The sequence below is a fragment of the Homo sapiens genome, chromosome 2 (genome assembly GCF_000001405.40).
Source record: "Homo sapiens chromosome 2, GRCh38.p14 Primary Assembly".
Classification (NCBI taxonomy): domain Eukaryota; kingdom Metazoa; phylum Chordata; class Mammalia; order Primates; family Hominidae; genus Homo; species Homo sapiens.
In genome coordinates this window covers 66,903,791-67,047,969 of record NC_000002.12, presented here as the reverse complement: position 1 = coordinate 67,047,969, position 144,179 = coordinate 66,903,791, and the positions used below count along the sequence as shown (strand labels likewise).

Genomic DNA, 144,179 nt, shown 5'->3' with positions numbered 1-144,179 from the left:
GAGCAGTCCTGGCTGGGTCAGGTCCACGTGGAGCGCCCACTTGAACAGTGAGAGACTGGATGCTGCCATGTGTCGTCAGAACAATGGTTGCCGGAGTACACTGCTTTACCTGTTGTGCCGACCACATGATTTCTGTTGGCTCTTGTGAAATATAGGCAGTGTAGACTGAAAGAAAGTAGCAGAGAGGCCCCATACAACATCATGGAGTCAAGAAATGCATGTCTGGAGGGTTGAGAAATAGGTGCTGTCAGGGCCAAAACAAGCTTGGTCTCTGTGTTCCCTGTTTTCTCTCCCTACATCCCTCTCCATTAATCATCCACACATTCATCAAACTGGTTAAAAATACCTCCAGAAAATTTAAACCAAATTCTTAACCCTAATGAGTTAACATAACATTTATTAAGGAGGCATAAATACCTTTCAAACAAAAGTCATTGGCCAGAATTTGGCTGACTGGAGAGATTGAAACAAAATTGTTCAGCCTTTCAATTGAGATTGTGACCTTATAGGTGGGATAAGTAGAATTTTAACAGTAAATGCAGGATGTGTGTGGCTTTTGTAACTCTCTACTTGCCACCAGCTTATCAATGACAATTACATATCTTGCCAGTTTATGGTAAATACAAACTTGATGAGGTAATGCACACATTTAATTAATAAGCCTATAATGAATAAAGCATTGGCAATTGTAGGCTAGAAGGAAAATGCGTTTGAAACAAGAAGTACAAGCCGTTTACTAAGCTAGGATTTGAGAAGTAGATATAGCATATTTTCAGAGCATAATGCATTACCACTGATGCAATTACCCAGAAACATTAAGCCAAACAAAAGCTTCTGTTTTGAGAGGCATAGAATCTTAAAGAGCCAGCAATCCATTCAATAAGGTTCAAGAAGTCCTGAACAAAGAACAAGTGACTGTTGTCATTTTGGATTCGCTAACTTGGATATACTTTTCTCTTTACATAGAACTCAACACAATTTGAGAAGTAAGGGTGGTATTTGATAGCGCCTTATAAAGCCAAATGTCTGAGCCTTTTTACACACTGGTTTTGATTAGGGAGTTACACCTACTAGTTTTATGTTCTTTCTGGTTGGCAAATGAAGGAAAAGCCCTGTAGAAGAATGATGCATTCAAGATCTCTAGACACTTGGCAAACACCAACTCCATAATCTTTACAGCACCTGTAGCATAAAAAGCATTTAAGATCTTAGGAAGTGAGTCATCAGACATTAAATAGGGAGGATAAACCTAGTTCAGTGACCTTGTTCAGCACAGAGTGAGAGCAAAGTCATCCTCCTCTCACTCAGGTTGTTAAAAATGTTCTCTGGGTGAGAGAAAATTAGACACCCCACCTCCAACCCAAGAGAGAAACAACATTAAAGAGGGTCTCACAGTTCCTAACATTTTGGAAGGAGGTACAGACATGTGTGACCTGATGTCAAGCCTTCCAGTGATCTTGGCAACTGGAAATGCAAAATCTTCTACTTACCCATTAGCAATCAAAGACCGCGAGGCTGCTGGGTGTATCTTGAGTGACTTGGTAGAACATTGGATATTAGAAGACATTATAATTCTGTGACATAAAGAATGTTGGTTGAGAACTTAGTCTCTATAGACAGGATTTAAATCCTGATTCTTGTCCTTGATAACTGCCTGAACTCGGGCAAATACTTAATCACTTTAAGCTTCAGTTTCCTCATATGTAAAAAAGGGCCTTCCTCTTAGGGCAGTGGTTCTCAATGGAGGCAAATTTTTCCTCCAAGGGATTTTGACAATATTCGGACACATTTTGGGTTTTCACAACTGGAGGTGGGGATGAGGAGGATGCTGGCATCCAGTGGATAGAGAACAGAGATGCTACTAGATATTCTACAGCGCACAGGGTAGCCTCCACAACAGATAATCATTAGTCCCCAAATGTGCGCCAAGGCTGAAAAGCCCTACCTTAGGGTTGTTTTAATAATTTAACACAATAATCCACGTAAAAGCTGTTTAAAAAGTACCAGTATCATAATACGTCTTCTATTCATATTATAGATTTACCTTCATAAGAGACTAGTCTATGTATATATGTGTGTGTGTGTATATATATATAATTTACACACACACACGCGCGATTGGCTGTATCTGCAGGTTTCACACATGCAAATACTATGTATTTTATGTAAGGAAATTGAGCATCCACAGATTTTGGTAACTCTGTGCGTGTGTGTGTGTATGTGTATGTGTGTGTGTGTGTGTGTGTATGTATGTTTCCTGGAACCAATCCCCTGTGGATACTGAGGGATGACTGTAATTTGTTAGCAACATAAATAATTTGCACTGTAAATTCACTACTTGTTGTGCATACACAAATCTCAGGATGCTGCTCTGAGGAACAAAATGGTACTCAAGCTGCAATAGTCCTAACGTGAGCAATGCTGGGGAGAGCCTGCAGAATCCAAGGCTGCATTTCCTACCACAGATGATTTTCAGAATAAGTGGTGAGAGAAGCAGCAGCAGTAGTCATGCTGCGACCCATTCATTCTGTCCTCTGGGTGCTTCCCAGGGAAGAGAGAGTGCTGCTCTCTCTAGGCTGCAGCTTAACTGGCCTATTTCATGGCTGGACAAACGTAGTCTCCTCAGCCTCTTTTATATCCTTGACTCAATTGTAAGTATTCAACAGTGTGACATAAAGCAAAGGTGGAGTGCTTCTTCCAGTGCAGGGTTTAAAAAGAGGACTGCCTTCCAGCCCGGGTGGCCTCAGCCCCTAGGGAGGCCAACAGTGGAGCCAGGAGCCTCCCCAGGCCCATAGAGCCCTGCTGTCGAGAGGAGCATTTCTCTGGATCTACTTTCCACCAGACTTCATTCCCAGCCCTTGGTGAGACCTAATTCTGGGCAGCAGTACTGTCAGGCTCAGTGGGTGTTGCTAGTGAAGGGGGCATTTCTGCAGAGCCACAGTTCCCCCAATAGCCTTTCCAGTCCTTGACAGAGCCTAAAGTCCTGCAAATCTCCTCAAGTGCAGAGAGTGCTGCTGTTGAGGGAGGCATTTGTGTGGAGCCTCCAAGATTCCCTTCCCAGCCATAGTGGGGGCCTAAAGGCAAATACTCAGTCTCTGAAGGTTCTCAGAGACTGCAGATCTCTGAAGAGATGACTGCTATTGTGGGGTGCCTTATCCTTGGTGAAAAATAAATTCCAACAAATCTCCTCAGGTCCAGAGAGTGCTGCTGTCTGTCATGGGGTGCATTTCAGAAAAGATGCTGCCTTCCAAGGGTCCTTCCCAGTCTTTTATGAGGTTCAGAGGATGGCAGATCTCAAGTTTGGGTGCATTTGTGCACCTCCAAACTGCCTCTAATTCATCTTTCCAAATCTTTGTGGAGGCCTCATGTCCAGCACCAAGTCTTCTCATGTTTGGAGGGCACTGATATTGAAGAAGAGATTCTTTAGAAGCTGCTTCCTATGAGATATTCTTTTCAGTCATTTGGGGAGGCCTGAAGACAAGCAAGAAGTCTCCTCAGGTTTAGAGAGTGCTTGTGAAAAGTACAGTGGGTTCAAGGAGCAGCTGACTCCCAGACATTTTGTCCAGGTCTTGGGGAAGCCTGGACATCAGCCAAAATCACCTCAGTGTCAGAAAGCTCTTCTGAAGATGAAAGAGTTCTGAAGAGTGGCTGCCTCCCAGACCCTGTTACGAGACCTTGGAAAACCCTGAAGATTGGCAACAGGTCTTGTCAAGTCCTGTAAGTACTATGCTGAGAGAAGCAGGTTTGAAAACAATCTTGGTAGCTGGTCCCCTCCAAGAGGCCCAGCTTCTCTAAATAAAGCCAAGAAACTCAGCCAGGTGAAGGCTCCCAAGACCTCATTAAGGGTATGTTAATACTTGCTACAAAACCTGTGAAGTTTACCATTTCTTCTGCCTGGAAAAAAAATCCATTTCTAAGTTCTCTATGGAGGAGCTCCACAGGAGAAGTCACCCAATACTCATAAAGCCAGAACTGCTTGACCAAAGAGAATGCCGTGGAAGATGTTAGTCTGAGTTAACCCAACCAAAGAACCCCGCAGTTCTTGGAAGTGATGATCAAAATAACAATAGCTATTTGAGCTCACTCACCATTGGGCCTCATGTTGAAAGCCTTTTCAGGGTCTTACTGAAAAGAATCCCTTCCTTGCAGAAGTACAAAATGGAGAAACAAAATGATTTTATTAAGCTGTCTTCACGCCTCTTGTACCCAGTGGTATCATCCTCAGCTAGAGAAGGATGAGTCAAAAGAAAGATTGTCCAGGGGGGCTCCTAAACACCCCAAAAAAGTTCACCACAGTATCTGATTTGGCAGAGAAGCAACTAGTCTGTACCAAATCTGAAGGTATACCCAAGAAGCAACCGATGTAAAAGATCCCAGAAAAGGCTCCTAAACTCCAGGCAAATAATGCCATGCCAGTCAGTGGGTGGGCATGGTAAGGCAACCCTTGGTTTTCAATACTCTTGTGTCAGGCCAGGCTCCTTCTAACAAGTGCCTTATGCACCCTACTCGTGACTCCCTTCCTGCCTCGGATGGGTAACAGCTGATGGGGAGTGATTTTCTCAGTTTTTTCATCCTATCCAAATTGTACCAAGTATATCTCAAGTTCTTCTTCCTCCAGGGGTATTTACCAGATATTTAAGTCAGCATTTTTTAATCTTTTCGCATGCATCAGAATCACCCGGAAGATTGCTAAAATATATATTGCTGGACCTCACTCCTAGAATTTCTGATTTATCAGGTCTGGGATAAGGCCAAGAATTTAAACATTTCTCAAATCCCTCCGAAAAAAATTAACAAGAGGAAAAAAAGGCCAAGCATGGTGGCTCATGCCTGTAATCCTAGCAATTTTGGAGGCCAAGGCAGGAGGATAACTTGAGCCCAGGAGTTCAGGAACAGCCTGGACAACATACTGAGACCCTGTATCAAAAAAAAAAAAAAAAAAAAAAGGAAAAAGAAAAAGAAAAGAAGGAAAAAAAGAATTTGAATACTTCTTATAAGTTCCCAGTGGATACTTGCACTACTGATTCAGAGACCACACTTTGAGAACCAGTGCTTTAAGCCAACACTGGACTCACCAGTTCCTGGCTAATAATTTAGATTATTATGGTTGTGTCCCTCAATACACGGTCTACGAAACATCTGCATCAGAATCATATGCACACTTTTTGAAAAACAGGTAAGCAAATTTCTGCTCTCCCCTAAGACCTCCTGAATCAAGCTCCTACTATACTTTTAGCAGGTTTTCCTCAGTGATTTTGATGCCCTGTGAAAACTGAAAATTACTGATATGTGCCTTAAGTATTGGCACAAAATATATTGTTTTTATATGGTTAGTCCATGTAATATATACTTTATCAGATTTGGAACTTTATTAAGTCCTGCCCAGTATAAGATAGTGTATTTGAAAACATTTTTAAACTTTAAATTAATAAGCTTGTATTATTATTATTATTATTGTTATTATTAATATATCTTTCCAAAGAAAAGGTGATCAACTTGAGGTCAATTTCTTTGCATATTTTTGTTGCCTCCAAGACCTAGCAGAAAGCTGATAACAAACTCAACAAACACTTGTTCACAGGAAATAAATACATGTGTACATATGTCTGTGTGACATAAAAGGAATTCATTGGAAAGAAGCTAAATTTGGAAGCAGTGTAATAAGTTCATGGAGCTGTTCAAAGAACCCAGATTTCTATGCACCTAGGAGAAGCCCTCTTTTTGAGCAAGAAGCAGTTTTCTTTGCAGTTTCCTAGGAGAAAATCTCTTTCCAAAACTCTTGTGGAGAGGGCTGCTTACCAAGCCAAAGCTACATGCTCAGAAACCCTTGCACAAAAGGCAAATGGCTCACAAACAGTTTAGGAAATCAGATGTTTGAGGTGAAAGATGTTCTCTTACCTGAAATTATATCCAAAAATATGTTGAGTAGGTATGTAGTTTTGCAGAGATCCAAAGGAAAGTGATCACCATTGAATTCATCTCTTTCCTATGTAGTTAGAAGTTTTGCATCAGTTTGGGAGCTTTCAGTCACAGGTGATAGATCAAGAATGCTTAAACAGAAAAAGGAACTATTATTTCACAAAATAAGAAATCTAAAGTCAAGTCAGTTCCAAGGAAAATTTAGTAGCTTGACAATCCCCAACAACACACATGTTTTCCTTGTCTACTTTGCCATGTTCAGGGTATTGGGGAACTCTCCTTTCCTGGTAACAAGTTGACTGTGGTAGTTTCAAGAATTATGCTTTGACGTGGTCCCATCCAGAGCAGAAAAGGATGTTTTCCCATGCACATATTTTTATTACCAAGAAAAAAATCTTTTCCAGAAGACCCTCAGCATACCTCGGGGCCCATTGGCCAGGGAGGGGTCACAAATCCATGCATAAACCAATCACATGATAACAAGTCCTTGCTTGGGTTGGGAAGGAGACCATTTCCCAGCACACACATGTGGCTGGGCAGAGGCACTTTCTAAAACTGAAGCTCTTCCAGCAAGGAAGAAATGAAGCAATGGGAATGGCAATTGGGTAAATGAATAACAGTGTCTGCCAAATTGGTCTTCAAGTGATGTAGGTCTAAGATGTTGAATTTAAACATTGCATTTGACATTTGCAGTAGAGTCTCAGAATCTATCCCTTGAATATTTAGCAGCACTGTCACTAAGTAAACATCAACAACTAATTTCAGCTCTCTAGGCATGTTCTTATCTAAAAAATGACAATAAACGTAAGAGCAGCAACCCCAACCACACTAGCTGACATTTAATGCCACTTTAATGAGCTCATACTATGTGCTAGGGACTGTGCATTGTCATTTAGTCCTCACCACAGGACTATGAGATAGTAACTGTTGAAACCCTCATTTTACAGACAAGGAAAGTGACCTTTAGAGATATTACAATACTTACCCAAAGTTGCACAGCCAGCCTTCAGCCTAGAAACCACAAATAAGTGCTCCTGAGGGGCTCTTTACAATCATCTCTGCCTCGGGACAGGTTTGGAAACACTGGGAAAATAGGTTGTAGTTTGTTTAGCTGAAATCTGAAATAATAGGAGTTAAAGGAGAAAAGCAGTTGAAAGAGTCATGGAATTAGGAGATAAATGGAAAAGATGTAGACATTTGTGATCGGATTAGGTTTGCCAGATAAAATACAGGCATCCAGTGAAATTTGAATGTAAAATAAATGGTGAATGATATTTCAGAAAAAATGTGTCCTAAGTATTGCATGGGACTTATACTAAAGTATTATTTGTTGTTTATCTGAATTGAAATTTCACTGGGTGTCTTGATTTTCTTAAAACTGACAATCCTAGATGGGATGGATGATGACTAGTGGGTGGATAGTTGGGAGGATAGGGGAGGGATGGGATGAATAGGTAAAGCGTGTGTGTGTGTGTGTGTGTGTGTGTGTGTGTGTGTGTGTGTGTATCTTTCTTGGAGATAGACCAGCAGGGGAAGGCAGTGGCATATGATGAGAGTTTAGAGAAGATAGTCTAACCTAGAGAACAAAACATTTGCTGCCAAGGAGATGAGAACCTGAACATTTGCTTTGTGATTACAGCAATGACTCACTGTGTGACCTTTGATAAATTACAACTTCTTTGTTATACAGAGTTCTGTATTAATACAGGTGAGATAACAGTATCTACCTTATTTCCACAGAACATGAAAACAAGGTCACTTGAGCATTGCTTAAAATCCCAGGATTGAAGGAGGGGCAGGGGATTGTATTTTTGTTATATTATGTCCATGAGAAGGAAGAATCCAGAAAGCTCTGTTAAGCTTGGAAATCTTTTCTAATTTCTTTGGAAAATGCTCACTAAATAATGATTCCAACTCAGTGCTGGATGCACTGATTACAACCTACACTTTCTTTTCAAGCCTTAATTCACATACCTGGATAGATCCCTCGTTAGCTGAGTGCATTGCCCTCTAACTGAATCAGCAGAAATTAGCAAATTCAGACATCAGCTGTTTCTTTTCTGTGTTTAACAGGAAGCGTAATGCAACCTAGTTTTCCCAGGATTTATTTTTTTCACAAGTGCCAGAGCAGCACAACACCACAGGGATCTGAGCTGTGAGCATGTGCTGATAAAAGCTGGTTTCCTTTTGTGGTTGCCTTTTCATTGAATTGGCAAATAAATGGGCTTCTAATTATCTTTGGAGGTAGAAGTCTATTACATTTCACTAGGCCTGTGTATTTTGCTAATAAAATGAATACAACCCAAGAAACAAGAACAGTGGAGGGTGACAGGGTTAGCACTTTTACTGATACTCTCAGAGGCCTTGGAAGCATCCTCCTACAAGTAATCACATGGCCAGGGCCAAAGGAAAAGCACAGTGCCAGTGGATGAAAACAGGGGAGAGTCCTCACAGAGGGCACAAGTTGAGAAGATTACTCCAGGTGGCAAAGGAGGGTAGGAAAGGAGGTGAATTTCATGACCCCAGATTGTATACAGGGAACCCCAGACCACCGCCTAATGCAGGAGAACCTTATGATCAGTGGAATAAAAATGATGAAATAATTATGTCTTCTTGATCATTTGCAAAAGATTTCCTTAAATGATAGCTCATTTTGTATTTATTGCAATGATAAGGAAAGTGAAGTTCATAGAGGTGCAATGATTTACTCTAATGTGTATATAAGGCAATATTCAAAATCAGGTCTACTGGAAGCAAGGCCAGGAATTCTTCCACCATGTCCGACAGTATTTGCCGTGTGGTGTAAATTAATGCCTGCCAAAATGTGACCTTCCTCCTCATACGTACAGCTGTTGAAATTCCCACAATAGTGGGAATTTCCACTTTGAGGGTTAGAGAAGGAAGGAAACAAAATTATATATTGTATAAACCACATTAGGTAGTGACAGAGAAAGAAAATAAGGACAAATTCTTTCTGGATATTTCATCCCAGTTGTCAAACTTGGAAAGCCAAATTGGGAAGCACAATTGATTGGTATTCATTCATTCATTCATTCAACAAGTGTAAATTAAGCTTCTATATGCCAGACACTGTGCAAGGCCTTGTATATTCAGGGGTGTGTGAAAGAGCCATGCCATGGTTGAGCAACACGGTGAGGAAAAAGAAGAAAGTGAAAGCATGAGTATCTCATCACTGATTGTGGAAAGTGCTGTGGAAGACAATGACAGGACTTGAAATTATCCCAACACATAGAAACGATAAACACTCGAGGTAATGGATATCGTAAATATCCTGACTTGATCATCACACATTCTATGCGTGTAACAAAATATCACATGTACCCCATGAATTGTACAAATATTATGTATCAATGAAAAACAAATTTAGAAAGGATAAAAAACAGGGATGGCTTCTCCAATTTAGAGCAGACCATTCTAAGGCAGTGATCTGAAAAATGAGAAGGAACGCTGCAGGGGAATACTGGGCAGAAAGCATATGAGGCCCTGATGGTGAGACAGCACCATTCCTTCCAGGAGCTGAAAGAAGGCCCCTGAGGTTGAAATGAGGTGGAGGGGAATGAGAGGGCGGTAAAGGGTGCAGAAACAGGCAGGAGCCTGAAGGACTGGCCTGGACTGTTCTGTGTGCCCAACAGCAACTGGCGGGCCTGGCCTCTGGATGGAAAGAAGACCTACCAGAAGGGCAGGAGACACCAAAAAGACTGAGGTGAACTTCAGCTTGCCCAGTTTTCAGGTCTGCAATTCCAGGTGCATGTGGTGGGTCTGCCACTTCCATAGGTAAGTTATTCCCCCATGTTAAATTCTGTGTCTGCCACTAACCCTACCCACAGTGCCTAATACTGCCACCATACTCACCTTAGTAAATGGACTTCAGTTCCACATGGGAACAGGGGAGAAGGAAACCTAAGCTGCCAACTAGGTTCACAGAAAATATTTTCCCAAGCTCCAATAGAGACTATGCAGTAAACTGAAAGGTTTCTGGCCAAGTCCTAGCCACCTCTGAAAGCCGTTATCGTGTGCAAATCCCACTTTCTCCCATTGTCCTGTTTGCTGTTTGTGGCCGAGTAAGCACCCAATCTGGGCAGCAGATCGTTAGGAGTAACTGATTAACAGCCGCTGCTGTAGAACTTGAGAGTTTTGTTTTCCACAACCTGAAAGGGTGCTTGCTTTATGATTTTTTAATTACAGTGTAAATATTGCCGCCCCATAAACCTCTTGATTTATAGCGACAGGTGTGAAAGTTTGCACTTGCTGTAAAAGGCCCCAAGTCTTCTGTTCTCTCCAGCCCCTGTTTCCCACCCCTTTCTCAGGCTATCCTGGCAGCTGGCTATTTGGAGGCACTTACTTTACCTGCTGTCGTACAAGGGCAGCAAACAGCAAAATCTCTAAATGGAGAGCTTATTCTCTGATTTCCTCCCAATCTCTTTTTTGGGACCTCTTTTTCCCTGTTCCTTCTTTCTCTTCTATTTCCCCAAACCACTGTGTAACCTCAGCCTGGTTAAGAACTTTCCACTGTGACTCCCCTGTCCCAAGTCACACCTCGTGTTCTGATTTTCCCTCTGAATATATCAACATGGTCTGTGCTCCAAGTCCCTTAAACTTCTAAGAAAGAGGAATTCATTTAAATATTTATTCGTGTCTTCATTTATTCCACATATATGATTGAGTGTGGCTATGTTAGGCATATTGGTCCAAGTGCTAGAGAGGCAGCAGTGAACACGCCAAAGTCATTGCTGATATGAAGTACATTCTAGAAGGGAGAGACACAAAATACACTCATGGCCAAATAAGTTAAAAATTTCATTTCAGGCCAGGCCCAGTGGCTCACACCTGTAATCCCAGCACTTTGGGAGGCCCAGGCGGGCGAATCACCTGAGGTCAGGAGTTCGAGACCAGCTTGACCAGCATGGTGAAACCCCATCTCAACTAATAATACAAAAAAATTAGCCGGGTGTGATGATGCATGCCTGTAATCCCAGCTACTCAGGAAGGCTGACGCAGGAGAATCACCTGAACCTGGGAGGTGGAGGATGCAGTGAGCCAAGATCGTGCCATTGTACTCCAGCCTGGGCAACAAGAACGAAACTCCATCTCAAAAAAAAAAAATTATTTCAAACTCTGATAGGTGCTATGGAGAAGATAAAATTAGGATATGTGGAAAAGAATGATTGGAAGTGGCTTTGGCCAGAAGGACAGGAGATTAGGTTATGTTCTCCAACTTCCCGGCACATGGCCCCTCACTTCTGTTTCTTTTGGAAGCCTGGCTTCATTTTTTTTTTTTGTTCTCATGCCATGTTGACTCCTATCCACATGACCGTAAATGACCTCCCCATCTCTGTCTTTACATTGACTCAGGATGAGCAGTCAACAAAAACTAATTGTCCTTCCTGGGTCCTATTTTTAGAAATTAGAATCTAATTGATGCCGCATGGGTTAGGTTCCATCTTGGTAAAAATCAGCCTTGAGCAACCAGCTGTGTCACCTATGAGTACGGCCTAGATCTTCAGTGCTACAGGCAGAGGAGTGTTTAGCCTAGAGACAGGAAGAGTACAGGCTAGAAAATACGTGCCAATCTATCCCTGCCATAGCAAGATTCTGTGTTAGTTATGGGAAAGCAGAAAAGGAAAGAGAAAATAAACATGAGATTTGGTCCTTATCTTCAAATAACTTGCAGTCTAATGGAGATATTATGATATACATACACAAAAATATTACAGTAATAAATGGTGCTTCTTATAAACATCAAGGACATTAAGTGTTACAAGAACCCAGAACAGGAGACAGTGAATGTTACAGTAAATTAGTGGGGAGGCCAGATAATGCTTCGGATGAAAAGTAGATTCTACAAACATAAGCATAAAAGTGGGGAAAAACCCAGAAGCAGGTTTGTTTATGGTTTTCTCAGAGACATTAAGAAGAACCAGAGGGAACTCGTAGCAGTGATTAGAAAAGTAACTACCTAGTAATCGTGCTTACAGATAGCTGGTATTTTGTAGACCTAGTCAGGGAAGAAATGATTGCATCTTGAACTGAAAAGAACTGCTAAAAAGAAATAATAAGATTTTTAGGTTCAACGTGTGCTAATAAGCTGAACTAAATAAATTAACTATCCTTGTAAGCTTAGAATTTAAAACCTGGTCATCTAGAGAAAACACCTGAAATAAAATTCCATAGCTATTTAATGTACTCTCACAGGCCTCCAGAGAACACAGCAATGTTGCTTTTCAAAGTATTTTGAATTTTAAGATTTTTCAATTCCTGTAGTCATTTCCAGTCACTTCATGTCTAGGGAAATTGCTCCTAGGTTGGTAACAACACCCATTGGATAGATGCATTTTACACCTGTGGCAATTATTAATAATGGCCTCTTTTACTCAAATTGGTGTTCCAGTTTGGATGATTAATTGAAGATTATCTTACTCCTAGGCCAAGTTGGATTAAAGAAATTATGTTTATTATTCTTGTATCTTTCAATGAAGAGATGAGAAAGCACAATTTTAAAAACTGTCTGAGGTAAAAGTTTCTAGGTGACTTGGAAGTTAAGAGATTAAGTCACTTGGAAGGTTCTGGGGAACAGCAACTCCATATAGACTTTTAAAGCATTACGAAACTCTTCATGTGTTATTATGCTTTCTCTGATTCTAACTCTGTCAGGCAAACAACCCAGTCTTAATTCCTAAGTTTATATTTCCATGACAAAAAAAAAAAAGGGGGACCGGAATGCATTATGGCTTTTTGGTAAAATGAACAGTTATTACTATCTTTGGCAAGAAGAAACGTATTTTTTTGACAGCAAAAAATTTTTTTGATTGAGCAAGGTATTTTCAGCTTTTCAAATACTAAAATGAAAAAATAAATGAGCAAAGGATTTGTGTGTCATTCAACAGAGTTTTAGTGTCAGCCATAACAGTTCTTAGTGGAAAAATGTTTAATACCTTCTACTTAATCAAAACTAAATTCCTCATAAATGACTATTTGATAAAAAGCAAGAAATGCCTATTAGTAACTTATCCTACAATGTGAAATTGCCCTCCTAACCCCCAAACCCTAAAAAATGAAGCAAAGCTGATTGAGAATATTCTGAGTATGGTATTAGAGTTTTGATAAACACAATAAAATGTCAAATATCAAATTGCTCAGCCAGAAAGACAATTGGATAACCTTGGACAAGTTGATCCTCACTGATTATTTTTCCCCAGAAGCTTAAGTGTGAATAAAATGTTCTGGCATTTCACTCTCTCATCAGTTTTACATACTGGGGTTTTCAAGTTTCTCATATCCTTCTATTCTATTATTATCCTCCTTTATCTTTCTTAGAGTCTATGCCGGGAATTACTCATGCATAAAGATTATGTGAGAAGACTTCATCTCTAGAGCTTTTTTCTAATTGTCAAATTTACAGTAAAAGGGATAATAACTATTGAGTACTGATTGATTTATGTTTTCATAAATGCTCTGGCAATTTCTAGATACCAGGAGCAATCATAATGTAGGCTGCAGTAGTTGACGGCCTTAATTATCAGCTAGAGGTTTTCCAAACTTTCCCCCCAAAATATAAAATCTTAGCAGATATAATTCCCCTAATTTTGATAATGGAGGGCAGAAAAAACTGTGCCTCATTGAAAATGCAAAGCTAGCATTCAATTGAGATAATTTCTTTATTCTCTTTATTGATTTAAACTCTGTCTGCCTCTTTGTGGCATAGGCCCATCCTTAGGTTAAAGGTGACGGTGTAGCATAATGGTTAGGAGTACATAGTTAGAGTCACACTGTCTAGGTTTTAAATCCCAGCTCTGCTCTTGCTAGCTGAGTAAATCAGGACAGATTTTTGTTTGTTTGTTTAGGTTTTGGTTTTAACATCTCTTGGTCCCAATTCTCCTCATTTGTAAAACAGTATCAATAGCACCCCTCCCAGTGGGTTAAATACACAGTAAACATCAGCACAGAGCCTGACACAGAGTAAAACCTTAATAAAATGTTACCCTATTACATGAAAAATATAACTAGAGGATAAACAGAGAGCTTAGATAATCGGTCCATTAATAATCATAGACTATGCATTTCTGCTCCAGCAGATCTTGGTATCTGCTGCCATCCTCTTTTTAATTTCTGACACATTCTCCATTTACAAGCTTAAAGTTCTCTATCTTTTTGGCACAGACCGAACACCATTCCCTGAGGAGGCAGTTAATTCATTCAGGCCAGTAGAAAGCAATCATTACAAGCAATTCAAAGTTCCCTTTGGACTTCCTGTGGGATGAGGATACAACCACTTCTTTATTATTTCCTAAAGAAAGGGTGACATTAACCTGGGTAACATATTAAGATTGACCCCAAATCAGTAGGAAATGTTTTCACTGAGTTACATTTCTGACCATTATAGTCATTACAGAAAGATTTCAGATACCATTCCTGATGGCTTACTTTATCATGAATCTACCAGATAATACTGGTTCATGGTACAAGGGTTCTTCAATTTCCACATTCCAGGATTTCATGTTGCAAGGTGTGTTTTTTGATCCATTGACATTCATTTGCTAACTCAGTTATCCACAGATAACCACTTTTATCTACCAATCAAGTAGAATGGCAAACAAATCTGAATCTATTAACACGGAAACTCAATCTGGTCAATTCCTTCCCAACATGTTACTGGCAGATTTCTGATTTTTACAAGCGTTTCAAGGCTTAAGTCAGTTTTATACTTAGATTTCTTAAAATGTTACTCCAATTACCAAGAGGACCAGTCACTGTTCTGAGCATATTTTCCTTTGTAGATACAACATTTATTAAAAATTAAGAGAAATCCATATTTTAATTTATGAAATAACAGTGGGTAGTTTTGGCAAACATTTTCTCCCTGCTTTTGAGAATACTCCCTTATTATAACTGCTCATCTCTACAACCTCTTTGGATGCCTCTCTGAGCAGCCAAATCTTCACATCCCTCTTAGATAAAAACCCGTTTTCTAGATAATCCAGGTAAGGCCTTGGTGAGAACTACCCTCCACAAACTGAAGTGGTCACAGTGTCCATTTGCCATCATTTTTCACAAGACCTATTGAAACTTCCTTCAAAGTCATGCTTTATCTATTCTATTTTGAAAATAGGTCTCTTTCCTTAGGGATTTTCAAAGAGACTCTAGCCGTTAAAAATATGAATGCTATTCTTCTCCTACCCTTCTGAGTCCTAATCAACAGAATCAAGAGTTTGGGCTGAAATATAAATTAATATGTCTAAAAAGATTAGTTACAAGATTCCCTATATGAGTATTAATCACACATTTGGGATCGTTGAGATAGTATGTAGAAGATACTATTTTCAACATGTCTTTATTTCATTAAGAAAGGAGATGATTGTAAAGTGATCAAGTATTCCTATTCAATTTTTGTGAAATCATTGGTAAAAAGAGACAGAATACATTTAATCAAGCATCTTGGGATTTCCTTTTTCTAAGCGAAAAGAAAGTTTTTTTTATTGGTTTTTTAAAATCTTGCTGCTGGCTGCCAGAAAAGTCACTTGATATGATACAATTGCTACCAGTAATAAGATTGTGCATGAGAAACCTCATTTTTGGCATTACACTAGAGATGAAAAGTAGAGCAAGAAAAAAAAATCACCTTTGTCAGACAGAAGGTTAGACATATTAAAATAAAATCTTAATGGAACCAAAGTGAAAACCTGTATCATGTCCAAGGTTTCTGGTGGGAAAGTTTCAGTAGTGATGAATTATTTCCCAAATGATGTAATTAATGGGGAATGTAGCATTTCACAATAGAAACAATGAAGTTTTGACAGACCCAGAAAAACAGAGGAATATTCTTCACATCAACTCGAAGTGGTCAAGGTTTGTATTCGTTTGTTTGCTTTAAATACTTAATCTACTCCATCAATCTGGGAACATCCCAGGAAGAAAACAATGCAGGGTTTAAATAGTTAATTGAATGCAATAAATGGGATCACCTCAATCTCCTAAATTGAATTTATTAGATGAAATGACCTTTCCTTTTGTTACATCAGTACATACAATGAAAAATAACCCAGTTCAATACATTGTTCCTCTGAATTTCATTGAGATAAACTCAAAACACTTGCTACTTCTATTTCATTACTTCCCATTCACTGCACAAATCCTTTGCATTTATTTTCAAACCCAACTCTGGTTGGAAATTCCTTTTGTCAAGGTTATTAATTTCTTCCATGTGGCCAAAGATAGTGGTAATCTTTCATTCTCATCCTATTCTACATCTCAGTTGCATTCAACACATTTGATCATTTCTTTTTTCTGGAAGCATATGTTCTTTTGTCTTGTCTGACTCGTTTCTCTTGGTTTCCTTTATATTTATTAAGTTGCTCTAACTTAAGCTCCTTTTCTCACTCCTTCTTCTCCTCCTCTATGCTGTTCTAAGTGCTTATAGATCCAGGATCAGTACTGGCTCCCGTATCTTCATTTATGCAAAGTCTCTATGTAAGTTCATCCAGTTCCATGATTTTATCTGTATGCTATCGACTCTCAACTTTAGTTTCCAATCCTGATTACTCCCTTGAATTCCAGGCTCATATATCCAGCTTCCTTCTTGATATATCCAGTTGCATATTAATAAGGACTGTGACATTTTCAAAGCATGTCTTGACTTCCGCACAATCCCTGCCCAGTTACCTCTTAAAATGCCCACTCATACTTTACATTCTCAAATGTGTTTCTGTCCTTAGTGTTTCTACATTCTCAAATGTGTTTCTGTCCTTAGTGTTTCTACATTCTCAAATGTGTTTCTGTACAGTCCAGTGAAGACTGTACCATCTATTCAGTGGCTTAAGCCAAAGCCTTGAAAGTAATACTTCTATCACATCCTCCTCACTGATTTGGCCCACCATGATCCTAATGCAAACCATCATCATGTCTTTTCTAATCCACTGCAATAGCCTGTTAAATGATGTTCCCATTTTTAATTTTAACATCCCTAGAGCATCCAAAATGCTCTATTTTAATGTAAGTTAGATAGTTACTCATCTGCTTAAAAATCCTTCTGAGCTCATTATAAATGCTGTTTTCTAATGTATTTATTGTCTTCATAGCATTATCATTACCAGAAATTACTGTGATTATTTTTAGAAGACTGTATGACCTTAAGGCAGAGAAGGTACAATTCTGTCTTATTGACCAGTATTTCTAAGTATCTGGTACATGATAGATATTGAATACATTTTGAAAATTTTTCAAAAACATAGTTTTATTCTATGAAGAATATAGTTTGGAAATATTCATAAAGCAAAAATTATTTCAAAGCACATAGGGATTTAACCAGAGTAAAATCCTTTTCAAAAAGTAATAGATCAAGAGAACAAAAGTAATATATAGATAATATCAATAAAAATAAAATTAAGACTGCATATTTTAAAATACTCATGATAAATTATAAAAATGGACAATATTGTAGGCTACAATGGAAATCCCAAAGGATTCCAATCAGCAGAAATAATATAAGGTACATTTTAACAAAAAATAAATAGCTAATACAAAAAAAAACAAACTGCTGAGATTTTAAAAATACTGTTTTATTTAATTTTGGGGTTAAAAAATCAAAAATAAACATAATGTAAAAGCTACTTAGATGTGAATGACGATGAGAACACTGCATAGAAAAATGGATGCGTTATATCCAAAGCAGTAATCAAAAGAAAATTAATAATCATAAGTGCATTTATTAGAAAATGCTTGGAACCAGAAAGAAAGAGGGAGCATAATAAAACAGGAGAGAATGAATCTGAAATCAAAATTCAAATCAATACAATTAACACATAAAACCAAGATCTAGTTCTAATAAAAGATCAACAAAATAGCCACCCTCTGTCAAAGATTATAAAAATATAGAAAAAATATAAATAAAAACTATTAGAACTAAAAAAGGAGCCATAGATATAGAAATTATCCAATTTAAAATTATAAGATAATATTATATATAATTTTATATAAGAAATTCTAGATGAAATACATAATTTTATAGGAAAATGTGAATTTTTTAAATTAAAGTAAAAGATACATGAATAGATCAATAATTTTATGAGACATTTGCCTGCAAAGAAAAGAGATCAGATGCAGATGGTTTTATAAATAACTTAATCAAACATTCAAGCAACAGAAAATAATTGTTATTTATATTTTCCTATAACCTTGTAAAAGAAGAAAACTGATTGCCTAATACAAGGCTAATACAGCCTTGATATTACAATTAAAAAAAACAGAGCACAAACAATAACTATGCACACAAAAACTTTAAGATAAAAATTCATAGTCATCTATTAGAAAGAAGAATGCATCATGATCAAGTAATGTTTAGTAATGTAAGAATAGTTCAGCACTAGGAAATCCATGCATATAATAAATCTGTTAATATATTTTAGAAATAAATATATGGTTATTTTAATGAATTTAGAAAAAGCACTGTTCAACCACCATTCTTGATTTTAAAAGACTTGTAACAAATTCAATTGCCATTAGATGTTTACTCAGCATCATGGTAGAGGGCTTAATGTATGCAGCAAGAAGAAAAGAAAAGCAATAAGACGTGTATATACTAGAAGAAGAGAATAAACTGTCATTGTCACCTACTTAGAAAATCTAAAAGTGTTCAAAAATAAATCAAATAATTCACTATCTAAAGAGAATAAATGGGAAACAATTCCTATGATTATTTTAATAAATATAGAAAGATAATTTGGCAAGATTCAACACGTTTATGCCAACATCCTTAGAAAATTCAAGATATCTGATAAAAGTCACTATGAAAATTCTACAGATTATTTCCTGTTTGATGGTAAGATATTAAATGCTTTCGCTCTAAGATTGGTAATAAAGAAGAATGTCTACTTACAACTTCTATTCAAATGGATATTCTACCACTTCTAGGCCTTTTGGCTAAAATCAAGTGGAAATGGAGGTTCTAGACATTGCAATAATGCAAAGAAAAAATATGACAAAAGCTATAAAGATTTAAAAGAAAGAAGAAAGATTGTTTCTATTTGCAGATGGTATGATCGTTTTTGTAGAAAATCCTTAAAAAATATACAAAACAACTTCATAAATAAGTGAATTTAATTAGTTTATAGTATACACGGTAAATATACAATATTCAATTGAATTTTTATATACTTTTAGCCAACTGTTGAAAAATTAAATTAAAAATTTATTTACAATAGTGTTTAAATTATAAAATATTTGGGAATCAATATAACAAAATATGTGCATTACCTCTACAAGGAAAACTACAACATGGAAAGAAATTAAAGTAGACTTAATAAGTGAAGAGATATACCATGTTCATAAAGCAAAAAATTAAATGTTATTATGATGCCAATTCTTCCCAAATTTATCTATAGAGTCAATGCACTTTCAAATGTAAACCCAGTAGTCTTTTCTGTATAAATTGAACTGATTTTAAATTTTATACTGAACTGGAAAGGACCTAGACTATCCAAAACAATTTTGAAAAGTAATTTAGTTGTAGGATTTACATGACTTGATTTCAAAACTTTCTGCAAAATTGCAATAATTAAAACAGTAGCTGGCATAAGGATCAACACATAAATAAATGGAATGGAAGAGGAAGCCCAGAATATGTTCACACATACCTTGTCATTTGATTTGTGACAAAGTTATGCAATGAGAAAACTAATTCCATCAAATGATGCTGGAGTAACTAAGTATCAATATTGTTTTGAAAAAGGAACTTGAAAAAAAATTTTAAAAAAAGAGAAAGGAACTTCATACCTACTTCGTGTAATACACAAAAATTAATTCAAGATGCATATACATCTAAAAATAAAAGCTAAACTTATAAATCTTTGGGAGTAAAGCATAGAATAATATCTTCATGACTTGGAGCTACTAAAAGTTTTCATAAACAAATAACAGAAAATATTAATACAATAGAAAAAAGTAACATAATAGACTTTATCAAAATTAACAATGTCTGTTTATCAAAAGATAAGAAATAAATAAATATGCAACTACAGGCTGGGAGAAGAAATATTTGCAAAATGTATCTAAAAAATGTCCGGAATCTATGATATACAAGGAACTCTTATAACTGAATAGTAAAAAGCAAAATTCAATATGATTCTTTAAATGCAAAATATTTGAACAAGTGCTTTACAAAAGATGGTATATAAATAGCCAAAAACACATGAAAAAGTGCTTCAACTTTATCTTTAAACAGATGATAAGTGAAATAAATAATATTTACACAATAATTGGATAGCATATAATTCCATTTATAAAATTTTTAGAATAGGATAAGTTAATTGATGGAGGAAAAATTCAGAATAGTGGTTGCCTTTGAGAAGGTGAGAGCACAGATTGACTAGAAAAAGGAATAAGGGAATTTTCTGGCTAATGGGCTTTTGTTGCCAGGTTTGTGCATTTCCCAAAACTCATTGAAGACTCACTTAAGATTTGTGCATTTCATTGTAAGTAAATTACTTTTAAAAGAAAAATGTACAAAAATATAAAGCTCTAGTTAATACTGTGAATGCTGAAGCATGTAGAAAATGTATTGATGTCTATGGTTTACTTAGAAATGTTTCAAAATCTAAAGTATATTATTAGATGAAAAACATTGATATATGAATAAATATGTGACAAAGTAAATATAGTACAATGTCAATGGTAGAATCTAGATATTTTGTATATAAATGGTAGCTGTACAATTCACCTTGATTATCTACTTGAAAACTTTATAATAAAAATACATAAAATATATAATATGTAATAGAAATTATTTTAAGATATCTAAAAAGAATACATTGAAAATGATTATATCTGATAAAATAATCCAGAAGGTGGCTGAATAAAACATAAATATACAAAAAAGTTTTCTAGTAAATGTAATAGAAAACTCTGACTTAAATCATAATAATAACAAAGCTATAAGACTCAACTTATAATAGCAACAAAATCCATGACTCAATTAATACTAGTAACAAAAGATAAAATGTAATAGAAGCATATTTGATAAGAAATGTGTGAAAATGATATGACAAAAATTATAATGCTTTCCTGAACTGGAAAATTTCTGACCTGACTGTAAGGAGACATCCCATACACCTGTGTGTAAAATGAATTCATATAAATATTATAGGATAGAAATTTTACTGACACTAATATAATTCAATGCAATCCCGATGAAAAAAAACTAATGGAACATGAAAAAGTGACTCTAAAATATAGTTGGAAGAGCAAAAGGATTGAAATAATAAAGCAAATTTGGAATAAGAACGAAAAATCTAAGGGAAAACACTTTGGCATGTTAAAATAAATTATAACATGTCAGTAATTTAAAAAATGTTGATTTGCCAAATAAATTATTGAGACAAAATAAGGAGCCAAGAAAGAAACTTTTATAAATATGACAATAGAATAGAAATTATTTTAAATTAGGAGGCATATAATTTAGTAAAAGTCTTGGCACAATTACATATCTATTGAGACTATAATAGTGTTCAGCCCCTATAATACATACTGAATTGATGAAGTTTCTGATAAACATAATGCAAAATGATAAACTTGGAAGAAGAAGGTAAAGGAGAACATTTTATATTATTTTGGTAGATTATATCTTCAAGAAAACATAAAGATCATAAGCCATAAAAGATAAAATTGACAATATTGACTGTGCACAAAATAAAAATATCTTTAAATAAATACATATTCTAAACAAAGATGAAAACAAAGGTTAGAGGAAGGGAATTATCTATGGCATAGATAATGTAAATAGGGTACAGATAGATGAGGCACAGGAGTAAAGCTATTTATAGTTTTTGTAGCCAGCTTGTTTGTTTGTTTGTTTGAGATGGAGTTTCGCTCTTGTCGCCCAGGCTGGAATGCAATGGTGTGATATCGGCTCACTGCAACCTCTGCCTCCCGGGTTCAAGCGACTCTCCTGCCTCAGCCTCCTGAGTGGCTGGGATTACAAGCACTGGCCACCAAGCCCAGCTAATTTTTGTATTTTTAGTAGAGACGGGGTTTCACCACATTGGCCAGGCTGGTCTCAAACTCTTGACCTCAGGTGATCCACCTGCCTTGGCCTTCCAAAGTGCTGGGATTACAAGCATAAGCCACCACACCTGGCCATGTAGCCAGTTTTTACCCGTAATATTTCAGAGGTTCTTTCAAATTAATAAGAAGACAAACAAACCAATAGAAAAAAAATAAGTGAAAGCTATGAATTAGTAATTCATAAAAGAAAAAAATACAAATAAGGAATAAACAGGAAAAATGCTAAATACTATTTTACAACAAAAAATAAAAGCATAAAATACACATCATAAAAATACACGTTGGAATGACAACAGAATGTTTTTAGTCTGTAAAAATGAAAATAATATTTCAAATAGATTTTATAATGACTAAGGTAGAGAGTGAGAAGAAATAATATCTTTCATACACTGGTGGTAGAAATAAACAGAAGCTCTGGAGGGAGATTTTGTAGATCTATCAAATTTTAAAGTATTCTTTTAATCATCAGCACCAGGTCTAGGCATACATCCTTACATATACAAGTAAATAAAGAGTAATGTGCAAGTGTGTTTATTGCAGTGTTTTTGATAATATCAAAAAATGGAGAAAACCTATATTTGCAACTATTAGAAATGGTTAAATCAATGGTATATTCACAATATGAAATGTTATGTACACATTAAAAGTTTATATACTTACATGAAAAGAGATCCATTACTCATTGTTGATTAGAAAACAAATTACTTGTAAAACTGATATGTATCTGATTATTTGCCTTTGTTTAAGAAACTGTATACTTTTAAACTATGTTGAAAATGGTCCAGAAATATAAAAGCTAAGTTCTTAATAGTAATTTCCTGTGGGGAAAATATTTCTTTGAGAAGTTTAAAGAGAGGTAATACTTTCATGTTTTCATATATCTTTCTGTAGGCTTATACATTCCTCCCCTCTAACACACACACATTCTTTTTTTTATTTTTTTAAATTATACTCTAAGTTCTAGCGTACATGTGCACAACGTGCAGGTTTGTTACATATGTATACATGTGCCATGTTGGTGTCCTGCACCCATTAACTCGTCATTTACATTAGTTATATCTCCTAATGCTATCCCTCCCCCGTCCCCCCACCCCACGACAGGCCGTGGTGTGTGATGTTCCCCTTCCTGTGTCCAAGTGTTCTCATTGTTCAATTCTTACCTGTGAGTGAGAACATGCAGTGTTTGGTTTTTTGTCCTTGCGATAGTTTGCTGAGAATGATGGTTTCCAGCTTCATCCATGTCCCTACAAAGGACATGAACTCATCCTTTTTTATGGCTGCATAGTATTCCATGGTGTATATGTGCCACATTTTCTTAATCCAGTCTATCACTGATGGACATTTGGGTTGGTTCCAAGTCTTTGCTATTGTGAATAGTGAAGCAATAAACATACCTGTGCATGTGTCTTTATAGCAGCATGATTTATAATCCTTTGGGTATGTACCCAGTAATGGGATGGCTGGGTCAAATGGTATTTCTAGTTCTATATACTTGAGGAATTGCCACACTGTCTTCCACAATAGTTGAACTAGTTTACAGTCCCACAAACAGTGTAAAAGCTAACACACACACATTCTAAGAGACAGCATGCTATGTATTTCTTGAAAAACCTTGTTTTAAAAAAGAAATTGCAATGGAAGAAAAAGGAAGCAATGAAATGTAGAAGGAGAAAGAAAGTAAAAAAAAAGAGGAAAAGAAAGATGGATGGAGAGAAGGAAGACCACATTGCAGAGAGGAAGAGAGCTAATGGAAACTAGAAGTGTTTAGAGAATGAAAGATAGGCTGTGGTGACAACTGAATAATGAGTTGTGAGGAGGGAAAAATCTTCCCAGCCAGAAAGCTTAGATGCTGGAAAGGGGGTTCATGCTTTAGAGGGCCCAGATATCACAAATACACACATATGCACTATGCTCAAGACCTCATGGGCATTCCATCACTCAGGATCTAATATCCATTATTGGCCCTGCCAGCATGACACTAAACTTCCACTGTTGTAAATAACACCGTTCAAGCCCCGGGGGGGATGCTTTTCCATATCTATTTCCTCCATCTTTGAACCAAATGGCAGCTGCATTTGAATTCTGATTTTTGTGGGTATACAGGTTATTTCATTACCCAGATAATAAGCATAGTACCCAATAGGTAGCTTTTCTATCCTTACCTCCTCCCACCCTCCACCCTCAAGTAGGCCCTGGTGTCTGTTGTTCCCTTCTTTGTGTCCATGTGTACTTAGTGTTTAGCTCCCAATTGTAAGTGAGAACATGTGATATTTGGTTTTATGTTCCTGCATTAGCTTGCTTAGGATAATGGCCTCCAGCTGCATCCATATTGCTAAAAAGTACATGATCTCATTTTTTTATATGGCTGCATAGTATTCCATGGTGTATATGTACCACATTTTCTTTATCCAGTCTACTACTGATGGGCATTTAGGCTGATTCCATGTCTCTGCTATTGTGAATAATGCTGCAATAAACATATGTGTGCATGTGTCTTTATGGTAAAATGATTTCTTTTCCTTTGGACATATACCCAATGTGGGATTGCTGGGTCAAATGGTAGTTCTAAGCTCCCTAAGAAATTACCAAACATAGTTCCATAATGGCTCAGCTAATTTACATTCCCGCCAGCAGTGTATAAGTATTCCCTTTTCTCCACAACGTCACCAGCATCTATTGCTTTTTGACTTTTTAATAATAGCCATTCTGGCTGGTGTGAGACAGTATCTTATTGTGGTTTTCATTTGCATTTCTCTAATAGTGATGTTGAGCATTTTTTATATGATTTTTGGCTGCATACTTGTCTTCTTTTGAAAATCATCTGTTCATGTCTTTTGCCCACTTTTTAATGGGGTTGTTTGATTTTTTCTTGTAAATTTAAGTTCCATATAGATTCTGGATATTAGACCTTTGTCAAATGCATAGCTTGCAAATATTTTCTCCTATTCTGTAGGTTGTCTGCTTATTCTATTGATAGTTTCTTTTGCTGTGCAGAAGCTCTTTAATTATGTACAATTTATCAATTTTTGTTTTCTTACAATTGCTTTTGGCATCTTTGTTATGAAATCTTTGTAAGGGCCTATGTTCACAATGCTATTTCCAAGATTATTTTCCAGAGTTTTTATAGTTTTCAGTTTTACATTTAAGTCTTTAATTCGTCTAGAGCTAATTTTTTCATATTGTGTAAGGAAGTCCAGTTTCAATCTTCTGCATATGGCTAGCCAGTTATCACCGCACCATTTAGTGAATGAGGAGTCTTTCCCTCATTTCTTGTTTTTGTCAACTTTGTCGAAGTTCAGATGGTTGTATGTGGGTGACTTTATTTCTGGGTTCTCTATTCAGTTCCATTGGAATGTGTGTCTGTTTTTGTACCAGTAGCATGCTTTTTGGTTACTATAGTCTTGTAGTACAGTTTGGAGTCAGGTAATGTGATGTCTCTAGCTATTTTCTTTTTGCCTAATATTGCTTTGCATATTCAGGCTCTTTTTTTGTTTCATATGAATTCTAAAATAGTTTTTTCTAATTCTGTGAAGAATGTCATTGGTAGTTTGATAAGAATATCATTGAATCTGTAAATTGCTTTGGGCAATATAGGTATTTTAACAATATTGATTCTTCCAATCCATGAGCATGAAATGTTTTTCCATTTGTTTGTGTTATCCCTGATATCTTGAGCAGTGTTTTGTTGTTCTCATTGCAGACATCTTTCACCTCCCTGGTTGGCTGTATTCCTAAGTATTTTATTCCCTTTGTAGCTATTGTGAATGGGATTGTGTTCTTGATTTTGTTCTCAGCTTGGATGTTGTTGGTGTAGAAGAATGCTACTGATTTTTGTACATTAATTTTGTATCCTGAAACTCTTCTGAAGTTGTTTATCAGATTTAGCATCTATTGGGCAGAGATTAAGGGATTTTCTAGGTATAGAATCATATAATCTACAAACAGAAATAGTTTGACTTCCCCTTTTCCTATTTTGATGTCCTGTATTTCTTACTCTTGCCTGATTGCTCCGGTTAGGACTTCCAGTACTATGTTGAATAGGAGTGGTAAGAATGGGCATTTTTATCTTGTTTTGGTTTTGAAGGAGAATGCTTCCAGCTTTTACCCATTCAGTATGATGTTGGCTGTGTTTTTGTCATAGATGGCTCTTATTATTTTGAGATATGTTCCTCCGAGGCCTAGTTTTGAGTGTTTTTTACATGAAGGGATGTTAAATTTTATCAAAAGCTTTTTTTTCTGCTTCTATTGAGATGATCATGTTGGTTTTTTTTTTAATTCTGCTTATGTGATGAATCATATTTATTGATTTGTATATGTTGAACAAACCTGGCATCCCAGGAATAAAGCCTACTTGATTGTGGTGGATTAGCTTTTTGACGTGCTGCTGGATTTGGTTTGCTAGCATTTTGTTGAGGAGTTCTGCATCGATGAAGAATCTTCAATCAATATCCTTCATTCAGAATCCTTGACTCTTCAAGGATATTGGCCTGAAGTTTTCTTTTTTTGTTGTGTCTCTGCCAGGTTTTGGTATTAGGATGATGCTGGCCTCATAGAATGAGTTGGGGAGGAGTCCCTCCTCCTCAATTGTTTTTGGAATACTTTCAGTAGAAACAGTACCAGCTTTTCTTTATACATCTGGTAGAACTTGAGTGTGAATCCATCTAGTCCTGGGCTTTTCTGGTTGGAAGGCCTTTTAATTCTGATTCAATTTCAGAATTCATTATTGGTCTGTTCAGGGATTTATTTTTTTCCTGGTTTTCTCTTGGGAGGGTGTATGTTTCCAGAAATTTATCCGCTTCTTCTAGGCTTTCTAGTTGGTATTCACAGAGGTGTTCATAGTATCCCTGAAGGCTTCTTTTTGTATTTCTGTGAGGTCAGTGGTAATGTCCCCTTTATTGGTTTAACTAGAGGTCTATCAATCTTACTTATTCTTTCAAATAACCAGTTGCTGAATTTGTTGGTGTTTTGTACTTTTTTGCATCTCAATTTTATTCAGTTCAGCCCTGATTTTGGTAATTTCTTGTCTTCTGCTAGCTTTGGGGTTGGTTTGCTCTTGTTTTTCTAGTTTCTCTAGCTGCGATGTTAAGTTGTTAATTTGATAGTTTTCCAACTTTTCGATGTGGGTGTTTATTGCCATAAACTTTCCTCTTAACATTGCTTTAGTGCGTACCGAAGGTTCCAGTATGTTGTATATGTGTTCTCATTAGTTTCATAGAATTTCTTGATTTCTGCCTTAATTTCATTATTTACCCCAAAGTCATTTAGGAACAGATTATTTACTTTCCATATAATTTTATGACTTTGTGTGATCTTCTTAGTATTAATATCTATTTTTATTGTGCTGTGGTCCAAGAATGTGGTTGGTGTCATTTTGTGTTTTTTTTTTCAATTTGCTGAGAATTGTTTTATGGCCCATTGTGCGGCCAATTTTACAGTATGTGCTAAGTGCAGATGAGAAGATTGTATGTTGTGTTATTTTGGGGTGGAGAGTTATATGGATATCTGCTAAGTCCATTTGGTCAAGTGTGAGTTCTGTTCCCAGATATCTTTGTTAGTTTTCTGCCTTAATGATCTGTCTAATGCTCCCGGTGGAATGTTGAAGTCTTTCAATATTATTATGTGGTTATATGAGTCTCTTCATAGGTCTTTAAGAACTTGTTTTATACGTCTGGCTGCTCCTGTGTTGGGTGCATATATATTTAGGATAGTTAGGTCTTCTTGCTGAATCAAACCTTTTAGCATTATTTAATGTCCCTCTTTGTCTTTTTTGATCATTATTGGTTTAAAGTTTGTTTTGTCTGAAATTAGAATAGCAACCCCTGCTTTTTTCTTTTCTCCATGTGTTTGGTAGATTTTTTTCCATTCCTTTGCTTTGAGACTATGGATGTCATTGCATGTGAGATGGGTTTGTTGAAGATAACATTCGGTTGGGTCTTGCTTCTTTATCCACTTGCAACCCTCTGCCTTTTAATCAAGGCATTTTGCCTATTTACATTCAAGGTTAATATTGATACTTGCAGATTTGTCATCATGTTGTTAGCTGGTTATTATTCTGACTTGGTTGTGTAGTTGCTTCATAGTGTCGATGGTATATATAATTAAGTGTACTTTTGTGGTGGCTGGTAACAGTCTTTCTTTTCCATATTTACCACCCTCTTAAGTACCTCTTGTAAGACAGGTCAGGTGAGGACAAATGAAAAGATTATTAATTGCTTATCTGAAAAGGATCTTGTTTCTCATTCACTTATGAAATTTAGTTTGGCTGGATATGAAATTCTTGGTTGGAATTTCTTTTCTTTAAGTATGCTGAATATAGGCCCCCAATTTCTTCTGGCTTGCAGGGTTTCTACTGAAATGTCTGCCATTAGCCTGATGGGGTTACCTTTGTAGGTATCCTGCTGCTTCTCTTTAGCTGCCTTTAGCATTTTTTTTCATTTCTAACTTGGAGAATCTGATAACTATGTGTCTTGGGGAATGATTGTTTAGTATCTCTCAGGGGTTCTCTGCATTTCCTCAATTTGAATGTTGGCTCTCTAGTAAGATTGTTGAAATTTCCATGAATAATATCCTTAAATATGTTTTCCAAATTGTTTGCTTCCTTTTTCTCCTTCTCTTTCAGGTACATCATTGAGTCATACACATGGTCTCTTTACATAATCCTATATTTCTTGGAGGTTTTGTTTACTCTTTTTAATTATCTTTTCTTTATTTTTGTCTAAGCAATTTAATTCAGAGAAACAGTCTTTGAGATCTGAGATTCTTTCCTCAGCTTGGTCAATTCTGCTGTTAATATTTGTGATTGTATCATGAAATTCTTGAAGTATTCCTTTTAGCTCCATCACATCCATTTCTTTCTTAAAATGGTCATTTTGTCTTTCAGCTCTTGTATTTGTTTTACTGTATTCCTTAGATTCCTTGGGTTGGTTTTGACTTTCTCCATAATTTCAATTATCTTTATTCCTATCTATATTCTGAATTCTATGTCTGACATTTCAGCTATTTCTTCCTGGTTAAGAACCATTTATGTGAAACTAGTGCAGTTGTTTGGGAGCAAGAAGACATTCTGGCTTTTTGGGTTGCCAGAGTTCTTGCACTGGTTCTTTCTCATCTGTGTAGGCTGATGTTCTTTCCATCTTTGATGTTGCCATCCTTTGGATGGTTTTTATCTTTATTTTTTTTTTATCTTCTTTGATACCCTTTGGGGTTTCATTATGGTACATGAGGGTTCAGTCAACTGGCTTCATTTCTGGAAGATTTTTGGGGACCAAGACTCAGATCAGCACTTCTAGGCTGCATGCTCTAACTCTGAGGGCCTGGTATCAGTCCCCTTGCTTTATTCTCTGTCCCCTTGAGGTTAGGAACCTGCTGCACTGGAGTGGCCTGGTCCAGTTCCTGGTCCACTTGCCACAACACTCCAATGGGTGGTGTCATCCAAAGTGCTTTGTCATGGCTGTAGCTGCAAGATTCTTACTTGCTGATGCATGCCAGAAGCTGCAGTAGCATAATGGGATGCATGTATTTTGCTGGGGTGGGGCACTGGCAGCCGCAGGTTAGCAGTGATTCTCACCAGTTTTCCCAGCACTCTGTAATTTCAGTGTAGAGATGAATCTATCTTGGTTTCTCATTTCTTGTTCTAGCTGGAGAGTATTCTGGTATTTTTCAGTGTCAGAAACTGGATCCCCCAGAACAAAATCATGTTTCTTGGTAGTAACCTGGCTTGACCTTCCCTCTCATGGTGACTACAAGGGGAGCACGCATACCCATGCATATAGCAATGTATATATCCACCTACCTGCCTTACAGGGCATCTGGGAGAGCCACGATTTTCTTAAATTTGTGTGTGTGTGTGTGTGTGTGTGTGTGTGTGTGTGTCTACAAGTAACAATCATGAAGTATAATACCAATTCCTACTATTAATGTATAAATCTAGATACTAGTTAAGAAGTGGTAAAATTGAAATATCAATATTATCAACTTGCATGAAAAAGATAAAATACTCTACAACTTTTGATAATGATAATTTATCATAAGCAACCATGTAAGTATTTAAACATGATATACAAAAATTTTAATTTAATTTCTAAATATAAGTGTATTTAAGAACCCTAAAAATTTAAGTTGCTACTGCCACAGTAGACTGAAATTTCTAAAACTAAAATTAATAAAGTACTTCCAAATAATTACAATAAGTCATGAAATGTTGTCAAATTTGGCGTTATTATTGGTAGTGTATAAATTATGCAAAACTCTTGATTATAGTGATTATCAGTGATTTTGCTTAAATACAGATGATATATATTTTATGAAAAATATGTGATAATTTATGAATTATTTGTCTTAAGGTTATTACTTATCCAACAGCACTGGTCCATCAATAGAATACTCAGATATGTGCAATATAATTGAATGAATGATTCTTTTATATTTTGCCAAATTTCAATGTTATAAAAATTTAGCTTTAAATTTTTCTAATTTGTTGTTATAAATGAACATATATCAAGGTTTGAGAATGAGATATATTTATTTAACAGATTGGCAATTGGATTTAGATCCTTTGAATATTTACTCATAAGGCATATGGTCCTCCATTTGTACTCTGGCCCCAAGTCCGGGCAGATATTATGTACTGACCTGATGCTAGTTTCTTCACAGTTTAAGTCCTTTATCCAGCCCCTCCATTTTCCTTGCCATTCTTCATGTGGGAAACATTGACAAAGTCAACAAATCTGTTGATCTACCTGTATGGAGCTTCTCTCTCTTTTTAGCAAATTTAGACCCTGAACAAACTCCTTTGCTTTCTCTGTGGTTTTAGCCTCCCACTCTCTTTTGTATAAAATCCTACATGGAGAATTCAGTCCTCTTCATCATCTCTGAGATTCTTCATCCCCCTTGAAGGCACTTGACATGTTTTCATTTCCCATGCATACTATCTCCTGCCATGATGGGAATATAGACAGGTCCATGCATGGAGAAAAAGGATGGGGGTGTGATGGTGGAGCTTCTTTTTCTTTCCCATCAATGAATACATACCATTTTTGTTGTGCTGGAATAAGCACCGAATTTGGAGCCAGAATCCATATTAAATGGGTTCAAGCACTAGTTTTATTCTACTTGCTATTGCCCCTAGAAAGATATGTTGTCTTGGGCTTTTCGTTTGCAAAGTGAAGAGGGACAGAGAGGGAAATGGATGGTGATATGGTCTGGCTCTGTGTTCCCACTCAAATTTCATGTCAAATTGTAATCCCCATGTGTTAGTAGAGGGGCCTGGTGGGAGGTGCTTGGACATGGAGGTGGATTTCCCCCATGCTATTCTCATGATAGTGAGTGAATTCTCATGAGAACTGATGGTTTAAAAGTGTAGCAGTTCCTCACCTCACTCTCTCTCCTGCCACCATGAGGAGAAGGTGCTTGCTTTCCCTTCGCTTTCCACCATGGTTGTAAGTTTCCTGAGGCCTCTCCAACCATGTTTTCTGTTAAGCCTGTGGAACTGTGAGTCAATTAAACCTCTTTTCTTCATTAATTACCCAGTGTGAGGTAGTTCTTTATAGCAGCGTGAGAACAAAATAATACAGATAGTTTCTTCCTAACCCAAACCTTATTATGGAATAATAGGTGAATTCTCCACCTCTGCCAGGAAGGAATTAAGAGGGAGAGAAAATGAACCTCAACCACTACCACTGAAAAAGTGGTGCAGTAAAAATAGGCATTTGGGAGACACTGAGCTGGAAGATCTACAATTCTAGCTCCTAAGATCACCATGTTCACTCCTATAACGTGTAGGCATGGCAAGATAGTGGCATCTCAGCAGATTAAATTATTTTCAAAAATAATGGGCTTCTTTTATAGGCTACAGATTTACTATAAAATAATTTGAGCTATTTTCCTCTTTGGCTCCCCAAGGAGATAAATAAGAATTTGTTTTCTGGATATTTGGGATTTTTCTCCAAGGAACAGTTAGGCTATTGTATTCAAGGTCAATCATCAGTTAAATAAATTTAAAAAAACTATTTTGCTAAAGTAGCAACATATTCTGCACTCTTGGAATGTGACTGAACTCTATAATACAGTGTAAGTGGCACTATGCCAATTTCACAGGTAGCCTGGGCTAGTTTGGTCTGGCTTCCCACTTCCTGTCTGCCCCACAGTTTTGTCAAAGGCACAGCTTACAGAGAGAGAAAGGCCAATGTCCAAAATGGAAAAAAAAGAGAGAGAGAGAGTTCTTCAGCAGGAATGTACCTAAAGCTTGTCACTTAATGATAATTAGACTTGGGTAGGAGGAATGAAAGGAAGATTCATTATCAGACAGCTGTTTTTTTTTTTTCACTAGAATTTGGTTTAGAGGAGAAATGTGAACTGTCATAACTAATATCAACCATGCTGGTATCTCTTTCAAATACATAAATACCAAAACTGAGGGCAGAAACCCCAGGATAGAAAGCTACATGCCATGCCATTTGGGATTATTTCCTTTTTATTTGTAAGAGATCAAACATGATTAATATCTGCCCTAACTCAAAAGGAAACATTGTTAGCTTAAAGAAAAGCTCTTCTAATTCTCCTCATCTTACCTGAACTGAACACCTTCTCTGATGGACATTGATACCCTCCAAATAACATTTCTTTGGAAAGTGCACCATCTTTTCTCATAGCTAAAAAGTGTATGAAATATGGCATAAGTGGAAAAACAGTATATCCTTTAAGATGATGACAACGTTAGGTTTATGTTAGGGCCTCACACTCTTGCCTCAGGGGAAGAAACGGAAGAGAGAGATGATAATGAGAAATTTATCTGATTCTACTGAGGCCTTGCCTAAAAATTCAATTCTTCAGATTTTTAATATGTGCTCACTTTTGTCCTTCAGATATTGGAAGGTACTCAATATTGTATGAACATTCTCTGGTGGTTCGTGAAATCATGGTGACTTGGGTCTGGGCCCAATCTCAATTCATTTGCAAGGTAAGCATCAATGTTGCCAGTATTGCACTTCATCGGGAAAATGTTCTCTCACTTCTGTTATTATCATGCCTACGTATTCTTTATGAACTAGAAAAATTTATTTTATCATTCCCCTCCCAATACATACACATGCACATGCACACACATAGAGTCAACTCTCGTAGGTTTTGTGGGATATATAAAAAGCTGTATGTGAAAGCAAGAATCTTTTTTTTTTTTTTTGAGATGGAGTCTCGGTCTGTCACCCAGGCTGTAGTGCAGTGGCGCGATCTCGGCTCACTGCAAGCTTCGCCTCCAGGGTTCATGCCATTCTCCTGCCTCAGCCTCCCAAGTAGCTGTGACTGCAAGTGCCTGCCCCCACGCCTGGCTAATTTTTTGTATTTTTAGTAGAGACGGGGTTTCACCATGTTAGCCAGGATGGTCTCAATCTCCTGACCTCGTGATCCACCCGCCTCCTGACCTCATGATCCACCCGCCTTGGCCTCCCAAAGTGCTGGGATTACAGGCATGAGCCACCACGCCTGGCCAAAAGCAAGAATCTTTAGAAAGAAATATCCTACAGGGTATGAATGCAAACAGCAATATGATACAGTATTGAAAATAGGTGCAAAAATAAGTAACTCCCTTTGCCCTATCTTTGTGCAGGTGTCATATCAATCTTGCATAGTGATTTATACTAGTTGTGTCTAATTGACTCCCACCATTTACCATCAAAGCTAGGCTGCAATAGCTTAAATCTGTTCAATTGAGTCAATTGCTCAATTTGAATAAGCCATACCCTTTGCTCTGGGGGTAAGTATATAACATGTTCACTTTTAAAGAAATGGACTGGCAATTTCTAGAGAAGTATTATTTATCTAAAAGTAATAAAAACTCTTAAATATATGAGGAAGTTATTTACATAGAAGCTATTTTATAATACATTATACCACACTCTATGGAATGCAGACTCTGGAAACAGACTGGCTGTGTTTACATCCCGTATCTTACCAACTGTGTAACCTTGGGCAAGATACTTAGCCTCTCAGTGTCTTTGTTATTTTGAAAGTGGACAATAATGACAGTACTAACCACATGGGAATGTTATGTGGTTAAAATGATTAATAAATGTTAAGTAATTAGAACTGTGTCTGGTATATAGGAAGTTCTATGGAAGTTTTTTTAACATAAAAATTGTATCTTCCTTATAGGATTAGATACTGTAATGGTTAATACTGAGTGTCAACTTGGTTGGATTGAAGGATGCAAACTATTGATCCTGGGTGTGTCTGTGAGGATGTTGTGAAAGGAGATTAACATTTGAGTCAGTGGGCTGGGAAAGGCAGACACAACCTTAATCTGGGTGGACACCACCTAATCAGCTGCCAGCGTGGCCAGAATATAAAGCAGGCAGAAAAACATGACAAGACTAGACTGGCTTAGCCTCCCAGCATACATGCTTCTCCTATGCTGGATGCTTCCTGCCTTTGAACATCGAAATCCAGGTTCTTCAGCTTTGGGACTCAGACTGGCTTCCTTGCCCTTCAGCTTGCAGACAGTCTACTGTGAGACCTTGTGATCATGTGAGTTAATACCCCTTAATAAACTTCATATACATATATACACACATATATATGTGTGTGTATATATACTATATTGCATATATATACACACACACATATGTACACACTTATATATGTGTGTGTGTGTATATATATATATATCTTATTAGTTCTGTTTCTCTAGAGAACACTGACTAAGACAGATAAGTAAACTCTTCTAAAGCACTAAGATAGTACCTGGCATGTAAGTAATTACTACATGCATTCCCTAGTATTACACAGATTGGAAATTATTTACATTTTCCATTAACCACTCACTACATTGGTGCTGATAAAGGGATATAACAATTGGATAAAGACAAAAAGTAGCCTTTATTTAGCACCAGCTATGTGTCAGTCACCCCATTAGCTATGAGCATTAAATTGTCTCTGCCAATTTTCACTAAAACCAAATAAAGTACAACTGCCACAGTTTTACATAAAAGGTGATAAAACCCAGGAAGGTGAAGCAAGAGACAAACCATAAAAACATGAAGCAAATGAGTCCTGGAGAACTCAGACTTGCCAGACACCAAAATCCAAGCTCGTTCCGCTAGATTTCATAGTTTGTGTTTTCAAGGAGCTAACAACTTAGTGAGTAGATAAATACACATAAATAATTATGGGCATACCAGGCATTGACAAACATCTAAACAAAGATATAAGCAGTATGTGAACACAGCAAAGGGAGACACATCAGATTGGAGAGGATAGAGGAAGCGCTTTAGAAAAAGGATGACATTTGTTCTCAATGCCAGAGAAAAGTATTCCTTCAATAACAATGATCACTGGCTGCAGAACATGTTTTGCATTGGGTAAGATATTCAACGAAGAGCAGGGTGCAGTGGTAAATGTGGGCAAATGAGTGAACACTGAACCTGGAGTAAAGGGTGGATGGACTGGAACAGGGTAAAGGAAAAAGACTAGGAGAAAAAGTGGAGGGCATTGTGAAAAACATCCGCAAAATCTCATGCCTTGGGACTCTTAAAACCTTGGAGAACCATGCTGAACACAAACCTTGTGTGCTTTCTCAGACTTAACTGCCTGTTTATCTACAAAGGTTACATGTGCCTCTTGGGCAACTATGCCCATGCTATCTTTGCATAGCTCCCCAGCAGCTGTAGTCTGAATTGAAATCACAGAAATGAAGAAACTTGCCTCCCTCATGCCAAGCCCTCTCAGTGCTAAGGTATCTCTCCACTTTCTAACCTGGAAAAAACACCCTATAGAGAGGCTTGGGGTCTGATTGCAGGCACAGCTGCCAAGAGGTTGAAGGATGCAACCTTGGGGAGTTAGCTCGGCATGGAGTAAACTTGGATCAATGAACAAAAAGAGGTTGCAGGGTGCGAGGAAGGTGAGTTCCCTTTCATTTCTTCCTTCTTTGGGCTATTCTGAGGTGCAGTTTCTGCTGAGTGCCTAGCACACACATGTGCTGAGCGACCTGCTATGTCCCATTGCAGTTCACTGTGTAGCAAATGCCAGCTAGATGGCTCAGAGCATCACACTGCTTTGCATCTACCCTTGCTTTGCATCTACCCTTGCTTTGTTTCTCTTTTTTTTTTTCCTACCTTACAACGGGCTTCTCCCTCTCAAATTAAAAACTAAACAAAACAAAAACAGAACTTTAATCCTGCCTCAGGCTCTGCTTCCTAGCGGACTAGAACTAAGGGAAGAACAATGTGTTTCCCTATTTATCTGTACACTTGTCTATCCCTAATTTTCCAGCACTTCTTACCAATCCTTTAAAAATCCTGAAAAGTTTCATAAAGAGAGTGAATTAAACCATGCATGGTGATGCATACCTGCAATCCAGCTACTCAGGAGACTGAGGAGAGAGGGTCACTTGAGCCCAGGAGTTCAAGGCTGCAGTGAGCTAGGATCACAACATTGCACTCCAGCCTAGGCAATAAAATGGTGAGATCTCATGTCTAAAAATAAAATACAATAAAATACAATAAAAAATAATAAATAAAAGAGAGAAAAAATTAAAATTCAACACTATAGGTCAAACCACAGTTATATGGAGATGTCATACATTATTTTATTGGAAACTCTGATTAATGACATAGAATTCACATCTTAAGATGCTAGTGCCATTCTCAAACACCATAGTTAAACACTCTCTTAAGAGTTTTCTTAGTGCTTCTAGTAGTTGCCTTCTGGATAATGCAAACAGATTTACCCGTATTCACTCATTTATTTATTTATCAATAATTGACTAAATTTTTAGCTCTAGTAACTATCCTAAGTATTGAGATAGAGAGGGGTGTGTGTGTGTGCATGCTTGGTCATATAACATTCCTAGGAATTTTACAATCAGACGTCAATTAAAAATAACATATCACATTCAGAATCCACACATAATACCATGTAGTATCAATATTCTGATTACAAACTTGGCTTGTACTTTTGCTCTAAGAGTGGCAAAAGGAGACACCAGTGACACTGCAGTTATAGTTCTACCTTTGTAATACCAATATTGTCAACTAAAAGGGAAAGATTTCTATCACTTAAGTGGTAGTTAAAGCACATATATTAAGTTATCATTTTAGTTTTGTATTAGCCAGTGAGTTTGAACTTATGCAGAGTCTTTTTTGATGTATACATTTAAAGGTTTTGTTTCTATTTACCCCCTTTTAGCAAAGTAAAACTCAATCCCATTGCCTTGCCTCTCTTTATTGTCACTGTGTCTTTTCTGGAATTGATAAAATCAGATTATCTGCTTTATTTTTTCTCGGTATTGCTAGCATCCTAGCTTTGAGTAACCTGGAATACCCTGATAACACCATTGGTCAAGTTATTATTACATTTAAAGCAGGTTTGCTAGAGGAGGAAAATACTTACGTTTCTTATGAGCAAACAAAATGAAAAAGTCTAGCTCTGATTTTGTAGGGGTGAGATGTAGGTTTTAAATTAGCAGAAAGGTAAAATCATAAGGTCCATCTCCTACACAAAGTTATCTTGTCCATTTCAGATTATACTTCTTTTTTTTTTTTCTGTTTGAGCCTCCCCCATTTTTGATGGAAAGGGTTGGGCTTATCAAGAGGCAAAAGAAGCATTAGAACATGTCAGTCATCCATAAAAAACAACCAAATATGAACCTAGAACTACTTGAGAAAATATGCCATTGTCTGTTGCAATGCCTCTCATGGTATGTCCATGAACTGCTCTGTGGCAAGTGTCCTTAGTTAAGGAGCTTGTGCCAGAAAATAAATCAACTGTCACTAAGCACCGTGTTCAGTTCAGCTGACCACTTTTTCATGGTAAGACCTTCTTAAAGTGAGTAGAGCACTGATTTACATTCTGGCACCAACATCTTATTTCACTGCAGGAAGGTGGTTTGAGTAGCACTGACCTACCGCATTAGTCAAGACAGTCTTTGTTACGCTGCAGCAACAAGCAACCCCCAAATTTCAATGGCTTAACCCAACCCAACTGCTATGGTTTGGCTCTGTCTCCCCATCCAAATCTCATCTCAAATTGTAATCCCTACGGTCAAGGGAGGGACCTGCAATCCCCATGTGTTGAGGGAGGGAGGTGATTAGCTCATGGGGGCGGTTTCCCTCATGCTGTTCTCGTGCTAGTGAGTGAGTTCTCAAGAGATCTGATGGTTTTATAAGTGCTTGGAAGTTCCTCCTTCACACCTTCTCTCTCCTGCCACCTTGTGAAGAAGGTGTGTGCTTTCCCGTCCACCATGATTGTAAGTCTCCTGAGGCTTCCCAGCCATGTGGAACTGTGAGTCAATTAAGCCTCTTTCCTTTATAAATTACCCAATCTCAGGGAAGTTCTTTATAGCAGTGTGAAAATGGGCTAATACACCAACTCTAATTTCTCCGTCATGTTATTCATCTCATACAGGTTGGTGGGGGCTCAGTTGCAGTCATAGGGATGGGCTGTGGGAGGTTTCACCCTCTAGCAGTTGAACCTCTTGTACTGTGTGTCCTCTTCATTTACCATCACAGGAGAAGAAAGACAGACAAGCAAAAGCCTGTATGCCTCTGTCACATAAGTAACACCTGCCACTTCCACACACATGTCATTGGCAAGACCTAACCACAAGGCCTCACTCGACTTCAAGGAGGATGGCAAATGGTGAGAGCAAATAGAGTATTTCATGAGCATCAGAGTCACTGCCATATCCACCATGCCAAACTATATGACACTAAATTAATAAATTTATAAATCATAACTTTAACTTCATGTGTTTGAACATGACAACACGATTAGAGAGGCATCTAAGATTTAACATTTTCTCAATCTTTTCTTTTTCTTTTTTTTTTTTATTAAGATGGATTCTCTCTCTGTCACCCAGGCTAGAGTGCAGTGGCGTGATCTTGGCTCACTGTAACCTCTGCCTCCCAGGCTCAAACAATTCTCCTGCCTCAGCCTCCCAGGTAGCTGGAACTGCAGGCATATGCCACTACGCCTGGTTAATTTTTGTATTTTTTTTTTTTAGTAGAGTCAGGGTTTCCCCATGTTGGACAGGCTGGTCTCAAGCTCCTGACCTTAAGTGATCTGCCCACCCTGGCCTCTCAAAGTGCTGGGATTACAGGCATGAGCCACCGCACCTGGCCTCCTTTCTTCTTTATGACCTTTAACTGGTAGTGTTACATTTTGCAATCCTTAAAAAAAAGAGTGCTGTAAATGGAAAAATTCCTTATGTTGAAATTTGAATCAGCTCTAGCACAATCTTGTCTTCTGATGTAACCACATTTCTGAAGAGAAAAAGTCCTCCTTGATCTGTCCTCTTGCTCTGAACCTCAGCTACATCAAGGAAACACCTTGTGTCCTGGAGGGGCAGCTCCTTCCTTGGTGGACTCACCTCCTCTAATATAGTTTTCATAGGCTTAGCATCACTGGGCAAGTCACCCGCCACCTCTGCCTTGTGCAGAATTTGCATTATCTAAAGATCACTTTGTAAGCTATGGTCCATTCGCCTTTGCAAATACTGTTTAAATATAGCATCCATAAATAAATGTTAAATAATTCATGAACATAATTTTGTAAATTCTGCTAGGCCACACCTCTCTAGGGGCATATTTATGAACATGCATCAGCCCGGAATCAATGTGTCTGCCAAGCTCCTTGCCTCTGAGGCAGAATTCCCACATCTAGCCCAAAATGCTGCAAACGGCTCCGATTCCTTTTCAGTAGTCATCCATCATACTGTCACTTTAATTCAGATGCTGCTACTTGTTTTAATAACATACATCTTACACAAAGAATATTGCTAACACAAGAATCTTGGGGTAGATTTTTACAACCTCATAAAATGGTATTAACCCTCTGATCCCTGATCTTCTTTTCATGCAGCAGGGGCCTCTGAATGCTTTCCCTGCCCCCTCTACACCCTCCAATCTTCCTGATGCTTATCAATAACCTTTGTTCATGGGGCTATATAGCACCAGGACCTGACATCAATCACTGCAGTAAAAATATTATTCCTCCAGCATTGCCCTGAAGAATTATGGAAAGAATAAAATTGTTATTGCAGGAATTATTTAGCAAACAATAGATGGATAAAATGTATTACAGTAAGTGTTAAATTATATCACCTCATTATGGAGAGCCAACTTCAGATACCATGAAGGTGGCTCACTGCCTTTTCTAAGTAGTTCAGAAGAACAATGGCAAAGACTACAAAAGATTTCAAAAGAAAACACCAGACTATCACAGCTAGGATATATTCTACTGAGGAGACATTTGTTTGGGGGAATAATTTGGAAGAATGCCTCCTCCTGCCCATTTTGAATAGTAAGTTGGAATTCACAGATGAACAATAGGGGTTTATATTTAGTTATTGACTATAGGATGCTATTCTAGGAAAGAGAGATTCTTAAGAAAATAGACGTGTGGTCTAATCACCCCCACTTCCACTTAGTCACTCCTCACACTTTCTGCACACTCCTCTAAGCAGGGGTTGGGGGGACCATTTTCATTGGTGAGGGAAATATACATCTATTACAATTGGGTATTGGTTATAGAAAAGTGGACCATACCGATATTCGTAGCCTCTGCCAGTGTTGGAAAATAATGTTCTTGAAATGTCAGATTAAGGCCTGCATTTTAAGTACTATTAAGGATACCTAAGCAAGGTTGGAAGCCAAGTTGTTGTTTTTTTTTTTTTTTTTGACCAAGTAGTCTTTTATCAGTTATTGCATATTTTTTTTTCTTTTTTCTTTTTCTTTCTTTTTTTTTTTTTTTTTAGGCATAATGTTACACTGGGCTCCTGGGATTCATTTGATCAACATGATTAAATTATTTCCTTACTCAGCTAGAAGGAAATTACTAGTTACCAGACATTATGTGTCTGTTAATTATGTGCAATAAGGCTCTCTCCAATCACACCAGCTCCTGCATTCATGTTCTGTGCATTTTAAAGGCATTATCTTAAAAATTTTAAATATTGAAAAGGGACAGCTATAATTTTGTTTCATCTATTTAATAAATAAGTAATCTGTGAAATCAGTGGTACAAAGTGTTTCTTTGCCCTTCGTGTCAGCATAGACATTCTTAGGAAGAACATACTAAAAGATTCTTTTCACTTCTGTTTTCACAAAAGAATGTTTCTCTTCAGCTTTCTAGGGCAACAGCCAGATCTTCTGTTACCGAACAGAGTGAATATGGGCATTGCCAAAAATACAAAAACAAAACCCTGTGATTGTGTGGCTCCTCAATGCGTTCTGCTCACCTGGGGTGGGTGATGGTGCCAAATTTACATTCCCTCTTGTAGCTCAATCTACAATAGGAGCTTTCAAATGAGATTTTTTTCTTTTTTCCTTTCTTGCAAAGGAAGAGACAACATATGGTAGCCGAGAGGCCTTATTTTGCCTCCTAATGAAATGATGTGCTTCTGTTTCATATTAAAGTGTTAATTGGTCTGAAATTAGGTCTTACCAAAAAAATAGTGCTTTTAAAATACTTAATATGATTCATTTTCTGCAGTCAAAGCCAGATGACTTTTATTTTTGTATCAAAAAGAGAAAGTGGAAAGCTAGCTCTTCCTCTCCTGATGCCCCCACACCTCCCCATCTGCCTGCGCTTGGGACCCAGATCCAATAACTGGCTTATAGAACAGAAAGCTCTTTAGAGTCAGAGCTTGCGCCAAAGCCTAGAAGGTTTTGTTTGAGTTTGAGAATCTTCATAGGTTTATGAAATCTCAACAAATATTTCAAAGAAGGAAGTTTCACATTTGAAGTAGGTGATCCTATTAGGCGCTGAGAGACAGCGCCTTTGTTGTGGGCCCAGGCAGCATTTTATGTAAGATAGAGCTGTGTCCCACTAATATGCCAAGACATCACTTTCATGCCAGAAACAGATAGGGCTGAACTTGTTTCATGCACTTTGGCTTTCATTGTTAATAATGAATGATGAAAGTTCAGAGTAGAGGAACTAAGTGGATACTCGGCTTTAAAAGAATGAATTTTAACAAGCAACATGCCAAACTAGTCAGACACACCACTTAGATGGTCAGCAAAGAGTGCACAAAGAGAGAACTCATCCTGCAACTCTATCCACAGCCAGCAGTTCACAGAGAGCCCACTGTGGGGACACTGGTTATTCTGTGAGCCAGGAGAAGCAGGAGGTGACTCCCCTTCAAGATAGATTTCAGCTGCTCCAGGTCAAGTGACACGTGCTTCTCCTACTCCCACCGCACTCCCAAGGCCTGAGGGTGGTAGGAGGACCCAGGAGTCACAAAATTGGAAGCTCTTGTCCTGGTTTCACAGAATGGGAAGGAGATGGACATTGAAACAGGGACAAGAAATGAATTTTAAATCTTAATGGATAAAAATATTGATTAAATGAATTAGAGCTTCTTCTAAGTAAAGCCAACACTTCAAAATTCACAATTTCTTTTAATTTATTCCTTCCTTTCTTCTTCCTTCCTACCTTTTCCTTAGTTCCTTCTTCCTATGCTGCTCCCTTTCTTCCTTTGTTCTTCCTTCTTGTTTTTCCCCTTGCCTTCTTTTTCTTTTCTCCTTCCTTCCTTCATCCTTCCCTCCCACCTTATATTTCTTCCTTTCTTCCTCCCCCACTTCCTTCCGCCTTGCTTCCTCCCTTCCTTTCTCACTCCCTCGCTTCCTTCCTTAATTTCTTTCTCTTTCTTTTTCTTTATTTTAATTTATAAGTTGACTTTCTGGAAAAGGAAGTCAATAACAAAAAGCACACTCTGAAGATCACTTACATAGTATTTATTCATTCAACCAATATTCATTAAATGCTTACTTCATGCTAGATATCTAGTAGGCATCCAGGATAGAAGATTGAACAAAATGCACCCAGTCTCTTCTCTCAAGAGCTCAGAATTTAAACTACTGGGTGCAATACATTTTCAGCTCAGTCTCCTACACCATCTACAGTCACAACTTTGGAGGATGAGAACTGATCATCTGTTCCATCAGTTTGATCATCAAAGATTCCAGTTCATCCTTTCAACTTGACATCTAGAACAATAAAATGGACATTTTAGCAACTGATATTTTAAAAAAGATTTTCCGCAATAAAGAATAAAACCACACAATTTGGGAATTTAAGTGGAGATTTGAAAGATATAGAATGCCAAATTCTCTGAAAAACACATTTGAGGTTGTCTTAAATGTGTTGTAAGAGAGTGGGTGGGTAAGGAGAAAAGGACCCTGCGCTGGTAGCCAGGACATGGTAACTATAGCCTGTCATTACCATGTTCTAAGGGTGACCTCCAGCACAGCCCTTCACGATTCTCAGCAGCCTGATCCATTATAGTAGTGTTTTACCGTTTGCCTTCTATACCTCATTGAATTGATGGGAAGATCAACACAAATGCTATACAAATAGAATGGATTACACTAATATCTTTTGATAGTCAAGAGCCCTGCAAATTTAAATTCTGGGCCTTCAAAGCCAAATTTTAGAAAAGAATTGCTTGATATTTAATGCCATACAAATGAGAACATTCTCATACTCTCAGTTTAGCAGAGTACCCTAATTTTAGGCACTTCTCTGAGATGCTGAGGCTCTTGTCCTAGCATTTAAATCAAAGAATTCTTTATAGATAATCTATAGGACTATTTCACTTTAGGTGTCAGAATTTGCTTTAGAGTATCTTCCCAACCACATCCAGACCACGGCAAACCAGCCTTAGGAATAGACGCAATATCATTGCTCATACAACTGCAGTAAGATATTGATTCGCCCTTTTTCCACCTTAGAAAGTCAGGCTGATACCGACAGATCATGAACTGATTACTAGCTTGTATTTTTGCAAGGCTATAAAATATGGAAGCTCAGTTTTGCTTATTTTTTTCTATTAGTTGAAACCACCAGTTGTTTCAGTGCCAGAACTGTAGACATGCCCTGTAAGCCTCGTCAACTGTGCCTTTGACTTGTAAACCCACTGCCATTTGCAGTTTGATGACTGGATATCTTTCCACACCAGCAGGATTGGGTGCACACATTTGTGTTGCCTTGTACAGAATTGTTCCTTTGCCTTGTACAATTTACCTCCCAGCTACCCTCATCTTACCCATCTTAACAACAAATCCTAAAATGTCTTTCTCCCCGGAACACACATTTTTCTTCTGTGGTTTGAATTTTGGATGCTATGGTCCTTGTGTCTTCTCTGGAGACTGGCCTTGGGTGTCTAATTGAAATGCCCCTTTATTTCCCTTGCTTTGAACATACTGTTCCCTTTAGATTATTTCTCCAAATTTGGAACCTAGCTATAGCCTTTGGATTTTTGCTTTAAAATCTCTTGAAAAATAAACTCTTCCCTGATAAGAAACATTATTGATATTTCTTTTACATCCCTTCTGCTTTTTTGTACTTCAAGTATTTAGAGATGTACAACATTTACAAAACAACATTGTCTATAATAGCAAAAATGAGATTTACCCGTTTATCATTAAATTAGTGAAATAAAATATGCTATATTAGCATGACAGAATATTAAGCAGCATTAATGACATGTATAGAGATGAATATTTACTGACATTGAATGTATACATGTTACATTAAGTAAAAGATAGAAAAGCACTCCTCTACAACCAATTAGTCAATTTACTATCTATCTACTTACCTACATGATCTCGACCTATCTTTCTATCTAGTTCATTAAAGCAAATAATTGTTTACTTACGGATGGTGGGAGTACGGGCATATTTTAATTTCTCCTTTATGCATAGATATACTTTTCAATTTTCTAAAATAAATATTTCTTGCCTTTGAAATAATTTAAAAAGCAACGAAGATTAAAGCAAAATAATAAGACTCCTGGCTAGTGCAGTCCTTGTGGACACATTGGGCGATTACACCAAGTCCTGACTCAGCACTGATTATGAGTTCTCCTAATTCCCACCATTAGCCTCTCAGGAATCAGGTACTCTATATACAATATATGCCTTTAGCTTTTGCTCAGTACATTATATGAAGTAGGTACTCCATGAATGGTTAATGAATTTAAATAAACAAAAATCTTTCTCTAGTGCCCTGTAAATGCTAAGAATAAAGAATGCATTGTTATGTAAATGGTATAACTTAGGTTCTTCATACCTACAGTAGGTTTGACTGTGACTCCTACTTATTCACCACTCCTGAATTCACATCCTCTACCATGTGACTGTACAGTTTCTCCCCCTAAAGGCAGAGTACACTTCTCCGCCCATTAACTTTAGGCTTGACTACATGTCCTGCCTATGGGATATTAGCAAACATAGAAGCAGAGGATTGAAATGTGCTTGCACACTTCTTCCTTGAGCTTCTGTCATCACCATGAGAAGATAATGACTTGGCTAGTTTACTAATCTGAGGAGGATGGGAAACATATAGACAAGATTTGAACCTGATGTATAAAGCAGAACCGTGCTTAGTTGAGCCAAGCCTGTTTCAGCCTACAAACCACCTTGACTCTCACTGCCAGCCCAACAGGAGATGCATGAATGAGAATAAATTATTGTTGTTTTTAATCCACTATGTTTATGATAACTTGTTACTTAGCACCATTATGGAATTAGTTGATCAATACATTTCCTGGATGTTAAATTTTATTATATCAATAGTTGCATATAAGATATTAGTAAAACTTGATAAAAAGTGCATAATTCCAGATATAACAATGATCACAACATAGTCTTTAATTATTATATATTTCTGGAAAATGGACAAGACAGGTCCGAAGTTTAAGAGTATAAAGGAATTGAGAAGCCTCTTGGAAGTCAATTCAGGTAAGGTGAGCCACTCAAGACAACACTTGAGTTTTGACTGTTAGGAACACCAATTTCAAATGGGGCATAGTGTAAACATGTACACCATCTAGTCCTGCAGACTCAGATTTGGGTCCTTGAGAGAGAAGGAGGTAGAAGCCATAGCAGTGCATGATGACAGATTGAGTGGAACACAGAGGAAGCTCAAGTAATGACCAGTAATAACTGACCATACTTACGTGGGAGCAGATATGAGACACAGTTTAGGCTTCTCCCAAATTCTGAGATACAGCATATTGAAGAAGATGTGCTTCATAAAAATAATGGCAAGAGCCAGGGTAAAATGTGGTTTGCTATTGTTTTACAAGACTTCATTAAGATGACCCCATTTGTTCTCATGGCCTAGTGAGGCATCAGGAAACTGAAGTTGTAAGAGTGCTGTTTCACATCAACAAGCAGAGGTGGGATCTCGCCATGTTGCTGCCAAACTGGGGTATCGCACTTGAGTTTGCCACTAGTTCAAAAGACCCAAACGTGCATCCAGGAAGTTTATAAAGTCATGTGAAATCCTCTTTTAATATTTTTGCAACTTTGCATGACAATTGCTGCTCACAAGGCCATAGTGACTCAAGAAATGAGGTGTAGCATGGGTTGCCAAAGAGAAAAATAAAAGCATCACTAAAGGTGTTCCACATCTGAGAGACATCAAGTTAGATATGGAAGAAAATAGCTATTACTTAATTTTATAAATTAAAAACAGTCAGAGCTGCTCTTCTTTTTATTTTGAAACTTTTTTTTTATAAAATAGTGGCGGTAGACAGATTTTACATGCTCTAGTGGTTTCTATTGAACTCGTACTTTCAAAAAAATTTTCTGTTTGCTTTTGGTAAGATTTGAATGGGTCATAAGTATGTGGACACCAAAAATTAAAATGCTACTTAAACTTTTACCAACTGTTTTAATATACATCAAACAAACTGCATTAATCCTTTTATAGTCGTTTTGACCTACCCTGTCTGCATCTTAATCATTTTCTTGTTGTGCCAATATTGTTTGCATAAGAGTAGGCTTATAATTTATGTTTTTTATTAAAAGGTGTCTGTGGAAAAGAGATTTACCATGGCTCTTCAGAAAATTATATTTTTAATCAGCTGTAGAAATTCATGGCACTTTCTACATATGGGGCACCTATTACAATGATCCAAACAGACCAAAGCCAACAAATAATCATGTCTGTCTATTGTTAATTCTTAGAAGAACAAACATATGTTTTGAATGTCGTTACTGCTAAATTAGCAGGAGCAATCAGGCATCCTAGGAGAATAAAATAAAAATGCAGAGTACTATAGTATAATTACTATTTGCATTTAAATTTTGTGCAATACTTTTCTAATTCCATGTAGTAATAGTAATGTCTAACATTTACTGAGATCTTTGTGTGTGTCAATAAATAAGAGGATTACCTCAGTTAATCTTCACAACAATCACATGATATAGATACTATTATATCCATTTTGCATATGAAGGAAGAAACTGAGGTTTGGAGAGATAGAATCTCTTGTCCAAAGTTGCAGAGCTATTCAGCAGACACAAAGATTCAAGCTTGGCAGTTTGACTCTATTGCTCACGCTCTATGGTAGGCTTTCATTATTAATCTGCTATGCTAACGTTTGGTTTAGATATTAATTTTGACATAACAGTTAATTTTATCAGTAACAGAGAAAGTTCTATCATTTTGAAGGAAATAACTCTTTAGTACCTACTTCCAGAGTGGATTGTAATGGGAGAAACAAAGGATTTATCTGAAACAAAATACATCATTTATATTTCTTACCAAAATAATGATCATGGATATGCCTAATGGTACCCAAAGATTACTCTTTCTTTAGTAATTTAAAAAGACAAACTGTAAAAGGCGAGTGTTATAGCTTATTAGTGTTCAAATTTTTAGAATATGAAGTGCTTGATTGATATGCAAAATTTATGGAATAAGGATAGAGGCACAAACTGGAGGTCACAGGCTGTGGTCACAAACCCTGAAATGCATTCATTTATTCATTCACTTAATGGGTATTTATTGAGCACCTACAATGTGCATTGTTGTTGGTATGAAGAATCAACAATGAACAATTCATAAAAAACTACGTCTTCATGGAGCTTACATTCTAGTTGGGAGAAAGAGGAACAAATAAAAAAGTTTAAGTTCTTATATTAATAAGTATTATGATTTAAAAATAATGGAGGTGATGGCAGAGAAGGAGAAAACAAGGCCACACGTTTGTTAGGTGAAAAAGGCTGTAATATCACAGCTTCTAATTACATTAATGTAAAAAGAGGAGCGTAACATTCTGTCTTGATACTACCCTTACCCAAGGTGATATAGGTGCCTTAGTTGATTAGTGAATCACATTACTAACTGATTCCTTACTGTGAATGAATACGTGTAACTACTAATAAAATTCAGAAGTCTGCTCACATGGAGCTTACTAACAAATCAGAAGAAATATAATGTGCACTTACTAAAGTGAAAGAGAGGAGGGAAGAGCATGTCTCTTGCACCCATCCTGAAGTGGAGTTCAATCAGCAATTCAGAAAAGAGAAATCCTACAGGCTGGAATGACGATAGGGTTAGGACAGGCTCCTTAGGGGAGGAAAAAATCAAGTTTGGACTTCAAAATAGGTAGATGTGCTGCTGGACTTGGTTTGCTAGCATTTCGTTGAGGATTTTTATGACTGGGTTCATCAGGGATATCAGCCTGTAGTTTTTTTGTTGTTGTCGTGCCTTGCCAGATTTTGGTATCAGGATGACACTGGTTTTGTTGAATAAGTTAGGGAGGAATTCCTACCCTTTATTTTTTGGAATAGTTTCAGTAAGATTGGTACCAGCTATTCTCTATACTTTTGGTAGAATTCAACTGTGAATCTGTTTGGTCCAGGGCCTTTTTTGGTTGGTAGATTTTTATTACTAATTTACTTTCCTAACTCATTATTGGTCTGTTCAGGATTTTATCACAATCAAGGGGACTTTTTTCTGGGATGCAAGGGTGGTTCAACATATGCAAATCAATAAATGTGAATTACCACATAAACAATTAAAAACAAAACCCATATGATCATCTCACTAAGCACAGAAAAAGCATTTGATAAAATCCAACATCCCTTCATGATAAAAACCCCTCAACAAACTAGGCATCAAAGGAACATACCTCTAAATAGTAAGAGCCATCTATGGCAAACCCTCAGCCAACATCATACTGAATGAGAAAAAGTTGAAAATATTTCCCTTAAGAACTGGAACAAGACAAAGACGTCCACTCTTTCCACTCCCATTCAACATAGTACTGAAAGTCCTAGCCAGAGCAATTAGGCCAGAGAAAGAAATAAAAGGCATCCAAATGGGAAGGGAGGAAGTCAAATTACCTCTGTCTACCAAAAACATAATTCTATATCTAGAAAACCCTAAAGATTCTTCCAAAAGACTCCTAGACCTGATAAATGACTTCAGTAAACTTTCAGGATACAAAATCAATATACAAAAATTAGTAGTATTTTTATACACCAGTAACATTCAAGTCAAAAACCAAATAAATAACTTGATTCTATTTACAGTAGACACACACACACACACACACACACACACACACACACACACACACCACAAACACCTAGGTATACATTTAACCAAGGGGGTGAAAGATTTCTATATGGAGAACTACAAAACACAGATGAAATAAATCATAGGTGACACAAACAAATGGAAAAATATTCCATGCTCATGGATTGGAAGAATCAGTGTCATTAAAATGATTATACTGCTCAAAGCAATCTACAGATTCAATGCAATTTCTGTCAAATCATCAAAGTCATTTTTCACAGAATTAGAAAAAAATTCTGAAATTCATATGAAACCAAAAGAGCCTGAATAGCCAAATCAATCCTAACCAAAAAGAACAAAGCTAGATCTATCACATTATCTGACTTCAAACTATACTACTACAAGGCTGTAGGAACCAAAACAGCATGGTACTAGTATAAAAATAGACATAAAGACCATACAGAATAGAGAACACAGAAATAAAGACACATACTTACAACCAACTGATCTTTGATAAAGTTGACTAAAATAAACAGTGGGGAAAGGACACCCTGTATAATAAATAGCCCTAGGATAGCTGGCTAGCCATATATACACAGAAGAATGAAACTAGACTCCCACCTCTCACCGTATACAAAAATTAACTCAAAACAGATTAAAGACTTAAATATAAATATAAGACTTCAAACTATAGAAATCCTAGAAGAAAACCTGGGAAAAATTATTCTGGACATTTGCCTAGACAAAGAATTTATGACTAAGACCTCAAAGCAAATGCAATAAAAACAAAACTTGACAAATAATTAAACTAAAGAGCTTCTGCACAGCAAAAGAAAGTCAATAAACAGACAACCTACAGAATGGAAGAAAATATTTGCAAGTTATGCATTTGACAAAGGACTGATATCCAGAATCTATAAGGAATTTAAACAAACCAACAAGAAAAAGAAACAAACAACCCCTTTAAAAAGTAGGGAAGGACATAAACAGATACTTCTCAAAAGAAGACATACAAGCAGCCAACAATCGTGAAAAAATGCTCAACATCACTAATCATCAAAGAAATGCAAATTAAAACCACCATGAGGTACCATCTCACACCAGTCAGAAAGGCTATTATTAAAAAGTGCAAAAATAACAGATGTTGGTGAGGATGCAGAGACAAGGGAACACTGATACATTGTTTGTGGGAAAAAAAATTAATTCAACTCTTATGGAAAACAGTATACAGATTTCTCAAAGAATGAAAAATGGAACTACCATTCAATGTAGCAATCCCATTACTGGGTACATAACCAAAGGAAAATAAATCATTTTATCAAAAAGACACCTGTACTCATATCTTTATTGCAGCATTATTCACAACAGCAAATCACAGAATCATCCTAAGTATCCATCAACAGTGGATTGGATAAAGAAAATATGATACATATGCAGCATGGAATACTAGGTAGCCACCAAAAAAAATGATTAAATCATGTCCTTTGCATCAACATAGATGCTGCTGGAGGCCATTATCGTAAGTGGATTAACACAGGGACAGAAAAAAAAATACTGCATGTTCTCACTTATAAGTGGGACCTAAGCAATGGGTATCATGAGCATAAAGATGGAGACAATTGACACTGGGGACTCAAAAATAGGGGAGGGAGTGAGGGAGGCAAGGATTGAAAAACTACCTATTGGTTACTATGCTCACTATATGGGTGATGGGTAAATAGAAGCCCAAACCCCAGCATTGGACAATATACTCATGTAACAAACCTACATATGTACCTTCTGAATCTAAAATGAAAGGAACAATAGGTAGAGTTTGATTAGGCAGAAACATTTCAGTCTGTCCTGGAAGATTTCTGAAAAGAGGGTCTATGTCTGTCCTCTTACCCCTCTCCATTCATATCTCTATTGCAGCAATTATTTTCTCCTGGTGAACCACATGCAACCATTTCCAGAGATCTTATGGCAGGCAGAAGTATAAGAAACGTGATGACACAGAGTCTTGGACTAAGAGGCGAACTGTGGGGTTGGGGGGGTTTTCCAGCCATGTGATCTTGGCCATGTCACCTAACCTCTCTGAGCCTCAGTTTTCTCACTTGAAGAAATGGCACAACAATAATTTCTCTGCCTCCTTCTCAGGACTACATGGAGTTTAAATGAGAAAAAGTGATGATGTAGAAATGCTCTTGCTGGCCCATAAAGTACTATACAGCCACCAGAGGCTGGCAGGCACTCCTCTCTAAAAGTAGGCAACAAAAAAGAGACATGTCTTGTAGAGATTTTAGAAATTACCTTACCCAATCCTTAAATTTTGCAGATTAGAGAAACCAAGGATCATGGTAGTTAATGAACATCTATGAGAACACACTACTAGAGTGTGGCAGAACCTACTTCCCTAGTTTCTAGACTCTCAGTGTTCTTTCTACCATGCACTATTTGTTGAACCATGGCATTGCATCAGTACTAAAGGAAAACTGCATTGAAGGGAAGAAACCTGAAAAAAATGCCTCCGAGTTTAACTTCAGATGTGCAATTAGTGCCTTGGTCCCAGCTGATGCCTTGATTCTGTTTGCTCCGGAAATAGTATTTTAGCCAGCACCTGTGAGGTGTCACTACCTCCCACCCCAAGCACTTTCCATGTGGCAAGACAGTAAGACTTATAGCAGACTAAACTGAGAGAGTGTTACCTACTTAAACTGTTTTTCTGACTTAATAAGAATTTTTCATCTACAGCAAGCCATTTTAAAATATTGTCTATACACAGTCACTCTGAATAATAGGTCTGCACACAGTAAATGTCACCTCTCTAAATCACAGGAGACCTTGGCAGCACAGCACAGGAGGCTCCATAACAGTTTAAACTTCAGCCTCCCATTTATTGTGGATGTGTTTATAAATCTCACAGGGCACTCTTCTGCCTCCTGGGAAATCCAAAAACGGTGCCGTTGTTTGTCAGGGTGTCTTGTCCGGGATGTTGAAGTCCTGGCCATCCTTCTTACACCTGGATCCCATTTGGCTCCAAAGTGGGTCAGCCAAGATTGTTGTCAAAGATGCCATTTTCTCCTCCTTAATGACCAGAAAACTCTGTTCCAGCAAAAGTATATGGGGCTTTGAAAACTGGGGGGTTTTCAGAATATATGCGGGAGCTTTCTTTCTTTTCCTTTTTTTTCCCCTTTACCTTGAATAAATGATCTTCTCTACAAAAGAGCTTTGAGTTTCTCACATGAGGGAAGCAAAAGACAGCTTACACAGCAATGGCATTGAAAAACTCCTTAGCCATTCCCATCTGTCTTGGTTAGTATGAATACTTTAGCATTAAGTGGAGAAAAGGAGAATCCATCAATAGTTAATAACTGACCTTAAGATGGGAATTCAAAGTTCACCACAATTACACCCAAGTGTCAGGGAACACACATGGGACACTATCAATATATTTGAGTACAAGAGCCTGGGATGGCAAATTTAAATACCATCAGAGAAAGAACTGAGCATTATTTCATGAGAAAATATTGTTACTATGTCTGCCAGCCCATGCTCAGATACTCAGAACCAAAATTCTCAGGAATAATTGTGGGAGGTAAGCATAATCTAAAAGAGCAAGTAAGAATCAAGCTGAAATTCCATCATGTGGTGAGGTTGTAAACGAAATGTTTCTTAGATTCAAAGGCAGATTGTATTTTAAAGGTGGAAATGAGATTCAGTAAAAGATTAAAAGAAAACATGTTTGTGCTGAGAGACTCAACATGGATTGTCATCAAGGATGTGCAAATTAAAACCACAATGAGTTATCACTACACTGGAATGGCTAAAATTAAAAAGACCATCAACACCAAATGCAAAACAACTAGAATTCTCTCACACACTGTGACACTGCTGGTAGGAGTGTAAAGTGGTACAACCACTGTGGAGAACTACTTTCTAGTCTCTTACAAAGCCAAATGCACACATATTTTATGACCCAAGCATTTCATTTCTGGGTACTTACCTTGAAGAAATGAAAAGTATATGTTCACAAAAAAGACTTGTCCAAGAATGTTCACAGCAGTTTTATTCATAATGGCAAAAATGTGGATGGGAGCCAAATGCCCATCAAAAGAAGTAGTAAACCTGGCAGCATATTCACAGAATGAACTATTAATCGACAATACCAAGGAATGAATCATAGATGCAAGTACGTTGATAGATCTCACAAACATTATGTTGAACAAGATCAGCTAGACACAAAAGAGTACATCCTTATGTGATTCTATTTAAATAAAGTTCAAGAACAGGCAAAACTAGTCGATGGTAATAGAAATCAGAATAGTGGTTCTCTCTGAGGGTAGAGGGGGACACAAAAAAGAGACAGGAGGAAAATCTCCTGGGAGGGATGCTTGGCGTTCCTTACATGGGTGCATATAGACGAGTTAAATTTTGGACTTAAGTTCAACTCATTTTATCTATTCATTAATTTATGTAATTATACCCCAATTAAAACAAAGATAAATATATATGGATTAAGAAATGTAAAACTAATTATCTTCCCAGTGCTCACGATTATAAAGGCTTACTACTCAAACGGTGAGCCACAAGCCTGTCAGCAACATCACCTGGGTGTTTTCCAGGAATGTAGAATCTGGCTTCAGACCCAACCTATTGAGTCAGAGTGTGAAATTTAATAAGAAACCCAGAAAATTCATATGCACATTAAAGTCTAAGAAGCATGGTTATGATAGCTTTGGTTTTTAGAGAAAACTACAACACCCATTCATCCCATTTCAGACAAAAGCAGTACCCTTCGAGGGAGTTGCCTCAACTCCATTTGTGTAGTACAAAGATTGCTGTTAATCAAAGTGCACCGTCAAGTCCTCATTCAGCCAAGAAGTGGACATGTCCCTTAGCGAGGCCAAGCAGATTCTCTGTCCTTAGACATTATCTCTAAATGGAAGAAAGCAAACATTGAAAAACAGCTGAAGTTCATTCATTCAATGATGGTAGCAGATGAGACAGGTGCATGGTTCTTGCTGCCACCATCTCTTCACTCTTAGATTTGTCTGTGTTAGGAGCCTGGTTCTCTATTCCTGCACTGAATTCTGCGAGTCACCTGTTATCCTTCCAATAAATTCACTTTTGGTTAGGTTAGCCAGGCTTGGATTATTTTGTTTGCAACCTAAATCCTTAACTGATATTCTGTATTGACTCATCCAAAATATTCAAGGATGCTAAATGTAGTTTTTCATTGCATGGCAAAAAGCTGATTGTGATTTTGTTTTCTGAAAGCTTTTTTTGTTTTCAGAAAACTGATTTAGGAGGCACTATAGGCCAGTACAAAAGATCACCTTAGAATCTTCCATGCCATCCCATTTTACCAATACAACCTCAAGAGACTTAAGTCCCCACAAGGTTCGACCTCTATAAAATAATTCCACTGGGTGTGCCATTCACATTTATTCTTCTCTGTTTTGCTATATACCTGGGAATGACAAATGGGGTAAAAATCAGTGGGAATCCTTAAAAATCAACCACCAAGAGGTAAAATTAATTTGAAATTCAGAGACTGGTAAGCTGTTGCCTGTGTGGCCTGCTCACACTTTAATATTTCTGAAATAAATATGACATCGTCAGATTTGGGGGAACAAAAATTAGTCTTCTGGTAGAAGATTGACTGCTGTGTAATAGAAGTCCACTTTCAATTTTTCTTATTTCATACAAAAACAAGAAGAATCTTTTTGTGTTAAAAGTGAAAGCTCATTAAACTTTTTTATTCAAGTAGATATTGACAATAGCAAAATAAACACTTTGCTTTCTTTTTTAATCTAAAGACATTAGTTGTGAAAAAAATCTATTGGTTTTTCATAAATACAGTTAATTTTAAAAGAAAGACTCAACTTTTGAACTTACTGATTTTCAATTAAATATGACTTCCTTGTTAACTTTGTGTAAAAAAAAAACCACACACCAAAAATGTTTATTTTCACTTTTAATGTCATCTACAAAAGGGGATTATTTTAAAAAATGTGAATGAACTTCTAAATTTGCATTGTGATAGACTATATAACAGAATTCCTCCTACTTGGTTTTCAAGGAATAAGTTTCAGGTTGGATGGGACTTGATCATCCATCATCACAGCCATGGTCACAAAATGAAAATAAATTATTTCTTTATTTTGGAGAGACTCTTTTCTAGGACCAGGGACCATAGTACAAAAATATTTTAAATGAAGGAGAAATGGATTACATGGCAGATACTACCAGTTGCCTGCCTAGAATCTATTCCTCTTTTCTTCCTTACTAATAGGACCTGGGTTTATTCTGGGAGGCAATGTACCAGTTAAAATACTCCATTTTCTGGCCTTCTTCACAACTACATATGCCAATAAGATATAAACAGAAGTCATTGGGTCGGGATTCCTGGAAAGTTCCTTAAAACACTGAGTATGGAGGTGGTTCACTGTTTTATCCTCAACCTGTATGTCTCCTTTTGTGTGGAATATACATGTGATGACTGGAGCACCTACTTGCCATCTTGAACAATGAGTCTTTGAGGCTGGAGGCCTTTTGAGGACTACCAAACCTTGCTAGAGATATGAGTCTCTACTCTATATGGGGCTCTTCTGTTAGGCATAGCTAAATCTAAATCTAATTCTAAATGATACAGGTGGGTATTGCTTTCTTTATGTTATATCTCCTGGTTTGTGGGTTTGTCCTTTAGAATCATAAAATGTTAGAGTTGAAAGAAAACTCAGAGAACATCTAGGCAAAATTCCTCATACTATAAGTAGGAAGAGGCCCAGAGAGTTTCAATGATTGCCTGAGACCCTGCCAGAGTTATTTATCAAGTATCAATTATAATCAGAATTTATCAAGTACACATTTTTATGCCTGTCAATGCAACACTTTCCAGGACCCAGGACATCTGTCTTCTTTCCAGGATACCCAATGTGCCTCTAAATGCATCACCTTTCCTTGTTGAAATCTATAAAGTAGTACAGATCTAATATATACTTTAATATTAAAAATATTAGGGAGAGAAGCTTGTCTTTTTAAGCTCTACCATGCCTCCATAATAAATATGGGCTGACAGAGAGTCAATGATCATATGGATTCCATTCCTATGTGTTTACGTGCACATGCACGCATGTGTGTCTGTTTCAAGGAGAGATAGTAGTAGTGTGAAAGCCATTTTTAGAGGAAGCAACTCAAACCGCTGACGGACAATGATGTCTGACAAGCATTTCTTTTATTGAATAATCCAGTTTACAAATGCATCCAGAAAGACTGAGGAGACTTGACTAGGTTGAAAATATGACAACCACAATCAAAGCCCAGATGGGAACTGTGCTGTGAATCATAAGGTTAGGACAGGGAGGTTTCTCCTTAATGAACTCAGCTAATTATAGTAGATCCCCCGGTCAAGATATACACTGTTCTCCTCTGTAGCAAAATCCTGTTCATGTAAAAAAGAAGAGACTTGAATTGCTCTAAGTACTTTGCAAGATCTGCTACTTGTGCTTGTTTGAAAGATTCGGAAGCACCATTGTCTGGGTGCAGACTGACAGCTGAAAGTAAATCAAGACAGCAGTTGGGGAAAAGGCACTTGAGTAGCCAACTTGCCTGTTTCATAGATCCTTACAGAGAATATAGGCATGCTGGGGCATTTTTGTCTTAGCAATTACTACTGAGATTTGCCATTGCAGTGATCCATGGGGATTCACTGAAAAGGTTAATAGCATCTATCAGATTTACAGGGTACAACAAGGAAGATGGCACATTCCCCCAGTGTAAGGTGTAATGTCACCTGTGTGGGCTGAGCAGTCCACATTCATTACTATTCATTGTCCAAATGGCCTGGGTTTTAACCAGTCTTGGAATGTAATCTGTCAACAGTTGAGCATTCATCGCATGAGAGGTAGCAGGAGAGAATAGAAGAGAGAAGACAACAGAACTGGCATATTGTGCTATCAGCTGATGGACCTTCTGCAAAAGTTAAGACTAATCAATGCCTGCAGTGAAAAGTTGAGACAGTGTAAGACCAAGGTGAAAGTAAATATACAGACCTTGTAGTGCAACTCTTAAAAATAACTTCATTAACACACCCACAGGCATGCTACCAAAGCTCAGCGTAAAGCTGTTGTTTCTCATCCACTCATTCTTACACAGAGTTTTCAAAAAGCTGTTCAGATTTGTGTAAATATGTGACTGTAATTGGCTTTCTGATTTCACAGCTTATCAAAGGCATAAAGGAGGGCTCACCGACATTTCAAAGACAATAACCACATTTGATGTGATGGTCTATGATTCTCCCCAATGTTTTTAACCCGCTATTGGAGAAACAGATGGTTAGATTTTCTAGGAAGCTTAAAACAGAAGCTGAGCTAATACAAAACTGCTCAGCTATCAGATGGGGCAAATCCATTCTGTTGCCTTTTTTTATTTTATTTTTAAATCACAACCCATCAGAAGAAGGATTTAGCTTCACAAAAAGCTATTTACCAGGAAGCTTTCTGCAGAAGAGAAGGACATGCTTTGTTAAACCAGATGCATTTTATTTTTCCTGGAACCAAGATTTATGAAAGCAGTATGCTCATATTTCTCCATATACAGTAATTGGAACTCATTATGCTAATTGTATTTCCATTATCACTAATTAACAATCAGAGTGACCTGGCCCACAGTCTAATTTGTCTTTAATCTGTTTTTGTATAGGGAGTTTTACCCTGTAATTTCAAGGTGATAATTCTATTTAGTGCAACTTTATGAATTACAGAAGGTAACATTTTTGATACCCCATACTATCCCTTTGTAACTGTTTGGGATGAAATGGGGAAGCAAATGTATATACCTACATGTGCCCTCTCACTGATGAGCTAGATACTTAACCCATGACATCATAAGTGCATCCTTCATGATTCTTGCCCAGATTGAACTTCCAGTAAAAGAAAGACACAGTTGTCCATACTCAAACTCCAGCTTTCAATTTAAAATATGTAATACTTAGTATAAGAAGTTAGTATTTTCTGTCATCAAGAAGCAAAATGGGTGTTTCAAATATCTTCTAGTGATTAGTTAAAAACTTACAAATACTTCCATGTGACAAATCTCTTGTAAAATGGCAAAGGACAGGTTTGAATCATGAAGCAACTCCCTTCTCATAAAATGAGATATCCAAGGGAGAGAGAAGACACAGCTTGATATTCCCTCTCAGAGGATATGTTTGTTATTTTTTGGGAAAATGTATAGCAGCAGGATGGTAGAGGGGGAAGAAGCTGGATTTTCAGCCCAAGCTTTTGAGTTAAGTCCCATTCCAATGCTTAATCAAGAACACCACCCTTTCTGAACTTTCGCTCCTTCAGCTTTAAGACTGAGATAATATATTTGAGAGAAATGTTCAAGGCGGCAAAGAGCAATGGTTAAGAGTAAAGGCTTGGAAATCAGACTGACTTTTAAAATTTGGACTCCACCACATATTAGCTGATAGTCTTAAGGAAAGCCTCAGTTTCCTTATACGTATATTTTAAATGGGCATAAAACATAGTTCCTTCTCACAGAATTCTTTCGAGATCAAACTAAATAAAGACTAATGTATATAAGAGTTTTGCAAAGCTCCTGGCCCATGGTAAGCCTATAACAAAGGCTGGTTCTGATGTCTGGGAAGAAGTCACGTGCAAGTGCTTAGTAAACAGGAAGAACAGGGGTGTGACAATCGCTAAGCGCTAAGGTATTTTGTTTCATCCTGCGGATTGAAAATGAACATCGTGAACCTTCGCAATTGTGAAGAAAATACTTCTATTGATAAGGACAGAGAATACTATTGAGAGAGAGAGGGATTAAAGGAGACAGAGTACTATGAAAACTGCACATAAGAAATCCATTTTAGGCCAGGTGCGATGGCTCACACCTGTAAGCCCAGCACTTCGGGAGGCCGAGGCAGGCAGATCACCTAAGGCCAGGAGTTCAAGATCAGTCTGCCTAACATGGCAAAACCCTGTCTCTACTGAAAATACAAAAATTAGCCAGGCGTGGTGGCAGGCGCCTGTAATCCTAGCTACTTGGGAGGCTGAGGCAGGAGAATTGCTTGAACCGGGGAGGTGGAGGCTGCAGTGAGCTGATATTGTGCCACTGCACTCCAGCCTGGGCAACAAGAGTGAAACTCCGTCTCAAAAAAAAAAAAAAAAGAGAGAAATGAAATTGAGAGACTATGCCTCGGCTTATCCTAAAAAACCTTGGAAATTTCTGAGGGCAAGCATCTGATACATTTTCTCATACACTGGCTTCTAATCTGAGTAAGCAATGCCCCAAATGGCACCTGATCTGGTAGGTTTCATTAGATCTAGCCTCTTAGCCTGATTGGCTTGGTTTTCCTTTATAAAGTCAGCAACGATGAGTTCTTTGGAAAAAAAAAAAAAGAAGAAGCCCCTCTGTAATATCCTACCCCACTGCTACCCAGCCGTCTGCCAACACTTTAGAACCAGTTGGATCACCACACCTTTTCTACCGCACTAGAAAAAGAGTTCTCATGTTTTCAGGGAGCCTAGGTTCTTAGTTTGGCCTCCTATGCCATGACAGGGAGATTTTTCTGAAGCTCCCAGGGTCTCAAACAATTTTAGCTCTATAGCATACCCTGGTTTCACAGGCACACACACAAAAAAGTGATTTGCTTTTCCTTGTCCATGGCATAAATCATGAGATATCACGTAATCAACGAAATAATCTTAATCAATGCTTCACCGTCTGGCTTTCCATAACAATTCTAACTCCCCGTTGATGTTTTCCATCTTCCCTTCTGTTAGACCAGATGGTGCATGTTCTAGCCTCTTTATTATCTTTTTCTGACCATAGTACTCTGTCCAAAGATTGTTGTAAGAAACCTCTTGTGCTGTCAGCAGCAGTGGCTCTGTTCTGCCTGTGATACATCAGGATAATTCAGGCAGCCTTTGCTAATGACTCCCCATTTCTAAATTCAAGCTTTTTTCCAAAGTCACTTTCTGACTAGTCCATAATTGTTTGATAACACAACCACTTTGATCTTCACGTATCCATTGTAAGCTTTCTTTTCCAGGTAGCAGCAAAGTCCAGTGGGAGTACTTCCCAGCTGGCATGATGCTTTCTCACTAGAAGAGTTTGCAATCAGCATCCACCCAAAATCACAAATGTCTTCTTTCTTATTAAGAAAGGAAAAAGAGTCATTATACCTCCATGCTGAAAAAGTTAGACCAGTAGATTTTTCTCACATACATCACAGTTGAATTATATTAATCTTCCTAGACAACTATTTTCCATTTGTTTTTATGTATAAGCTATAATGCATATGAAAAAAAAACCCTTGAAATAACTGACATATCTGAATATCAGTGGCACAGTGGCTCAAAAAGAAGATGATGGTGAGTCAATTAAATCTGTGGATGATTTTAAATATTAATAGCAACAATCAAACCTATACTTTTCCTGCTCTGTGTGTATATTTGTGTATGTGTTTAAAACTATCAGCACAAAATTAATTCCCAGATAGCAATATCCTCTCTCTAGAAGTCATTTTAAAAATGATATCCCCAAACAAGCTGTTTTTCTGGAGTTTTTGCTGATCTCCTCAAAACATAAATTCACATAATACAATGGGTAGGAAATATAATTGATATATTAAGTTGAAAGAAAACATCGGTATCTGAAGTCCAAAGAATACACATCAGTCACCAAGTCGATAGATATGCTCACTTGCCATCATTTTTCTGTGGTATCTGACAGAACTGAATATCACAGTGTGGAAAGATTTTATCAGAAAAGTTTTTCAATTTGTTCTTTAGGAAGATAGATCTGCAAATATTCCCTTTATTCCTAATGATTATAGAATGTAAATCTTGTTATAACCCTATTTCATGTACATTTTATCTCAGGATAAGGTAGATTTCCTTTTAGGCAATTTCTTTTTTGTTTGTTTGTTTTTCTCTGACCAGCAAGCACAATATATGCTTGGTCCTTGGGTTAAGATGAAGCCCAAAAATTCAAACTTTGCATGCTGTGACCATCTTACCATAGGGACATATTAGCTGTATTGTCTTACCCAAACAGTGTCTGTCACATTTCCAATCTGACTACATGTAAAGAATTTCCTGTAGTTCCCATAATCAGTATTTGAATCTTAAAGCATCTTCCAAACCACACACACACACACACACACACACACACACACACACAAGGTATAGTCACCAGGCTATGGTCGAAGCTTCTCATTTTCTACTTATCCACATGACCTTAACTTATTTACCTAAGGAAAAATAGCAACCAGGATTGGGTTTTTTTTTTCCTCTCTAGAAATTTAGGACAATACTATAGAATGTAATTTTATACCAAGCACTGTATCAATAGAGGTTAATGTGATTAAACATCTTTCCTAAGCCTTAGTGAAAACTTTACATGATTCTTACTTTACTGGTGAGGTTTCTAGGATTTGGGACATTTTTAGCTCCTTCTTTTCTGTTCAAGAGGAGAAATGGAAATGTTTCATTGTGCAATTGATTATATTCTTGTTCTCCAAGTGCATGCTGCCTGATGATTTGCATGTGGGGGCAGCCAGAAGGTCTCTGAAACATTTCCCTATAAAACCGTTTTGTTGATAAGCTTTCCCATAAGCATGGCTGAGGAAAATGGGTCAGATTATATTTCTGAAGCTGTTTAAAGAAACATCTTCCAAATTGAGCAATATACTCTAGGCTTTCATAAAGCATCTGAAGTGTTCAAGTTTTCCTCAAGTCAGGCCTGAGAAAAATCCCAAATTTCTCCCCTTTCTCCTGCTCTTCCCAATACCTGAACATGGCCTTCATCCTGCGCAAACTTTATTATCTCACCTAATTACAATAGGTGCTCTTTCAAGGACGGGGGCATGGTTATTGTCCTTCTTTATTTTCTACATATCACAAAGTGTTATTAGATATAATCTCTCCATTTTTATTTCAAGCAGAACAAAATCATTATTAATTAATTTGCAAAGACTTCTAAAGGTTTTTTAGACATGGTCTCCAGGTTGTTTTTATCATTCCACATCTTTTACACTTTTCATGATTTCATTGCTACTTCGAATAGAAAGCAAAGCTGAATTGAGAAATTTAGCTGGAATCTCTATTGCTGCAAATTGTGCAGAGTCCTAATGTTCTGTTTAATATATTCCTTTGGAATCTTGTTTCTTGTGAGGATTTTATTCCCTCTTGCCATACTTGCTGCCTGTGAAAACTGAGCTTCCAAATTCAGAAGTAGGGTGGGTGTTACGTTCCTCAATAGGAATCTCATGGAATGGTGTGTGACGTGATTCTGACAAGGATGGTTGATTTCAACTTCATTCAAAATTAGTTAATGCTAACTTATTTGTGCCTAGTGAACATAGGTGTTCATTTCATTTTTTTTCATTCATTCATGCATTTACTAATTTAATATTTATGAAATAAGTCTCTATGTGATAATCCTTTTGTAGGCTCTTGGGATACAGGATAATTAAGATATAGTTACTGGCCCCAAGAAACACATAGTTTAGATGAAAAGACCACACCTAAATGACTAAACATAAGTTTATGAGAGCAGGGATTTTTCAGTCTTAATAAACAGCTGTCATAGTACCTAGAAGTGCCTGGTACATCAAAGGCCCTCAGTGAATATTTGTTGAATAAACCAATGACTAATATGACATAATGATGGCAGAGGCTTAGTCTATCTTTTCACTGTTACATCCCCAACACCTAGAACAATGCCTAGTTTGTACAAGGAATTCAATTGTACAAGGAATTCAATAAATATTTAGCACTAGCTATGGGACTGGCATGTGATTGGTATGATGATGATGATGATGATAACAATGATAATAAAGAAAACATTAACACTTACTATGTGTCAGTACTTGCACCACCTCTCAAAAAATTATTTAATCTTCGTAACCGTCCTATGAGATTGAAACTGTTACTATTCCCATTTTCAGGTGAGAAAAAGTTAGGTAAGCCATGCATCTAAGGCACACAGCTAGAATTACGGAGCTGAGATTTGAAAGTAAATGATCTGCTTCAACAACACACCCTCTTCAACACTTTGCTACATGCTCAATGCATGTCTGTTCAATTGACTTATCTTCAACTACAGCCAGGCTTTTGAGAGTCAAGAATAACAGGTTAACTGGTCTGAATGTTATTCTCTTGTTTTGTTTTTTTTTTTTTGACAAATCTCCTCAAAACATAAATTCACATAATACAATGAGTAGGAAATATGATGGATATATTAAGTTGAAAGAAAACATTGGTAGCTAAAGTCCAAAGAATACGCATCAGTCACCAAGTGGATAGATATGCAACTTGCCACCATGGACTATGTTACTCATATTTTTCTAGCACTTCACTGCTTGAACATATAGTACTCCATGGAATCCTCACTTACTGAACGTAGTTTTTGAGAAATATTTTAGAAGGGTAACTCTACCTATGGTTTGTAAAAGACGTCAAAGGAGGAAAAAACTAACACCAAGAGAGCAAGAAAGATTCCTGAGGAAAAGTCTGAATAATGGGGACTTCTCTGAACCAAGAAGATGTTTGTAGGAGTAGAGCTAATGTGCTCAATAATATGTAGAGATTGCCTAGCTATGGCCAGTAAAGGAGAAAAAGATCATGTCAGTGGTTGAAGCACTACTAAGGGACCGGAGGTACTATTTACTGAAAATTTTAAAAAGTATCCCACCACATAGTTTGGCAAACTACAGTCCATGGACCTGATCTGGTCGACCACTTATCTTTATAAACAAAGTTACACGGAAACACAATCACATCCATTGGCTTACATATAGTCTATGGCTTCTGTCCTGTTACAGCAGCATTGTTCAGTAGTTGCAATAGAGACAATATGACCCACAAGCCTCCAATGCTTTCCCTGCTTACTATCTTAGATTCCATGTGCATGTCCTTTATCCACTTTTTTTTTTTTTTTTTTGAAACAGAGCCTAGTTCTGTTGCCTAGGCTGGAGTGCAGTGATAGGATCTTGGCTGACTGCAACCTCCGCCTCCCAGATTCAAGCGATTCTCCAGCCTCAGCATTCCGAGTAGCTGGGATTACAGGTGCCCACCACACACACCCAGCTAATTTTTGTATTTTTAGTAGAGATGGGGTTTCATCATGTTGGTCAGGCTGGTCTCAAACTCTGAATCTCAAGTGACCTGCCGGCCTCGGCCTCCTAAAGTGCTGGGGTTACAGGCATGAGCCACTATGCCTCTAGTGGCAGCAAGAGCCCTCTATCTGTTCTTGAAAGGGTGCAAGGATATTTCAAAATGTTCAATTAATTAATCGACGTTGCTGAACTCTGAAACTGAGATAGACTTGCTTTCAAAACAAATCCCCTGATAAATAAATTATGCATATAGTAACCTCACCTAGGCAGAGTCCCAAGGCACCCACCTATAATTGAATCAATTTAGTTCACTGCTACTCAAAAATATTTATTTAACACTTTTCTCATGGCTAAATGGGCAGTGATAAAATGAGTAAAGGCAAAGGTGATAGTTCGGTGGATACAATAAAGTAGTAGTTATAACCTCACTGAGATGTTAAAGTGGTCAGACACAAGGAATTCCACCAAATACAGCCCATTTTTCTTCTCCTACAATAACTTCAGGTTTCTTCTTTTCTTTCCTCTTTACCTACCCCTTAAGGCCACCTTTAAGTGCTGCTTTCTCTGAATGAAGTGGAGTGAAAACAGCACTTCTGTGGGAAGCCAGTGACACATACTGGCTCTCTTTGGTCACTTCCTGGATGATATTACTTGCTAAACCATTTAGTTTTTTTGACATTCCTTGTTTTTTCTCTTAAGTGGTGATAATTTCCTACAAGTTGAATGGAAGGAGGAGTCCTACTTTTCTCAGAGATCATTTCCAGGTCTAAGAGCTCTCTTTCTAAGGTTTTGGCTTCATTTGGACACCTCACAGCTCTGACTCCTTCTGAAAAGTTACATGTACATTCATACCTTATGTAGTAGCTGGATGTGTCCCCCACAAGATATGTCCACCTGGAACCTCAGAATGTAACCTTATTTGAAATGAGGGTCTTTCTGGATATAATAAAACTCTAGATTAGCATGGGCCCTAAACCCAAGAATAGGTGTCCAGATAGGAGACAGAAAAGAAGACACAGGGAAGAGGCCAGGTAGAGATGGAGCCAGAGACTATTGTTATGTCTACAAGTCAAAGAGCACTAAGGACTGCTGATAGCCACTAGAAGCTGGTAGACGGGCATGGCACAGATTCTCCCTCAGAGCCTCCATAAAGGTACCCACCTGTCCAACACTTCGATTTTTTTTTTTTTTTTTTTTACTTCTGGACTTCAGAACTGTGAAAGAATAAATTGTTGTTTCAAGCCACCAAATTTATGGTAATTTGTTATAGCAGCCCTAGGTAATCAATACACTTTATTATATAATTTGTCTTCTAATTCTCGATGCTCCTAAAAATTGGGATCATTGCTATGTGCCATACTTTCTTTCTGTCTTAGATTGCTACGATGTTTTTGGAAATTTTACAATGGGTTCTTTGTTAAGTAACAAGTCACAGATCTTGAGAAAACACAATCACCCTCCCCTCAACTTTTTAGAATTTAATGTGAGTTCTGCATCTGCCAGAAAATACATTTTTTAAGCTGAAAATAATTTTTTGAAAAATATATCCCAAAGCTTCTATTAGAAACTTTTAGAGATATATGCCAAAAAAAAACGAGCTGCAGACAAAGATATAACTGTTTTTAAAAATCCTATTCTAGCATATTAAACACACACTTACTTTCAATATAGACAATTAATGCCATCTGCTTTACTTTTGGACTCTAAAACCACATGATTTGTGTGTTCAGATAATTTTCCCCCTTGGAATTAGGGTTTTAAAATAAGGTGTCTTCCCTTTCAAAAAGTAGCTGAATGAATCACTGGCTTTATTTTGGAAATCAAATGTCTAGCATTTATGAATTTTAACTCACATTTATTAGTAAAATTTCATCAATTACGTAATGGATTGCTAAAATGTCACTCTTATGCTTCACTCTCAAAGTAACTACATGCTATATGCTTAGGAAAATATCATATAATTATAAAGTGATTCTGGGTTCTAGTAGATTACTCAGTAATTATACTTAATACTGTAGTTCCAATAGTGATTACTATGAAAGCTCATTACAAAAAGCAGAAACAGTCACATATGTATTCTTAATTATATCTGCCACAATAGAAGTTAATGTTAATTGAAGTGATTTATAGTTAGTATGGTAACTCAATTAAAAATATGTACTTGTAGTGATAACCAACCTTTGAAAGAACAAAGTGTCAGATCAGTACCAGAAAACTTAAAGGAGAGTCACCTTGGCCTAATTCTGTTTGGTTTTATTTACTTGGGAAATGCTTCTAACATTCTCGTTCTATGAGCTTATTGTTCTTATCTTCCCAGCATCAAGGACAGTACTTGGCATCTGGAAGTACAGTACCTTGTGTGTACTAAATAAATGAATAAATAACTTGAAATATTTATTATAATCCATACACAATTTGATGATGAGATCCGTCTGAAATTATTCATAAGTGGATTGTAAGATTCTAAGTTGGTGCTTTTAATATTTTGGGGTCATTGGCCCCCGTGGAACTATGGTATGAAAGCTCTTGCTCTTCCTTAGTAAAATGTGTGTAAACACAAAGTTTTGCAAATGCTTTCTGGAGGTTCTAGGACCCCCAGAAGCTCATTATTGAACTCAAGTTAGTATTAAATCACAGTGACTCTGGAGAAAAGAAGCATTTTGTGAGCCTTACTATGTACTCTCAGGTGGGTGATGTTAGGGACTTTCCCGAAAGAACCGGTAGTATACTGTTTTCTTAGTTTTTCCTTTCTCTGTCATTTTAAAAAGGTATATAGGCCGGGTGTGGTGGCTCATGCCTGTAATCCTAGCGCTTTGGGAGGCCGAGGAGGGCAGATCACCTGAGGTCAGGAGTTCGAGACCAGCCTGGCCAACATGGTGAAACCCCATCTCTACTAAAAACACAAAAATTAGCCAGGCCCGGTGGTGGGAGCCTGTAATCCCAGCTACTCCAGAGGCTGAGGCAGGAGAATCCCTTGAGCCCGGGAGGCAGAGATTGCAATTGGCCGAGATCGCACCACTGTACTCCAGCCTGGGCAAAAAGAGCGAAACTCCATTTCCAAAAAAAAAAAAAAGTATGTAGAAAATTAAATCATTATTTCACTCATAACTAATTTTGCTTCACAAACACTTTTAAATTGTCCAATGTGGGAAATTATACAAAGTCTATTCCTTTGATAGGTGGCAACAAATAGCATACATTTTCACACATAAATATACAACTCGTTGAAAAGACAAGTGTGAGACATAAAATTTCTAGTTCACAGGAGATATTTGGCTCTATTGCTGAAATGTTGCTCATAACACATTCCTAAATGCAGATATTTGTAAGATGTCATTGTGGTCAGCTGTCATATAAAATGATGACTGTTTGCCCAGTTCCACGGTATACAGAATCCTGGGTCAAGAATTGGGTGGACACAGGAAGTGTCAGACAGAGGCTCCGCCCTTGAAGAGCTCATTATCGCACCAAAGAAACAGTAACAATGCTCAGCAAATATGATGGGACAATATCAAAGTGCACAGTCAGAAATTCTCCTGGGATCCAGAGGACAGGCATAATGAAGGTGGGAGTAGTGGATAAACTTCAGAGTCAAGGTGGCAAACAAATACAATCTACTTTTTATTTCCCAACTTTGTTTCAATGTAGACGTAAGAATGTGAATATTGACCAGAATGAAATAAATCAGAAGGTCTGATTGAGATCTCAGTTTAAAAGCCTGAAAGTCTAAGAGACTATGATATCCATTTAGGAGACCTGAACATCTTACATATTTTGGAACTTTTCTGGGGACCAAAGTGATCCAGACCCAGGTGATACCACCTAGAACTTTTTCATCATACCTAGAAAATCGGTTCTGAGAAGGAAAGAGAAGTGTGTTCCCATTGACAAGCGTGCTGCTTAAGATGTCTTTTCATCCCAAAGTAGAAGATTTTGTAAAACCCTTCAGCTACAAAACCGCAAAGCATTAGAGAAAATAATTAATGTAAGCAAATTATGATAAAAGTATTTCCAGCCATCTCTTGACCTAGTGGTAAATTATAAGTCTCCATGCTTAAATATAAAATCCAAAGGTACTTTCTTGGCAATTGACAATGGGAGAGATTTACGCATTACGTTTATAGATGCTTAAAATTGAAATAGTAAACCAAGTGCAAACACACTTCTCTTTTTTTAAGTTTTGGGATACATGTGCAGAATGTGCAGGTTTGTTACATAGGTATGGATGTGCCATGGTGGTTTGCTGCACCTATCAACCCATTATCTAGGTTTTAGGCCCCACATGCATCATTTTTTCGTCCTAATGTTCTCCCTCTCCTTACCCACCCCCCCCCCGCCCCGACAGGCCCTGGTGTGTGTTGTTCCCCTCCCTGTGTCCATATGTTCTCATTGTTCAGCTCCCACTTATGAGTGAGAACATGCGGTATTTGGTTTTCTGTTCCTGTGTTAGTTTGCTGATAATGATGGCTTCCAGCTTCATCCATGTCCCTGCAAAGGACATGATCTCATTCCTTTTTTGGTTACATAGTATTCCATGGTGTATATGTGCCACATTTTCTTTATTGAGTCTATCACTTACGGATATTTGGGTTGGTTCCAAGTCTTTGCTATTGTAAATAGTGCTGCAGTAAACATACATGTACATGTGTCTTTATAGCAGAATGATTTACAATCCTTTGGGTATATACCCAGTAATGGGACTGCTGGGTCAAACGGTATTTCTGGTTCTAGATCCTTGAGGAATTGCCACACTGTCTTTCACAATGGTTGAACTAATTTACACTCCCACCAACAGTGTAAAGGTGTTCCTATTTCTCCACATCCTCTCTAGCATCTGTTGTTTCCTGACTTTTTCATAATTGCCATTCTAACTGGCATGAGATGGTATCTCATTGTGGTTTTGATTTGTACTTCTCTAATGACCAGTGATGATGAGCTTTTTTTCATGTGTTTGTTTGCCACATAAATGTTTTCTTTTGAGAAGTGTCTGTTCATATCCTTCACACACTTTTTGATTGGGTTGTTTTTTTCTTGTAAATTTAAGTTCCTTGTAGATTCTGGATATTAGCCCTTTGTCAGATGGGTAGATTGCAAACATTTTCTCCTATTCTGTAGGTTGCCTGTTCACTCTGATGGTAGTTTCTTTTGCCTTGCAGAAGCTCTTTAGTTTAATTAGGTCCCATTTGTCAATTTTGGCTTTTGTTGCCATTGCTTTTGGAGTTTTAGTCACAAAGTCTTTGCCCATGCCTATGTCCTAAATCATATTGCCTAGTTTTTCTTCTAGGGTTTTTATGGTTTCGGGTTTTACATTTAAGCCTTTAATGCATCTTGAGTTAAGTTTTGTATAAGGACACACTTCTTTTTCTTCTATTTTCTATTTTCATTTTGGAAATCTGAAGGCTGTTTTTTCTGCTCTCATTCTAGTTTCATATTCTGATATACTCAGCATTCCCAAGGCTTGAAAAACATATGAAAATTGTTCAAATGTTAAAAATTTTTTAAAGTAACATATCTCTATTCAGGGATAAAAGTCACCCAGTAGAAGCAACCCTTCATTTGCTCCTCCACCAAGAGACTGTCAATGTCTTCTCCAAGGAATATTTCCCTGCCCCTGAGATGTGGCACACTGAAAAGAATATAGAAAAAACATGCAAGTAGTTCCTCCCATTCTTCTGGGAAGAAACATGATTTTTGTTTTATGGTGAGTCTGTGATGGACAGGGAGTATTTTCTAAAATTGACCCAAGGCTGGGCACAGTGCCCCACACCTGTAATCCCAGCACTTTAGGCAGCCAAAACAGAAGGATCACTTGAGCCCAGGAGTTCAAGACCAGCCTGGGCAACACAGGGAGACCGCATCTCTAAAAAATAAAAAATAAAAATAAAACTGACCCAGGGAGCTACACCTGATTTCCAGGTGGATTAAAAAAAAAAAAAAAAAGGTTCTTTCTGATTTTAGGTTCCAAAACATTGTCAAGTTAAAATGGATGTTTCATTAAAAAAAATTCTCATTCCCCTTTGACCACTGATTCAATATCTATGACTAAAACTACTTACACAGTGATAGGCGCTCCCTAAATTTAATTGTTCAATAAATACTAACTAGCACTGAGTTGGTGTCAAGCATTGTTCTTGGCACTGGAGGTAGAGCCAGAGGCAGAGTCTGAGGAAGGCAAGACCACCTGAATGATGAGGCTAGCCCAGCAGCACTCCCTGAAAAACCAATGATTTTGCTTTTCAAGGTCAAAGAAGACAAGGTGTTGGGGCACTTTTGTCTTCCATAACAATTTTCATACACGTGGAAGTCTGTAGCTTGTTTTAACAAGAAGCCTCAGAAACAATGGCTTCATTGAATGTCTTCCTCTGAGAAAGTCTACACCAATCTCTACATTACGAATTCTTTCTGACTTGGTTGCTTAAGTATTCTTTAGTTTAACTTTAAATAGGTAATACTTTCACATGGTTCAAGTTTTTTTTAAGTACTTAATAAAATGCATTCCTTCAATTCATTCTACCCAATGCCTCCCTACTCACCCAAAGAATACTCCTTCTCTTTCAAGGTATAATGGTATAACCACTGTTATTGTATATCTTTTAGAGTTTCTTGATTCATACACAAATGAATGAAAATATATTTGTCATTTTTCTATCTCCTTTTTTTTTTTTACAAAAAAAAGCATTCATACATACTATTCTGTTTTCACTTAACATTAAATCTCAGATTCATTTTATGCTGGCACATAGAGAATTACTTCATTCTTTTTTGAAGCTGTATAGTATGTCATTATACGAATGTACCATAAATAATATTCGTCCAGCCCCAGTGGACTTTCAGGATTTTTCTAGTCTTTTACTATTCAAAACACCACTGAAATGAATAAACTTGTACGTATGTCATTTCTTATGTATGTAGTGTATCTGTAAGATAGATTACTGCAAATGAAATTGTTAGTGAGTATATTCATTTGTAATTTTGATGGATATTGATAAATTATCCTTCAGAGTTATACCAGTTTATATACATATCATTTTGAATGCCTATTTCCATACAGCCTTACCAAAGAGTATGTTGTCAAACTTTTAGATTTTTGTCATTCTGGTGGGTAACAATGTTACAATAGGGTCATTTTCAATGTACCTTTCTTTCTTTTTATAAAAGAAGTTAAACATCTCTTCATATGCTTGAACGAGATATTTTAATGAACTCTTTGTCTTACTTTTGATAAACCTTTCTTTTCCCATTTTCCTATTGGATGTGTGAACATTCTCTTAATTTCTAGGAGTCCTTAAAGTTGAGAAAATTAGCCTTTAGTTTGTCATGAGTTGCAGATTTTTCCAACTTTGTCATTTGTTTTTCAATTTTGTTTTTAAAAATTTTTTGTCTTTTAAAAAAATTTAATTTAGTATAGTTTTACTTTTCCAAAAAATTCTGTGAATGAATTCCCATATACCCCACACTTGATTTCCCTATTATTAACATCTTATGTTAGTATGGCCCATTATTATTATTATTATTATTAACTGAAGTTCATACTTTATGCTGATTTGTTTGGCTAAAACTTTTTATTGACATGAAACTTGTGTAACATAAAATTTACTATTTTATTTTATACTATTCTAATAATTATGATTACACTTTTGTACATTAACATCTCAGTGATTATGTTAACTGAAATAAGCAATGCAATATTTTTCTTTATATAAAATGATATATTTACTATTTACAAAGCACTTACTCAGTGTTCTACATACATGGCCAACTGAATCTTTCAATGATCCTTCACAGTAGATATTTCATACTATTTTAAAATGTATAATTCAGTGGAACTTATCCAGTGTTGTACAACTACCACCTCTGTCTAGTCCTAACACACTATCACCAACCAAAAACAAACCTCATACCCATTATTCAGTCACTCCCTATTCCCTTGTCTTTTCAGACACCGGCATCCACCAATCTGATTTTTGTCTCTGTGGATTTCCCTATTCTAGATGTTTCATATATACGGAATTCTACAAAATGTGATCTTTGATTCTGGATTCTTGTATTTGGTGTAATGTTTTTGAGATTTATCTATGTGGCAGAATGTGTCAGTACTCAGTACTTTTTTCCTTTTTCTGGCTAATATTCTATTGTATGTATTACCATATTTTGTTTTTCCATCATCCATTGATGGACATTTGTTTAAATTTTTGAAGAACTACCAAACTGTTTTCCACGGCGGCTGCACCATTTTATATTTCCACCACCAACATTTCAAATTCTCCACACCTTCACCAACACTTGTTATATACTGTTGTTGATTTTTTTCTAGTAGTATCTCATGGTTTTGAGTCCCTGATGACTAATGATGTTAAGCATCTTTTCACATCCTTGTTTGCTATTTGTACTGTATATCTTTTTTGGAGAAATATTTATTCAAATACTTTGACTACTTTTTTGTTGGGTTATTTGTCTTTTTGTTGTTGAGCTGTAGGAGTTTTTTTTTTGTTTGTTTCAGATACTAGATTCTTATCATATACATGATTTACAAATATTTTCTCTCATCCTGTAGGTTGTCTTTTAACTTTCTTAATGTTGTATTTGAAGCAAAAATATATATATATTTTCCCTATGTTTTCTTCTAGTTTTGGTTCTTATGTTTTGGTAATTGATCAATTTTGAGTTAAATTTTTATCTGATGTAAGGTAGGGGTCCAACTTCATTCTTTCACATATAGATATCCAGTTGATCCAGCACTATTTGCTTGAGACGATTCTTTCTGCATTGAGAAATTTTGGCTACTTTATCAAAAATTAATTGAAGTGGAGGGAACTCAATGGTACTGCCATAAAAACAGACACAGACCAATGGAACAGAATAGGAAACCCAGAAATTAATCTGTGTATCCACAGCCAACTGATTTTTGACAAAGACACCAAGAACACCAGGGAAAAGAGAGGCTCCTCAATAAATGGTGCTGAGAAAACTGAATATCCATATGCAGATGAAGGAAACTAGATCCCTCCCTCTCACCCTATACAGAAAATCAATTCACAATGGATTAAAGACCTAAATGTAGAACCTGAAACTATGAAACTATTAGAAGAAAATATACGGAAAGCACATCAGGACACTGGTCTGAGAAAAGATTTTATGAATAAGACCTAAAAGCATAAGCAATAAAAGTAAAAATAAACAAATGGAATTATATCAAACTAAAAAGCTTCTGCACAACAAAGGAAACAATCAACAGAATGAAAAAAAATTGGTAAATTATCTCAACAGACATTTAACAGAAGAAGACACATGAATGGCCAACAAATATATGAAAACATGCTCAACATCACTAAACATCAGGGAAATGCAAATCAATACCACAATGTGGTATCATCTAATCCCAATTAGGATATCTATTATCAAAAAGACAAAAAATAACAAATGCTGAAAAAGATGTAAAGAAAAGGGAACTCGTATGCATTGTTGGTGGGAATGTAAACTGGTATAGCCACTACGAAGAGGTTGTATTTTGGGAGGTTCCCCAAAATACACTACCATAGGATCCAGGAATTCCACTCCTGGGAATTTATACAAAGGAAAGGAAATCAATATATCAAAGTAACATCTGCACCCACATGTTTATTGCAGCACTATTCACAATAGTCAAGATATGAAATCAACCTATGTGTCCAACAACAGATAAATGGGTAAAAAAAAAAAAAACGGTGTATATTTATACAATGAAATATTATTCAGCCATTAAAAAATGAAATTCTGTCATTCATAGCAACATGGATGGAACTAGAGAACATTATGTTAAGTGATATAAGCGAAGAACAGAAAGTTAAAAACTGCATATTCTCACTCATGCGGAAACTAAAAAGAAGTCTATCTCATAGAGCTAAAAATAGACAATACTAGAGGCTGAGAAGGGCAAGGATAAATGAAAGTTAGGGAGACGTTTGTTAAAGGATACAAAATTACAGGTAGGTAGAAGAAATGTTTTAGTTATACTACAGTGGTAGGATGACTAAAGTTAACCATAATATAATAAACAGTTTAAGGAGCTAGAAGTAGGATCCTGAATGTTCCCAAGACAAGGAAATGATAAATGTTTGAGATGATGGATATGCTAATTACCCTGATTTGATCACTATACATCATATCAAAACATCACTATGTACCCCATAAATATAATTATTATATATCAATTTAAAAAATAAATTGGCCATAGATTTATGGATTTTTTTTCTGGACTCTCAATGATATCCAATTGGTTTTTCCATGAATAAACCAATAAGCTGGTTTTTCCATGAAAAAAACCAATAAGCTGGTTTTTCCATGAATAAAACCAATAAGCTGGTTTTTCCATGAATAAACCAATAAACTGGTTTTTCCATGAATAAACCAATAAATTGATTTAATTTAAAGCAATAAAATAAACCATGAATAAACCAATAAAAGGATACATGTTTATCCTTTTGCCAGTACCACACTGTTTTGATTACTGTAGTTTATAGAAAGTTTTGAAATTGATAACATATCTGTCCTCCAACATTGTTCTTTTTCAGTACTTTTTTGGTTATTTAGGGTCTCTTGTAATTTCAAACAAATTTGAGGACTGATGTTTTTCATTTCTTCAAATAACAGGCTATTGGAATTTTGATAGAGATTCCATTGAATCTGTAGATGGCTTTGAAGAATATTGCCATCTTAATAATACTGTGTTTCATTCTTGAACACAGGTTATCTTTCCATCTTTGGGTTTTAACTTCTTTCATCAATGTTTTGTAGTTTTTAGCATACAAGTCTTTCATTTCTAGGTATTTTATTGTTTTGCCATAAATCAATTTCTTAGTATATTATATAATCAAAACTATCAGTATCTTTTATACTTATAGATTTTGAGTTATAGTTACAAATTCCTCCTCTACTTTAAGATTGTGAAGGAATTTCTTCATGTTTCTATTTTGAACTTTTATGGCTTTATTATTATTTAAATCTTCAATTTCGAATTTATCTTGGTGTAAAATGTGAAGTATATGTCAAAATTATTTTTTTCATTTGGCTTTCCAATTGCTCTAACATCATCTATTGTATCGATCTCCTTTTCCTCATTGATTAAAGATGTCACTTTAACCATTTATTAAATTCCGTACATGTTTGCACTGTTTACTGGACTTTCCATTTAGCTCGTTTATTTTTCTGTTTATACCCCAGCACCACACTATTTTGATATTTGAGTCTTTATAATATGTTTTAACATCTGGAAGGGCTAATCTGTCCTCACACTTCTTTGTTCTCACAGTTTTCATTGTTATTTTTGTTTATTCTTTTTTCTTATAAACTTATAAAATGTCAGTTTGATTGGGATCACATTAAATTTAGAAATTAACTTAAAGAAATTTTACATCTTTATGGCCTGGAATCTTTCTATCCAAGAACATGCCATGCCTTTTTGTTTGTTTAAGTCTTTTATGAGGCTGTTAGTAATATTTAAAATGTTTCTTTATGTGGGAGTGAATCATTTATTGTTCTGTTTATTCCTTGGTATTTTATCTTATTCATTACTCTTATAAATGGGACATTTTCTTTCATTACATCTTCTAACAGGTTTTTGTTTGAAATCAGTCTAATTCATGAGAGCAGCAATAAGTGTTTATTCTCAGGAAAGGATTCATAAATAATTACTAACTCTTCTCACTTTGCCCACAAAGGCATATTCTAAATTATGATTTCCTAATACTAGTATAAATTCCACCTTTTATTATAATTTATGCTCTAGATTTGAATTAAGAAAGCCTTAAAAACTATAAATGAATGACATTGAAGTAATAATGTTTTATACTATCTTAGTATTATATATTATCTAAATGTAACATTAATGTATATATTTATGTACATATGAATATATATGTACAAAATATACATACATACATATATACTCAAACACATACAAAACCTATACATATATTTCTGGAGTGAAAATATCTTTGAATTGATGTTCCTTTAGTTTATTCTGATAAGCATATAATACGTCATCTCAATGTTACATTTGTAGAGCGAGGACTTCTTTGGAATAACTTTGAACCTTGAAACATGAGGACTTTCCTCAGCCATATATTTCAACACCAATTGTATTTTATTGGTAGATCAGCTTATTGTATAAACTAGATATTTCCTGACTCTCAAAGAAATGGCTGGTTTGTGTCATTCATCCCTGCAGTCCTCATGACAGATTTTGTTTATTCTCTTTCCAAGTAATGTCAGCTTCACTTTTTATTCTTCTTGAAGATAAGAGAAGACTCTCCTAAACAATGAGGAAATCGACAAAGTAATTGTTAGCATGTATATTTCAGAAAAGATTTGCTTGCCATTTTTGGCCTATTTCATTCAAAAAATTTGGAACTTAGAAATTCACTGGATATTTAACAAAGAGAGTTTTTATTCATTTGTATGCTTATTTATTTGTGTTCACTGAACCAGCTCAGAAACTGTAACATTTAACTTTACATGTATATGTATATGTATATATATACATATACACACATATATACATATACATATATACATATACATATATATACATATATACATATACATATATGTGTGTGTATATGAGTGTGTTCATGTATATATACACATACATATAAACTTAAATGTCATATATATACACACATACATATGTATCTTACTTTATATATATATATATAACTTTATGTATTATATATACACACACACATTTTTTTCTGGAAGATATAAGCAATTTAAAAATTAAACAGAATCACGTTTAATATAAATTGGCACACAATAGATATTTGATAAAAAGTGAATAAATGAATGAATGATTCAAGTTAACAATTCACTTTCAAAGTCAGTTTTCCATTTCTTAATTTTGGCTTTCTTACCAAAAGAAGGCGCCTTTCTTTACTGCTGCTAATAAAATCTGGAGGGATTACAGGCATGAGCCACCACACTCAGCCTTGAATTAGGCTGGGTGGTCATCAAAGAATGGCGAAGAAACTTTCATTGACCACAGGAATATTGCATGGCCCTAGATTTCCAAGCGCACAGGAAATGTCAAGCCCACCATCCATGTAGTCATATTGGGCGAATCTAGGCCAGTTCCTCTAGTGAAAAAGAGTATCATAAATGCCTAGTTCACATTTTGTCTCTGAGAAGGGGGCAAAGAGTTGAGGCAGTAGCGGAAATTTATTCTCGAAAATTCAGATCTAGTAGGGAAAAATCTGACTAATAGACAAGAGCACAATAGAGAAAATATATAATTGTTTTAATGGGTGGCCTTCTACCAACCCTAACTTCAACAATTATTCAGATATTATGAATCTTACTAAGACATTAAAAAATAGATCTACATTAGGCAATAATTTTCATGGTGGAGTTATAAATGAGAGACTTGAGATTTATGGTTTCTAAAACCCTGAATCATCCCTCCAAAATCCTGAGGTCAAGTATTAACCCACACCTATGGTACCTACAAGGCACCTGCACCAAGTACATAGCACACATTATCTCATTTAACCTCAAAACAACTCTATAAAATACTCCTTCTAATATCCTTATTTTATCAGTGAGGAAAGAGAGGCAAAGAAAGACTCAGACTTTGGCCACCAGTAAATGTTTGATCTGGGATTTGAACCTAGACCTCTGCTATATAGTCCAAGCTCTTTAGCCACTGAGCCTTTTTCTCCCCCCCCCTTTTTTTTTTTTAACTAAAACAAATTTGAGAACTTTTAAGCAAGATGAACAAAGAGGCAGATAAGGGAACTTTCACTTGAGTACAAGTTTTATTTTTCCTTTTTCTTTATTTTTGTTCTCACATTCAGCTGAAACTCTAAAGTCTCCCCCACCCACTCTCCCATTCAAAACCTTAATACCAATGCAACAAAACCATTTCATTACAACAACCTATAGACCCTGTAGGTCAATCTTCTTGCAGGCTAGCTCTAAATGTGCACACAATGATGTACTATGAAAGAGGAGATCAGCTTCCCTGGGGCAGCTGCATGGATGCTGCACATCAGGACCTGGAGGTCACCAGCAAGGTTGTCCCTGAAAAGCACAGATGACTGATGACCCAAATGCACAAGGGGCCCTGGAAACCTCTTTTATCTTAAGTCCCCCAGTGCGCCCCAGTCTTCCATTTCTTCCACACCTTGTTTTTCATTCTTCATGCCTATGGATTTACTCTTCTTCCTGGCTTTGATTAGCCTATCCCACAACCAACCTCCACTCTGCTTTCCTGTCCTCCCTAAGAGCCAAAAGCACTCTGACATGAGGGAAGCACTCCATCATTATGATGGGAAGTGTCAGGTGCACAAGATAAATGCAAATTTCATGGCACCACTGCCTCATTCAGCCAAGTTTTATGAGACTGAGAAAACTTGGAACCTTATGCTGTGGGGCCATTTGGTTGGCAGGGAGAAGAACAGACTTTATCCAGCACTGTCTGTTGGCAGCTCTGGTGCTAGATTTATACAGTGAGTTGGAGATGGCTTTGGCGATTGAGGCTGCTGCTTAGCCAGCTGGGGGCCTCTCAAGTGAGGGAAGAGTAATGGCGTGAATCCTGGGAGAGAGCGTTCCACCTAAGCACTCCCACTGGCATCTTCAGCTTCCTACTTCAGACTGGAGAGCTGGTCCCAATGAGACTGGCCTCACACATGGAGCAGTCTCCAAATTTCAAGCCACTCTTCTCTGGTGCACACCTTACTAATAAAACCTGGTTCCAGCAAAGCTGGAGCAAGAAAAAGATTTCTCTGGTGAGAAACTAGGTCTGTTTTGTTATTTGTTTTTGAGTTTGTATTTTTCTATTATAGAGGATGTTACTCTATCTGCTTCCAAATGTATTATCCAGAGGAGGCCTACACCTGGGAGAAGAAATTTCATACAGACTGTGGCAGAATGGCAAACAAAAAAACCAGCTAGGATTCTGGGGCCAGACTGCCCAGAGTTTGAATACAGCCTTCTTCCCTTACCAGCTCTGTGTGACCTCGGACACATTTCTAATCCTCTTTGCCTCTCAGTTCTCTCTGTTTAAAGTAAGCATAATAATAGCACTTATCTCATGATGTAGTTGTATAGATTGAATGCGTTAATAAGAAGCAAAAATGTAAAGCACTTAGAACAAGACATAGCCAATGGTGACTTAATACGCATTGAACTTTGGCTACTATTAGTTCAGCAAATGCACTTTCCCACTTCTCGCATGGTTTGGTTTTCTGCCTTCTAGGAGTCAATCTGAAGACCTGTGACCACAATGAGGAATTTCAAAGGGGATCTTCAGTACTGCCTGGATATTTTAAATGGACAACCAGATAGCACAGGAAGCAGCCCAGCTCCAGATTCTAGGCTCGCAGATGGTGATGCTGGAAAGGGGAAAAGAAACGTGAGTATCTCTGTAATCTTTGTTTGAGAATTGCAGGAATGTGCCATCTCCTCTCCACAGGGAGAAAAGACCTATGATGGAAGGTTAAGTATGTAATTATCTTTTCTAATGCTCTGATACACCACAGTATATAGGAAGATATGAGACCAAGATCAGTTCTTTAAAAGTGGAGTGAAATTCTTTGTGGAGAGCAGTTCAGATCTTGAAGACCTTGGCAATAATTCGCAAACAAGGAAACTGACATCTAAAATAAACATGTTCCTTGGCCTCACAGCCAGACGAAAGCAGAGTCAAGATTAGAACCCCAGTTCTAAGCTCTTATTTCAATGTTCCTGTATTGCAGCTCTCTAGGGAGCCCAGCCTTCCAGCAGGGTAGCTCCTTTTGAAATGATGTTCTTTTCCTCACCAAAATCCTCTCTTCCCTAGGTACTGTCTCTTGACAGTGGCTAAACTGTCCAGGCATTTAGAGTCATAGGTTAGTAATCATCTAGTACATTAGCACATGTATATAGAGAAGATGGTCTTCAAGGTTTTGGTATAAAGGGGTCATCAATTAGGGGATCAATTTTGGGAGGTGATTACAATTCACACAGTTGTTCCTCTTATCAATGGGGTGAGGCAGATTTGTTCCAGAACTCCTGCAGATGTTCAAGTCCCTTATATAAAATGGCATACTATCTGCATGCAACCTGTGCCCATCCTCTAATAATTTAAAGCATCTCTAGATTACTTATAATACCTAGTACAAAGTAAATACTATGTAAATAGTTGTTATACTGTACTTTCAAATTTGTATATTTTTATTGTTATATTACTTATTATTATAATTTTTTAGTATTTTCTATTCCAGGTTGGTTGAATCTGCAGAGAAGGGACCCACAGATATGGAGCACCCACTGTTTACCAGACACTGAGCTAGGTATTTGGGATGCCACAGAAGAGTATCAAGAATCACCCCTGCCCTCAAGCAGCTTTTAACCATTGAGCAGACACCAGGGAAGGGCCAGAGGAGCAGCGTGGGTGGAAAAGGATATTGTGAGACTTTGACAGAAGTAGGAGTAGGAGGGATATGGGAGGAATCGGACTTGTTTGGCCTTTTAGGGTTTTCGGCATAAATCTTTGGAATTACTGCATCAATAGTTTATGTGTACTTACTTAAGGTAAGACTCTATTCTGCTTTTTTTCCCCTAGACTTTTTGGAAAGCATGTTCAGAAAGCCTCTTATCTTCCCTAGCACAAAGATTGTTTTAACTCTAGCTTAAATAACAATAGTAAAAGTGATCAGGGTAGCTATCATTTGTTGAAAACTTACTGTGTGCCAGACCCACTGATAAGAACTGTGAGTTAACAGATGATTCATTCATGGCCCAAAGGAGCCCTGTCTTTCCTGAGTTTTCAAGTTCTATACAGAAAGGTCTCCTGTTTAGCCTTGCTAAACTTCGCACTGAGGAGGGGGCCTACCTCGGGAGTCCCAAATGAGTGTTACAAAGCACAATTCATAAACATGTCCGACAACTTCCTGAGGAAAGAGCTTTCCAGAACCCACACACCAAATCAAATAGTTAAGAAGAAAATGAGAAAAAGGTTTTAATTTAAATCAATTATACTTTTAAATTATTTTCTTCACACAATTTATTAGAAGAAGAAGAAAACCCCCTAAAGTTCTGAAGAAATATTAACATAACATGCCTGTAACTCATGCTGTGTTTAATGAGAGGTGCTGTTTTTCCTGCCATGGGGCCATAGCCCAATGAGTGATGGCTCTGAAAAGGGTCACATACATATTCATCAAATTCGACATGCACATGTAAACTGGTTTTAATAGGCCATGACAGCAGAAGTTGTGTCGGGCAAATAGCTGCATATGTGCTCCTTTCCTCCACTGGCACATTTAGCCATTAACACTCTGGTATCCATGGATGAAATATTAGCTTGTTAACTTCAGGCCATCAGTTGTTGTTGATTCTCAGTAGCAACTGAGGGAAGAGATCCCCTCTGCTACTTTATTAGGGGAGAAGCTTGAACTTCAAGATGCTCATTTCACTTTCATGGTGTCATTAATACTATTTTGTTCCCTGAACTTGGAGTCCAGAAGATGCATGAAAATTGTTCTGACAAAAATTGATATTATACCCAGTTCAAACCTACAGATGGCATGGGACAAAAACTGATATATCCAGTTCAAACCCACAGATGGCATAGGTTTTAAAACTTTTTCTTAATACATTTCAATGCAAGATCCATTTTCTTCAACTGTCAACCATTTTGAAGGTCATCAAAGCATGCATGGTTGTTGGTTAAGTGGACATTAGCAGCAATTATGCATCCTTCTAAGACTCTCTCCTTCGTTTTTTGATGAATAGATTGTCAAGTTCAGAAGTGAACTAAATTATCACAGTGCAACCGAAGCTACACTCGATTCATTTTAAAAAAAGGACCCTCAAGTAATAAAGTGAGATGTCTATGTTTTCTAGAAGCTACCATACAAGAACAAGACCCAAAGCCCATTATTTCAAGACACTCAGGCCCTGAGTTAACATTGATAGATTATCTTTTTGCAACCATCTGGAGGCCCCTGGCTACCTCAACCATCAACTGTTGGATACCTATATTTAGTTAAACAGAAGAATCTTTCATGGACCATTTACATTTAGCCTGTTCTGTCAGTCAAGTTTCTTCCTAGATTGAGTTGGTGTTTTGTTCTACTTTCTGTTAAACAAACAGCTGTACATTTGAATCACCAAGGTACTGGGTCTAACCAAAGTGACCTTTACATAACATGTTGAGGAAGAGTTTCATAGCTTGGAAACAAATCTGTCATTCATAGTCAATCACATTTTATTACTGATCTCTTGTTCCTCATCCCCATCCTTTCCTGCTTCTTCTCCAAATCAGCGATGAATCCTTGCCAAAAAAAAAAAAAAAATTCTGCCCTTTATTCACCAATAAGTGTTCCAGATCGTCACATGCTTAAAATAGGATCAACTTTAGTTGCCAAGATAGTAAACAACACAATAAAATAATTTATCCACTAATAAAATTATACTATATGGTGAGAAAATATATTAAAAAAGTAATTAGTTGAATAAATTAACTGGATATTTGTCTCTTTGTCATGAATATATTTTCCTTGGCAGAAGGAAGTATATGTAGGACCCCTGTTTTTTTTTTAGCTTCCTCATATTTAGTTGTGAATGAAGAATACACTGGATCCAACCCTATGGGTATTATACAGGGAACAATTTTCTAAAAGAAACCTACAAACACTCCAATATCAGATACTGTACTGTTCAAGTTAGAGGTATCAGATCTATTCTGGCTTTTTCAATGGAATATATTTGTCTTCATTCTCAGACTTGGTGTCTTGGGACAAGATAATTTAAGGAAGACTGCGATTAACATAGGCCAGCTCTCCCTTGTAATATATGAGTGGGCTCAATACAATGTATTCTAATGCTGCATTACAATACAGTGATTTTTATGCCCCACCTTCCATACATTTAAGAGTTGTGAGTGACTTTACATGTTTTGAGCTACTCTCAATTGAGAAGATTATCACCATGTCAATAAGTGACATAATGTGTGTTCAGTATTTTCCCAGTTCTGGCTTAGGCTCATTAGACCACCACTGCCAAAGAACACAGGGCACAATTTGCTTGATTTCTGCTTTTTTAGAAAAAAAGGCCCTCCATTTCTAACTGTTCTAATTACATTTCAGTGCAATTAGGAAACTCATCCCTAGAAAGCAAAGTTGCTTTCTGTGACTGGTGAGCAGAGGCAGAAAATGAAAGGCCGGCTCTTCCTTGGCACTGCTGCCCATCACTAAGAGGCGGGAATGACTGGTGAACTTGGCTGATTCAGGAAAATGCCATCTGGTATAGATTTCCTTTCAATTCATTGGGAGGAATTCAGGATCATGGGCAATAATTGAAAGCTGTTGTCTTGGGGTGATATTTTATTTAGCTCCTTTCTTTCTACTTAGTTTCTGGAAACCAGGCTATCTGCCCTAACACACATCTACTTATTCTACCTGTATTCACACTGCTGACAAATCCCTCTTAAGCTAAGAGTGCACACCCATAAATAATGTGCAGTTTGCATTTATTCTTCTCCAAAGTGCTGTAAACATCAAGGCCTACTTATCGGAGGTGTATGCATGGTAACAGAGGGTCATTGAGAACTAGGGCCAAATGAATTGAAGTAAGCAGAATGAATGGCGTTGTTGGTCATAACTGAACGCTGTGTCTGAATTGAGTCCACTCAAAGTAGATCACATATGACTTTAATCCACTGCTCTGCCCAGCTTTCTCAGAAGATAAATCTGTCTCCAGCTGTTATTTACATATTATCATTTTACTGTATGTCACTGTCATAGTTTCAGACTTGAGTAAATCCACATTTAAATAGCGATTTGTCTCCTTTTGATAGTAAATATTCTCGTAAGTGGTGGTTAGGATTAAAGGGAATTTGTCGACAGTAGGTAAATGAAATTATACACTCAGCCAAGAGAGCCTTCATTGGGAAGCCCAGTCCAGCAGGTGCCAGTTGTCCCACAAAATTCCCCCTTTGAAGGTAGAGTGATAATTCCCTGAAAGGAGAAAAAGAAAAGGAGGGGTGGAGGAAATGCATATACAAATGTTCTCAGCTCTCCAGACTCCCTGGGAGGGGGCAAAGCCTGCCCCAAACAGCCCTGGAGACACCACCACTTAAAGGTTAGCAAAGAGTTCTTTTGAGGTGACATTTAAACCTTTAATAGCTCCCAGCCAGCTTGAGGAGGAATAATTTTCTCTCCCTGAAAGCTGGGAGCCAGCACTGCTCAGTTACCTGTCTACAGAGGATGTCAGGGTGTGGAGGAAACCCAAGTGGGGCAATTTGGGAGGAGGGGGCAGAGCCCGCCGGTGTCTGTGGGCCTTGCCCTCCGCCCTAATTGCACCAAAGGCTGAAAAAAGCTTCAGGTTGCACGTTAGGCCCTTGCTGAGATTAGCAATTATAATATCAGTTTCCCCCAAACAGGGCTGACAGAATGGCTGGGGGAGCAGAGGTGACTTAAAGTTTAGTAAGTCTCGGGGAAAGTTTATTGTCTCCTGCTGTTTTCTGGCCCACAAATTTGGCCTTTCTACTACCCAGCACTGGCCACAAACAGTAGGAATCCTTTTCAATCACTATTAGCAACACTTCATTTCAGTCATATTTGACCCTTGGCAAACTACAACTCAGGGAAGAACATTCTTTCCAGAAAGGAACCAGACATCATTCAGCTAGAGACGATTTACTGTGGGACATGGAGCTTATTTGCTTTTGTTGAGCCCCTGGAGCTACTCAGCCTGTTAAAATGGATTGTCCTTTTGCACAGCCATGCCGGTGGGAGGGTCATTCCTGAGAGGCAGAGAGGGGGTGGAGGCCAGCCCTGGTCTTTATCAACTTGTCATCTGGTCCCATTGCCCTGAGCCAGGATCTTTGGAGTGCACTGCCTGCCCAAGTAACCTATTTTGCAGCTTGTCTTGAAAGCAAGGCATATGTTAGGTAGTCAAGAACATCCCTTTTCTCCTCCATGTCAGGGCCATAGTGGTGTCTCCTCCAGTTTTTGCTTATATTTAATTTGCTTGGATATGAAGAAAGAAAATAAAAGCTAACCAAAACACTGAAATCTTGAAAATGACTTCAATCAACAGAAAGGCACATTTCCCCAGCTTTTCCTTATATACTACATGAGACAGCATTTGGATTTTTAGTCTATTTTTTTTCCTCTCCCATCCATTGTCTACCATGGGAATTTCTAAGCAGTGCTAAGAGGACCCTGACTCAACAGTCTCCTCTCCCACCTGGGTATCTTTCATTGTTATTAAAGAAAGTGGGTAAAGGGGAGTTACTGTTTAACGGTACAGAGTTTCTGTTGGGGATGATGAAAAAGTGTTGGGTGTTGATAACGGTGATGATTCTAGAGCATTGTGATTGTACTTAATGCCACTGAATTGTATACCTATGAATGGCTAAAAGGATAAATATTATGTACATTCACAATATTAATCTAATGTTAATATTAATAATTAATATTAACTCAGCCCCTATATGGCTGAAATGTCTGACTGGTGCTTTCTTTCCTAGCATCTTCTCCTAGGAAGCAGATGGTCTTCACAGTGACCTGTATAGTAAGGAAGGTTAAGGCAGCCACAAAGAACCAACCTGGGCTTGCTTCAGATGGAACTAGAAACAGAGATGGGACAGCCAGAATTAGAATGCACGTCACTGGGCAGAAACATGGACAACCCACTAAAACATGACCTTCATGGGCGTGGAACACTCAGATGGCTTACAGGCTGCAAATTAGGAACAAGATGGGCCTAAGTAAAAATGATGGGAACTGTCTTCTCACAATAACCCACAGACATTTAAAGAGGTGAGAGATATGGATTTCCAGAAAACCACACATATTTGGGGGAAAATAGGGGTCATTCTCCAGAGGCTTTGATCCATTAGTTGGCATTTCACAAAAGGCGGCCAGACCGTGTTGATTCGACAACAGAGGTGTAAGCTGGGACAAATTAATTTACACTGCTTCATGTGGGAAAGGCAACAAGGCCTGATATGTCCATTACTAGTCTTAAGAAAAAGTATTTGTGCAATGTTAACACAGTTTATACAGTTTATGAAATCAACAAATGATTTGATCTTTTGCAAGCACCAACACCCCTTGAATAAGCTTTTCTGAATTGCCCTGGTCAATCCTTGTGACTTGTGTTTTAAGTACTCTTTTTAAGTTCAGAACAGTGTAAAATTTAAAATCCAAGCCGTATTTTTCTTTCCTTTATAAGAATTTAAGCATTGGGCTGATTTTAGGCCTGAAGCTTTCATTGATGCTAGAGTCAATCATGAATGACTAACCTAGACCTTCTAGGAGGATTGCTAATTGGTTGCGACTCATTACCTGGAGCTATAAGAATGGCTAAAAAGAAGTAGCCCCATCTGAGGAGAGCCTTCTATGGTCACTTCAGCCTGGAATTCATTCCCTTTCTCTCAACACTTAACAGCGTTTTGATTATTTATTGGTAAATAATCTGCTAAACTCTGGAATCTCTGAGGTAGCCCATGGAACATACTGGACACAGAGAATCTGGATTTCCCAAGGCATCAGTGTGCTTTGGGGCCATACCTAGAAGCTACGCACCTCAAATTCTGTGGTTTATAAAGTTCAATAAATTGTCTCTACCTATCTGAGATAGAGGAATGGACTAAATGTGAGGTAGACTTCCAAGGGACAGGACCATATAAGTAGCAGATTTATTTTATTCAGAAAGGGCAGCCCCTCATATATATTAGAAAAATTAAATCACTCATTTCTCATATTCCAAATACTACCACAAATGAAAGCTGGCCTGGGACTCTCCCTGCCCCAGTCTTCACTGAGACCCTAAGGTGATAGATATGATGCACAAAGGGGTGGTAGATGGACCCCCCCTCTCCTGTGCTTATAAAGACTGATAAAAAGAATGATCTCAGAAACTGTTTCCGAACTCTTTGACCACTCAACCAGATGCAGCAGATAAAAGAGATTACAGAGGAAAGAGGATTTTTTTCAAGAAGAGTGGGGAGGATTTTTTTTTTGAGAGAGTTTCCAGTGTTGTCATTTCATCTTCCCTTCCTGTGGGTGAGTGGAAGGGGGTGTTCATACTCACATAAACCAAGTGAGCAGAGTTTCAGGAAACTACTTAACACGAGCTGGGTCCCTGACTAATGCCTGACTCTTGGGATGGTGAATTTGGGTCTGCCTGCAGCCTCAGGCGTCCGAGGGCCCTTTGTGATCGCAGGAATGCCAGCACCTCTCATGTGATCTGGAGAAGGCTGGCTGGCTGCCTGCATTGGTGGTGGAAGGTAGTGGCGGAGAGACTGGCCTGCACTTTCTGAGTTGGCAAGACAAGAGATGCAAGCGTGTCTCCCATGAATCACGTGAGGGAGGTGTGGAAGAGAAGACCAGTGTGGCATTGCATTGGGTTCTGTCCAATATGATCTCCTGGAGCAATGACACACTCAGCACCCACAAGGTACAGGTGTCCCCCAAGGGGCCAATAAAGTCCTTTGGGAAGCAGACTAGGTATTAAAAGTAGAAGTGCTACTTTAAGAAACATGTGACAGTATAAATGTCTAATTTAATTATTAATAAATTTATGGATCAGTCTACTTTTACTATGTTTGAGTCAATTTCAAATAATTTCTGTTTTTCCTAATGTGACAATTATATAATTCCATTAATGTGCTGCAAAATAGAAGTAACCTGAAATACAGCAGTTTAGCAATTTTCTTCTCAAGAAGTTTCAGTGACTACCTGGAATACAGTTTCATCCACCAGAGTTAAGAGAACTTCAGGAGGAAAAGCTCTAGCAAGGAATCTCTTAATAGGATAAATATGTGCCCACAAGGAAAGAATGAGTTTAACAGTACACCAGATCCAGAGAGCATGGTACTTCTCAGCAAAGTGGCATTTTTCTATCCCCTTACCTCTCCCCACTCTCTGTCACTCCTACCTTCAACCCCGGGGTAGGAGAAAAGCCACAGGTGGAGGGTGGGGGAAGCTATCTGTGTAAGCTGAGACAGAGTCCAATAGAAAGACAAATGCTTTCCACACACTCACTGTTGCAGGGTCTCAGCCTTAAGCAGGTACAAGCTAGAGTTGAGAGGCAACTTAAAGGTAAGTCAGGCTTTGGAGTTCTGATGTGATTGGGTCTTTTAATTATTTTGTGACTTGGTTCTGTGACTTAATGAACTGAAGTGACCCAGTGACTCTTTATTATTAGACAGTGACCAGAATTGTTGCAAGTAGCCCGAGTTTTCATTCAAAGCAGAAAAAGTGAAATAAAGTTGAATGGAAACTGCCACTCTATCTCAACTTACCAGTTATTCTACCAACAGCAGTACCATTGACAAAGATATCCATATTAATGAGGATGTTAGGGCCTAAGACAGCAAGTCACGGTCTGACAGAAGAAGGAAAAGAAGACACAAGAATAAAAATGAAAGCACTGACCAAGCCACAAATGGCTCATGAGAAAATGTATAAAGTCCTTCAGGAGGCAGACTTGGTGTTAAAATGAGAATTGCTACTTTAAGAAACATGTGAAAGTATAAATGTCTAATTTAATTATTAATACATTTATGGATCAGTCTACTTTTACTATGTTTGAGTCATTTTCAAATAATTTGTTTTTCCTGATGTGACAATTATATAATTCCATTAAAGTGTTGCAAAATAGAAGTAACTTGAAATACAGCAGTTTAGCAATTTTATTAGTGCCAGTCGGGTACTATTCAATAGTCAACCTGCCAGATCCAAGTGACAATAAGCACGTAAAGATGATGACTTACATGTGTATCCAGTCATCCTAACTCCATTATACGCTCTGTAAGACAAAGAACCATGTTTTATCCTTTGGCACTTAATAAATATTTGTCAAATAAATGAATGATTAAGTAAATGAATGAATAAGATATGCAGCCAATTATGCATATCATTTTGATTCCCATTCTTTAACAAATAGAATTCTACTTGTACCTAAATTACCAAATAATTGCCTTATTTTACTACCTGGCTAGTAGAACACTAGCTATAGAAATCCTCTTACTTGATATTGATCTATTTGCCAGTTGTCAATTTTGTTATATTACTCCATCTGTATTAGTTAATGCCATTGAAATAAATGCAAGTCACAGAGCCAGATGAAATGAAAAGTGGGTAAATTGAGTAGCAATATATGTTACCTAATTATTACACTAAGAGTAAAAAAAAAGTACTGTAAAAACTGTTTTTATAGCTTTAAAGACTATAGATAAATATTTTTTACTTTGTAATTTACATTCGTCACCTATAACAGAGGTGATAAGAAATGTAGGAAAATAATTCATTTTTCAAGTGGCAAAGTCATCTTCCTAGTCCCAGGAAACAAATAGGAGGTCGGTTTTCCTATTCTGTGGACTAACTTGCCTCGTGGTGGGCATGGGAACCAGGGAACCAGTTGCCTCCTATCCAAACAAACCGTGTATCAGAAGACTCAGTGAATAAGTTAGATTTTCAGAGAGGAATAATGTTGAGGTGCTATTTTGCTTTCCCTAGTTGGATCTGCCCTACATGGATAAGCCAGCATCTCTCTTTTTCCAGAACAGGCCTTTCCAGGAACAAAATATTAACGGGTGAAAACCTGCCAAATATAATTGGTAAGAATCATTTTAGTCTCAGATAACTGTTTTTTTTTCTCTAATCTTTCTCAGTTGTAGCAATATGATTTCGTCAAAAACAACATTGGTCAGATACTCTAAGAATCCTTTTGGGTCCCCATTAGTGACTCTTTCCACCAAGCTTGACCACAGCAAACTGCAACCGTACTTTCAACATTCCTTTGAGAAAGCAACCCAACATTCAACTACCACAGATTTATGGTATGAAAAATGGCATTTCTAAGGACCTTTGAAAAACGTTAAAAATGAACATGGCTTTACTGTTATTTTCCACAGCAGGAATCTAAATTTATAACTACTACTTCTAATCAATTTGGGAACTGCTCATAGAGCTAGAGAAAAAATAAGTTCACATGCCGCATTCTTCAGTTATCATTATATATTACAACTGACTTTCCACATCACATTGAATAGTTGCCACTGTAAATGTGTAATTTTCCACATGCTTTCGTTTTAAATTTTCAAAGGATCCTATTACCATCCTATGCCTAGGAACTACCACATTTGTGTCCAGGGTGGAGAGCTGTTTATCTTCTTCAAAGCAATTTTTGTTGCTACGTTGTGCAAGTGTAGATGGTTTTCTGATTGGTTATTGAAAGCCAAGAAATACCTTTTAAGCAATTTGTTTCTTAGAACATTTTGTCCACCTCATCACAGTGACGTGTCTATGAATGCTCTGTTTGCAATACTAAGAAAGATAATTTATCTTCTAGTACCTTCATCCATTGCAACCCTTTATTGCCAAAGTGGGTCAAACATTTGGCACTTGAAATGTTTAGCACTTAAAATTCCAGATAGACTAGTGATAACATGACTTAAACACAGACAGTCTTTTGAAAAAAAATTGAAAGAAAAAACTTTAAAGTTTCAGCAACACTTCATAGACATGAAATTGATCCCCAACCCAAACAACTCTATGCTCCATTATCATAGAGTAAATTTCAGAGCTATTTAGGTAGAACATAAAGTTCAGAGAGTCATGTGACCAAAAACTCCAAGAGCAAGTAAATGCATGAGAGGTCAAAGGGCATGGAGCTGAAAGAAACATCTGGATTCCATCTTTTGAACTTTTAATGGAAAAACTGATCACTTGGTGCACATCTGGGGGTTTCGACAAGAAGAAAAGGTGGGGTTTTATGTGGGGGCTTGCTGTAGTTTATCATTCTTCCCTTGTGTTGCATATTAATCTATCATGTTAGTTATAATGCTGGTTATAATATTTGGGATATCTTAGAACATTACTGAAATTATGTTGTTTGATTATCTCTTCCACAGAGTAAGATTTTGCTTTTTTTAGTTTCTTTACTTCAAGTTTTGCTCTAACAGGAGCATCCCAGAAAAAAAGTTAGGGAACTCACTCATCTGTGAAGACTGTACTTTCCCTGGGGAAGCTGTTCTTATCCTTCAGCAAGAAGAACCATTTCTTTTTTTTCTTTTTCTTTTTTTCGAGACAGAGTTTCTCTCTGTTGCCCAGGCTAGAGTGCAGTGGCAGTGATCTCGGCTCACTGCAAGCTCCCCTTCCCGGGTTCACGCCATTCTCCTGTCTCAGCCTCCCGAGTAGCTGGGACTGCAGGCGCCCGCCACATGCCCGGCTAATTTTTTGTATTTTTAGTAGAGATGGGGTTTCACCGTGTTAGCCAGGATGGTCTTGATCTCGGGACCTCGTGATCCGCCCTCCTCGGCCTCCCAAAGTGCTGGGATTACAGGCGTGAGCCACCGCGCCAGGCCAGGAAGAACCATTTCAGAAAACCCAGGGAAGTGGCCTGTAGCATCCAGCCAAGGTAGTTCACTTCCTACACCCCAGATTAACTCTCTAAGACATCTACATATAAAAAAAGTCTCAGAAAAATCTCAAAGAGCCTTTAAAGCAAGTGACCTGGCTTTTACCACATTGTTCCTGGGTGAAAAATGTGTCTCAAGCACAAATAAAAATAACACAGATCTCTTTGCTGGAGAGTTGCAGGGATTTACTCCCTGTCTATTACTAACTGGGATACCATGAGCAAGTCACTTAAATTCTTTAGACCCTAGCTTTCTCATTTGTAACATGATGGTCCTGGACTACTTGTTTCAGACTAGTTTGTTTTCAGCAGTGATATTTTATATGCATTGATCATTGTCCTGGATCTGGCACTAAAAATAGCTTTTAAAATTTCTGAGTGTTTAAGGATGTATTTTTCAATTTCTGCAGCACTATCCCATGCCTTATTTCCCTTGATCTTGTGGGCAGATGTGGCAACTATTATTCTCCCCATTTTGAAAGGAGACCACCAAGGCTTACAGAGAGGTGAGGTACCTCATTAGCACCCATCTACTGGCCACAGAAAGGTGATACATTTCCTTCCAGCGCAGCACTCTTTCCAGGATGCAGGGTGACTTTCATTTCCTGTGATTAACTTTATGAAAATGAAATTCCTCATCAGCAAGATCCGTGCCACAGAAAAGCTTATCAACTGATAGATGTTAACCAAGGAAGTGCTCCCAGAATTCTGAGCAAAGACATTGGGGCAACTGCTATTTTTTGAGAAGGAAATAGACAAATACACAAGAGAAATAATCGAGCTGTAATAGGACACCTTTTTAAACTGGAAAAGAGCCTAGTTTTCAGATGTAAAAAAAAGGTTCACCATTAACCAGTCAAATTTAATGAAACTATGAGCATCTGAACATAATGTGCCTTTTTAAAAAAAATTTTAAAAGTAAAGAAAGATCTTATACTTACAGGTATTAAAACAAGGGACTGTAAAACATAGGGATTAAGAATTCAGGGTTTGGGATCAGAAATGTAGCTTTGCCATTTACTCACTGTGAAACCATCAAGTTTAAAAAGACACTAATTGGTATTCTTAATAAGACTTGTGAGGATGTTGCTTTTATATCTCAAGAGCAGGCAATCATGCAAAAGGAAAATTTTACTACCTAGAATGTTTCATTGGAGATGAAAATTATGATTCATAAATTTAAAACACATAGGATTGTGTGATCAACACATTAAATACTACCGAAAGCTGAGTAAGAGAATTAGAAGGTAAGAGGGGGAACTCTTCCCAAAATCAGAGAAAACATGAGTATATTCACATGATGAAATAAAAGATACGTGACTGAGGGCAGATATAAGAACTCCCTAAGGATTCTACAAGAGGTGAAATAGTAAATGGAGGAAAAGCAATAGACAGTGTATTAATAGACAACTTTCTGGATTTAGAAAAAAATAAAAAAATAATTTCAACAAGATGCATCAAATATTAGGTAAAATTAATGAAAAGTAATCCCCCAGTTAGCAATTGCTGAGCAAAACTGTTGATTTTTGAAGATAAAACATCCCATTACTGTTCTGTTATCTTCAAAGAAAAGATTATATAGATGATAGATAGATAGATAATGCTCACCCATATGTGTATATAAATATATGAACTGTAATAAACATGTAAATATCACACACATATGTATATAAAATTATCATCAGATTTTCCCTTTGAAATACTAAATGCCCAAAGATAATTGAATTATATCTATTTACAGGAAAGACTATAACCTAGAAATTCTAAATCCAGACAATCATTTATGTGTGTGCAATACTAACAGAAACATGTAGGAAAACAGATATTCCAACCATATATCCAAATGTAAAAACATTACTTAATGATTAGCTTAAACTCACTGGTGAAAGTATAAAGTATCTGGAAAGGAAAATGTGAAAAAAAACAGTAATGAGTCTTTAAGATAAATAATGTTTAAATAAATGTTATTATGGTTATAAGCCAATATAAATGTCAAAATAATTCTTTATAAAGAATACACATCATATAAAAAATGAACAACCATTTAGATCTAAGATTATTTAAAAAGAAAACTGGTAAATTAGGCAGGAAATTAAAGAATATAAAAGCAATATATTTTTAGATATCTCAAAAGAAAGCTCGATATCTACCTTTCATTTTTGACAGGTGAAAACATGGAGCTAAGTCAGACTTTAAATATGTAGAATTTAAATTACTATATGTAAATCATTAATAGCATAAAAAGAATATATAGATTTCAGATCTCTAGAGAAAACTTAAGGGACAAACAAGCAATAGTAAAAGACATTTAAAAAAATAGAAGAAGACAGGATAATAAAATAGCATACAATGAAATAGTGGATGATATTACTTCTACTCTTTTACTCAACTACCATGACTACTACTATTTTTACCATTATCATATAATGGCTAATACTTATTGAGTATCATGTGTGAAGGTCTTACCTAAACTCATTGAACTGCTTATAGATATTGAGAAATTTGCCCAAGATCACATAGCAAATAAGTATTAGAATCAGGATCCAAGACATAGTGTAACCTCAGAGCCTAGTTCTCAATGCAGTAAACATGCCCAAAACAAATGATAATAAAAGTTTTAAAGTACGTGATGCAAACTAAAAGAATACAGAGGTGGAAACACCAATGTAAAATAAAGTTGCGTTTGAGAAAAAGCATATTAAATGGCACACAATTTTATACTGATAGAACATATAATGTTTTAAAAATTAAATATTTTTGACACAAGTGAAATTTCAATGATGGTATTAATATACTTACATAAATAACAGAAATCCAAGTTCAACCAGAGAAAATCAAAAGTGACACTGAAATTTTAATATACTTTTCTCAATTTTTCACAAAACAAGTACTCGGAATAAAATAATAAACTGACTTGAATGATCTCATCACTATTTTTATACCTTTGAATCTTTTAGTTATCAAGTGCCAAGGGTACATTTACAAAAAAAAAAATCACATTCTAGTCACAAAGAAAATCTCAAGAAGTTCTTCAAAGTAATAATTATTTATGCTTTGTTTTTTAATACCATGAAATAAAACTAGAAATTAATTGCAAATCACAATTTGAGGCACATTATTATTCTCATAAGCAGAAGAAAAACTAAAGCATCTCATGGTTTGAAAGAGTTCGTGATTCATTTACCTTCAGGACATCTTTGATAAGAGTTGAAGAACTTCAGAAAATTCTGGCAACTGAACTTGACTCCAGAAAGCCCTGGAGATTTCTAAAAATACATATTCCTGGGCCTCAGCATAAATTTACTGAATCAGAATTGCTTTGTGTAAAGCCCAAGAAGCTCTACTTTTGCCAAGCTCCCAGCAGATTCTTCTGCAGTCCATTAGCACTAGCCATTGCACCAGGTATTTATTTGAGAATTACCAGTCCAGGTAACTTCTAAAGAACCAAATGGTAAATCTCAGAGGCACAGTGGCACAAAGAACTGGAGGGACTCAATAGATTGGAAATGCTCCAGGCTTTTTATTACAGTGTTTAAATACATGGCAACCATCCTAACAAATTCCTCAATGCAGAAAGAACTAAGTTACTGGAGCCTTTCAGTCGTCAAGTCTCCTTGGGAAGGAAAAGGCTCAGTTCAACCCAAGCTGAAGTCTTCCCTGAGGGAAGCTGAAGGATTGGCTTAAGATGAGGCTGGTTTAAATTCAGATTCACAAAGCAAGGGAAATGTAATGGTATGAACCCAAGGTAACTAAAACAGAGAGAGTGTGCATGAGACACCTGTGAGCTGACATATACCCGTTTTGCCCAGCACTAAAACTATCCTTATGGTAACTTGACTGCGAAATTGATGTCACTCTATAGTGTTTTCAAGGTCAAGCCTCAAATCTGGGCTGTGTGGCTACAGTGCCAGAGTGCTAAAAAATTAGCATTTTTATTCTAGAAAGAAAAAAATAAAGCAGGGGAAAAGTGGTGTGGCAATGGTGTTTTACATGAAAATTAAAATTCAGTAATTATCAAAGTATTTAATCTGGTAAAAATTAAAGACTGCCCATTTGAAACAATAAAAAGAAGTAGTGCATACAATTATAAAGATGAGAGTCCCCAAATTTGGAATGTTACTTTTAAACTTTAAGATGTAACTCTACTGAATGAAGAAAACCAATATGCTCTCTTCCCCCAAATCAAATAAATCAATATAAGGAGCCTCCAAAAGAAACTTCTTTCCTGTTCAATTTTAGGTAACTTCAATGATATAAGTTAAATATAAATAAAAAGTTCTATAAGAACTGACATGACAGAAGGCTAACAGAGTTTGGAGTTTCCCATAATGTGTGATCGTATGCCATCTCTTGAGAATCCACAAATGTGTGAAGAAAAACCTCTTCCCTCAAGAAATGTAATTCATTATACCAGGTAGATATGATTTCTGTTTTTCTCATGCACAGGGATATTTGTCAGCTTTACCTTAGGCATAGGCACCACTGGTAACACCTGTTATGCCCAGCGTGAAGGGTAGCCTAAAGCATCTTGCCAGGAGAGCTCAGGTACAGATGGTGGCATTAGAGCAGGAACTTGGGAAACCAGAGCTCAGCATGAAGACATTGCTTTTCCACCCTGGGGAGGTGGTCTGGGGAAACCAGATTTCAACAATACTTGGCTTCTCCCTATTACTAGAATATACTTGTTCTTACATGCCACTGTCACCCTTCTACTCACGGTGCCCTCCCTCATCTCCTTTCTTGACCCACTACTACTCATCCTTCCATGCTCTGTTCCAGTGTCCTTTCTCTGAGCTGTCTTCACTGCTTCCCTGGGCAGTCAGTACCCCACTCCTCTTAGCAGCATGGCACTTGGTATAGCATCTCCCATCACTCTGTGACTATTTAGGGTCTGTTCCCACTGCTGGACAGAGAACGACTGCATTGAATTCATTTGTATGTATTCCTAATCCCCAGTCAGGGCCACTGATTCCCCAGAGGAGAGTTTAGCAAGCTTCTTGGATAATGTGAGGAGTGAATTGCTACATGGATGCTACTAACCAAGGACTCTGGGGTAAGATAGGCAGTGACTATAATAAGAAATGTATGTAGGAGAAAGAGAAGACAAAATCTCCAGGGTGAGAGTTGGGCTGCTCATGTTGTTAGAATTCTGTAAGATTTTTTAAAACTGGAAATTCCTATGGGAAGATTTTATTTTTAAAGTACCTTGGCAGTGCCTACTATTAGAGTTTGTAGGTGCTTTAGTAATAACTGGTAGGAATTCTGGAAAAAGATTTCAGATACCTTCTAAAGAGAAATTCAGCAAATATTTATTGGACACACTTTGAGTGAACTTTAATACAAGAAAGATGTGGCGAGAGGTGTCTTAAAATGAAAGAAGGAAAAATTGAATAAGTTCTTTGACCTAGGAGAACTTCAAAGAGACCAATGATCACTTGTTACTCATCCATCCATTTATGAAATATTTACTGAGGACCCACTATCTATCTGCCAGGTACTGTTCTAAGAGTGTGGGTAGCCCCCATCCCAGCATCCTTCTGATGCCAGGTACACTGGTAGGGGGTGATTGGTTTAAGTGTCTTGTTCTGAGACACGTGATTCTAGGGAATACTTTAACCAACTTCCTTTTGCATTTTATAGTGAAATTAAATAATCAAGTCATTTTTTTTTCGAGATCACAGTTTGTAGAAGAGTTAGAACTAATATCTGTGCCTCCAGGTAGCAGTGTTTATTTTTTTCCAGTTGCCTCTTTTAGCTGACTCGATTTTTTTAATGATTCCATACAGCAGTCACCCACGGCTGCAGCAGAAACTGCAGACAAAAACCAAAGAAAGCAAAGAAGGAAGAAGTAAAATCAGATGTAGAGTTGCAGTGCCTCTCTTCTAAACGCCACATAAATGTGCATTTAGCTCATGTTTATTTTTACATACTTCACCAGAAAATGGCAACTGCAATGTCTCATTCCTGATGGTAGCTTCAGGCAAAGAGGAGGCATAAGGAGAGAAAGATGCACAATAAACAAGCAACAAGCCCTTTCTACACAATGCAGATTTCAAAACTTTCACCCTGGTTCTCAGCTACAACAGTCTCAAAGATTTGCAGCAAGCTCTAGGTGATTACTAATGGTTTTTCCTGAATTCCAAATGTGAGTTGGGATAAATTTATCTCCACTTAACTAAGAAAATACAGTTTTGTTCTCAAACCTAAAAGTATATTTTTTTGCACTATATGCATTAGAAAGTCCCTTGTGATGGAGAGTCTTTGTTTCCACCCCATTGAGTTGGTTTAATCACTTACTGATTTTATTTTATTAGACTATAAGAAATATTTTCTCCTCACTTAACAAAACTGAGGCATATGTGAAGAGAAGATGGATACACCTCGGCTGATTTCAGCTACCAGGCATCCCTCACAAATTTTCATTCTAGATTATTCCTTTGAACAGTCAAGACTTATAAGTGTTATTTGACGGCTTCCCTTGATGTCTCAAAGGCATGTCAAACTCAAAATGTGAAAGGCTACTCACACGGTTCATACTTCCACTTAAAAGATCCCAGAAGAATGCTTCCAGTTCAGTGAGTGAGCTACCAGCCTTCCATGTTTAGAAAACCAGGGGGCATTCTTAGTATCTCCACTAGTTCAACTCTCTTACTCAGTTCACCACTGATCCTACTGATTTTACCTCCCAGCTATCTCTTGCATCTATCCACTTCTGTATCCACTGTGATTGCCACCGTAACGCCTAGTGAGGTCTCATAACCATGAGACCAAGCCATTTATGTCCAAGCCACTCTTCCTACTGCAATAAAACAATCTTCTCAAAATGAAAATGGGATCATATTGTTCCTCTATGTAAATATTTTAATGACTACATTTTGTTTTTAATGGTAAAGAGGTACTCTCAGGGAGGTCTCGAAGATGACAGTCAGAACCATAACATGACCTTGGTCTGGATCCCTCCTGCCACAGTGCCTTTACACATGCTGGCTCCTCAGTCTGGAAAGCTAGCTCTTACACCCTCAATTCTTGTTGCCCTGTTAAATCCTTCCTCTCTTTTTACTTCTTAATTATCCCTTATTTAGGAGGAGTCTTCCTTGACTTCTATAGACTGAATAAAATATCCCTATAATAGACTTCAAACATTTAGAATACTTCTCCTTCACAGATATTTCTCCTTCACAGTTTTTACTACAATAGTAATAATGTCGTATTTTTGGTCTTATTTGAGTAATATTTCTTCTTTGCTATTCTCTAAGAGAAAGGCTCATATAAGTTTTTGACAGATTTTATATCACTAGGATCTAGCTTCATTTCTGACATAAAAGAGGCTTTCAATAAATATTGGTTTAATGGATGAATAAGTAAGTAAACAACATATCCAAAGTATGAGTAGTCAATAGGCACTATCAGCGAAGTCATTCAAAATGAGGCTAATTTTTCATGTTATGATCTGTGCGGATAGAAAGATACACATTGCAGGAGAAGTTGCCTACAAAGTCAGAACATCTGGCTTCACACTAGCGCTTCTTCTTGGTCACTTAGTGGCCTTGAGCAGGGGCCTGTAAGTGCCTGATATTAGTTTCTCATCCATAAAGCCAGGGAACAATCCATTCACTGGGGTAATATGAGAATTACATGACATATGTTTAAAAAGACCTTATGATCTGGAAACCCCACTCAATCTCGATTAAGAAGCCAGAGGACAGCAAAGGCCTGTAGGAAACTGTAGAGAAGTGGGTGAATACAGCCTTGATTCCTTCTTACAAAGGGCCAGTGAACTGTTCTCTAGAGTTTTATTGGAACACGGCCACTCGGTTTGATTTTTTTGTCTATGGCTGCTTTCATTCTACAACTGAGTTGAGTTGTTGTGACAAAGACCATATAGTCCACAAAACCTAAAATATTTACTATCTGGCCCTTTGCAGAATATATTTGCCAACCCCTTGCTCTAGAGTATTGTTATTGTTACTGATATGGTTTGGATTTGTGTCCTTGCCCAAATCTCATGTCAAATTATAATCCCCAGTGTTGGAGGAGGGGCCTGGTGAGAGGTGATTTGATTGTGGGGGCAGATTTCCCCCTTGCTGTTCTCATGATAGTGAGTTCTCATGAGACCTGGTTAGTTTCTGTATGCCTCACTTTGCAGAGGGGAAAAAAGTACATGCATCACAGATACATTGTGAGGATAAAATTAAATCATATATGCAAAATATTTAGTCCAGTTTCTGGCCCATAGCAAGCATTTCTTAACCATTACTATTACTATTATCCTATCCTTGTAGCTGTAAAAATTATAAAATATATCATTTTAAATAAAATTAATGTAAACCTTCCTTTTAAAATAAATAAATTACTTAGGTGCTGAGCTCTGAAATATCTCAAAGAAGTAGCATATCTTTTAAAAATCCCCAGCTACTTTTAAATAAGAAAATCCGAAGCAATCCAGTATATGCAAATAAAAGGTACAACAAATATATGAAAGGAGCACAAATGATTTCAGAAAAAAACCTCTACAATAACAATTTTACATTAAAGGATTTTTTTTTAAAAATCATGATTCCCTTCGCTTTTACAGCTATGAAGCTTGGACACAAATTTGTCTCCAACTTATAGAAAATTTCTGTGAACAAATTTGTCTTCTAGCCTTACAATTCATTTCTTTGCTCTAATTATCTATAAAACTTTATAGATTGGATTTATTGTATGCTACGTTTTCTTATAATATACCTCAAATCCTCTTTGGGTTGAGGCAGCAGATGAGTAAATTAGTTCATGTTGTTCTACAAATGCATGTGAGTGATTGAACCTGATAATATCACTTTCTCTACCCATCAAAAGCCTACCCAATGGATGGTAGTGATGGTAGTACAACATTTTGAGGGTATTTAATGTCACTGATTACACACTTAAAAATAGTTAAACTGGTAAATTTTATATTGCGTATATTTTACCACTATAAAAATGTCTACTCAGACTTCTGGCTTAATTAAATAATACTTTTGCTATAAAAACCCACCCAGATCCCATAAGTCTGAATTAATCAGCCTTTCCTGTATATGTTGGACCCTTGTTTGTTCTTCTGGTATAGATAGAGCTTCTCACATTGCAGTTATATCCTCTTATGTTTTATCCTCTTCTGGGCTATATGTTCCTTGAGGGCAGGTACACATCAGTCACCTCTGTATCTCTCTCACACTGCTGAGCACACACCAACTGCTTTGTAAATATTTGCTGAAGATGGGCAGAGAGGAATGGAAGAGGGTGGCAGGGGCTTTCAACATCTGCCCCAGTGTTATTGAGGTGCAGCAGAAACAAAAAGGTAAGGTGATTTCCATTAGACAGTGCTGTCCTCAGAAGATGCTCCAAACAACTGCCCCCCATTCAGTTTTGCTCTCATCTGAAAATTGACATATGTGGTCAACAAATAAGTACATTCAAAGCTCTTCAATAACAATCCACGCAGAAGATTTTAATCATTTATGGATCTCCATCAAAACACTGACAAAGACATGGGAGAAAATATCACCAAGCAGCACAGGCCAGAGCATGGCTATGGCAAAGTAGGTACCACAGGCTGTGGAAAGGGGATCCTTGCTGTACTCCAGCCACTTGGTGCAATTCTGGATGTAGGCCCACTGTTGCCAGAGTTTCTGACTTTTCTCTAAGCTGGAAATTGGCTCAAAATTTTAAAAACAATATTGCAGGCCAAACAAAACATGTCTTTGAGAAGTGTGTGACTTGATTCTAACCCTTCACATACGACCACAAATACATTCAGAGTATCTCTTGTACAAATTCCTGAAGATGTATTCTTTTGAATTCAAAGAATAATCAGTACCTAATGCAGAAGACTATTTTTAGAATTAAATGAGTTAACATGTAAAAGTGCCTATTAAAATATATGTTTCTGTTTAGATGCCCAATAAATATTCATTTCCTCTCTTCCTTTCCTCTTTCCTGCTTTTTTAATTGGGAGAAAGGGTTATTTGATTTAATAAGAAAACAGGTAAAAGGGAAAAGATGCACTATTTTACATAAAATATGCTTTTTTTAATATCAAACTCCATACCAACTAAGCCAATACATTCCACTTAGCCCTTCACCAGTTTAGATCTCTGCAGACTTGCTTCAACTCAGACAAGGCTGATTTGTAACTGGTGGTTGGATTTTTATATGACAAGATGTTTCCAAATAAGTTTAAAGATGCTTGAAAACATCCTTTTCTCTCCAATTATTTAAAGAGAAAAAATTCTCATATTTTATTTGTACTATCAAATTATCTATAGATAAAGTATTTGTTGGACAAAGTAAAGCTTTGATTCAGTTTTCTCTGAATTACTGTGAATTTCTCATCCAATTCTATGCAGTTTCAAGGTATTCTCTAAAGCAGCAAAAACCACACATAGTCCCAAGACCAATTATTTCCCAAATCATTAACAACTCTTTTGTAAGCTATCAATTGTAGTATTTGGGCAGCATTACCAAAAGGAGATACCATTAGAGTCAGAGTGTAAACTTCAAGTTTATTTCTGTTTTAGAGCTGGATAAATATAGACAAGTTATTTAAATCCTAAATAGCCCATTCCTCATCTGTGATAAGGGGCGGACTGTATTTCTTTCACAAGTTTATTGTGAAGGCCAAACGAAATAAAGTTTACAAAATTACCATATAAGCTGAATAATGTTAAACTAATACATACCTTGCTTTAAGTGGAAGAGACAGCTAGTTATTTAGGTAGGTGTCCTGAAATAGCTCTGTTGGTAGTAGTGTCTTGACATGTGGATGAAACTCATTCTGTTTGTGATTTCCATTGAGTAGCTGCTCCAAGTTACATAAGACTTCCTGCCCTACAACTTCATCCTTTATATCTGCAGCATGGACATAAACTAAAGTAGAAGGGGAAATTATTGTTATTATTACTGCCAACAACACAGCAATAACAAATATTTATTGAACATTTCCTATGTTTTAGCCACTAAGCTAAGCACTAGACACATATTGGTTCAAGCCACTAAGACTTAGAACAGCTCTATGTGGTAGATATTATAATCTTCAATTTACAAATGAAGAACCTGGGATTAGAAATGGGTGGTACCTTGCCTAGGGTCATTCACTAATACATGGTAGACACGAGATTCTAATTCTGGCAAAGCCAAACCAAGGCCACATCAATGGGACAGCAGCATGGTATAGTGTTCCCAGGAAGACACCTTTCCAGATAACTGAGATTAATGCTTCAACTGCCAACATTTTTGGGAGGAGGAGGGGCCCATATTTGTACACCATGTCTGAATATGGTCTTCGCAGTGAAGATAGCATCAAAATCTTTTTTGAAAACTTTTTCTTTTTTTTTGGAGGGGCCTTGGAGATTGTCTGGTCTAACCCTCTAAATCTTCAGATGCCATGACTGACACAAAGTCCCTTTGGCTATGATATAAATCAGCAATGCCCCAAAGGAGCAAAGTGATATGTAGGAACTTCTCTGCAGTAAATGACAACACATCACTATGGTCTTTTTTATTCTAAGTTTCTTTTGTTTATTTGTTTCCTGGTTTTCTTTCTTTCCTCTCATTTTCAAGTTGTCATGTGTCACTTGCTCTGTTCCTAAAGAATGTGCCATTCACACCTTATGTTGCACTACTTATAATTTGCTATGAGATAGGAAACCAGGTAACTCTTTAAGACTGGGTGTCAAATAAGAGTGAATGAATTCTGATCAAGGACCTAAGAAGAACTCTTAAAGAATGAAGTGCATATGCTTTTGCCAACAGAGGTGGCTTCCATTTTGGTTTCCCTGATAGTTTTCAGTGATATCTTGGATAATTCAGTTTGTCAGAGAAATAAATGCCATATAAGTGAAAAATTGAATACTTTTAGAAGTGCACATCTCAAAAGAAGACATAAGTCATGCTTCCAAATAAATCTATTTCCTCTTCCAGTTTCCCCATAGCAATTCTTAGAGTTAGCCAGCTCCACCTGCTCTCTTTACATTACTCTCTCCTGTCTTTTGTATAAGTATAGTCACATCATCCTTTACCCTTTTACTTGAGTTGTCATTTTCCAGCTGGAAAACAGCAAATTTGATCATTCATACAGAAACAGCGTCTGTTGCTAACCCCTCAAGCTGGTGTACTGGTTTCATTTCTTGCAGCCAAACATTCAGGAACATGTGTTTATATGTATATCTTTCCCTTTATATTAGTAATAAGTGGGTCATTAAGGACTATATAATGAGAGAATGAAGTTTTCTGGCCTGGTAAGTCCCCAAGCTTCATTACCAAATTCATCTTACATGTCAGCCATTAAATAGCTTGGCATTTTCCTCTCTCTTCCATGCAGTATCATTTAATTTCATCTAAATGGAGTTTTCTCTATGGCCATAAACATCATCATCTTCGTTGCCACCACCATCAAGAAGCATTTATTACCTGCTACAATGCATATGGTGCTATATTCGGTATGGTTCTACACAACTCCATCATCATGGCCCTCACCCATGGGAGTCCATGCAGCACAAGGGGACTACTCAAAATAGTGAGATTTGAGTTGAAGTCCAGATCCCCTGCCTCCCCCTCCCCCCGCACACATTGAACAGCTGGGTTAGCTGGAGCAGAGCATTTTCCTTTTCTGGGTCATGCCTTATCCGAAAATAAGACAATGAGTTACATTCTCTCTATGATTCTGCACACTGTAATGCAGATTCAGCTGCAGCCATTTTAAGAGGGGAGAAGATTGGTAGAGGAGCGAATTGGTCTGTAACTTTAAACAGCTGGCTATGCTCAGAGAGGTAATTAGCCACTGAGTCCCAGGTCAGAGTTGTCTATACAGAACTTTGATCATTTCCTTGACTTCAGTGTGGTTTCTCTATGTTCTCAACACTTTCTATCATTCTTATTCTACTATTTTTTTTCTGACCTTGGCTCCCTTTGCGTTTTCTCTAATTCCTGGCCTTCTTCACACCAGGTCCTCAATCTCTGTTGTCTTACTTTTCCCAGCCACACGCAGGGACTCTGTCCCAATTAGAAGACTAGCCTTAAATGGTTCTAAAAGGAAGCTCCAGAGGCCTCTGGGTCCCTACTCTGGAAACTATGTCTGATCATCTTGAAAGAGGGCTGGGACCGAGCCTGGTACATAGGTCATTCAGTTGAGTCACTAATCATTGCACTGAGGATTGAGGACTGAGGCTCATCACATAGAAAATGATCCTGGGCAAAGAAGTAGAGGAAATGGGAAAAGGAATCCCAAATGATTTTGAGAATAAAGAATAATAGAGAAAAATAGACAAGTCCAAATAGTGATTATAAAGACAGAAGTGGAAGCAAAAACCCAAAAAGCATGCCCACACTGGGCACACACAGGAACACAGGAGATGTGGGCAGCAGGAGAGAGAGAGAGCAAGGACTTAATGGATCCAGAAAGGAGTTCTGAGATTTATGTCCCAAAATGTACCTAGGGGCCAGGAGAAACATTTCATCCCATCCCTGCTTGTGTATAAATTAGGCTGAGTCAAAAGGCATAAAATCAGGTAGATAGTCCTGATGTATAAACCATAGCCGAATAGTAATAGTAACCAAATTATCCCCTTAATAATTGTAGTTGATTTACATTAGCTCTTCATGACTTTGTGCTAATTGCTTGCTATGCATTATTTTCTCACAGAAATTCCTCAACTACTTTTTTGTTGTTATTCTGGTAAAATATACATAACATACAATTTACCACTTGAACCAATTTTAAGCATACAGTTCAGTGGTATTAAGTACATCCACAATGTCATGCAGCCATCACCACTATCCATTTCTAAAACTTTATCATCATCCTAAACAGAAACTCTGTGCCCATTAAACAGTAACTTTCCATTTCTCCTTCCCTCCAATCTTTGCTAACCACTCTTCTACTTTCAGTTTCTATGAACCAACTACCTTTTAAGAGTAGCCATAAAGGTGGAGCTACATCATACTTAGTGAAGTTCTAAAGTCAACATGTAAAGCAGAAAACATAAACCATCCATATTCTTAACGAAAAGGCGTAGGGAAGAAAGGTATCATGTTAATGACAGATAAAACATTTCTCAAAAAGAAGGGCCCAGCCAGTTGATCTCCATCACTGGTCAGTGGATCCCCAGGTATAAATAGCAGCTTATGCATTTAGGATCCTATTGCACAAAAGTGTACACTGTATCTTTAAACAATAGAAGCACCCTAAGCTAGTTGAAATGCTTATATCACAAGAGGACCTCAGGAAATAAGACAAAATGAGGAAAAAGCAGATTCATATCTCCTGTCTCATGTTTACCAGGGAAAATACATATTGAGTTCAATGGCAGATGGAATCATTCTTGCAATTTAAATTATTGTTCTCTTCCTTCCTCTTTTAACAAACATATAGTGTTGAATTCTTTTATGCTGAGTGTGTAGGGTTTAATTCATTACTATTATTACCCTTTTTATATTGGTGAGGCATAAATAAGTTAAGAAATTTCCCCAAATTCACAAAGCTTCATGAATACTTAAATTTGTACCTTTAACCATTGCCCAATATTGCCAGATAAATGGTTATGTATTCAAGCAAATTAATTTTTTTTCAATATTCAATTTTTTATTTTATTTTTAAAATTAATCAGGGAGTCTATTGACCAAGAAAGCTTATAAGAGGCACTTTTGAGTGTTACTCTAAAATTTCACATCCGTTTTTTCAAACTACACAATATGTAAATCTCTGGACTCCAGGGGCCAATTGTAAATTGGTTTCAAATACCACAGAGCACATAAATCTTCCTCCTCCCTTCTTCATCTCCCGCACCTCATAATCTACTCACTCTTTGACCTCCCTACAAGAAGCATGACTGCCTTAAATTTAGAGTTTTCCTTTTCATTAAAAAATGCACACTTTAAACCCTAATCTTATTTCAGAGAGGGGGTTAATCAGCCTTCTTAGTGAGCTTGGTTACTGCCTCAGGTGAGAGGCAGCCCACAAGGAAGTGTACTGCCAGGCAAACACCACTGATTGGAAGTTGGAACTTAGAACATTCAGGAATGATTTAGGAATGCAGACCAATTTTACTTATTTGAACTAGCCAAGGGGAAGGTCAGGTTGAAACCATTAAAAAATCTAGATAAGAAAATATTTTGAAGAAATACTGTTTTACGACTCCCAAATACCCACAATAATTTGAGCTCGTCTAGGTCTATCCATTCATGCTATTGCTGACTGAAAGTTCTTAAGGAACTGCTTTGAGAAATAGATGAGACTAGTTTCTAATTAGCATAGCTGTTATAAATGAAGGTAGGTTATTTAAGTGCTTGAAAACAATTTTTTTCCTAAGTAATCTTACTTATGCTACTAATTTGTACTTTTTTGTAAAAAAAAAAAAAAGCAGTATGCTGAGTAAAGGTAAATTTTAGCCAAAAGTAATATAGTTTCATCACTGCATAATTAACCTTAGCACAGTGCAGAATAGCCTTGCTCCAAGTTTCAATTACATTATAGCTAAAGTCGCATAAGTAAACATATGATTAATTAAAGAGCAAAATCCACTTCTACAAAATAATGACTTATTCTGGAGAAAAATAAAACAAAAAGAAAGGTGATTCTTGGGGTGGTATGTATAAAATACATAGAGTTAATGATTAAAAAAACTTTTTCCCAAATCAAGAATCCCATCTTCAGCCAAAATGAGAATAATACAAAAGAGTTTAAGCATATTCATTATTTTCCCATTTGGAGAAGTCCTCTCTTTCGTATTATTTATTCCATTTTCAAATTCCATGCTCCAAAACATAAATGTGATTTTCACTGATGCTCTTCAACTTTGTCAGGCCACCCAACCCCCCTTCTCTTCCTTCCTAAATTTAATTAAAACCAACATTCAGGCATACTGGAGAGAAACATAACACAAAGAAAAACAATTTTTAAAAGCCCACATTAATCATGAGCTTTAGAGAAAGTCACCATAAATAGGATGTATCTAGACAAATGACAAGCTCCAACCACTTAAGAAAAATGTCTTTCCAGCTGCAAGGATACCAGTGTTACTGAAGAACATAGTTCTTTTGTTCTATAAATTCCTCATTTTCATATGAAGTTACCATGTTTCCTACCTTGATATAGAACCATGTATATTCAAAGTTGCTTCATCTACCATATAATCTCATGAAAGCCGAGTTTTATTTCATGGTGTTGCCAGGCACAGAGGAAGGAAAAGCCAGTACCTACTATGTGCCAAGCAAAATGCTCGACATTCTAGATGTTACTTCCTTCAACAGTCCCATCATCTCTATGAAGTTACTCGAGTCTTCTCACCTTGAGCTGGAACTTTGAACCCACAGAGGTCCTACTATCCCAGAGGTAGGACCTACTTTTTTGCCTGCAGAGTTGCAGAGACATACTTAAGAACATCAGACCCTCACTGTCTCCTTCCACATTTTGCACATAAGTCTTTGTGGTTGTTTCATTTCAACCATTCCACTAAGAAGCATTTTGATCAAAATGAATAGAAAAATATAAAAAGATTGCCAATGGCAGAAACCTCAATGGTCAACCTCAAATGGTTGACTAAAATGGAAAGAAAAAGGCAGATTAATCAAGATTATTACAGAAGGCTGTCTGATGAGCAGAGATCAGAATTATTCATGGTCAAAACATTCACCCAACTGCTCTTTGCCTTGGTTTACCTCAAATGTAAAAAAGGTAATAACATGGCCTATATACCATTCTTAAGAGTATGGGAGAAAGTTATATAATTGTCATAGATAACTAGGTTTGTCCGAAGTAAAAGGAAAATATATAAATTACTAAGTTTTTACTATAAGTCACCTCCTGTGGAGCATTTTATATATGGTTTCTTAATCTGTACCACAGACAAGTGAGATGGGTGTTCTCATCCTCATTTTACAGATGAAGAATCTAAAGCAAAGAGTTTAATTCCTTGACCAATATTAGACTACTAATAAATGATAGAGCCAAGATTTGAATATAGATTTTTCTGTTACCATTTCTCTGTCTACACCTGGCTCTTCCTCTCTTACCATCTATGGTTCTGAAGAGAACTCACAGCATCATGGTGAGGTACCACATAGAGTGAGTCGACTGTCACATTGCTAATTCTCACCTATGACTCATGTTTACTCTGTCCTAAAATGTCACGAATATATTGTCACCTTCATTGACACCTCACTGGATATGAGCTACAAAATGTTAAGGATTTTAAAAATTTTCTTTTTTCTTTGTTATCATTTTGTTCCCTTATGTATCCCAAGGATTAACAACAATGCCCAGCATGTGGCAGGTGCTCAGTATGTTTTTATCTAATGGATGCATTGAATAAACTCCTAGTCTGACCTGAGCTCCATGACAGTATTTGATATTGGTCTAAATCATATTGGTAACTCAATCATTGTATCTGTGCATGACTTGCATTTTTGAGCTCTGAATCAGGTAAGCTATTCCTCATTAGCCTTCCTATTTCTCTCCTTCTAACCTTCCCTACAAATTCCACCAACCTTGTTTAAGATGGTTTAGACTCCAAATTCAAGACTGTACTTGTTCACATGCATCAGCAGCCCTTCAGGACCATGTTTCCAATAAAATACAAGCTCCCTAAAGATAGATGTACGTTGTAAGTTTAGGAGCCCACATGCTGCCTTGGGAAAAGTCATATACACATTCTACCTCATATAAGAAATGTATAATTAATTTGGGGTCCTAAGATACCCTAAACTTTAACTCTTTCTCTTATGAATTCTAAGCCTTAATGATGACACATTACACTGTCTTGGGAGAGTAGCTGAATAGCTGGAACACTGAACCGCCTCCAGCTGGCTTCTAAAACTTAGCCCATTATTTCTGATTCCAGCCAGCCTCTTTTCAATATTCTTTAATCTTCCTTCTCCTAGCAGTCAGCCAGCCAACCACAAAGTGCCAAACTTTGCAGGCATGAGCTTTCCCCCTGTCAGTCCTGTGAGAAGGTCTCTTGTCATTTGTTTTCAGACATACACATTGTGTATGATTGTCTCACACTTATCAATTTGCCAAACATGCATGCATGAAGAGTGGAGGTAAAAGATTAAAGCCACTCAAGTAAAGAGAGGACAATCTGACACAAATAAACTCTATCCTATGGCCATGTGTTTGATCTTTCCCAACAATGTGCCATATAAACTTACCACTTCCAGTTTAAGAAGCACAACTTATAAACAAAATCATATGAACAGCAAGTGCTTAGCACGGTATCAGGCACACAGCATGTGCTCAATAAACACTCAATTTATGAATTTATGAACATCAAACTATTTGTTCAAAATTGCAGCCCTTTGGGACCAGTGTTGCATGCTATATTTATCCAAAGAGGTGGCCTCCAAACCTTTTCCATTAGATCCCCAACCAAAATAATGTTTGAGCAGGCAGTGCCACAGGTACTACTGTACATAACAATAATATATCATGTTCTTTATAAAGCATATACAGAATTATAACAGTAGAATCAGATAAAAAAACATATAAATAGAAGTTTTAATATTGACCCCAACAAATAAAGTGTCCCGAAGTGGATGATACTATCATATATCACCTCAAACCCATGGTATAACTTCAAAATCTGTTATTTTTGGAATTTCCAAATCAATAGAAGAGAAACATTAAAAAATGAATAAAAAGTCATCAAAATGGCTAAACACATCATATTTTGTTTTAGAATGTTTTCAACCTAACATTTATACTATAAAGATGCCTAAAATTCTAGAAATTCACTTCAAACTAATAAAATAATATTGTGAAATCTTAATTTAGGAAGAGCTGGGAAACTGATCATTTTTTCTATTCCTCTCATTAGACTCATATCTTTAAGCTACTAATTTTTAAAAAATAGAATAGCAGAAAAATGAAACTTTTTAAGAAAATTCAGTATTTCTCTATTGTAAGTGAAACTAGTTCTTAATTTTCCTTTAAGTGGTGGAATTCATGGACAACAGGAATAAATAGAGGAAGTGAGATGTCAAAAAGGGAGGAAATTAGCACACCATTTTATGTCAAAGGGTCATATGCTGACTATCAGTCAGTTCAAAAGCCAAAATTCTTAGCAATCCATTGACCAAAATAGTTCAGAACTCTGTAGACTGTTAGAATCAGAAGTACCTTCAAATTCAACTGGCCCAAACACCCCTTTTTACAGGTCAAGGGACCAAAGTCCCAAGGCATTAACAGACACATTTAGTGGTAGAACTGGGATTAGAACTCACATGCCTGATTCATAATATAATTCACTATGCCATGCTGCCTGAACAGTGACTTGCTTTAAAAAATGATTCATAACTGCAATTTTTTTTGAGTGCCACTTGTCCAAGTGCTTCATAAATTTGGGTTTAATCATTCCAACTAGCCTATAAGTTGGGTTATATTACTGTATGTATTAGTTCATTTTCACACTGCTGATAAAGACATACTCGAGACTGGGTGACTGACAAAGAGGTTTAATAGACTCAAAGTTCCATGTGGCTTGGGAGACCTCATAATCATGGTGGAAGGTGAAAGGCACGTCTTATATGGTGACAGTCGAGAGAGAATGAGAATCAAGCAAAAGGGGGAACCCCTTATACCATCAGATTTTGTGAGACTTATTCACTACCATGAGAAAAGTATGGGGGAAACTGTCCCCATGATTCAATTATCTCCCACTAAGTCCCTCCTACAATATGTGACAATTATGGGAGCTACAGTTCAAGATGAGATTTGGGTGGGGACATAGCAAAACCATATCCCTGTATTATTCCCCTTTCAGAGATGAAGAAACTTAGGACCAGAGAAGCAATTTGTCCAACGGCACACAAGTGAAAGAGCCTGGACATTTACTATTACCTCGTCATTTTACTCTCAAAAAGAGAAATTTTCAAATTCTAACCAAATCCAAATTATGTAACAGTGGGTTGTCAGAATAGGTGTTTTTATTGGCTAAAATATTACAATGACTTTTATTCCTTTCAGACAAATATTTAAATAATATTACTCCACAGAACCCTGTCATGTACAGTCCTGAGAAAATCTAGGCTCCAAAGTGATATCCATCATCATCATTTTTAAAACTGAAGCGGCAAAATCTGAGGGTGACACTATCACTGTAGTTCACCACTTTCCTCCTGCTCTCATGACTGCCTGCGTGACACTATCAACCAAGACTTGGATATTACAACCTGGCTCTGAGCAGTAGTATAGTAGAAACACGACTTTGCTGTCCAGTAGATTTGGAAAGTTTAAAGAACAACATCAAGATACCAGCACTGTACTTCCCTCTCTTCTGCAAAGCATTCAGCTTATCAAAAGAATGTTGATTGTTTACTTCAATTTCATAACTGACTTCATTGAGATACTGATAAACAAGGTCCAATCTGTGATGACCCCTCATCCAAACATTTTATGTTTAAATGTCTTTCCCCAGGGTTTAATGCAGAAAATACTGAAAGAAAAAAAAAGGCAGCTCTCCTTTCTCAACCAACCAAAAGAGTTGTTTTGAAACTGTGTCTTTTAGAATCACAGCACTGATGGGAGTAGCTCAGGGACCCCTGGAAGAAGACTAAGGAAAGGATTCAGGGACTCTCAGCACCCTTAAAGAGAACAAACAGCATTACCTATATTTATATTTTGTGTTCTACAATTTGAAAAAATGAGTATGAAAACTCCTCCTAATAGTGCCTTGGAATCTTCATCCCCCTAAGCAGTTAAACTGCATTTTCTGTGTACATGCCTGAGGCTCATCTTTAATGTACTTAGCACTGTCTTGTATTCATGACCCATATGAGGAAGCAGATGTTGGGCTGGCATATGGTGCCCACTCATAAATTTCTCTAACTTTCCCTGGTGTATAAGTCACAGGCAATGAAGGGTTCCAGTGACCAGTCTTCATAGCTCTCCCCAAGGAGCTCTGGAGCACTGGTCCCATTTGTTCACCTCGGGTGGGTGAGCCCATGCTTTGGGCATCCATCCACTAATAGCAGGCCCAGATGGAGGCAGTTGAGAGGCCAGCAGGCTGGATCCAGCTCTGAGAGCTGCACTCAGCATCCCACCTGGGAAAGCCAGGGCTGCAGAAGCATTTGGTCCTCCATAGCATGCAGATGGTGTTGGGAGGGATTGAGCCGAAGGTCTCATGTGCATGGGGTATTCAGAACTGAGTTGCAGTGAAAAAAGTAAGTGAATGACAAAGAAGGGAAGTACCTGTTAGTAGATCCTGATGTGAGGGCTCACAAATCCAAAGGTGGCTATGAAGAACAAAGGGAGGCCTCTCCTGGTATAAAAATGAAAGCATACCCTCATTCACCCACTTCCTTATGAAAACTGCAATGGCACAAATGATCTGATTGTATGTGATCCTGCACTTGCACATATTTTGTCTTTAATTTGATTGAGTTTTTTCTCTTATCTGTATCAAAAATAATTTGAGAACATGAACCACATCTTCTAAAACTTCTCCTCCTTTCCAAAGCACCTAGCACCATACCAGGGGCAGTGGTAGTGACCATCAATCTGTCATTCATCCCATACGTGATTACTGGGTGCATAGCATGCAACCATTTAACCTGAACTTTGTAATTCTAGAATAAAGTAATTCTATAATTTTTTGAAAGTTATTTTTTCTTTAAAAGGAATGTCAGGCAGGTAAAAAATCACATTTATGTATTTTAGAGGTAGGATAGTATGGTAAGTACTGCTGAAATTAAGGTCAACTATGTGTGGATCCCTATTCAGCCCTCTATCCTTCTACCCATCTGTCCTGTTATTGTACCTCTTCTGTGCTGGAAGCCGACCCTGTGAAGTCCCATGAGAACAGAGAGGTGTATACGTCAAATAGGAAAAAAGGTGTTGAATGACAGAATAGTCTGTACGATCAATGAGATTGTAAAGGAAGATACTGCCATCTCTGACAAGCCAATGAGGGAAGGGCTATTCAGGGTGTGACCACTGGGCTGAATACCATAGGAAGCAGAGGAAGCAATGCTATTGAGTTGCAGGCAACGGAACAGCATATACCAGAGGTGAGGTATGAAGGAGAGTGGCATTTTTTATTAACTATGGGTATATTTCCCATCCTTCACTTTGACCTTTTCCCTCTTTACCTGTCAATTCTTCTTAAAATTCAATCAATCAACAAATATATATTGGATATTTACTCCATGCTAGATATAGGTATTCCTTTATTTTCTACCTCAATTTCTTATCACCCTATACCTGGATAACTGCAATTGCTTTTCCTAGGGAGCCTACAGCCCCTGGTCATTGAAGACAGAATCAGTGAATAAATATTGATGTTTAGTTATGTGAGTCACACTATGTTAGGTACTATGTGAGGCATAAAACTACACAAAGCAACCTCCCTGTCTTCAAGGAGCTTGAATTCTTATAGGGGAGATAAAGCAAGTATGACAATAACTGTGATTTATGGCATAATATAAGTGCTGCATGAGAGGTATAAAATGAATTACATGCATTTGCACAGTGTAGAACTCCATTAGGACATGGTTCATTAGTATATGTATTTGGATATACTATAAATTAACTCTTGATACAAACAGAAATAATGAACAAATCAATTAGAAGGCAGGAAGCCCTTTTTCCCAGATAAAGCCCAGATAGAAGAACTGAGTTTCAAGTTAAGCATCATCTTTGATAGCTTCATAGCTCTTCTCAAGATTCAAGACAATGGGACTGTGGCAGCTGATGGAAGAGGGAGCTGAAATGGTAAGTTCAGCAAGTCGTTATCAATGGCAGGGTAAAAGGAGTATGTGAAGTTTCCTTACAATGTCACGCATGGAAGGTCTGTTCTCATGTTCCCTAATCGTTCCATCATCCATTACTCATTTATTTATAAAGCGAGACACCCAAGAGACATTTTTTGCCACTGGCTTATCCTTCTCCCACCACAAACTATTACCAAACTTACCTCTGAATTATGTTTTGACTTCATTCACTTTTTTCCCATCTCTGTGGCTACTCCTCCTATTTAGAATACTGAACTGTAATTTCTTCCTAAGAGGTCTCCCCACAGCCACTCTGATTACTCCACAATCCATTTCCCATACTGAGTGATCTTTAAAAATGGAAATATGACTATGTTACCCCCATGGTTATGACATTTCCATGGTTTCATGTTGCTCTGATAATAAAACCAAAATCATTAGCATGACCTCAGGTCTTGCTGTATATCTCACTTAACCTGTCTCACTAACCTCATTACCTTTCTCCCCAAGCTTCCTTTAATCCAGCCACAATGGCCCTCCTTTGGTATCAAACATGGCAGGCTCCCTCCTGGTGCAGGGCATGAGCTCATGCTGTTCTTTTGAACTGGCAAAGTCACCTCCTCCCTCCTGGGACTACCCTCCATGACTCCTGGCTCACCTAGACCCATTTTTGACATCTCAGTTCAACTAAAGTCTCACTTGCTTAGAAAGGCTTCCCTGATCTCAAGCATCACCCCTCATCTTCAGTTTCAGATAGAGTCTCTGAGTTTATGTTCTCCTTAGGACTGTGTTTATTCTCAGTTTGTAATTAAACATTTATCAATATGATTATTTAACATCTATACATCTGTCTTTCCATGCAGATTGTAATCTCTATGAAAACAAGGGCTACATTTATTTTATTTTATTTTATTTTATTTTATTTTATTTTATTTTATTTTAGACAGTCTTGCTCTGTCACTCAGGCTGGAGTGCAGTGACCCAATCTCAGTTTACTGCAACTTCCACCTCCTGGATTCCAGCGATTCTCCTGCCTCAGCCTCCCGGTTAGCTAGGACTACAGGTGCATGCCACCACACCCAGCTAATTTTTCTTGTATTTTTAGTAGAGAGAGGGTATAACTATGTTGGCCAGGTTGGTCTCGAGCTCTTCACCTTAAGTGATCTACCCGCCTTGGCCTCCCAAAGTGTGGGATTACAGGTGTGAGCCACCATGCCTAGTCTACATATGTTTTTGCTTCTCATTTTATCTCCAGTGACAATCACAGTACTTGGCACATTGCTGGTGCTCAATACAAACATGTGAAATGAATAATTGAGTCTTAAGTGAATGTAAGCCCAAGAAAGAGGAGATTATGAGAAATCCTGTTAGATGTGGTGGAGTCCAGGTAGACTGATCTGGGCGAGGATCTGGGAAGGACAGGCTTCTTTGAAAAGAGGTATTTGTTTTCTTCTTTTAATTGCATCATCTTATGTTACAATGATGGTCACTAAAAGGTTATTGTGAGAGTGGACTCCTGACAGCCACATTTTATCAGGCATTTCAATGCATGTAATTATGATCTAGGGGTATAATTGTGGCCAAAGTCTTGCCAAATCCAGGTAATGAGGAATCACAGGTTCTGGTGCTTAACAGGGAGAAAAAAGCAGCTGCAGCCTGTGCCACCAGCACTCCATGTAAGCATCTCTTCACCTGAACTTCAAGGACATGAAGAGATGCTTCTTTTGCAGTAACTTACTGTTTTGTTTTGGTTTTTTAATAAAAATAGTACACAGTCAATTCAAACAATACAAGCAATAATAAATAAGAAAAATGCACTGCTCAGGGATGCTACTGCTAATGTTTTGGTAAACATCTTCCTATAGATAGATGTATATGTTTTAACATAAATAAAATGACATTTTGTATCAATCAACAAGCTGTAAAATGGATGGATCATCCATTTAGACATGGCACTGATTAGTTTTACTGAAAGTCATAATGGATATGGTTCTGAAGTTGTTCTGAGGATAAACATGGTGGAGGTAACATTCTTAGCCAAGTCAAGGAAGCTGTAGATTTTCTGACTATTCTGATTCAAACCCTCCAAGTAGTGCAACTTCTAAAGAAACCCAAACTCTTTATAATGGAAACATCCCGAAGTGGTAAAGAGATAATAAAAGAGTAGGGAGATCCTGATGTCACCCGTGACAGGCCTTCTGTTAATGCCTAGGCTGGAAAACCAAAGCTTGAAAAAGATTCTGGGTGGGTGGCGAGGAAGGCAAAGACAGTAACAAAGTTCTGTGTGCATATTCAATTTGGACATTCCCCATGATCACTGCAGAATTTGAAGGCAAGAAGTTTGAAGAAAAATTAGCAATTCATTAGCAGCCAAGTTTAAAAAGTCACTATACTCACTGTCTAATGAGGCTTTACAGTCTAAATCTCCAAGAAAGAAACAAAACATCTCCATTAACTGGTGACAAACATCCCTGTGCAGTTCTGGCACCGAGGTTGTGCTGACTGCTGACACTTGAGAGTGGGTAGTGATTCATATTATGAAAAGAACTAAATTTTTTTTTAAGAGATGCAACTTGGTAACTAATTTTTGTATCTCCCTGCCAGTGTAACCGTTTGAATGTTAATTTAATTTTACAGAATATCATTTATGTAAATGTAATTAGAAGGGAAACATGATCTGGAGATGCACAGCACCAAAGAAAATTTATTACTCCAAGGGGTATTGCTCTAATCATTCAACTGCAATATTGAGTTTCCCCAGATTTAATCTAAAAGCAATAAATTACAAAAGGCTAATGCCCTGCCCAACAACAAGCTGTCATGAACCCAAGTTGCAGGAGGAAACCAGAAAGAGGAAGAGAGGGAAAAAAGCCTGAAGTTTACTTCAGCAACAGGCTATCACCAGGTGCATATTTCCTGACATAAAACTCAGTAGAGATAGCATAGCTAGAAATAATTAAAAGCTTCATTTCCTAAACAGGAAGAAAATGGTGACTTCCAACCTCTCACTGCTTTTCCCTCCAGAAATTTGACCAGAGCTCTTTGCTTGTTGTTAAACATTATTATAAGTGCTTGAAGTTCAGGGCTTCATGTTCCCCAACAACAGAGAGAGAGAGGGGAATCCAGCCAGGATGAAACTGCCCCAACTTTTCACCTTATGGTTGTGCTGTGCTTTTGCAGAGAAAAGGAAAAAACACAGTCTGATTAATGTCAAGGTCCATATTGCATTCCATTGCGTGCATGCCTGAAAGCCAGTTCTCCCGGGGCACCTTGCCAACACAGAGAAGCCAAGCCTGCTAAAAGGAAACGCTCTTCAGACTCCTCTCCTCTTCATGCTGAGTAAAGGGTTGTGATGGAAAGAACTTGGGGTCTTAGGTGATCTCCCTGTTGCGTAAGCCCCACATGTGAACTTGAACATGGTTGAGACTATCTGGTCCTGTGAGTGTGCTCAACAATTGCCATGAGAGAAAGAGAAATAAAATCATCAACCTGGCTGTGCGAAAATAAAATCATCAACCTGGCTGTGCACAAAATGTTGCACAACCTGGCTGCACCTTAGTGAGGTGTTCTTAAAATACCATTGCCTGGATTCTACCACAGAACAATTAAATTGGGATTTCTGTGGTTAGGATTCAGGCATGGACATATTTTAAAAGCTCCCCGGGTAACTTTAATGTGCAGTCTACAAAGAGAATGACAGCCCTAGATAAAGGTTGAAGACATGCAATGGAACGTGCAGTTTTAAAGGGAGTCTCCGTTCAATAGGTCACTGTGTCACAAAATCATTCTAGTGGGTGGGGATTTCTTACATGGGACAAATGTAAAGAAGGAATGTATTTACTCATACGAAATAGATAATTGCAGCTGGTCAGATATGTAGCTGAGGTTATCAGGTAAAACCATATCATCTCAATGGGATTTTAAAACCTAAATTATAAAATCCTTTTATTGTTGTCACTATTTTCTTTATCTAACAAAGGACATAGTAGTATCACCTACCTCATCTTTCTTAAATTGGGGATTTGAACATCATAATCACACTGCATTTCTAAAAAAAAATATCCTAATCCTAAAAGAAGTTCTACATTTCTTTCATTATCCAGAAACCTCTTGGCTCTGTGTGTTTAGATATTTTTTTGTCTTGGTATTCTACATACTGATTGGGCTGTTTAATTCAGAGAAAGGTATGCAATCTAAGGTAAATGAATATTTTTAGAGTTCAACGATAGAACATCCTTTTTACCAGACCTGTTAAGACTTTGCCTCAATTCTCTTATTCTCCATTCTATCTTAAGATAGAAAAAGTCCCCTTTCTCTATGGTTATTGAGAAGAATTATGGCCATTGAGAAGAAAAAGAGAAATGTCAAGGTACTACAAATGGGAAACACCCAAATAATATAAACAGACTTTGTTATCTTAAATCATTTTTGGAATAATGAAGGATAAACATAAATACATCCATCTACAATTATAGTACAGATAGTCTTCATAAGTTGTCTAAGTTTACGTAGCTAGTAAATAATGGATTTGCGATTTGAGACTCAAGAAATGCATCCACCCAAAACTCAAAGGTAACTGAAAAGTTTGAATGGTTAATCACAGAGAGTAGCCTTTGAATGGATCCTTAAATGAAAGAGGCCAGCCAAATGAAGATCATCTGAAGAACAGTGAGAAAGAGCCTTCTAGCAAAAGCAACTTCTAATGCAAGGACCTGAAGTGGGAACACACTGGAAGTGAAGGTCAAGAGAGAAAGCCAGCAGGCTAGGGGAAGCCCCACTTATCAATGCCATCATTGTCCACTTGCAGGGTAGCACCAGAGACTGGTAAGGGCCACATCCTCCAGAAAGTACAGGTGACCACCTTTCATTCCAAAAGGAAAGGCCTTTTTATTCTTTTGGCATTTCAACCGTTACTGTGTAAGGTAATTACTAGCTGGCTAACGTTCGAGCAGGATTGATAGGTTCCATTTAGGTCAGCATTTGGCTTATGCTTTCCTACCCCAGAAAACCTGTCTAGGTCAGTAGGTTATAGGGCAAATAAATGCTGCAGCATGTCAGAATTTTTTTATTCCTTTTGCATTCTTGGCCTCCTTATTTGAGGTACAGGAGTCAGCCTGGAAAGCTGATGATGTGGCCCTTGGTCTGGTGCTGCACTTATTAATACTTAGTGACTAGATCAAGGTAACAGTAGTACTTGCAGTATCAAAAGATACCTCTAAACACTTTATTTAGGACAAGAACTAAAAATTTTAAAGGTACAATAAAAGTATTTATTTTATAAATTGTATTGCCTTTTAAAAAGGTGGAATTAATAAAAACAAGGTATACCTTGGGGAGATGGAGTTGGGTGGAATTTTTAAGGAGCAAAATAGCCATTTTTGTATATTGTTTTCTTCTATCAAGGAGATACATTTTGATATCATAACAGTAAATCCCTAAATCTCAAAATATGGGGGAAAAAGCAAACTAGGAAATATTTCACTTTTCGGTTGATGTGGTATGCATTTGATTCAAGTCCACTAGCAAGTTTATTTAAAACTACCAGTAGGTTGGGCATGGTGGTTCACTCCTGTAATCCTAGCACTTTGCAAGGCTGAGGTGGAAAGTGGGAGAGGATCACTTGAGCCCAAGAGTTAGAGACCAATCTGGGCAATATAGTGAGTATCTGTTTCTATAAAAAAAAGAAAAAGAAAAAAATTTAAAAATTAGCTAGACATGGTGGTGCATGCCTACAGTCCCAGCAACTCAGGAGGCTGAGGTGAGAGGATCACTTAAGCCCAAGAAGTCAAGGCTGCAGTGAGCTGTGATTGTGTCACTGCACTCCAGCCTGCGTGAAACAGTGAGACCCTGTCTCAAAAAAAAAACAACAAAACAAAACAAAACAAAAAAACTACCAGTAATCTGAAAACTCCACCTGAATCTCTAGAGCTCATTTTACCTGATCTCAGAAGTTCAAACCTGATAAAAAGTTAAAATAATCCTGAAACTCAAGTTTAATTGTTAGAGCCTAATCAATCTTTAGGTTATAGAGGTAGCCAAAGGGATGGCATGTGACCCAGATCTAGAGGTTATTGACTAAAACTTGTGCCAAACACTGTAGTTTTCATTATCCCAGGACCTTCCTATAATATAGTTATTTATTATAATTTCTCAATTATTCATTCTAGCAAGGTTTATAGTGACAAAACAGCCACTAATGAGAAGGCAAAATGTAATTCCTTAGGAATCTCATTTTTATCTGATGTTAATTAATGCCCACTTATAAATTGTGACTTAACCATAAAATTCACTTGGTGCTTGAATTTAATCTTTCATATTTATTGAAAAATTAGAAAAAAATATCTGCTCTAAGGTAGCCAGATAAGTCCAATATGCTAGTTTTATAAACATTTGAACCTATAACAGGTTTATTTCTTGGTGTGAATTATCTGAATTTCCTCCATGAGTAATATTTGTGGCATGCCAACAGATAAGAGTTTGAAGGCTAGAGGGATAAGTATCACTCTTTTCTTCACTCTGAGAGGCAGCTCTCTGTCAAGACTGCAATATTTTTAAATGTTGACAAGCATGTACACTCTAACACATGCCTTTTGCCTGGCTCATTATGTAAATTATATTCATGTAATGCATCACTCGGGTATTCAGGTGCAAGCCCACGGTGTCTAATACAAGTCCTCCTTGTCAGGAGCGGCAGCAATGTGCATTTTCAGTAAAGATAACCGATCAGGGGGAAAAATAACTGCTATTTTCAATCAGAACCGTATAAAATGCCCTTAGTCCAGAAAAGATGTGATGCCAGGCTAAGGCTCTAAAATACGTCTCTGACCTTATTATCCAGGCTCTTGTGTTAAATATAGTGGCTATAATAGAATTTGTATGCCCTAGTTTCTGACAGGTTGAATGTTGCTTAGTAATCCAGGAGTGGAAAATGGCTGCCTGCATTCAAAGGAGATCATAGATTACAGACATTTCCTGGGCATTATGACCAGAGGATGCTGTTGCAATGCCTCACAAAAGAGAGACAGCTTCCTAACCCCTGTAATTGGAGCCGGACTGCATTCGTTACCGATTGCAGTGTAATGAAGTACCCCAAAACTATTTATTTAGCTGTGGATAAGGAATCTGGGCTGGATGAGCTGGGTCTTCAGCTTTAGGGTCTCTCTCAGGAGGCAATCAACTTGTCAGCCAGGCCTGTGGTCCTCTCATCTTTAACAGAAAAGATGTGCTTTCTAGCTGACTGTCTCAGTTGTCAGCAGGATTCAGTTCCTCGTGGCTGTTGGGCTGGGGGTTTCTTTCCTTGCTGGGTGTTGGTTGGAGACCTCCTTCAAGTCTTTGCCATATGATGTCACGTGCTCTAATATGGGAGCCTGCTTCATCAAAGAAAGCAAAATGAAGAGAAAAGAGAGGGTGCCTTCCAGATGGAAGTCACCATCACTTCTGCATTAGAAGCGAGTCACTAGCTTCAGACCAAATACAAGGGAAGGAGTCTATAGAAGGACAGAGATGCCAGGAGGCAGAGATCACTGGGGCCATTTTAGAAGCTTTCCTACCAAAGGAACTGAGAAGATCTCTCAGGTGCCCACAATATCGCTGCCCTAACATGACATGTTTATCTTGTTACCTAGTGAAACCTACAAAGCAATGAAATGAAATGGTAACACCTTGGATCTCCTCTTATGCCAGGGTAGCTGACAGGGAATTTAATGGTGTTATTCATAGAGAGTACCTTGTCATAGTACAAAAAGTTTTCAATTTTGGAATTGAAAAAACTTATTTTCGATTCCAAATGCAAGCAAAAAAAATTTTTTTGTAAAAGAAATGTTTTAATGTCCTTTTTTTCCTGCATGGCTCCAATACCCACCAAGCAAGCCTATTTCAAAGTCCATAGGATAACCTATTAATCCAGCAATGGAGAAGGCAGACATTGCAGGATGGCTTTAAGAGCTAGAGAGGTACAGCAACCTCCTAGAGCCAGCCACAGCTAGCAGTCCACAGAGGATGACGGATGCAGGCAAAGATTTCCATGAAAACCATTTGATGAGGACTCAACTTGATGACTCTGCTCTTGTGAAGGGCCTAAGGAAGAATAACACTCAATAATAAAGCCTTTGAAACCAGAAGCATACCTTGCCCAACCAAGAGTTGTAAATGATGTGGGATAGGAGCCAAATTTGGCAAATAAAGAATGAGAAGCAGTTCAGGAATGTTCTCTTGACCACACTGGCTAAAGGTTATCACTAAATCCTAAATTGTGAGGAAGTAGAAAATCATCACCCAAGCCCACTGTGTATCTGTTATATTTTGTAAAGAGGTGGGTAGGATTTTCTAATAAATGACCTTGGAGCTCTCTGACAATGACCTTGGCTTCCCTTAAAATGACCTAGCTGTGACTAATGGGCTCCTTCTTTGGTAGGGGGGTCTGAGACTGCATGAGAGACTACACCCAAATCACTTCCTAAGTAACCAGAAACCCTAAGATTTCCAGATGCTGGTCATCTATATTTTTTTCAGAACATCCTTAAAAACACTGGTCCTAAGCTAAGTATTCTCACACAATAGCCTTATAAAAAGGGATAGCAGTAGAGATTGAGATTCCTTCAACAGAGTAATTGCTTCATGGTACATCCAGTAGCTTCCCTGGCCAAGCACAGCCCTGCAGGGTGAGTAGAGAACTCAGGACCTACTGACCCTTCTGCCCCTGAGTTTCAGCCTGTACCAAATGTCATTGCTGGTGTCCATCCTGAGAACTTTGCCCAGAATAAGTGCATATGTATAAATACTTACAAAACATCATATGATTATCATTATAGAGTGAGTCTTACTCATTGTTTTTGTTGTTATTATCATCTTCATTTTATATGGCTCAAATTTTAAAAACCCTCTAACTACCATAATAGAAATGCATGAACCCAGTGTGGTAACTGACTATGAGAATGAATATTCCAGTGCCAAGCATGGGCAACATCATGTAAGTCACATACCTCATAAAATGCCATTGTAACTACTGAAGCTTAGGTGTATTGTATATAGCACAGAATCTCATCATCAGAAATGCATTGATTTCACTCTTTTTTGAAGCATTAAACCTTAAAGGCTGTTTTCACCTAGATTCCATAAGAAGCAAAGTGTAAGAAAAAGGCCATGTGTGAGTAATTTATCTGGAAATGTAGTTCCAGGGAACCAGAATAAAACAAGGGAGGAGGGAGAGCCCATGCAAGTATATCACCATGGGTGACCAGTTGCTCAGTCCTGTGAGCTCATCTGAGAAGCAGAATGAAATGCTTTGCAAAATGTTCCTGAGGCAGGAAAAGTCAAATGAAGAAGCATTTACCCATTGACTTCCAGTCCCCATTGGTGAACATTTCTTCTAACCTGGTATTAAGCACTCTCACTTTCAGGATGCATATTCTTGAACACTAAGTTTCTATAGTTCTCAATGCAGTGACATCAGTAAAGAAACTCCACACCTGCCGGAGGCAAGAGGTGTGCATTTTGGGCCTGAAGCAAAACCGTACCTACTGGAAACTCACTGGAGCCTACACAGAACTGTTGGTTGCAACAGTGGCTGCCACAGGATATAGGTGTGGCTTAGAAGATCAGATATGATGCTTAAGAGTTATCTAATAAAAAGATTTTCAGATGTGGAAAACCCTTGTGGAGAGGAAATTAACCCTCAAAAGGGTAACACCTCAAGTCTTTAGTTTCTTGTTTCATAGTAGAAATTAAGAGATAGAACTTGAAGGTATGAGGCACAGAAAATCATCATATGAAGGCAGAAGTTGGCTTGTAGATTTTATTTATTAAGAATGTTATTGTTGGGGGAGGATATTTTGGGCCTCTGAGAGACATGCTCAGATCCTTTTATAGAAATCTCTTTAAAATGGCTTCCAAAGACCACCAACTACTGGTACACATGCCCAGTGTAATCCTCTCTCCTTGTTTGTGAGCTAAACCTAGTGACTTGTTTCTAATGAAAAGAACTGTCATAGAACACCTAGTGCCACAATTCATTATTAAAATTTTTTTAGGCCTCACTCCATGAGAATGCAAACTCTAGAAAGGCATGATTTGGCTAACAATCATATTCCAAGCCACAGGACAGTGTTTGGCACATAATAGATGCTCAATCAGCATTTGTTCAATAAAACATATCTCAAAAAGGTATTTATTTCCTGGGATAGAAAAAGGGAAAGAGGAAAAAGCATTAACCCACTGACTTCAAGTCCCCATTAGAACTGGAGTGAGTGAGTGAGCAAGAGAGTCGTGGTCATTATTTAAAACAAGGAAACGTTCAAGCCTACAGGATTTTAGAGTCCTGGCATGGGTGCTGAGGATTTCTCCTAATAACCAGAGTGAAGATAGGTTAAAAAATCCCACATTACATTGGAGACATCATGGTATCTCAGAAAACCTATAAGCTGTTTGCTTAACTTATTTGAGACATTTTGTTTTCTGTCAGGGGAAACAATAATCATGATGTTACAAAGCTGTTGTAAGAAACAGTGAGTTTATCCATAAAAGCACTTTGCAAAATCACAAAGCACTAGACAAGTGTTAGTTGTTATTTGTCCTACGTCCTCCGGAGTTGCCTCTCTTGTAGGTTGGAGTAAGAGAGGAAAGTTCAAAATCCCAGGAACCATTTCTGTCTTTTCATCAGATTCCAAATGAAATAGGTTGGCTTTGCTCCTAAAACAAGGTGAAACCAAGGTAGAGAAGGAGAAGAGAACAAAGGGAAGAGACTTGGACCGAGGCACATACAATAATCTGCCATGAAGAAGTATCATGAAGCCATACAATGCTGCCAAGGACAAGAATGTGATGTTTTCTCATTTGACACATTTATTGATCAATTTATTTTTGTTATGTGGCTTGACAGAGCCTGAGAGGGAATGTGAAAACCTTTCACCCAAGTTCTAGAATGTCTGATATTGTCTTAAAACTTCACATTCCTCTGTGATTCCAATGGACTCATTCAGCCCCAGGTTTGAATTTTTTCTAGTTTTCACACACACACACACCCACAAAAAGGCATAATACCTGTAAGAAGGAAAGCAGTCCTCTAGAATTGAAGTGTTTGAAAAAAAGCTATGAGCTCAATGTTTTGGAGGAAATCCCTTCTATAGCAGTGGAAAGAAGGCAGCTCACTTTGGAGTAAGTGTGGATAGAACTGGAAATAGGAGATATGGGAGGGACAAGAGAAGGCCAATAATCTATGAGTTTATGTCCTCAGCTTTGAATGGTAGGACCGTATCTGCTATTCAGTTTTTGAAATACAGCTGTGCCATGTGGTAAGTATACACCACCCCCTCAGAGCCTACCTCCTGCCTTAGTCCTTCTGACCCCTCTCCCATAAGTCTACCCTGCTGGACCAGCCCAAAATCCAGAAATTGGACAGTTAATGCCAAGCTCAACATGGCACCTCCTGGACTCTCCTCTAGAGCGATGGCCTGTTTTTAAATCTGTACCAGATTGTCAGGTTGCACTAGATATGTTCAAGGAGGCTGATATCACTCCTGTATTGGCACTACTCTATACTTCCTCCCCATCCTGGTTCCCACTCCCCAAACATAGGTGCACACACATGTACGTACATGTGCACAAACGTGTACATACAAGTCTACATTTGCACACACCTGTGCATACATACATGCACACAAACATGCACATGCAAATTTATGTACAAACATACACACCTGCACGCACACATATCCTCACTTTGCCCCAGCTTCACCAACTTCTCCTTGCTCTTCTTTCTGCTAGCACTGAACCTTCACACTGGGACTCAGCTGCCATGCTTCACCTTGGGTATAATGATGACAGAGGTTGAGAAAGGTGACTCCCTCCATTGATGTATTTCGCCATGATTACCTCCCACCAAATGATACTAATACTCCTGAAAATACTTAACATTTATAAAATGTTTATTTTCTGATTCATGCCAAAGTACTTGTAAGCCTCCTTTTTTCTCCTATGAAAAATGATACCAACCATATCTAGTTCACAGATTTGTTGTGAGGAATAAATAAGGGACTGCATCTACAGGATTAGCACAGTGCCTGGATATAGCAATTGCAACAAATAGTAGCTATTGATATCATGGTATTTGTTATTAATATTAATTTTATCATTCAGTTTTTGAGTTGTGAGTTCCTATATCCTTCTAACTAACTCATCACATTTTCAAAATGATGTCCTAGTAAAGGAGAAAGAATCTGAGAAAATGTTTCTTCACTTCTTTTTTTTTTCTTTTTACTAGTAAAGCAAAGGAACGGGCAGAGGCAAGTGTGCTTAGTATTTTATGGTTAAATTTAAATTAACTTAGCAGCTGACATGCATAGAAAACCAAAATAAGCTATGACTTTTTAAAAACTATTCCTTCACAATGTGAAGGAATTAACAATTGCAATTAACAATTAAAATAATTCCAAGAGTTGTAATTTGGGAGGAGGATGATTTGCTAAAGCAATTCAAGGTGCAGCCTCCTTTCAGGAAGGTCATTACAGACTTTGCTTGTACCTCTTTTGGAACACAAAGGCCATGTAAGACACCTATTACCTTTCCAAAGAGGACATTATCAAAGTCTAAACTATGTCCAAAGTGTATTTTACACCTAATAATTAGGACTGGATGAGCAGCTAAGAAAAAAAAAATATGAACCTGCTTAAACTAAATTGGTTCAGCTCTAACTGATCTAATGCAGTTTTCCAAAGAATAATTGATATTATATAATTGTAACTGCCAGTTTATGTCAGAAAAGTGACATTTGATACTTTCTTGCTAACCAGCCTAACATCATCAATTAAAACATCACTTCTACAATGACATTTCACTAGTCAGCTTAACATCATAAATTATGACATCACCTCTTTCATGAAACCAGAAGATTGAAGAAAGGCGACTGACTGAGAAGCTATTCCTACTGGAAACTAAGATTCCTCTTTGATTTGTGCCTTTAGAATCTTTTTTGCTCTGATTATATTGCCGAGATGATTACTAAAAATAGTAATAATAATAAAAACCTCACAAGATCATAGTGGAAGCCATTAGAGCAAATTGTACATTTTCTAGCTCCCCTTAGTTATGGTTCAACATCCCTGGATGGTGATATGAGGATTTTATTTCACAGCTGAACTATGAAATGGCTATTCTTGGAAATCCCTGGAAAATAAGAAACAGAAAAGACAAATTTTGAGTTTGGGTTTGAATTTGGAATGGTATATTCATGTCTCACCAAACCCGTTTTAAAACAATTTATATGTCAGGAAGGTTGCATATACCTGTAGCCCTTCCAAAGGCTAACTACTTGTTTTTCCACCTGAGGCTCATAAGCACATACTATAGAAAATTTGATGGGAAATAGATCTTTTAAGATGGAAGGCCCAGATCCCAAAGAAGGAACATTCATTTTTGCCCACCCAAAACATTATATTTTAAGGCAGAAAGGAGTCATTTTCCAAACTGTTTCCTGAATACCTACTGGACCAGCAGCTGTAAGAGTAAGGAAACTGAGGCCAAGAGGAGGGGAAGCAACTTGCCTAAGGTCATACATAAAGCAAGCATAAGACGACATAGTCCTGTTCTACAGCCCTGTGGTCTTGCCACAATCGAGCATGAAAAATGCGAGATATGGCATCACATTTATAAGGCCACTAAACACATATGTGCTGTCTTCCTCTTTCTTTTACAATTTGGTAGTGGAAGGATAAGATGACCTTTTAGTGTGTTAATCAAGAAGGTAATCAAGTAGACTTCTTCAAAGCTATTTATATAATTACATATAGGATTACCACAAGAATTTGTAAAAAGATTATTTTTCTTTTTATATCATGTAGCAGAATTGAGAAAACAATAAAGAACAAGGTAAACATTCTTGTCTTCCACTAGCGTTTGGTTTGGAGCATAGTAGAGCCACATGCCTCCTTCTAAGCTAATCTATACTTGAAGTGTTGCCAAAAAAGAGTGCCACCAGGGGGATCATAGCAAAACTCTCACAGTTTTATCTGGTAGTTGTGATTTTAATTCTTAAATCCAATCATCAAATTCATTGGATTAAGGGGGTTTCCCCACACTAGTCAATGGTACAACAAAGAAACAAGTGAACAAAAATAAGACAAAACAATTACTTGTATATCAATATTTTAACAACTTTAATTGCACAGAATTAAGAAATTCTGCTTTATCCTGAATTTGGTTAATTATGACAGGCAAGTTTACACTGACTGCTACTGGGCAAAGTCCAACAGCAAAAGACCACAAGGCATAGATACTTGGACTGTTTGATGATCAAACGCTAAAAAGAACTAAATTTCTGGTTCCTCCCAGTATGATTCTTAGTGCATAGCTCATCCTGACAAGGAAAATTGTTACTAATTTTCCCAAGGCATAAGAAGATAAAGTACAAAGTAAAGTGTCATAAAAGGTCTTCCCCTTACATATTGCTTCTGCAACTGTAGTCACACCAGGAGTTTTCTGTGTGTTGATTTTTGAAGCAAAGGTAACCTTTTTGAGAGCATCTTTGGGTTAAAGAGTATAAAAATTAAGTCTGGTGTTTGTGATTGTATCAGTCCATTCTCACACTGCTACAAAGAACTACGTGAGACTGGGTAATTCATGAAGGAAACAGGTTTAAGTGACTCACAGTTCTGCAGGCTGTACAGGAAGTAAGACTGGGGAGGCCTCAGGAAACTTACAATCATGGCAGAAGGTGAAGGGGAGGCAAGTATGTCTTACCATGGCAGAGCAGGAGAGAGAGAGCAAAGGGGCAAGTGCTACACACTTTTAAACAACCAGATCTTGGAAGAGCTCACTCACTATCATGAGAACAGCAAGAGGAAAATCTACCTCCATGATCCAATCACCTTCTACTAGGTTCTTCATTCCACACATGGGATCACAAGTTGACATGAGATTTGGTGGGGACACAGAGCCAAACCATATAAGTAATAAAGAGAAAAGCCATTGCTATTACTAGAGGATGGCTGTTTTTTATAATAAAACACATCTCACGCCTACATACATATTTTTGGATGGGAAAGGGGAGCAGCGTTATTGACTTAGTAGAATTTATAATTTATAGAATACATTAGAATCAATGTTTGAGTGTTGTTTAGCCAATTTTGGCAATGAATGAACTCAATAGCAGGCTTCACAGCGTATAACAAATTCCAAGCTTCCAAGTAATTTTATGTTAGTTGAGGCATATTTTTCCGCATTAGAAAATGTTTAAATCTTCGAATTATTTTTTTAAGGACCAGAACTGTAGAGAAGGAATAAAGTGTCACAGGAATAAGAACAATTTGAGAGGCTCCAAATGCACTTGCTTTCTTCTTCAATAAGCCAAAGCATAAAGGTGGTGCCCAAATACTGGCCCAGGGGATGTGTCAGTTGCCATGAAAATAGTTCTTAAATAACAGAGCAAAGATTTTAATCAAATCCATGCAAATTGTCAGAGCATATCTTAGTCACCTCTAGAGGTGGGGTGTGATTTACTTAGCCTCATTTCTTGAATTTTTTCCAAAAGTTTTTGCCATGAATATTTATGTCTAGGGTTCATTTACCGACTGAATTTCCACTCCATTGGAATTATGCATCCCCATAGTGCACCGAAGAAAGGTGAGCAGTTAGAGGTGAGGAAAGAGATTTCCTGACCTTTTGGAAATAGCAAGCTACACTGGATTAAGTACAGCTTGAACGAGGTTACTTGTGTTGGTGAGGTGTAATTACCTCAAAATTATCTCACTGAAACAATTAGCATGCAATAGATTTGGTGCCAGATCTGCCGCTGTTCTGAACTTTCGTTAAAGCATCTCACTCCATCCTGAAATTGGGCAATTTATAATTCTTACGGAAGGTGCTAGGACTCTACATATTCCTGCTCCTGAGTGCAGACTTATTTACATCTGGTGCTTGTCAAATGAGTTGTACATGTGAAAGTGCTAGACTTGATGTGATGGAAGTGTTTCTTTGGTGATGAAGTGTTCCCTAGACAAGTTCCCGGAACCATCAGATATACAGACGACAGCCAGCTCCCCCTCTCGTTAAAGACCTCAAGTCCTCAAGCTGAAGGTGCTGAACTTCTGGTACCCAATCATCCTCAGCTGGTTCTTTGTATTTTTTTCATTTTAATTTATTTATTTGAGATAGAGTCTTGCTCTGTCACCCAGGCTAGAGTGCAGTGGCGCAACCTTGGCTCACTGTAACCTCCGCCTCCTGGGTTCAAGCGATTCTCCTGCCTTAGCGTCCCTAGTAGCTGGGATTATAGGCACCCGCCACCACGCCTAGTTAATTTCTGTATTTTTGGTAGAGACATTTCACCATGTTGGCCAGGCTGGTCTTGAACTCCTGACCTCAAGTGATCTGCTCATCTTGGTCTAACTGGCTCTTTTTAAAATGAATACAAGGCAAAAAGGACTCAAGTTTGAGCATGCAGCAAAATAGTACATTTTTGGAAATCATTTTCATTTCCTCTTTGCTTTTTTACAAAACTTCCTCAAATGGAAGGGGCATTTTTATTACACTTTATTTATGTTTCTGACAAAATTTAGAAGATATTTCTTAAGCAAAGCTACTGTCTAAACCTCAAAGATCAGTTAGTCATAGGCAGGGTAGTGATTGTATAGAAGAAAGATCTAAATTTTTGTTAGAAAGCTTTTAAGTAGCTTTTTGAAAAATAGCTTAAGTCATTTAAAAATACGTGAGAAACCACAACGAAATGGGATTTTTTTCAAAATCATTTTTTCCTAAATTGATTATGTACTATATACCCTGAAGGTGGTGTCTGTGCAGTTAGGGTGAAGTACAGTTATGAAATGAATTCAAATTTATACTCTATAAAAGCAACTCTTTCTTTTACTCAATAGAAGGAAAACAGTATTTGTCTTAAGTAGTAAACAGATATATGCTGATACATAAACAAGAGCTACTTATTCTGTAACTTGAATGGAATCAAGAAATACAAAAAGAGATCAACTAAAAAGGTGTCTGAAGGATTGTAAATGTTTATGATTCTTGAATAAAAAGAAACACAACATTATAAAACATATTTGTATTGGTTTTTACTACCTATGACAATATGGTGTACAAAACAAACTGATCTGGATAGACTAGAAAATAAACAGTGGCAGAGATGTTGTCCACAGGAAGAAAAATGGCTAAAACAAACATTTACTGTGAAGCCATTTTTTGGATATTTAGTAAGTACCAAGTGCTGTGTTAAGATTTCATATATCTTAACTAAGTCATTTATATTGCACAGCCATCTTTGCAAGTGAGTAATATCATCCCAATTCTCAAATTAAGGATGTCTGAGCCCCAGAGAAATCAAGAAACTTGGAAATGTCACATAGCTGATCAGTAATAGGCTAAAGTATGAATTCAGGTCTAACTGCAAAGCTTCAACTTTTTTTTACTACATAATTTAGTGAGTAGCTTTTTACTGAGGAACTTTCTTTCTCAGACACATACACACACACACACACACACACACACACACAGAGAGACGGGGAGAGAGAGAGAGAGAGAGAGAGATTAACCTTTATTATGGAAGTGCTATAAGTTTGAGCCTATACCAAATTGAAAGTGAAAGATATTGATAAAGTTTAAGGGTTATTCACAAGGAGGGGTGATCATATTATTTGGAGAGAATGGTCATATTTTGATACTCAAATAATCTTAATGTTTATTAATTATTGAGACTAACTGAACAAGACTTAAGCATTTGCCTCATGGAAGTCTTTTCAGTGTCCTCTTTGCCTTCACACCAAACTGCCCTAAATGGAGGATGCAGCTTTACTTTATCTTATTTTTGTTTCTAACAACATTTAAACTGAATTTCTCAAGCTAAGTTACTGTCCAATGAAACTCTAAAGATCCATGAAATGGTGATAAAATATCCATGGCATTCTGATATGCAACTGTGATCTTTATACATTTTTACTTTGTTGTTACTGGAATAAGGCTTTGATTTGTGTTTAAAGTTATGACTCTTCTCATAAAATTCTCTGGTGTTTTTTCTTTCAATTGTGTAATGGTGCAGTGTGCTAGAAAGCACATTGAACTGGAAGTAAAAGGACTCGGTTGGCCTTGGGTCATGTCCTTTTAGGTATGCCGTCTTAGCTGGGTTAGTCCCTGGGTAGCTCCAGACCTCCCTTTCCTCATCTGTCAGCAGGATGTTAGAAAACCACACTCAACTCTAAATTCCATCACAACTAGAAAATTTGACTTTTGAAAAACTTACTTGTGTGACTGTATAATCCAAAAAATTTTCATATATTGTAACTGAAAGCCTGCCCACTTAAGGTTAGACTCTTTTGCACTATGCAGAATCCATGCCTATTTTCTTTTATTCTTTAGTGAGTTTTAATGGGATGTTCTACTGAAATTTAGCACCAGTTATCTGACTGTGTTTTTGAGAGTAGTTTTTATTTAGACAAATTGACTTAGGAATATCTACTCAGCCCTATTCTCTTCGGTAACAGGCATTTAAAAAAATTAGTTCAAAGCTCTTCTGAGGTTGGCAGACTCATTATGTTTATAAGTTCCACCTACATGAGGCACTAGAACACATCTTCCCAATATTACATGTTGACACTTCTTCCACAATTCCCAACTTCTAAATGACTTCCAATTTCATTCTGTTTACACTCACTTTCTGGTGATCTCACCCAGTCTTATTTATACCATTTAGAATGCTGATGATTCCCACATTTTTGTCTCCAGATCAAACCTCTCTCCTGACTTTAGACTGCCTCGTTGACATCTGTCTATTTGACCTCTTTACTTGGATGTTGTTATGGATTGACTTGTGTCTCCCCAACCCCTGAAAGATATGTTGAAGTGTCAGTACCTCAGAATGTGGCTTAATTTGCAAATAAAGTGTTTACAGAGGTAATCAAGTTAAAATGAGGTCATTAGGGTGGACCCTGACCTGATATGACTGGTGTCCTCATAAAAGGGAAAATTTAGATACAGAGACAGACACAAACAGAGAGAAGATGATGTGAAGATGCAGAGGGAGAAGAGGGCAATGTGCCTGGAGGCATGCATGGACAAGTCAAAGAATGATGAGGCTTGTGGGCAAACCCCAGGAGCTAGAAGAGGCAAAGAAGTGTTCCTCCTTAGAGTCACCAGAAAGAGCATGATGACAACTTTATTTCAGACTTCTAGCTTCCACAACTGTGAGGCAATAAATGTCTGTTATTTTAAGCCATGCAGTTTTAGTATTTTGTCACAACAGCCCTAGAAAACTAACGCAGATGCCTAAGCAGCATCTCAAATCTTACATGCCCCAAGAAGGGCTCCTGCCCCACTCTCCTCCCTGGACAATTCTCCCTTTCTATGTTACTGGGAGCTCCAGATTATTGGTTGCTCTGACAAAACAGTTTGGAGTCATCCTTGACTCTTTCCCTCTCATTCTTCTCATTAAATCTACCCTCAAAATACAGTAATTTATAGAATCTAAGCTACCAGCAATTGTGAGGTACATGATTATCTTATCCATTCCTAAAAAAGAAAAAAAATCTAGCAATCTGTGATCAGTGCTATTGCTTAGAATTTTTATTTTATATGTATTTGAAGACCTCTACACTTATGTAAACATAAATTTGCCATATATCATTATTCAGTATGAGGAAAGTGTATGTGAAATAAGTTGGTTAAAGTTTCCAAAAAGATTATTGATTTCAAAACCTAGCTTCTTAATTACTTTCGATTCAGAATCATACAAGTACATGGTTTTCCACAAAATATCATCCATAGTGCCATTAAGAGTAGTGGGCAATGCAATGCTCTGCTTCCTGCAGATTTTGAACTGAAGTTGCAAAGCTCCAGGAACCTGTGATGCAATTGAGTGAGAATAAAAATGCAAAACCAACTATGTGTATGTGCAGAAAAGTGGCAACTACATCTCTATGTCTCCTGTTCTGCAGTGATGGTAAGAAGCCATCAATCACAAGACTCATTCCAATTTCAAAGATGCTACAATGTTTAAAAAAGAGAGAGAAAGAGAGAGAGAGAGAGAGAGAAAATGTTAAGACCAAAATACATATACTCTCTACCATTATCCCCTAGTCCAAACCACCCTCATCTGTTCCCTGGCTTCTCATTGAAGCCTCCTAATTAGTTTCCTTTTTTCTGTAGTTGTCCCTCTATAATCTATTCTCCACACAGCAGGCCATGTGATTCTTTCACAATGGGAATTCAATGGAATCTTTTCTATGTGTAAAGGCAGGTGGGTATAACTGGCTACAGAATATCATCCAATTCTATCACTTGACTACATGCAGATCTTTCATGTATGCAAATATTTTTCCCCACAACACTGCACATTTCTGAAGAGCAAGTACTTCATCACCCATCTATACAGGGTCTTCCACAGCCCCTGCTAAAGAGCTATGTCCATCTAGAAAGGGATAAAATTGCAGAGAAAAAAATGAAATATATACAAGCACTTAAAGAGGGTATCAATTAGATAGGGCCCACAACAGGGATAGAGTCATTACTGTGGTAAGCCTCAGGGTATTTGGAAAGTTTATTTACTAAGAATCTCATTGGATTGGCGGTCATAACATCTATGGAGGAAGTAGTGAATGTCAATCAAATTACTTTGTAGAAAGTTAGGTTGATCCACGTTTGTCTTTTAATTTAGGGAGTAAAGGAGCCTGCCCTCAGTTCACTTACCCTCAGAGGTATTCTTTAGGAAACTATTGTGTATAATTATAGAGTAAGACTGGGCAAGTATTCAATAAAACTGTGTTTGTTTTGTGTGTGCCTGTGTGTGTGTGTGTGTGTGTGTGTGTGTGTGTGTGTATGGATCATTCATCACTGGTGGTGCTGCCTTCCTCTGGATAACACTCTCAACCTTAATTCCAGCTCTAGTCAACTTGATTTTTGCCTTCAGTCTATACACTTAGAGAATTCTTTTTTTAATTCTGCCTGTAAGAAGCATCTATTGACAACTGCTTACCTTTAAGGTAATTTGGGTCATTATCAAAATTAAACTTAAATGACATATGCTATTTAATTCCCATTTTTAACTTTTAGTTCTATATTTTTATCTTGCTATTCTACATTGTATCCACTTTTTTAAATAACATAAAAATATTGGAATTTTTAGAAATTGTAAAGAAAAATGAAATAAATGAGATATTTGAGAGCCCTTTCTGGCTGGAAACTTCCTATACAATTTCTTCTTATAGTATGCATATTATTTACCTCTTGTCCAGTGGTTGTACTGAAAAGAGATCATCAGTTTAAATAATTCATATCCCTATAAAGGATTCGGATGATTTGTGATGTGAAAAGACAACATTATTTCAATGGTTTGGCTGTGCTGTGACCGAATGCAGGATTAATGTGATCTTTGGAAAGAGAGATTGACCCATGCAGCTATTATTTTATTCAGTTGAAAGACTTATCAGGAAAAAGACAAGAATGCCTACTCTCAACACTTCTACTCAATATAATATTAGAGGTTCTGGCCAGTTTAATAAGGCAAGAAAAGACTTTAAAGTGAAGTGTATCATCTTTGCAAGGTGGCCAGTATCACTGTTGTGCACCTTCAGAGATTATGCACATTGTATTGTATGCAAATGTGAATGGAATTCTGGAGCAGTTTCCTCTTAACATTTACCTACTCCAAAATTGACCACATAGTTGGAAGTAAAGCACTCCTCAGCAAATGTAAAACAACAGAAATTATAACAAACTGTCTCTCAGACCACAGTGCAATCAAACTAGAACTCAGGATTAAGAAACTCACTCAAAACTGCTCAACTACATGGAAACTGAAAAACCTGCTCCTGAATGACTACTGGGTAAATAATCAAATGAAGGCAGAAATAAAGATGTTCTTTGAAACCAACGAGAACAAAGACACAACATATCAGAATCTCTGGGACACATTCAAAGCAGTGTGTAGAGGGAAATGGATAGCACTAAATGCCCACAAGAGAAACCAGGAAAGATCTAAAACTGACACCCTAACATCACAATTAAAAGAAATAGAAAAGCAAGAGCAAACACATCAAAAGCAAGCAGAAGGCAAGAAATAACAAAAATCGGAGCAGAACTGGAGGAAATAGAGACACAAAAAACCCTTCAAAAAATCAATGAATCCAGGAGCTGGTTTTTTGAAAAGATCAACAAAAGTGATAGACCACTAGCAAGACTAATAAAGAAGAAAAGAGAGAAGAATCAAATAGACGCCATAAAAAATGATAAAGGGGATATCACCACCGATCCCACAGAAATACAAACTACCATCAGAGAATACTGTAAACACCTCTATGCAAATAAACTAGAAAATCTAGAAGAAATGAATAAATTCCTCGACACATACACCCTCCCAAGACTAAACCAGGAAGAAGTTGAATCTCTGAATAGACCAATAACAGGCTCTGAAATTGAGGCAATAATCAATAGCTTACCAACCAAAAAAAGTCCAGGACCAGATGGATTCACAGCCGAATTCTACCAGAGGTACAAAGAGGAGCTGGTACCATTCCTTCTGAAACTATTCTAATCAATAGAAAAAGAGGGAATCCTCCCTAACTCATTTTATGAGGCCAGCATCATCCTGATACCAAAGCCTGGCAGAAACAAAACCAAAAAAGAGAATTTTAGACCAATATCCTTGATGAACACTGATGCAAAATTCCTCAATAAAATACTGGCAAATCAAATCCAGCAGCACATCAAAAAGCTTATCCACCATGATCAAGTGGGCTTCATCCCTGGGATGCAAGGCTGGCTCAACATACGCAAATCAATAAATGTAATCCAGCATATAAACAGAACCAAAGACAAAAACCACATGATTATCTCAATAGATGCAGAAAAGGCCTTTGACAAAATTCAACAACGCTTCATGCTAAAAACTCTCAATAAATTAGGTATCGATGGGACATATCTCAAAATAATAAGAGCTATCTATGACAAACCCCACAGCCAATAACATAGTGAATGGGCAAAAACTGGAAGCATTCCCTTTGAAAATGGGCACAAGACAGGGATGCCCTCTCTCACCACTCCTATTCAACATAGTGTTGGAAGTTCTGGCCAGGGCAATCAGGCAGGAGAAGGAAATAAAGGGTGTTCAATTAGGAAAAGAGGAAGTCAAATTGTCCCTGTTTGCAGATGACATGATTGTATATCTAGAAAACCCCATCGTCTCAGCCCAAAATCTCCTCAATCTGATAAGCAACTTCAGCAAAGTCTCAGGATACAAAATCAATGTACAAAAATCACAAGCATTCTTATACACCAATAACAGACAAACAGAGAGCCAAATCATGAGTGAACTCCCATTCACAATTGCTTCAAAGAGAATAAAATACCTAGGAATCCAACTTACAAGGGATGTGAAGGACCTCTTCAAGGAGAACTACAAACCACTGCTCAATGAAAGAAAAGAGGATACAAACAAATGGAAGAACATTCCATGCTCATGGGTAGAAAGAATCAATATCGTGAAAATGGCCATACTGCCCAAGGTCATTTATAGATTCAATGCCATCCCCATCAAGCTACCAATGACTTTCTTCACAGAATTGGAAAAAACTACTTTAAAGTTCATATGGAACCAAAAAAGAGCCCGCATCGCCAAGTCAATCCTAAGCCAAAAGAACAAAGCTGGAGGCATCACGCTACCTGACTTCAAACTATACTACAAGGCTACAGTAACCAAAACAGCATGGTACTCGTACCAAAACAGAGATATAGACCAATGGAACAGAACAGAGCCCTCAGAAATACTGCCACGTATCTACAACTATCTGATCTTTGACAAACCTGAGAAAAACAAGCAATGGGGAAAGGATTCCCTATTTAATAAATGGTGCTGGGAAAACTGGCTAGCCATATGTAGAAAGCTGAAACTGGATCCCTTCCTTAAACCTTATACAAAAATTAAGTCAGGATGGATTAAAGACTTAAATGTTAGACCTAAAACCATAAAAACCCTAGAAGAAAACCTAGGCATTACCATTCAGGACATAGGCATGGGCAAGGACTTCATGTCTAAAACACCAAAAGCAATGGCAACAAAAGCAAAAATTGACAAATGGGATCTAATTAAACTAAAGAGCTTCTGCACAGCAAAAGAAACTACCATCAGAGTGAACCGGCAACCTACAGAAAGGGAGAAAATTTTTGCAACCTACTCATCTGACAAAGGGCTAATATCCAGAATCTACAAAGAACTCAAACAAATTTACAAGAAAAGAACAAACAACCTCATCAAAAAGTGGGTGAAGGATATGAACAGACACTTCTCAAAAGAAGACGTTTATGCAGCCAAAAAACACATGAAAAAATGCTCATCATCACTGGCCATCAGAGAAATGCAAATCAAAACCACAATGAGATACCATCTCACACCAGTTAGAATGGCAATCATTAAAAAGTCAGGAAACAACAGGTGCTGGAGAAGATGTGGAGAAATAGGAACACTTTTACACTGTTGGTGGGACTGTAAACTAGTTCAACCATGGTGGAAGTCAGTGTGGCGATTCCTCAGGGATCTAGAACTGGAAATACCATTTGACCCAGCCATCCCATTACTGGGTATATACCCGAAGGACTATAAATCATGCTGCTATAAAGACACATGCACACATATGTTTATAGCGACACTATTCACAATAGCAAAGACTTGGAACCAACCTAAATGTCCAACAACGATAGACTGGATTAAGAAAATGTGGCACATATACACCATGGAATACTATGCAGCCATAAAAAATGATGAGTTCATATCCTTTGTAGGGACATGGATGAAACTGGAAACCATCATTCTCAGTAAACTATCGCAAGAACAAAAAACCAAACACTGGCATGTTCTCACTCATAGGTGGGAATTGAACAATGAGAACACATGGACACAGGAAGGGCAACGTCACACACTGGGGACTGTTGTGGGGTGGGGGGAGTGGGGAGGGATAGCATTAGGAGATATACCTAATGCTAAATGACGAGTTAATGGGTACAGCACACCAACATGGCACATGTATACATATGTAACAAACCTGCACATTGTGCACATGTACCCTAAAACTTTAAGTATAATAATAATAAAATTAAAAAAAGAAAAAGAAAGAAATACAAAAGACCTAAGATAGACCAGAAAACTTTCAAAAAGATAAAGTTGGAGGACTTACAGTACCTAACATCAAGATTGATCTAAAAATTAGAGTGTGGTATTAACATCAACATGGGCAAATAGATCATTGAAACATAACTGAGAAGAAACAGATCCATATAAATATGGTCAATTGATTTTCAACAAAGGTGCAAAGACAATTAAATAGAGCAAGGACAATCTTTTCAACAAATGGTGTTAAAAAGATGGGCGATTCATTGGCAAAAACTAAACCTCAACCAATACAACCGTATACAAAAGTTAACTCGAAATGAATTACAGAGCTAAATGTAAAACCTGGCACTCTAAAACCTCTAGGAAAACGAACAGGAGAAAATCTTTGTGAATTTGTGTTAGGTCAAACTTTCCTAGATATAATACCAAAACATGATGCACTAAACAAAAATTTGATAAACTGGACTTCATGAGAAGTAAGAAATTCTGCTCTTCAGAAGGCAATGATGAAAAGACAAGACATGGACCAGGAGAAAATATTTGCAAATCACATATCTGATAAAGAATTGAAATCTAAAATATAATGAGAAATCTCAAATTCAAACATCTTAATATTTTAGTGGGCAAAATATTTGAACAGACACTGCAGCAAAGATGTATGGATGACAAAAAGCACATGAAGATGCTCAACATTATTAGTCATTAGGAAGCTGAAAATTTAAACCATAATGTGATACTACCATACCTTTTACAATGGCTAATATTGAAAAGACCGTTCATACCAAGTGTTGACAAGAATGTGGAACAACAGGAATTTTCATACACTGCTGGTGGGCATGTAAAATGATACAACCACTTGAAAACAGTTTGACAGTTTCTTAAAAAGTTAAACATACACTTACCGCATGACCCAGCCATGCCATTTCTATACATTCACCCAAGAGAAAAAAACCATATGACTAGACAAAGACTTAATAAGTGAATGCTGAATGGAAGCTTTATTTGTAATAGCTAAAAACTAGAAACTTAAGTGGCTACCATCAAGTGAATGAATCAACAAATTAATGTTTATATAATGGGCTATCACTAACAATAAAAATAGCAATACTTGAAATAACATGGATGAGTTTCAAAATAGGTACACTGAGTGAGAGAAGCTAGAGAAAAAAATCTTACACACTGTCTGATTCCATTTATATAAAATTCTAGAAAATGCAAATAAATCTATGTGAAAGAAAGCAGATCAGTGCTTTCCTGGGAATCACTGGGGGATAAGGTAGGGGGTAGGTGTGGAGAGAGGTGGGAGTGAGAAATGAGAAAGGGCTTGAGGAACCTTTAGGAAATGATGGAGAGGTTCATTATCTTGATTATGGTAATGATTAATTTCACAGGTTTGTATGTGTCAAAAACTATTATACTGTACACTTTGAATACGTGTAGTTTATTATATGACTTTTGTACCTCAATCAAGCTGTTAAAACTTTATTGTAAAAGTGTTTAATTAGAGGAATAGTATGTTCAGTTCATTCAGTAAGTATTTACTGAATCCTGTCTATGAGTCAGGTGATTTAAAAGTAAACTTTAGGAATATTAACCAGGCTGGTTATGTGACAGATTTGATGTTGAAGAGACTAAAAAGGGAGGGACTGAAGGAAAACACATACATTATGGAGTGACAAGGACCTAGGTTCAGATCCAGGCTCTTCCACTTAACACCCCTGTGGCTTTTGAAAAGTTAACCTCTAAGCTTCAGTCACCTCATCTGCAGGAGGAGACAGCACGTATCCTAGAGTCAAGGCAATTTGTCTGGAAATCATGTAAATAAGTACTTTCTCCAGGGTAGCCACTACTTTACAAGACAGCAGGTATTAATAGTATTTTCTTAACAAATGAGAAAGATATTGCTTTTGTTCAGACTTGACGTTACAGAGGCCAAAACCAAGGAAAGGAAACAAAATGACCCATGTGAAATAATTTTGTTTTTCTAATAAAAAGACAAGAATTGGTGGTTGATTAGGTTTTGGAAGCAAGGGAGTGGCAAGTGTCCACGATAAATAGAAGAATGATAGCTTCATCACTAGTCGCTGTTTTAGTAATAGGGAGGGAAGATCAAGAGCTGTAGGATGACGACTAGTATAGTATAAACTAGCATTACAACCATGTGGATAGGTCCTGACAGTGGTTTTTGATGCAGGCCCGAGGTCGAGTCTTTTATATATCATTAAGAATTGAAATCCCATTTTGGGAAGCTGAGACGGGTGAATCACTTGTGGTCAGGAGTTTGAGACCAGCTTGGACAACATGGCGAAACCCCATCCCTACTAAAAATACAAAAATTAGCCAGGCGTGGTGGCGTGTGTCTGTATCCCGGTTACTCAGGAGGTGGAGACAGGAGAATCACTTGAACCTGGGAGGCAGAGGTTGCAGTGAGCCGAGATTGTGCCACTGCACTCCATCCTGGGCTACAGAGTGAGGCTCCATCCCCACCCCCCAAAAACAAACAAACCAACAAAAAAAAGAATTGAAAGCCCAACAGTAGATCAGTCAAGACTCAGTCAGGAAACCACCAGCCACTCTGTATATTTCACACTTAAGGGCACAGAATTTGTTATGACAATATCAAAAGGGCTAGAAGAGCAACAGATGGGGTTGCCAATAGCCAGAGGATGCATGCATTGAATGTGCCTGAGCTGGAGCCTTCAGCTTCACTGGCTTCTGTGCTATTGGAAAAGCTATCAAAATTTAGTTCCAGACTCACCATTGACAAGGGCTGGAGCTTCTGGGAAGACACGCCCCTGCCTAGGCTTCTGGAGACTAGAATCCCCTACATTCTGTTGTGCCATGGCAACTACCTGTCCCTGTGAGTGACTGCCAACACTGCTGGAGTCAGGAGAAGGAGGTTTCTAGTTTCTCCTGCCTTCTGACCTTCCCCAGGTGCCTCTACTGACAGAGCCAAATGGCAAACCAGCTGGCGAGTGAACCCAAGGAAGTAAGAATTTGCTAACTCCCAGTCTTGGCAGCATAAAGCAGAGCATAAAATTCAGGACTGAGGGGCAATAGGCAGATTACCAGCAGCGTCTATAGGAATAACTGCAGAGAAAGAACAGGCATGCCCGCCGGTGGAAATTCAAGCAATGGAGAAAGAGACATGGTTAGAAAGAAGAGTAAGAAAATTTCACAGCTCTAGAAATCAAATGAAGAGAGTTCAAAAAAGAGATGTATTCAGCTGTGTTCAATGCTAGAGAGAGGGCAAGTTCTAAGAGAAGGTCACTGGATTTGACAATTAGCAATCCTGTCCACCTTGAAAATCCAGGGTTAATTTCTCTGTGTTTGTAGGAGCAGACACCAGATTTCAGAAAAAGTCAAATGACAGAAAATGAGGGGTGAGTATCAACTTATTGTTGCCATTTGGCAAGACGTGAGAAATCAACTGACATGTCACGCCTATAATCCCAGCACTTTGGGAAGCCAAGGCGGGCAGATCACTTGAGGTCAGAATTTTGAGACCAGCCTGGCCAACATGGTGAAACCCTGTCTCCAATAAAAATACAAAAATTAGCCAGCCGTGGTCCAGCTACTCAGGAGGCTGAGGCAGGAGAATAGCTTGAACCTGGGAGGTGGAGGTTGCAGTGAACCAAGATCATGCCTCTGCACTCCAGCCTGGATGACAGAATGAGACTGCTTAAAATAACAACTTGGACCTAGCAGGAGGACCAACACATCCTAGTTTTTGCAGGACTTTGACAATTTTACTCTGAAAGCCTCTCTGGTCCCAGAATCTCTCAGTCCCCAACAAGCTGAGACAGTTTATCACTGTAACCCTGTGTGTCTTAGAGAATGTTCACAAATTAGCTACATTCAGATTTCAACAAAGGATGCAGAAGATTTGTTACCTGAACGTACTGATGTACTTCCAGAATAACCATTGTTCTGCTCCCCGGTTCACTAATAGTGCGGTCATTTCACGTAACTTTAAATGCGATTCTTCTTCATCCGGGTCTCACCCTCTTTAGTCCGTCTGCTGGCCGCAGAGATATCCCAAGAGTAGCATTCTCCTACTTGGCTTTTTCAGCTCAACCTTCTCACAACACCCCAGTTAATTAATACCTGCCCTGGGTCAGCCTGGAGGAAAACGTGTTGAGCTTGGAGATTTCCATTGTAATGTTGAACTCCAGAAAGGAGCAAAGCAAATTTATACCAGTGGGTCTAATTGCTAGAAAGGTAATTCTGCAAAGATGGAAATCAGCTGAAAGATTAACACTGCTATACCACCTTGAGTGCCCTGGCTAACAGAGAGAAAATAATGTTTCAATTAAATGAAAGGATACTGAATTAGGTAGATTACTCAGGAGACTGGTAATGGAATACAGAGCCTTTCACCTCCAGGTCACCATTACTAATCTGGTCCAGGGCAGTTCTAGACCATAGTTTTGAGGGGCTGATGGCTCACCCCAGCCCTTGCTGTCTGCAGCACTTGATGAAGTGGTCTCCCAAAGCACCTGCATCAGCCTCTAAGGTCACTGTGGTGCATTGAAGATGTAAAAGGAAGTGAAGCCACCTTTTCTCAGAGGA

The 144,179-nt window shown here is 37.4% G+C and overlaps 3 long non-coding RNA genes across 3 annotated transcripts, besides 1 other annotated feature; 2 read left to right on the top strand and 1 right to left on the bottom strand.

The window, feature by feature from the left end:
- The first annotated feature begins 32,856 nt into the window (after positions 1 to 32,856).
- LOC105374785 (uncharacterized) lies at positions 32,857 to 81,326 on the top strand. The gene is made up of 3 exons (XR_940210.3): positions 32,857 to 32,947; positions 79,635 to 79,790; positions 80,641 to 81,326. It is a non-coding gene; the product is annotated as an uncharacterized LOC105374785 (long non-coding RNA).
- Positions 51,671 to 53,271: an enhancer, noted in NCBI's record as "HHc2:066104 HCNR fragment used in the ZED reporter construct". NCBI's record gives its function as "activates a minimal GATA promoter in forebrain, hindbrain, eye, branchial arches, neural tube and otic vesicles of 24-48 hpf transgenic zebrafish embryos {active_cell/tissue: forebrain | hindbrain | eye | branchial arch | neural tube | otic vesicle}" and the evidence as "EXISTENCE:transgenic organism evidence [ECO:0001131][PMID:22448256]".
- Positions 76,504 to 143,534, bottom strand: LINC01799 (long intergenic non-protein coding RNA 1799). The gene is made up of 5 exons (NR_110169.1): positions 143,501 to 143,534; positions 114,721 to 114,867; positions 112,998 to 113,067; positions 102,496 to 102,682; positions 76,504 to 76,694 (listed from the first exon to the last, which is right to left on the bottom strand). It is a non-coding gene; the product is annotated as a long intergenic non-protein coding RNA 1799 (long non-coding RNA).
- LINC01628 (long intergenic non-protein coding RNA 1628) lies at positions 125,480 to 126,460 on the top strand. The gene is made up of 3 exons (NR_110600.1): positions 125,480 to 125,668; positions 125,748 to 125,805; positions 126,278 to 126,460. It is a non-coding gene; the product is annotated as a long intergenic non-protein coding RNA 1628 (long non-coding RNA).
- Positions 143,535 to 144,179: the final 645 nt, after the last annotated feature.